Source organism: Cetorhinus maximus, chromosome 16 (assembly GCF_964194155.1).
Source record: "Cetorhinus maximus chromosome 16, sCetMax3.hap1.1, whole genome shotgun sequence".
NCBI lineage: Eukaryota > Metazoa > Chordata > Chondrichthyes > Lamniformes > Cetorhinidae > Cetorhinus > Cetorhinus maximus.
The window spans coordinates 52,854,050-52,998,228 of NC_135894.1; the positions used below are offsets into that span (position 1 = coordinate 52,854,050).

The following is a 144,179-nucleotide window of genomic DNA, read 5'->3' on the forward strand; positions in this document are numbered from 1 at the left end:
TGTTGTACTTTAGACCTCACTGAGGAACAGAAAAACCAGACTTCTGAAATTTTGGAGGACTTGAAGACCCACTTTCAACCCTTTACTAATGTTATTTATGACCAGTATGTGTTTAACACTGGAGCCCAGAAAATGGGGGAGAATATTGATCAGTATGTGACTGCATTGAGACATCTACCTGAATCTTGTGAGTTTGGGCAAGTGAAGGATGATCTCATAACAGATAGGATTGTCTTATGAATAAGAGATCCTGCTGTGAGAGCAAGTTTGCTGAGAGAAGAGAAACTTATTCTCAAGAAAACTATTGACGTGCAGAAGCTCTGAGGTTGCTAATCATCTGCTGAAGAGTATTGATGGGAGAACTGGCAAGGCTCTGCAGTATGCTAAGAGGTAGTCCAAGCCTTCCAAGAACAAGGCAATGGAGAAAAAGAAGGACAATCTGCAAAAGGGCCAGCAGAAAGATGAAGGCCAGAGTATGGAATTTAAATACTGTGGAGGATTCCACACAAAAAAAGGAAGCATGTCCAGTATGGGGAAAACAGTGCACTAACTGCAAGAAGCTGAACCACTTTGCACACAAGTGTTTTGCTGGAAAGAAGAAAAGCAAGCCAATAAAGATGGTTGCTGGAGAGATGTCAGACGATAATTCTGAAGAATCACGCTATACCCTAGAGCAAGTTGGCAGCAGCAAGTCTCAAGGAAAAAATTGTTTTGCGACTGATGCAATGACAACTGCAGAAGGAGGCTGCCAAGTTAATGTAAAGTGTTAGATAGACACTGCTGCTACATGGAACATTGTGAGCTTCACTGAACGGTGTGAAATTGCATGTGGTGACCCGAGAATGAAGCTGTCGAAGGTAAAGTTGAGGTTCTATGATGGCAGAATGCTCACCCCAAGAGGACAAATTAAGCTGAGAGTCCAATACAATGGCAAGAAAGAAGGTCTGCAGTCCAGATAGTGGACACTAAGTAAAATCCTTCATTTCAGTTGAAACAAGTCAAAAGGTTGGGCTGGTAACTCTTCACATACCAGAAGGTATTTGCAGTGTTTCGCATGACACCAAGCCATTGACTGCTGAACAGATCAATAGAGCATCTTGCTTAAATCAAGCAAACTATAAAGGATGCAACTCTTCAAATGTTAAAGGAAATAGTGATGGAAGGATGGCCTGAAACCATCAAAGGCACAACTGTTGCTATAAGAAAGCATTGGGCAGACAGGGATGAAGTGATTGCACCTTGTACAAAGGAACTAGAGTCATTATCCTAATGAGATAAGGAAAGAGATGATGAAGCACAATGATGCAAGCCGTCAAGGAATCGAGTCCAATCAGAGGAAGGTAAGAGAAGTGCTTGCCTGGCCAAACATGAGCAATGAGATTAAGGACCACATCAGCCAGTGCAGTGCTTGTAATGAACATCAACCTAAGCAAACTAAAGATCCACTCATGACTCCTGACATCCCAGACAGACCATGGATGAAGCTTGAAGTAGACCTCTTCACTCTCACAGGCACTGATTATCTCATCACAGTCGACTACTACTCAGGCCACTGGGAGCTAGATCAGCTGACTTCAGTGACTACCAGTGAGATTGTAGAACGCCTGAAAGCACACTTCAGTCATCATGGCGTTCCTAACATTTTGATGAGTGACTTCCCTTCATGAAGAATTCAGACACTTCATGAATGATTGGGAAATTGTGCACTACATATCATCTCCACACTATCCCCAGTCAAATGGAAAAGCCGAGGCAGTGGTGAAAATTGCCAAAGGGAACATCAAAAATTGATTAGATCCAGCACAGATATGTACAAGGCATCTTAGAATGGAGAAACACACCTACTGAAGGCATTGAAGGTAATCCAGTGACGAATGTCACGCTGCATCCAGACTACTCTTCCAACTGATAAAAACTACAGAAGCCAGAAGTAGTAACAGGACTGAGTGACAAAATCAAAGTCCACTTTGACAAAGCTGCCAAATCTTTGTCACAGTTTAGAATTGGAGAACCTACTCATTCACAGCAGATAGCTGATGAGGCAGATTTGATTTCGCCAATCGATTAAGGAACTGAATGACCATCAGTCCCAGCATCAACCATTCCCCAACAAATGTAATGGATCAGCAGTTACAATTACCACAGCAACCACAGAGAAGCAACATCACCCCAAGAAGATACCAGATGAACAGCCAACAACAACTTGCACACATACCACTAGAAGACCTGAACACTAAAAAAAATGCGTGCATTGTGTGTAAAGGGACAGACGTAATTGGAATAGCCCAGAAAGAAGAGTTATTTGTTCATGTGTGATAATTTTGTTTATGGACTATGTATGTCAAGTAATTTGAAAATGATAGGCATGCAATATTTTTTCTTGTTGGGGGATGTTTGGATAAATACCTAGGTACCCTGTGACTTGTCATACTCATGTGATGTCTGATGTCATTTTATGCAAATAAAGATTTTCAGCAGTAGCCATTTTTAATGTCACATGGAACAGTCTTTACTGTAAAAGCTCATACCCTAAACTGCTCCCCCATGATACATGAAGAAATATACCAATTTATTTACCTGGTAAAGTAAAGAAAACCAACTTGTCTTCCTCTGATAGTAATAAAAAAACACTTTACTGCATAAACTTACCTTTTAAAAGAAAAAACCTCCTTCCAAACCTCTTTCCAAATCCTTTCAATTAAGTTTTGTATCCCTCCCTAACTTCCACATGCCAGCACCCTCCGTATTATTATACAACAGACTTTATTCAGAGATTGAGAATCTACATTTTCAATTTTTTCACACAATGTTTCAAGTCATTATTTTACCGATATGTTTGTGGTTTAACTTTCTATATTGTTTTAAGAATGATTCACGAAATTTTTCTAAATATAGTTTTTGAAGAGAAGACAGTATCGGCCTTGGCTCAGTGAGTTTTGAGTCAGAATGTTTGTGTCCTACTCCAGAGGTTTGAGCACATAATCTGGGCTGTCATTTCACTGCAGTACTGAGAGAATGCTACATTGTATTTCACACAAGATGTTAAATCAAGGTTTTGTTGACCCTCTCAGGCCAGTGAAAGAGTCCATGGCACTATTCAAATAATATGGGGGAGTTCTTCCGAATTGTGGCCAGTGTTATGACCACAGCCAATGTTAGTTGCTGAACAAGCTGAATCCCAGATGGAAACCTGTCTCACTGATCATAACCTTTTCATTTGTATTTGCAAAATGAGGGGAAAAACTACTGATCCCAGAAGCATATAATCCCAGTCATACTTTTAGGATTTTAATGTTAAAAGATTTATTAACAAGAAGAAGAAACCTTAATCACACAAGATTAAAGTTACACAGTTAACAGTCTTATAAAACACCACCCCAAAAAACACACTTGGTCAGAACACACAAGTAAACTACTTGGCAACTTATGGATGCTTAACCATAAAAATCCAGTAATATTACCCGTGGCAAAAACTGCTGTCGCTTTAGTAAAGGTATACCACGTGACTTCTCAGTCTCTTCCACTCTGCTGTGGAAATCCAAGAAAGTTCAGAAAACAAACTGCTTTCTGACACAAAGACTTTTCTGGCCTCACTGGGTGGCTGTTTCAGATTTCACACCTTTTCTCAACACAGAGCTGGTCTCAGGACATCTCTCCCACACACAGCCAACACAACTCAACTGAACATCTTTCCTTAAATATATATACATTTTCCTTTCACCTTAGATTCCATTGTTCTCAAACATCTCTTTGAACTCAATTTTTCCAAAATATAAAAATATTTCATGTTTTCCTATTGCCTCCACTTTTGGGTCAAATAAAATTTAATAACCTTCCTTTGTTTACTTATGAAATCTTTGTAAGTTGTAAAAGTCCCTTGTCATGTCTAAACTCCCCTTTGAAATTTAACAACTGAAAAGTCAAGTCCCTACTTATCACCTAATTCAAATTTTAAAACCCAAGCTATTTATTTGTAAATCCACTTCACCAGAGCCTCTCATTACAATTGCATGCATCCAGCACCTTAAGGCTGAGGTGATATCGCCAGCATGCCAATGCACTGAGGTCAACACTGGTAAGATGGTGGCTGCATGGAGACCTTGGTCCAGGACAGGCTGAATTCTATCGCTGACGCCATAGTTAGTCTCAACAGTGTGTACATGGGAGGGGTGCAAGGTAGCTCGATCTCACTCCAGCTTTCTCTTCTCCTCAAGGAGTCAGCCAGGATCCCTCTGGCACCCATTGGGAGGAGGATCAGCAGATGAACACTCCAGAGCCACCCACCCAGGTGACTCCGGGAGTGTCCGGCCCATCCAAATCCCCTCGTCCTGTGACCCCAGCAGCTCCAGCTCCACAGGCCAAGGAGGGTAACACTGCCACAGAGCAGGACCCCAAAAGAAGGCTGGGGCCCTCCAGATCCCAGCCCGCCAAGGTCAGCACAGACAGGGCATAGCAGTCAGCAGGCTGCCTCCACCTCCACTGTGGATGTTGGGGGAGCACCAAGACATAGCAGCAGGGTTAGAAAGGTTAAGAAGATGCAGTTGCATAGCCTGGGCATGGGTGTTAATCATTTGTACATAATGTCCACTATTGTAAATAAACTCCCAAGAATGTCTCCTTGCCTATAGCTCCTTGTTCTGATGAGCAATGTTCATGTCACTCGGATATGAAACCTTGCTTCCTGAACGAGATAAAGGCAGGTGTCTCAGTCCCTGTGCAGTGTGTAACCTTCAGACCTAAGTGATGATCTGGCTTCACACTCACTGGACACATTACGGATGCCTGCACCTCAATGGCACTTGCCATTGCTGCCAGAATGTCGTGGGCAGGCATCAGAGTTCTGTTATTCTCTCTGTGTGCTCTCAGCACCTTTGAGTTGGGGCTGGCCCCCATCTCTTCAGCATCTGTGACCAGTGATGCTGTGCTCCTGAAATGGTCAGGTGCTGAAGACTGACAAATGGTTCGGTGCATTTAAAGTTTGACAGCTGCGTCTCCATGATATGACCCTGATCACCGAGCGCAGGCGAGCTGCCTCCGGCCAGACAGGAGTCAGACATTCTCAGAGGCTATCTGAAGATCTATGGAGTGTCCTCACTGCATGTCGTCATCATCCTCCTACAATCAAGTGACTATTAGGGCCTCCACTGCGTCTCTATGACTTGAACCTTATCACAGAGGGTAAGTGCGCTGCCATCAGCCAGACTGGAGTCAAACGTTCACAGATGCAATGTGTGGATCTATGGGGTCACCTCACTGCATGTCATCGTCATCCCCCACAAATCTAGCAGCTATCAGGACCTCCTGAGCATGTCTGCCTCATCTGGCCAGTGCAAGGACCTCATCACCATCATGCCTATTGACATCCTTCTCATCGGAGGAGACCTCCAGCTCCTCCAACTCCTCCTCAACCATCTCCTCTCCCTGTTGCAGCACCAGGTTGTAAAGGGCGCAGCAGGCGACGACAATGCGTGACGCCCTCTGTGGACTATGTTGCAGGGCTCCACCAGACCAGTCCAGGCACTGGAGCCTCATCTTCAGCATCCCAATGGTCTGCTCCACCAAGTTGCAGCATGAGCCTCGCTATACCTTCACTCTGCTGCAGTCTGAGGCCACCGCACAGGTGTCATCAGCCACGTCCTCTGTGGGTAGCCCTTGTCCCTGAGGAGCCATTCCGGCAGCCTCTGTGGACCTTGGAAGATATCAGGCATCTGAGACTGACTGACAATGTAGGAGAAGTGGACACTCCCAGGGAACCATGCACAGACCTGCAGGATGCATTTGTGGTGCTCGCACACCAGATGCACATTCAGCAAATGGAAGCCCTTGCGGTTGGCATAGTTGACCGCTTGTTTGCGACGGAGATCTGAGCGTCACGTGAGTGCAGCCAATCGCACCCTCCACCTGTGGGAAACCTGAGATCAGGGCAAGTCCCAGCATTCTTGCATCCTGGCTTTCCTGGTCCCGGGCGAAATGCACAAAGTTGTGTACCTTCACGAAGATGGTGTCCATGACCTCCTGGATGTATTTGTGGGTGGAGGCTTGCGATATCACACTGAGGTCACCTGTGGAGCCCTTAAAGGGCCCACTGGCATAGAAATTGAGCACCGCGGTCACTTTCACAGCCACTGGCAGTGGATGCCCTCCATGCCCTCATGGCACCAAATCCTGCAGTAGTTGGCAAATGTGACCAACCAGTTTCCCAGGCATGCGCAGTCTTTGGTGACACTGGTTCTTGGTCATCTTCAGGAATGAAAGGTGTCGTCTATAGACCCTGGGTCTAGCTAAGCGTCAAACAGCAATGGATTGCTGTGGCTCTTCAGCGGCGTGTGCAGGAGACCCAGCCGCCTCTTCCTGAGGGTGCTGATCTGCCCTCTGCTCAGCCAGATGCATCTGTAGCTCTCTTCTCCTTCGACTCCACTCTCTGTAAGCCACAAGGCATACACCTAGGTCACCAGGCTCCATGTCCCTGATGTACTCCTCCTGCAGGATGAAAGAGAGAGACACGTGTATTAGCTTGGATGTTCTAAGAATCTCTCTTGGTTAAGCCTGAAGGCCCCTTAACGCAACCCGGAGAGTGCTGGCTACCACTTGGATGGACAGATTTTAGTGCGCTGTATGGATGCCCAAAATCCCACCCACCCGACCGATTGGCAGCAGCTTTGCCCATTGGACTGCATGCTGTGCTCTCAGCTCAGGCATTTTCCTAACCCACACTGCAAGGCTGCACTGTTAGCTTGAACCATGGGGGAGACTGGTCCAAACTGGAATGATGACATTGCAAGGGGCTATGAAGACCTCCACCAATGACTGCTTCATGGCCAGCTTTAGCAAGGAGATTGTACAACTTGACCAGTCATCCAATTGTTCTGCAGTCCACTAAAAAGCTCATTAGTTTGCAGCCTGTGCCAGAGGAGTGAAAATCTTTGGAGCACTTGGTGGCAATTTCATGCCTCTGCGTTGTTTGAGTGCACAGTAAGCTGGAGTCCCGACTCCAAACATGTCAATGTGGCTGTGCCTGAACTGTTTCAGCTGCAGATGAATAGTCACTTTATACAAGGTTTCCCTAATGCATGGCCGCTTCCCTCCCCCCGGACGTGCTTGTGCATTACCATCAACCGTAGTGCAGCCCTTGCCCCCCCCTACTCAAATCGTGTCAACTGCAGAGCAGCCCTTGCCAAGTCACTTCAACCACAGTGCAGCCGTTGCCTCCTTGAAGTCGCATCAAACACATGGTAGCCCTTACCCCCCTCCAAGTCACCTCAATTGCAGTGCAGCCCATGCCCCTTCCCCAAATTGCATCAACCGCAGTGCAGCCCTTGCCCTGGCACCACACTGTCAGCCAGCCGGGAAAAAACAACTTGTCTGTACCCTCACCTGAATGCGCGGCGCCTCAACCTTAAAGTCCAATAGGCGACCTTTGCGAGCACCACGCAACATTACTGTGCACTCACCTCCAAGTTCCCCTCGAAGTGCAGCCCGCGAAGTGCACGCCTTATATATGCTGTTGTGAAACACGTCGGCGTGCAATCACGCCGAAGTTCTTGGATAATCCACCATTGCAGGATAATTCCGGCGAGCTGGGCTTATAATGATATGCAGATGTATTACAATGAGATTCCTGATGTCCAACATGGCCAGCCAGAGCGGACAATTGCAAACTGGCTGCATCTCGCCATATTGCCCGCTCATACCGCCAAACATGCCTGACGCGAGCGGGACAAAAAATTCCGCCCATAGTGTACAAAAACAAGGAACTTATAATGAACCTGTATAAAATACTTGCTCAGCCTCAGCTGGAGTGTTGCATCCAATTGTGGGCCCTACACTTAAGGAAAAATGTGAAAGCTTTAGAGAAGGTACGAAAAGATTAATGAGAATGATTCTGGGAATGGAGGACTTCAGTTACAATGATAGACTGGAGAAGCTGGAGTTGTTTTCCTTATAGAAGAGTAGGTTGAGAGGAGATTTTATGGAAGTTTTCAAAATCATGAGAAGTTTAGACAGAATAGATAGAAACAGTTCCCATTGCCGGAAGAGTCAAGAACCAAAGGACACTAATTGAAGGTGATTAGCAAAAGAACCATTGGCAAAATGAGGAAAACCATTATTACGCAGTGGCTAGTTAAGATCTGGAATGTATTATTTGAGAGTGTGGCTGATGCAGGTACAACTGTGGCTTTCGAAAGGAAATCGGATAAGCACCTAAAAAACATAAAGTTTGCAGGGCTCCAGGGAAAGGGCAGGGAATGGGACTAACTGAGTTGCCCTTGCAGAGAGCTGGCATGGACATAACAGGCAGAATAGCCTTCTTCTGTGCTTTAAACTTTGCACAATTCTTTGCTTCTAAGTACAGCTATGTTGATGCAATTGAAACATCATTCTTTCCTTGGTTATATGCCATTAATGTTTTATTTGAATCAGATGAAAGTTTGGACAGAAATGATTTATGGCTGCAAGAGTCAAAAAGATATTCCTCATAAATGATTAACATGCTACGCAGCCAGGAGCTACAAGCTAATAGATATAATTTAAGGTGGAAAGGTGTAATTTAGTGGATATACACAGTGGAAACACATTCTCTAATGAAATGTTCAAAACAAGAGCAGCCAATTTTACAACATTAGTTGTGATAAACAATAAACTAGACGCTTGGTTTAACTAAGACTTTAGCTATCAACTGGGCCACTAGTTTAGTGACTGAGTAAGCCAATTTCTGTTTTGATTTCATGAGAATGTAGAATTTTTACCCTTGCTTTAGGGGTCATATTCTAAGATTATGTGTATTCCTCCACGGAAATGGAAAACATTGAAACAGCCTTGGGATAAAACCTTTCATTGTCTTGGAGAGCTATATAATTTTCCTTCAGTCCTTTTCTCTAGTGAAAGTAAATTTGTTTTTATGAGCCTTTCTTCATAAATTAGTCTTGGAGACCTGGATTAATCCCAATAAGGCTATTGTCTGAATTATTTCTAATATATTTATATCATTAAGTTCCCCTTTTCTGCATCATTATCCAATAGTTATCAACATGAAAATCTATCTCATAATTGGTCCAAATCTTTCTGAAGAGAATCTTATTAATCTTCTTATTACCTGCCCAAATGACCTTTGGTTTATTAGAAAATATAATATCAAAGTTACAGACAACCTATCCCAAATCATTCACCATGATTGTTAATAGCAGACAGTGTAGAAATCATCCTTGTGGTGCATCAATGGTTACTTTTTCTCAATATTTTCCATTTTATCACCTGTCACCCAGTTCCAAATGCATCTGGACAATTTGTTAACAACTCCACAAGGCCTGGTATATAGAACTTGAATATTGCTGAGAAGGGAGACATGTTGCTGAAGCTTTTCATCTTGCACTCATCAGGACAAAAGCAAGAATGCCAAATTTCAAACAGTCACAACAATTTATACAACAGGAGGAAAAGGGGTGCTGATTGGTTGGCAAGTTGACTCTGATTGGCTGAGGCATTTTCATGGAGAACGCAATGGTGAACTATAGATTCTCCATGCTTCCACAAGACTTGAGCTACCTCCCCACCCTCAGATGTGGTATTTTAATCCTAAATATTCTTCCTTCAACCCAATGTTAGGGTAACAGGTACCTGATTATCAGGTTCATGCCTTTGTACTATTTTTGGATATTAGAACTACAACAGCCATTCTCCAGACTTGGAGTTAAACCATAGACCAAAAAATACTGGCTGCTTAATTTTCATATCTTTCACAAAATGGCAGGAAGGTTGATGCTCCGTGTAATTTCCTTTCTACAATATGCTTCAGGGAATTGGAGTAAATAAAGATAAAGAAAAGATGGTAATAATGGATGGGATCATTGCAAAACTTTGCCCTATTTGCACTTATTTGCTGAAAATACCTGGTTAGATTAACATCAGAGAATGTCGTTTTCAAGACGAATGCACCATCTGTGGCTAACTAAGGAAGTTAAGGATGGTATCAAATTGAAAGTAAAGGCATACAATGCTGCAAAGATTGGTGGTGACCAGAGAATTGGGAAAAATTTAGAAACCAGCAAAGGATAACTAAAAGAATAATAAAGAGGGAGAAATTAGAATATGAGAGTAAACTAGCAAGATAGAAATAACTTTTGCATACACGATTTTCCTTTAATAAAACCATGTAAAACCTGAAAAGGAAGAATGTGCAGGGCTACAGGGAAATGGCTGGGAGTGGCACTAGGTAAATTGCTCCTTTAGAGAGCTAGCACAGACATGATAAGTCGAATGGCCTCCTTCTGCACTGTCACCATTCTGTGATGCTGGCTCTGCTTGATTGTATTATGATTTTTTAAATGTCGTGCTACTACTTCTTTAATAATGGATTCCAGCATTTTCCCAATGACATATGTTATGCTAATTGTCCTATAGTTTCCTTCTTTGTCCCCTTCCTTTCTTGAATACATTTGCAAAGAGAATAGCTAAAGTAAATATTGGTCCCTTAGAGGATGAGCCTGGATAATTAATAATGGGAAACAAGAAAATGACAGATTTTGAACAAATATTTTGTATCTGTCTTCATGTTAAAATACACAAAAACATCCCAAGAATGATAAAATAATCAAAGGACAAAAAGGAGGGAGGAACTTAAAACAGCTATAATTACTAGAGAAAAGTACTAGCAAAGTGATTGGGACTGAAGGCCGGACCTGATGGCATGCATCCTAGGGTCTTACAGGAGTGACAGCAGAGACAACAGATGCAACGGTGGATATCTTCCAAAATTCCCTAGATTCTGGAAAGTCCCAGTGAATTGGAAAACCAGAAATGGAATGCCCGTATTCAAGAAAGGGGGGGAGACAGAAAGCAGGAAACTTTCGGCTAATTAGCCTAACATTTGCCATTGGGAAAATACTGGAATCCATTATTAAGGAGGTGGTAGCAAGACATTTAGAAAATCACAATACAAAGAGACAGAAAGAGCATGATTTTATGAAAAGAAAATTGTGTTTGATAAATTTATTACAGTTCTTTGAGGGTGTAACAAGTACGATGGATAAAGAGGAGTCAGTAGATGTGGTGTGTTTAGATTTCCAAAAGGCATTCGATAAAATGTTACTGCACAAGATCATGGTGTGAGGGTAATATATTAGTATGGGTAGAGGATTTGCTAAGTGACAGGAAACAGAGAATTGAGATAAATGGATCATTTTCTGGCTGGCAAACTGTGGAGTGCCACAGGGATCAATGCTAGGGCGTCGACTATTTACAATCTGTATCGATGACTTTGAAGGGACCAAATGTATTATAGCTAAATTTGCTGACAATACAAAGCTAGACGGGAAAGCAAGCTGTAAGGAGGACACAAAGAGTCTGCAAAGGGATATAGATAAGTAAGTGAGTGGGTAAAAATTTGGCAGATGGAGTATAATGTAGGAAAATGTGAAGTTGTTCACTTTGGTGGGAAGAATAGAGAAGCAGGATTTTAGTTAAATGTAGAGAGACTGCAGAATGCTGAGGTAAAAAGAGATCTAGGTGTCCTTGTACGTGAATCACAAAAGGTTAACTTGCAGGTACAGCAATTAAATAGGAAGGCAAATGTTGGCTTTTATTGCAAGTGGGGTGTGGAGTATCAAAGTAGGGAAGTATTGCTGCAACTGTGCAGGGCATTGGTGAGACCATACCAAGAGTACAGTTTTGGTCTCTTTATTTAAGGAGGCATATACTTGCATTGGAGGCAGTTCAGAGAAAGTTCATTAGGTTGATTGAAATGAAGAGGTTGGCTTATGAAGGAAGATTGAGTAGGTTGGGCTCCTACCTAGAAGAATGACAGGTGACCTAATTGAAACATATAAGATTCTGAGGGGCTTGACAGGGTAGATACTGAGAGGATGTTTCCCCTGTTGGAGGATTATAGAACTAGGAACACATTCAAAATTACATGTCTCCTATTTAAGATAGAGGTAAGGAGGGATTTCTTCTCTGAGAGGGTCATTAGTCTTTGAAATTCTCTAGCCCAGAGAGCAGTGGAGGCTGGGTCATTGAAAATATTCAAGTCTGAGTTAGGCAGGCTTTTGACTGACAAGGAAGTCGAGTTATGGGGTCAGGCAGAAAAGTGAAGCTAAGGCCACAATTGGATCAGCCATGATCTTATTGAATGGAGGAATAGGCTCCAGGGGCTAACTGGCTTATTCCTGCTCCTGCACCTTATATTATGTTTTCCATGTTAAAAAGCTGTTGTAGGAAAATTAATTGACTAGAAAGACCACCAGGCAGAGCTATAGTGCTAGAATAGTTACAGGTGTTGGGACATAGTGCACTATTGGCCATTGCACTTGGACCACCTGTATTTTTCCTGCGATTTGGTGGTGACTTCTTTAGCTGCTGGGAGAGGCGGGATTGCCAGACTGCTTCAGAGCCTTTGCGTTTGATGTTTAACTTCGGAAGAATGTGAACTTCTGAAAACTGCAGTTTGCCCTCAGTAAGAACTGCTTATCTATGAATATCCTTGAATACAGAGTACGAAAAATAACTAAGGTAAAACAGGATCTTTGAAATAAAATCAGATTGCATTCAAAGACGATTATATGACAGCTGGTCAATGTTACTTTTGAGTTAGCTGTAACAACACTGGGCAGAGCTTTATGAATCAATAGGCAATCTGTTGGCACTAACGTGGTCAGTTATGGGTGTTAAGAGTTACTGGCCATTGCATTTGGATCATCTGGACTTTTCCAGTGATGTTGACGTTTTAGTTTTAAAAGTGTTTCTAATCTCAAGATTGCCGCAGAGCTTTTGTACTTGATGTTTACCCCCGGAAAGTTGTGAATTTCTAAGAGCCAGGAATAAATCAAGGTGCGTGGAGAGCTGCAGTAGATTCACACTGTGCAGCTACAGCCAGGTCGGTTTGGAAAGCGGCGCTTGAGGTTTGAGTCCGTCTCCTGAATCCTAACAGAAAGTTAGTGTGTGTGTTGGAGAGATGACTGACGGAGCAAACCAGAACCTGGATCTTTACTGCGGCTCCAACCCACCCAAAGCCGTGATTATTTTAAAGAGTAAGTAAGCAAATTGGTTCGAATTCAGTCTTTGCCGGCATAATCCATGAAGAATGGGGTTTGTGAATGAGCCTTTGAGAAAGTAAATGAAGATCCTGCTAACTCCTCCAGTTCTCAGTCTGGGTGCCGGCACTTCAACTGCCGGTGGAAAGCGGATTGGGAATTCGCACAGTGAGTACAGCAGCAGAGAGCCGGGTCCCGGGCTGAAGTCTGAGGGATGTGAAGCCGGCGGCCGAGCCGCTGCCTCTCCCCCGCCTCAGTCAACACTGGATACCGCAGGCGGCACGGACTGAGGAGCGGAGCTGATGTGAGGACAGGGTGGGAGTGGACCGTTCTGGGGCTGCAGTTAGAAGAAGCCCCTCAGGCTTTCTGAGCTAACAGACACTGCTAACTTCTCGGTCTCTTCCCTGAAGTAACCTCTTTCCCTTCTATAAGACGGGAATGTAGCTGCTGCTGAACTTTGCTCCACTGGCACAAGTAAATCCACCCAGTCAGCCGGCAGTAACATCGTCTATGGTTCTCTATGGTTTACCATTTTAGCTTTGAAAAGTTCAGGACCAGCTCTTTTCCGTCCTTTTCAGATTTTTGTATGTGGATGAACCCTTAACCTGTCTAATGCAGCATTTGCTAAAGTTTACTCCAGTTTATACAGCAGGTGAAGGGTTAACTAAACTCCTCCATGTTGTCAGTATTGTATCTTACAGTTCTTTAAATGATGCTGTAATGTGGTTAGGATTCGTTTACAATGGCAGTGTCTGTATGAGGTGGTTTTGTTTAGCTACAGTTACTGTAAATGCAGTCTGTATCTGGTGCCTGGGTTGATCAAAACACTGCCGCCTGGAGGAGGCAGCCTTGCTGTTACACTTTGGTGTGATTTCGGCCCTTTACACCTAACTGAGAATGATTTTATTTCACACTGATGATGAAGTTATGGATTGTGAATGTGCCATGAAATCAGAAATGGACAAGGAAAAGGCTATTGAAGTTATTATAGATTGCTTCCGGGTGGTCAGCCGTGGTCTTTACCGTGTACCTCTATCCTTGCCAATCCATTACCATCCTTAGCCCTTTCACCTCCCTGGCTCCTGTCTTCCACCATTTAAGGTTCTCTGGCTCTCATAGTGGGAGGATTTTAGCCCTAACTACAATTTAACTGCTAATTTGAATTGTCACTTTAAACTCCAAACCTTGCTTTTTTTTGGGAGCACCAGATCTTTTTTCAAATTTGGCTTCCAAGTTCCTGACTTCTCTTGACGTCAAGACTATGATTCTACACCTGACTACACTTCTTGTGTCTCTGATCTCTGATCTGCCCAGCTGCTTAAATTTTGTCATAACTTTGATCAGCTTACGGTGGGTAGAGAGCGATACAAGAGAGATATCAGAGTTGGCCTTATCTGTGGTTGCCTCAGTGGGAATATTGAGGCCTTATGAAATGACAAGATCAAGGGGATGGCCGTGAATCTGGGTTGGGGAGTTTACATGTAAGGAGAAGTTAAGAGAGGATAAGAGGGCAGTGAACTCAGAGGAGAGAGACCATGATGAATTGTGAAGTAAATAGAAATCACAGAGGATGAGAGTGACTGTGGATTGTGAATGCACCTTAAAATCAGAAATGGACAAGGAAAAGGCTATTGAAGTTAGTATAGATTGCTCCTGGCTGAAAGATGGGCTGGTATGGAGAGGGTCGGCTCCACATCAGCTTTGCTTCTGGAGGGATAATCCATCTGCTTCCTCATAATATCCTGCCCAGTATCAGTTTCCACAAGTATGCTGACAACACCCAGCTCTACCACACCACAACATCTCTCAATGCTTCCACTGCTTGTCTGGCATCCAGTGCTGGATGAGCAGAGATTTCATACAACTAAATATTGGGAAGATCAAAGCAGCAATTGCTAATGATACAAAGCTATGTGAGAATGTAAGCTGTGAAGAGGATACAAAGAGGTTGCAGAGGAATATAGACAAGTTAAATGTGTGGTCAATAAGGTGACAGATGGCATTTAATGTGAGATTATTCACTTTGGTAGGAAGAATAGAAAAGCAGAATTTTTAAATGGTGAGGAAGGTTTTAATTTGATGTTAAAGAGATTTGGGTGTCCTCGTACAAGGAACACTGAAAGTTAGCATGCAAGTACAGCAAGTGTTGGGAAGTCAAATAGAATGTTGACCATTATTGCAAGGAGTCTGGAGTAAAAGTGTAAGGATGTCTTGTATGAAGACACCCTAATCCCTTGGACATCAAATTCAACCTTTCTCACCATTTAAAAGTTCTGCTTTTCAATCTTAAAGCACTTTGGTGAGACCATACCTGGAATATTGTGCAGGGTTTTGGTCTCCTTATCTAATATCTACTTGCCTTGGGATAGTGCAGTGAAGTCCTGGCTTTGAAGGATTGCCCTATGATGAGAGGTTTGAGTAGATTGGGCCTATAGTCCGTGCAGTTTAGAAGAATGAAAGGTGATATTATGGAAACGTATAACATTCTGAGGAGCTTGACAGGGTAGATGCTGAGAGGTTGCTTTCTTTGCCTGGAGAGTCTAGAACTTTCAGAATAAGCAGTCCATCATTTAAGACTGAGATGAGAAGGAACTTCTTCACTCAGAGGGTTGTGAATCTTTGGAACTCTTTACTCCAAAGGGTTCTGGATGCTCATTCATTGAGTATATTCAAGGCTGGGATAGATAGATTTTGGACTCTGAAGAATCAAAGGGTGTAGGGATTGGACAGGAAAGTGGAATTCAGGTAAAGATCAGCCATGATATCTTGAATGATGGAGCAGGCTCAAGAGGCCATATGGTCTACTCCCGCTTCTATTTCTTTTGTTCTTGTGTTCATCATCTTTAGTCCCTGCCATAAGCTCCCTTCTCTAGCCACTAACTCTATCCCTCTTACTTGGCAACAGTCTGAGGCTGACCCAGACTGTTCTCAACCTTTGTATCATATCTGACCATGAGATGAACTTCTGACCACACAGCCCTAAGACTGCCTATTTCCACAACATCACCCAACTCTGCCTATGCCTCAGCCCATCTGTCGCTGAAAACTTTATTCATGCCTTTGTTATTTTTGGACTTCATTATTCTAATACACACTCCTGACCTGCCTTCTATGATCTACCCTATGTAACTTCAGGTAATCCAAACATCTGCTGCCTGTGTTCTAATTTGCACCAAGCCTCGATTAAGTAATGCCTTGATTTTAAAATATTATTTGATTTTAAAATATTGGTTTTGAATCCTGCCAGAGCCCCACACTCCCTATCTCTGTATTCTCCTCCCAACCTCTGAGATATCTGCATTTCTACAATTCTGGCCTCTTGAGCATCTCCAATTTTATTCACTGCACCATTGGTGCCTATGCCTTCAGCTGCCAAGGCCCCAAGCTTTGAAATTCCCTCCCTTTACTTCTCTGCCTTCTTTCCTCCTTTAAGACACTCCTTAAAACTTATCACTTTGATTAAACCTTTGGTCATCTGCCCTAATGCCTCCTTAACTCCTGTCGAATTTTGTCTGATAATTCTCCTATGAAGTACCTTAGGATGTTTTACCACTTTAAAGGCAATATATAAATGCACGTTGTTGTTGTGGGGATGCTCCTTTGTAACTGTAAAAGAAATAATGCTTCCAACAATGGTGGCCTAAATTTCTAGCAGCTGGCTGAGAAACAAAACTGCCAAAGCCTCTTGAGCAGTTCATGTGCTATAGTGTTATTAAAAGTATTCCAGTCACATCCTAACCTTAGTACTGTGTTTCAGCTTCAAAGGAACAGGAGTAAGCCATTTAACCCTTTAACATAGAAACATAGAAACGAGGAGCAGGAGCAGGCCATTCAGCCCTTCGAGCCTGTTCTACCATTCGATATGGTCATGGCCTCTATCTCAACACCATATTCCCACTTTCTCTCCATACCTCTTGATTCCCTAATATCCAAAAAATTATCAATTTATTTCCTGAATATACTCAGCGACCTGGCCTCCACAGCCTTCTGTGGTAGAGAATTCCACAGGTTGACCACCCCCTGAGTAAAGAAACTTTTCCTCATCTCAGTCCTAAATGGCATGCCCCATATCCTGAGACTGTGGCCCCTGGTTCTAGACTCCCCAGCCAGGGGAAACATCCTCCCTGCATCTAGTCTGTCTAACCCTGTTAGAATTTTATACGTTCCAATCAGATCCCCTCTCATTCTTCTAAACTCTAGTGAATACAGGCCCAGTCAAACCAATCTCTCCTCATATGACAGTCCTGCCATCCCCAGTATCGGCCTAGTGAACCTTCGCTGCATTCCCTCGATGGCAAGTATACCCTTTCTTAGGTAGAGAGACCAAAACTGCACGCAATACTCCAGGTGTGGTCTCACCAAGGCCTTGCACAACTGCAGTAAGACACTACTCTCCTGCGTCTGGCTGAACTTGTTCTCACACTGAACAATTTCTCCTTTAACTCCTCTCACTTCCTCCAAGTAAAAGGTGTGGCTATGGGTACCCGCATGGGCCCCAGCTATGCCTGTCTCTTTATGGGGTATGTGGAACATTCCTTGTTCCAGTCCTACTCCGGCCCCCTCCCACAACTCTTTCTCCGGTACATCGATGATTACTTCGGTGCTGCTTCATGTTCTCGTCAGGACCTGGAAAAATTTATTAATTTTGCTTCCAATCTCCACCCCTCCATCATTTTCACATGGTCCATCTCTGACACTTCTCTTCCCTTCCTTGACCTCTCTGTCTCAATTTCTGATGATAGACTGTCCACCAATATCCATTACAAGCCTACCGACTCCCACAGCTACCTCGACTACAGCTCCTCACACCCCGCTTCCTGTAAGGACTCCATCCCATTCTCTCAGTTCCTTCGCCTCCGTCGCATCTGTTCTGATGACGCTACCTTCAAAAACAGTTCCTCTGACATGTCCTCCTTCTTCTTTCACCGAGGTTTTCCACCCACGGTTGTTGACAGGGCCCTCAACCATGTCCGGCCCATCTCCCGTGCATCCGCCCTCACGTCTTCTCCTCCCTCCCAGAAACATGATAGGGTCCCCCTTGTCCTCACTTATCACCCCACCAGCCTCCGCATTCAAAGGATCGTCCTCCGCCATTTCCGCCAACTCCAGCATGATGCCACCACCAAACACATCTTCCCTTCACCCCCCCTGGCGGCATTCCGTAGGGATCATTCCCTCCGGGACACCCTGGTCCACTCCTCCATCACCCCCTACTCCTCAACCACCACCTATGGCACCTCCCCATGCCCACGCAGAAGATGCAACACCTGCCCCTTCACTTCCTCTCTCCTCACCGTCCAAGGGCCCAAACACTCCTTTCAAGTGAAGCAACATTTCACTTGCATTTCCCCTAACTTAGTCTACTGCATTCATTGCTCCCAATGCGGTCTCCTCTACATTGGAGAGACCAAACGCAAACTGGGCGACCGCTTTGCAGAACACCTGCGGTCTGTCCGCAAGAAAGACCCAAACCTCCCTGTCGCTTGCCATTTTAACACTCCACCCTGCTCTCTTGCCCACATGTCTGTCCTTGGCTTGCTGCATTGTTCCAGTGAAGCCCAACGCAAACTGGAGGAACAGCACCTCATCTTCCGACTAGGCACTTTACAGCCTTCCGGGCTGAATATAGAATTCAACTACTTTAGATCTTAAACTCCCTCCCCCCATCCCCACCCCGTTCCTTCCCCCTCCCTTTTGTTTTTTTCAATAATTTATATAGATTTTTCTTTTCCCACCTATTTCCATTATTTTTAAATTTACAACTAATACCTTGTCATTCTTTCCACCCCACCCCCACTAGAGCTGTACCTTGCGTATCCTGCCGTCCATTCTTAATTAGCACTTTTCTTAGATAATATCACCACCTTCAACACCTCTTTGATCCTTTTGTCTGTGACATCTTTTGATTATCTGCTCCTATCACTGCTTGCTTGTCCCTACAACCACCCCACCCTCAACTTCTCTCCCCCCGCCCCCCACCTTAAACCAGCTTATATTTCACCCCTCTCCTAACTACACTCAGTTCTGTTGAAGGGTCATGTGGACTCAAAATGTCAACTCTTTTCTTCTCCACCTATGCTGCCAGACCTGCTGAGTTTTTCCAGGTAATCCTGTTTTTGTTTTGCAGTAAGACATTACTACTTCTGAATTCAAATCCTATTGCAATGAAGGCCAACATATCATTTTCCTTCCTAATTGCTTGCTGCACCTGCCTGTTTAATTTCATTGACTGGTGTACAAGGACACCCAGATCCCTTTGTACATCCACATTTCCCAGTATATCACCATTTGAACCTGTTCGGAATTTCAGAAGGTCATGACTGATCTGTATCCTAACGCCATCCAGCTGTCTGGCTCTATATCTCTTAATACATTTAGATAACAAACATCTGCCAATCTCAGATTTAAAATTATTAATTGATTTAGAATCTAGTGCATTTTAAGAAGGTTCTACAATTCCACCATCCTCAGCTTGAAGTAGTGTTTCCTAACTTCTCTCCTGAATAGTCTGGCCCAGTTTTGAAGATTATTTCTGCTTGACTAAGACTCCCCAACAATTGAAAAAGATTCTCTCTATCTACCTCATCAATTCCTCTCAAATCCCTAAAAATCTCAATCAAATCACCCTTAAACCTTCTGTATTCCAAGCAATACAAGATTGTTTTATGTGATTTCTCCTTATGATCTAACTCTTGGAACCCTGGTAACATTCTTGTTCCTTTAAGGCACAAAAACCCAGTAGGAAAAGAGACCCAAACATAGCTAACAAGAGGAATTAAGGATTGCTTTAGATCAAAGGAAGAGGTTTATAAAATTGCCAAAAAGTAGGAGGGCTGAGGATTGGGAGCATTTTAGAATTCAGCTAAGGAGAATCAAGAGACTAATAAAGAAAGAGAAAATAGAATATGGAAGTAAACTAGTGGGAAACATAAAATGGTCTATAAATGCTTCTATAGGTAGGTAAAAAGGAAAAGATTAGCAAAGGCAAATGTGGGCCCATTAAAGGAACAGACAGGAGAATTTATAATGGGGAATAAGGAAATGGCAGAGCAGCTAAACAAATACTTTGTGTCTGTCTTCACGGAGGAAGATACAAAAACCTCCTAGGAATAATGGAGAACCAAGGGACTAACAAGATTGAGGACCTGAAAGAAATTAGTATTAGTAAAAAAGTATTGGAGAAATTAATCGGACTAAAAGTTGATAAATCTCCTGGATCTGATGTTCTACATCCTAGAGTGTTGAAAGTGATGGCTGTAGATATGGTGGAAGCATTGGTGGTCATCTTCCAAAATTCTATAAATAAACGGTTCCTGCAGGTTTGAAGGTAGCAAATGTAACCCCACTATGTAACAAAGGAGGGAGAAAGAAAACGGGAACTATACTTGTTAGTCTGACGTCAGTAGTACAGAAAATGCTGGAATTTTTGATAAAGGATATGGTAACTGGACACTTAGAAAATAATGGTAGGATTAGGCTGGGTCAACATGGATTTACGAAAGGGAAATCATGTTTAACAAACGTTAGTGTCTTCAATCCATGCCAGCATATTACCCCCAATCGTATGTGCTCTAATTTTGATTAATAACCTCTTGAGTGGGGCTTTGTCGAAAGCCTTCTGAAAATCTAAATACATCACATCCACTGGCTCTCCCTAATTTAAAGAATAATATCATTTTTTCCAATATTACGGTGGGATGCTATGAAGCAGGCTTGTGGGGGCTGTGTGTATATTTGTGTGTGTGTGTGAGACTAATTTAACTAAACTGAAGACAGTCAGACTGCAAGGTTTAAATCATCAAAGGGTTAGGTGTAAAAGCAGGCATTTTGAAGTGGGGATGAACAAGCTAAGATGGGATACCTATAAATACAGCATGAACAGGAATTTGCATTAGGTGTTGAATCTTTGGAATTCTGTGTCCCAGAGAGCTGTGGAAGCTCAGTCATTGAGTATGTTCAACACAAAGATTGATAGATTTCTAGATATGAAAGATATCAAGGGACATGGGATAGTGTGGGAAAATTGCATTGAACTGGAAGATCAGCTGTGATCTAGTTGAATGATGGAACATGCTCGAGGAGCCGAATGGCTTATTCCTGCTCCTATTCCCTACGTTCCGATGTTACAACACGATGGTGCCAGTTTTGCAAGACATTGTCAAAAACACGTCATTGAAATTAAGTTCACGTTAATAGAGGGTTGGATTTTTTTCATGAGAAAGGAAGAAAAACAGACTTGCATTTCTGTGACATTTATCATATGGTCTAAAATGACTTTATACAATGAATTCCTTACTTACAGTGCAATGACTATTGTTAAGTGGTTGTGATATGAAGTATTAGCTTTTCTTAAACATTTTGTTTTGTTAAATATTTGAGAATAAACAACCATTTCTATTTAAATAGTGCCTTTAACATAGTAAGATATCGCAGTATGCTTCACAGGAGCGTTATCAAGCAAAATTTGTCACAAGCCACATAAGGAGATGTTAGCACAGCGAGAGGTACATTTTAAATAGTGTCTTAAAGGCTGAAAGAGAGACTGAAAGGCAGAGAAGTTTAGGAAAGGAATTACAAAACTTAGGACCTCGTCAATGATGGAGGTCAGAATTAGTAGAGTGCAGTTATTTTGGAGGGTTTTAGGGCTGGAGGAGATTACACAGATAAGGATAGACAAGGCAATAGAGGGATTTGAAAACAAAGTTGAGAATTTGAGGGTTGAGCCATAGCTCAGCCAGGAACCAATGTAGGTCAATGAGCACAGGGATAATGGGTGAACAGGACTTGGTGAAAGTTAGGATTTGGGCAGCAGGGTTTTAGATACGTTTAAGTTTATGAAGGGTGGTAGATGGGAGACAAGCCAGGAGTCTGTTGGGATAGTCAAGCCTAGAGATAACAAAGGCATGGTTGAGGGTTTCTGCAGCAGATGAGCTGAGGATGGGACAGAGTCAGGCCGTGTTACAGAGGTGGAGGTTTTAGAGAATCATACACAAATAACCAAGTATTTAATTTTAAACACCACAAATAGCTAAACATACTCATAAGAACATAAGAAATAGGACCAGGAGCTGATTATACATCCCCTTGAGCCCGCTCCACCATTCAGTATGAACACGGCTGATCTTCTGACTTCACTGCGCATTCCTGCCTGCTTCCCAAATCTGTCTTTCTCGCCTTGAATATACTCAATGACAGAGCAGCCCACTGGAGTTAATAATTCCAAAGATTCACAACCTTTTAAGGTGAAGAAATTCCTCCTCATCTCAGTCCTAGATGAATGACCCCTTCTCTCTATCCTAATAGTTTTTCTCCAGGTAACATCCTTAATTATTGGGGTTGCAAAACCATGACCTATGTCATCATTTTACTACAGGGCAAGGTGAGAAGGCAGGCCCCAAGTCTACTTCAGCCAGAAGGGGATCAAACCCCAAGCTGTTGGTATTATTCTGAACCGCACGCTAGTCATCTAGCCAACTGAGCTAACTGCAACCCCCACAATCTAATAGTTACAACCTCAAAAATCTCTAATAAATTTGTCAGACACAATTTCCCTTTTATAAAATCATGTTGACTCTCTCTCTCATCATATTATGATTTTCTAAGTGCATTGTTAAGACTTCCTTAGTAATTGATTCCAGTAATTGATTTTCATGATGGCTGATATCAGGATAATGGGCCTGTAGTTCCTTGTTTTCTTTCTCCGTCCTTTCTTGAATAGTGGTGTGACATTTGCTAACTTCAAATATGCTCGTATTATCTAGAATCTAGGAAATTTTGGAAAATTATAACCAGTGCACCCACTGTCTCTGCAGCTACTTCTTTTAGATCTCTAAGCTGTAGACTGTTAGGTCCTGGGGATTTGTCAGCTTTTCATTCCTTAACTTTCTCAAAAACTTTTTCTCCACTTATATGAATTACTTTAAGTTCCTCGCTCTTATTTGTCATATTGGTTACCCTCTAGTTCTCATATGTGAAGACAGACACAAGATATTTGCTCAATGTCTCTGCCATTTCCTCATTCCTCGTGATTATTTCTCCTGTCTCTGCCTCTAAGGGACTAATGTTTACTTTAGCTACTCTCCTTTTTATATACTTGTGAAAGCTCTTAGCATCTGTTTTTATGTTCCTGACTAGTTTACTCCTATTCTTTTTCCCCTTTTATATCAATTTTTTGGTTGCCTTTGCTGATTTCTAAAACACTCTAAAACCCTCAGGCTTGTTAATATTTTTTGCAACATTATAATTTTTAAAAAATCTAATATTATCCTCAACTTCCCTGGTAAGCCACAGATGAATCTTTCTCACTAAGTTTTTGTTTATTAATGGAACATATTTTTGTTGAACAATTTGAATTGTTTCTTTAAATGTTTTTACACCAACATACCTTTCAGTCTATTTGCCAGTGAACCATATCCAGCTCCCCCCTCATATTTATGTAATTGGCTATGTTTAAGTTTGACATTCTTGTTATAGACTCAAATATATTGCTCTCAAACTTAATATGGAATTCAATTGTATTGTTTGCCAGAGGATTAATTCTGCCTCATTACACAATACTAGATATAAAAAAAATGTCCATAATTGGTTCTGTAACATGTTGTTCTAAAAAGCTGTCATGCATGAAATTTACAAACTCACCTTCCAAACTACCATTGCGAATTTTGTTTGTCCAGTCTATGTAAAGCTTAAAGCTGCCCATGATTATTACATTGCCATTGTTACAAGCTCCAATTATTTATTGCTGTCTAATGGTATAACTACTTTTAGGGGGCCAGTAAACTACTCCAATCAGCATTTTTTGACACTCGTGATTTCTAATCTCTACCCATACTGATTCCTGATCTTCTGAGTCAGGATCATATGTTATCAGGACTATTCTTCCTCGTTTTAAGTTCAGCCTGTCTTTTTGAAATATTATGTACTCTGGCATATTTATTTCCCAACCTTGGTCACTGTTGAATTCCTACAACATGAGAAGAACTCTAACACTGTATATTCAAAACTTTATCCTTATTGCTCCTTTTAAAAATAGACTTTATGCTGAACCAAAAAAAAAATGACTGCTGCAAGTCACCTGACAACAGGGTTGGCCTTTTGTCTGAGAACCATCACCAGAAGAGACAAGCCTTTCTCAAGCCTGTAGAATCTAACACTTCATTGTACAGGCCCCTTGTAATCAACAGAAGTAGAGGAAGTGCAGACGAACTGGATCCCCATCCTGAACTATCACAAAAGAGAGATCAAAAATTGTTAGACTGGAAGAGAGGCTAATAACCACCTCATCTCTCTCTCTCTCTCTCTCTTAAGGAGTAATTCTGACCAGAAGCACAGAAACTAATTGTTAATCTGCAATTAGCCATTAATAGGCCATGTCACAGACCCAAGCCTCTGGCCTTTTGGACAGCTTTAACATTTCATCTTTGGGCCTCACAGGCAGTCTGCTGTTTAACATCCAACTGGTGAGCCAAGAAGCAGGCCCACCCAGGCTTCTTGAAGCCTGTCTCTGCTGGAAGATTTCGTACCATCGCCTACAGAACTAATTGAGTCTCTGCATAATACAATCCCAGCAGATGTTAATACTAATAAAGTCAAATCCCAGAGTGAAACCTGGCTTGATAGATCCTAACTTTATTTTTTTTTAGAAACCGTGGAGGAAAGTTAGTGAACAAATTCACAGGAGTCTGCTGCTGAACTTTTAACACAAAGAATAAAACATTTATTGAAGAAGAAAAATGAACTATAATACACCAGACAAAAAGGTTGGAAAGATATCAATACAAACACAAGAATAGGATTCAAATCACACTATTCATTTTACCCCAGCAATATCTTTACTGACCCATACAAATTCAGAAACGATTTACAATATCTATCTTATACACTAATATTCAGAGTAAGTATGACGTACATGTGAATTAACAGGCAAACTGTGGTCAGACACACCACACTCCAAAGTAAATGACAGATGCGGCCCAAGCAGATTCCATGGAGTCCTCAACAACCCACCCAGGCGTTCGTCACACTGTAAGATAACCAGTCTCACTGAAACTCTGTCTTTCTCATGATGATTTCCAATCTCCATTTTGAAGATCCCGTCTTGGAATCTTCTCCAAATGTTGCTTCCACTCCGACGGCTTCAACAAGGATCCACCTCCAGGGTTTCAATCTTGCCTTCCAAGATTCCTTCCCCCTGCATCTTCGCATACACTCAAGCTTCACCTTCCAAACACACTTTCAGATCTTCGGCTGTGCCAATCATAACACCACTGCTCTAAAAGGGTACCTTTGTCCCAACGGCCTGCAGAACAGATTCATCAGCCTTCGGCTGCCTTCTTGGATCTTCTGGGCTTCTCTGAAGCTTCATTTCAAGTCTGTTCCCCGTAGCTTTCTCTTTAATTTGGAGCCTATTTCTCTGCTCCTTCTATTCAAATTTATTTAACAGGATCTGTTTCTGATTTCTGTCCTTGTTTTTTACCTGGGACTGTATTCTGGGACCTGTTTCTGATCCCTGTCTTTGCCCCTGCCTGGGACCTTTTCTGGGACCTCTTTCTGTCTCTCCCCCTGGTTTGGACCTTCTCCCTGTCCCCCTTCCCATGTCCTGCTCCTTGAGACACCTTCTCTCTAATGGCGCTCCAGTTCCAGGTCGCCTGACTTGCAGTTTATCGCTGTTTCACTTATTCTCTTCTGTGCAGGTACACAGGGCCGGTTCTCGGCCGAAAGAATGAAAAAAACACTAATTGCACATGTGTGGCTATTTCCCAGATGGCACATGTGCAGAAGGCTTGAGGCCCATTGGGAAATGTAGTTCCTGAACTGCACCTCACAAACTCAACTTAAGGTAAGTATCGGAGTTCGTTACAGTACCTACTTCATCTTGCGGTCAACACCAACTGAAAAGCAAATACTACAACTCCAGCCTTCAGCCAGCTGAATTCAAATTCCTACATGAAAGAATTCCTCATTGGACTCTGACATAGGCCTCTCGAAATCACGTGAACTAATATTAATTCCTGTGGCCCTTGTTCTGTAAAACTCAATTTTTCTATTGCCACTTTACTCTGTGTGAGTGTATGTGTTTGGAAAGGGACATTGTGAATACTCCTTCCCCCGAGTTTTTGAGTGTGAAAATAAACTAATCTTCTGTCTTAATCCTAACTCGAGTTTGTTGTGAATTATTAGCAAATTGGACCACAACAACCAGGGGATTGGGAAAATGCGTCATCGCCAATTTTTAAGAACTAATTCAAAACGCCTTCTGCTTACGGACAGGTGGTAAGAGGAAATAGGTATAGTTTGCCTGCCTCTCCCCTGTCCTTAACAGTCACCTTGTAACCATATCTCCTTGATGGTAATTATATCAAACCCATTTACCTCTATTTGTGTCACTAGTTTGTCTATCTTGTTATGAGTGCTTCATGCATTGAGATAAAAAGTCTTTAATTGTATTTCTTTTATCATTACTCTTTGCATGGACCTTAATCACTGTTGCACAGTTACCATTTAACTTGTTCAGCAGAGTTTTCCTATCCCGCCCACAGCGAGTTTCGTGGCGGGCAGGGGCAGAGAAGCAGCGGCCGGCAAAAAGTTGCAAATCCGCTGTCGTAAAAACAAGTGGCAATTCTCCTGATGGTGGGTTTCTGGCGGGTTGGCTGTCCTGCCGACTAGTGGCGCGAACTCCATTTGCATTCACTAACATGTCATGAATGCTCAATGAAACAGCTGCTCGGCGGAATCTTGCCAGGCCTTCCAATCTTGCCGGCAGGAACTTATGTCAGCCTAAAATCCGTTTGAAAAGGGGTGGTACGCACAGGTCGGAACTCAGTTCGCTGGTAACTTTGAGATGAGTGGAACATACATAGCCTACCAGCCATAGCGCTGCATCAGTCTTGTTGCAATGAATGCTGCTCTGCTGGGCTGTAGGGTTGGACTGCTCCTTCTCTTTGATTTCATTGTCCTGAGGAACACCACTGTGCTGTGGTACTCATGTGGGCCTCCACTTTCAGAAACTAGCATTTCAACTGGGGATGGACTGTGAGTCGAGGGTGGGTTTGATGAACACTAGGGGTGCAAGGGGGAGGGAAGGCTGTGGAATGGCAGTGAGGGGGAAGGGCAAACACGAGGGGGGCCTTTCTGGGGTTGCTCTCTAACCTCTTTTTGCCACAGGAGTGTGCAGGAGTCTGCTTAGAAAGAAAAGAGGAAGATCTTGTGATGAAAGCCACTGAAAGCCAATGGCTTCATTCGCACTGTTAATGGGCTACTCAGAACTCAGTGGCTTCACATCACAGTCGCTGCATCTCAAGAGTAACACATAGGAATGTAGAATTTGTGAATGCAGGCAATATTTAAGGAATAACAGCTGTATTACATATGGCATCGCATCAATGAAGGCCTGTCACATGTTCACCAGAGTTGACACTCCCAACAGGCCAAAGGGCATCCACTCATTGACCATGAGCAACTGATTGGTCATTAATATGCCACATCAGAGATTGGAGCACAGAGATAGGGCGGGTCACTCATCTCACTGAAACTTTAGCATCCCACGCAGGGCTCAAAATGTTACATATCTGTGATGCCATCTTGGCCACCTCAATGTGTGTGTTAGTGTCTCAGGGACAAGGCAGCATCAGCCATCATGCAAGTAGGACAGGAAAAACTATGGACCCTTACAGTCTCCAAACGTGTCATCTTCTGAGCTTCACTTTCTTGCCCCTTGAATCATTAATATCTTCAATGTTTCCTTTCAGAGACAAGGCAAAATAATGTATGGTTCCAGGGCTCACTGCTGCCTTTGTCAGGGTCCTAATGCAATGGAAGAGGTGAAGGAGGGAGAGGCGACTCTGCATGCAGCTCTAGCAGGATGGACATGGTCAAACAGAGCCAGAGCATGAACAGGAGGGTCAGGAGGAGAGACCCAAAGAGCCAGGATGACTCACCAGACCTAGGGTTTATCATAGAAGAGTCTCCTATTTACAAATGAGTGAGAGGCAACACTGTGCACATCTGCGCTTGTCCTGAGTTCTGGTACATCACATATGCCACATTCTTCATTAAGACCTGACTCCACATGGAGTTGGAGGGTATACCCTGCCAATGGCTTTGAAGGTGACCGCAACTCTCAACTTCTTGGCCTCTGGTTCTTTCCAAGGATCAACAGGGGACCTGTGCTGCATCTCTCAGTCTGTAACACATCGATGCATAAAGGAGGTCACAGATTCCCTGTACAGGAAGGCCCAGCATGTCAGGTTTGCTCTGGATGAAGATACTCAGGCTTCAAGATTCACCGGTTTCGCCGCCATCTCACGCTTCCCAAGTCTGCAGGATGCAATAGACTGCACCCATGTGGCTATACAGGCTCCATGGCAGCAGGCCCGAATGTTTACAAACAGCAAGGGCTATCATTTCATCAGTATTCAACTGGAGTGTGATCACTGGAGACACATATTGCACATTTGTGCACGGTACCCTGGGAGTTGCCATGATCCCTACATCCTGAGTCACTCCCAGGTTCCTGAGATTTTCGAGGGGCCATTGTATCTGCAGGGATGGCTGCTTGGGGATAACACTGGCTGATGACACCGGTACGTCACCCTCAGAGTCATTCAGAGGAGAGGTACAACGCTGCTCACAGCTCCACGTGTTCCCTTATATAGCAGACCGTAGGGCTTCTGACAATACACTTCCGATGCTTGGACCACTCAGGTGACTCACTCCAATCCATTCCCAGCAGGGATTCCTGCATCATCAAGTGTGTTGCGCCCTTCACAATCTGCAATGCAAAGAGGTGAACCCCTGCCAGAGGATGAACTGGAGGAGGATGAGAGCTCATCGGAGGATGAAGATCCAGAGGTCCGGGAACCTCACGAGGCTGCTGAGGGTCCATTTGAGCATGATCATATCATGGAGCAAGGAAGACATGGGAGATGTGCTCATGATACATTAATTGCTGACAAGTTCCAGGAGGAGTAAGGCTAAGTGAGGGAATATGGTCACATCTCTCCCAGCCCTCAATGCCATTCTCTTTCAACTCAGGGGATATCCACCCACTTGCAGCGAGAACAAGTCCTGCATTCACACTTGCTTGTTCTGGCCCCATGAATCACCAGGCTGTGATCCTTGCTTTGGTCCATGGGGCCCTGTGAGTGAGCTCATTCTAGGAACTGAGATTCCCCTTAGAAACAAGAGCGATGCGAGAGAAGATCTGAAGCCTTTGCCGCCATCTAATGATGCAAACACTGCTGTGACTGAGATGTGGACATGCCTAGGGATCTCCTCCTCCCGTGCACATCTTTCCTACTGCCACTGAGGAGACAGAAATGCCGCTAGAATATCAATGCTGATGAGCTGCCCTCATCAATGGTGTTCCCTGAGGAAGAAGGATTAGAAACACTTACATCACACATTTCCAATAAAGATTTAAATGCATCTCCCTGACATCACACAAGGGTGCAGAGATGAGTTCAACTGAGGTTGACAACACAGAAATGTTAATCTCGCAGTGAGACACTATCACGGAGTGGGAGCAAGGCTTAACCTCAAAATAAGAGCATTCAAAAGTACAAAATCACAACGCCTTCAGTTGACAGGAACATTCACATAACCATCAAATCTATTAAGAAAAGTGCCATTTATTTACATGTATAGCACACCCATGACCCAAAAGTGACATCAATTTTTCTTAAATTTCCTAACTCTACCGCTATGCCTGGGTGTAGCCCCAACATCCGCAGCAGAGGTGGAGGCAGCCTGCTGACTGCTATGTCCTGATGACTGTGAGGTCTAACCAGCCTTGTTCAACCATTGGATGTCTGCCTAAACAAGCCCTGCAAGGGTAGCATGAGAGAAAGTGAAATAACTGGATGACCAGAGGAGAGAAGACATTCACTAAGGGAAGCAGCAATTGGGCTTTGACATTAACAATCTTGTGTGAATGGGTTGTAGAAGTTGGTATGAAATTGAAATGGAGATTGTTGTCAAATCATTCAAGAAATGTAGGATATCCAATGCACTTGATGGCACAGAAGATGATTGTTTGTGGAATGATATGGCCAATGGTGATGTGATTGCTGATTGTTATGTTATGGGTTCGTTTGATATCTCAATGATGGGACCTTGAGACTTAAATGTTTAAACATGAACCATTTATTGTTAATCTTTAACAATGTACAGACCCCAGTTAATGTCATGCATGGTGCTGGTGCCATGCAGGTAGGCTGCTTCTAGAGTGTTCTCTCTATACTGTTACCATGTGACTCTATACATCATACTGTGGGCAGTGCTATTCTCCAGTCCCAGGTTGACCCTTGCTCTGTTGAACACCTTTATATTACAATGGCATGCAGGCATTCACAACACAATGCAACACTGATAAAGCTGATGTTGATGATCCATATGATGATGCCATTCAAGAAGCAGATTGGGATGCATTATTTGGTTCTGAAGACAAGGAGGAGGGTGATTTTTATGGTTTTTAATACACGCTCAGTGCACGCTCTGCTGTTAAGTAGTATTTCTTTCTGAACGTGAAAGAAACAAGTGAAATTGTATAAATTTGTATATATGGCTTTTGTTTTTGATTTTGATAAATTTGTTGAATTTAGTGTACAGATATTAAAGTCTGTCTCCATGGAGGTTATTATTTATTTATAAAGAAAAATTCAATAATAAAAGCATTTTTGGCTCCTTTTGCACTACTTTTGGGGACAGGGTTGGTGGGAACTGTCTTCAACCTGGCAATTCTGCAACATTGAGGCGGTGGGAGAGGGTGGATTTCAACCTCTCCAAAATGTTGCTCTTATAAAAGTTGGCCCTTTGCTTTTTGACTAAAAATTTAGCCTTAAAAACTTGACTTCTATATGAGCATATACGGTATTCCAAACCCTATGAGCCATAATTTTGTGTAATAATCTCTTGTGTGCCACTTTATTGAATGCTTTTTGGAAAATCCAAATACACTCCACCCACTGGTTCCCCCATTATCCGTCCCACTAATTATTCTCAAACAATGCTAACCGATATGTCAAAAATGATTTCCCTTTTATAAATCCATAATGACTCTGCTTAATCATATTATGGATTTTTAAGTGCACCGTTACCACATTTTTAATAATAGATTTTAGCATTTTGACCACTACTGATGTCAGGGTAACTGGCCTATAATTCCCTGTTTGCTCTCTTTCTCCTTTCTTAAATATCAAGGTTACGTTTGCCACCTTTTAAAACTTTGGAACTATTCTGGAATCTAACAAATTCCAGAATGAACCAATGCATCCATTGCTCTGCAGCTACCTCTTTTCAAACCCTAAGATGCAGGTCATCAGGTCCAGTGGATTTGTCGCCATTTAATCCCATTAATTCCTCCTGTATTATCTCTGATGTTGATTTCTTTAAATTCCTCATTCTCACTAGACTCTTTGTTCCCCATTATTTCCATAATTCTTTTTTGTGTCTTCTGCTGTGAAGACAGGTGCAAAGTATTTGTTTAATTTGTCTCTGTAATTTCCCATTTCCTCATTCCCACTACAATTTCATCTGTCTCTGCCTCTAATAGAGCCACGTTACTTTAATTAATATCTTTCTATTTACATAGCTATAGGCACACAGGAACATAGGAACAGGAGAAAATCATTCAGTCTATCTAGCCTGCTCTGCCATTCATACGATCGTGGCTGATCGAACACTTCAATGCCTTTTACCAATAATATCCCCATAACCCTTTACATTATTCTTAATCAGAAACCTATTAATCTCTACCCTAAACATACTCAATGAGTCAGCTTCCACGGCCCTCTTGGGTAGAGAATTCCAAAGATTCACAACCCTCTAAGTAAAGAAATTTCTCCTCATCTTGGTCCTAAGTGGCTTCCTCCTTATCTTGAAATTGTGTCCCCTGGTTCTAGACTCTCCAACTAGGGGAAACATCTTATCTGCATCTACCCTGTCTATTCCTTTAAGTATTTTGTAGGTTTCAATGAGATCGTCTCTCATTCTTTGAAACTCTAGAGAATACAGGCCCAGTTTCCCTAATCTCTCTTCATAAGACAGTCCCGCCATCCCCTGAACAAGACTGGTGAGCCTTTATTACACTCCCCCTATGGCAATAATGTCCTTTCTGAGGTAAGGGGACCAAAACTTCACACTACTCCAGGTACAGTCTAACCACGCTTCTATACAATTGAAGCAAGACTTCACTACTCCTGCACTCAAATCCTCTTGCGATAAAGGCTAACATTCCATTAACCTTCCTAATTGCCTGCTGCACCTGCATGTTAGCTTTCAGTAACTTACAGACAAGGACACCCAGGTCCCTTTGTACATTTACACTTTCTAATCTCTTGCTATATAGGAAATACTCTGCACATCTGTTCCTTCTACCAAAGTAGATAACCTCACATTTTTCCACATTATGTTCTATCTGCCATGTTCTTGCCCACTGTCCAAATCCTCATGTAGCCGCTTTACACCTGCCTCACAACACATATTCCCGCCTAGCTTTGTATCATCTGCGAACTTGGAAATATTATACTTGGTCCCCACATCCAAATCACTGATATATATTATGAACAGCTGGGGCCCAAGTACTGATCCTTATGGTACCCCACTAGTCACAGCCTGCCAACACGAGAATGACCTAGTTAATCCATGGCAGTATATTGCCTCCTATCCCATGTGCTTTTATTTTGCTAATCAACTTCTTGTGGAGGACTTTATCAAAAGCCTTCTGAAAATCCAAGTATACATCATCCATTAACTCTCCTTTATCAATTTTGTTAGTAACATCTTCAAAAAACTCCAACAAGTTCGTCAAACATGATTTCCAATTTGCAAATGCATGCTGACTATACCCAATCAGATCATGATTATCCAAGTATCCATTATCACATCCTTTATAATAGATTCGAGCATTTTCCCTACTACTGATATAAAGCTAACAGATCAGTAGTTCCCTGTTTTCTCCCTCCCTCCCTTCTTAAATAGCGGGGTGACATTTGTTACCTTCTAATCTTCAGGAACCATTCCAGAATCTATAGAATTTTGGAAAATCATCACCAATGAATCCACCATCTCTATAGCAACCTCTTTCAACACTCTGGTATGCAGAATATCAGGTGCCAGGAATTTATCAACTTTCAGTCCTGCTAATTTCTCTTACGTTTACTAATTTCCTTCAGCTCCTCATTCTCGCTAGTCCCTTGGATCTCTAAATCTGGGAGATTTCCTGTATCTTCCTCAGTGAAAACAGACTCAAAGTAATCATTTAGCTTCTCTGCCATTTCTCTATTCCCCATTATGAATTCTCCTGACTCTGCCTGTAATGGACCCACATTTGTCTTAGCCAAACACTTCCTTTTTACATACCTATAGAAGCTTTTACCGTCCGTTTTTATGTTTTCTGCTAGATTGAGCGAAAGAGTGCAGGCCCCGACTCAGCCTACTCCCCCCACCCGCACAGGGAGCGCTCAGTGCTTCCGGGTGCGCTTCACGCTGGGTGGGCCTTAATTAGCCCGTCCACGTAAAATGGCAGTGTGCAGCCAATCGCGGGCAGCGATCAGCTATGCGCCTGTGCCCGCTCCCGTCCAACCACCCCGATGGGGAGAAAATTCTCCCCATAGATTTAAGCAGATCCCTGGCAAAGCACAATCTGAACTGTTGCATTAAAAATGAGTTTCTTTCAGCCCTGGGTCCTTGCAGACAGTGGCTTAAGGCTTACAGGCTGAAGGCTTTAGATTTTAGAGTCCCTCTGCTTTTTACCAACAGCCTTCTCTTCCTTTATACACATTTTCCTCTTTGAATACAAATTCTCATTGTATCACTAGGCTTTTTGAACTCTTCTAACAATAAAACCCTTTCATACTGCCAATTTCATTAGTAAGCTTTGGAAAAAGTAAACACATTGTTTGCCCTCTGCTGGCTAGGTGTAATATTTCACAAATTCTTTTGAATGGTTGATTTAAAAATGCAAATTTCCTCCTTGACACTTATAGTTCTAAACTTCTCCATGTTTATCTAATTAACATTTCGAACCAACTTCTCTTCTATACAGCAAAGCCTCTAGACCAGCTGGCTTTAATCCAATCAAGACACACACACACATACACACACATAGACACAGACACCTCTAAACTCTATTTTAAAATAATTTCCAATAACATTATAGACATTATTATATCTTTTTGACATTTATAAGCCTTTTCTTTTAATCTTATACAATCCTTAACTTCCTTTGTCAGCCACAGTTGACTGAATATTTTTGGGTTTTTGCGCCTTGAAGGAATGCGTAGGTGCTGTAATCTATGTAATGGTTCTTTGAAGACTAGCCATTGCCTATGTACAGTCATACCTTTTGAGGGGGGGCTGTTACACTCTCCGATTCCGCAATGACCACGGGACTTGGGCTTCTTTTTAACTGGTTTATTCGAGCATATGCAAGGGAGCTGCTACCATTCCGTAAAATGGTGACCCAGCTCCCCGATCAATTACATTCCATTATTTTTGTACTATTTTCTTATCATAATACATTTGAGTACATTTGAATACATCCAATTGGTAACCAACGCACCGGTTCCATACTATCTCTATCCTATTGAGTATATAAACATATGATTTTGCTATCCAATTATTCTAAAGCATATATACATAATTATGCTATCCAATCAGAATTAAGGCATGTATACATGGACCTTGATTCTTGCAACTCAAGACTACTTGTGCTCAATCAAAGCCCCCTCTTTGTCCATTGTTCATCTTCCCATATCTAAGCTAAAACAATATGCCCCTTCCCTATCTGTCGAAGAGCACACTTAATCTATTTTTGATGTCATGCTTTTTGTCTCCAGACTGACTCTCAAGGCTGTGCAAGTTTCATCTGGCAATCTCCAAATGTTAATTTGCTTAGTAGCCATGTCTGCCTGGAGATTTCAGGTATTTCCAATGAGTTCTTACTATATTCTTCTTTCAATAAATTTAATTCCTCCTAATACCTTTTAATGTATTTTCCCCAATCCACCTCAGCCAATTTGTCCCTCATGCCTTAATAATTTCCTTTATTCAACTTTAACACCCTTGCTTCAGAGTGAACTACCTCGCTTTCAAACATAATGTAAAATTCTACCATATTGTGGTCACTCATTCCTAATGGTTCTTTTACAACAAGATTATTAATTAGCCCTTTTTAGTTACATAATACTAGATCTAAAATAGCCTATCCTCTAGTCAGCTCCTCAACAAACTGCTCTAGAAGACCATCGCCAACACACTCCAGAAACTCGTCTTACACAGCATTAGTGCTCAATTGGTTTACCCAGTCTACATGCAGATTTAAGTCACCCATGATTACTGTATTGCCCATGCTACATGCTTCTCTCATTTCCTGATTAATACCATGCCCCACATTACCATTACTATTTGGTGGCCTAAAAACAACTCTAAATAATGTCTGCTGCCCTTTGCTGTTTCTCAGCTGCACTGAAACAGATTCCACACATTGTTCTTCCGACCTGAGGTCCTCCCTTACTAATGCACTGAACCCATCCCTTATTATCAGCGCAACCCCAGCTCCTTTCCCTTCTTGTCTATCCTTCCTAAACGTCGAATATCCTTGATTATTCAGTTTCCAAACTTGGTCACCATGCAGCCATGTTTCCGTAATAGCAATTATATCATACCCATTTACCTCTATTTGTACCTTTAGATCATCTATCTTATTGTGAATGCTGCGCACATTCAGGTAGAGTGCCCTTAACTTTGTCTTATTGACATCATTCCGCATTTGAAGCATACTCAATGCACTGCTTTGTTCCTCCTGCCTTCTGGTCTCATTGCTACTTCCTGTTACCAACTTTCCTTTCTTCCAATTTGGGCCACCCCTCAGGTTCCCACCCCCCTGACGAGCTACTTTAAACCCACCCCAACATCTCCCTGCGAGTATATCGGTCCCAGTCCTGTTAAGATGTAACCCGTCCAGATTGTACAGGTCCCACCTGCCCCAGAACCGGTCCCAATGCCTCAGAAATCTGAGGCCACCCCCCACACTGTTCTCCAGTCACATATTTAATCGATCTATCCTCTTATTCCTATGCTTACTAGCACGTGGCACTGGGACTAACCCTGAGTTTACTGCTCTTGATGTCCTACTTTTTAATTTCCTTCCAGCTCCCTGAAATTTGCTTTCAGGACCTCATCCCTCTTCCCACCTATGTCAGTGGTAACAACGTGGACCACGACTTCTGGCTGATGCCCCTCCCCATGAAGGATGTCCTGCAGCTGCTCCTTGATCCTGGCACCAGGGAGGTAACACACCATCCTGGAGTCACGTCTACTGCTGCAGAAACTCCTGTCTGATCCCCTGACTATGGAATCCCCTAGCGCTATTGCCCTTCCATTCTTCTTCCTCCCCCACTGTACAGCTAAGCCGCCCGTGATGCCACAGGCTTGCCTCTGGCTGCACTCCCGCAAGGAACCATCAACATCCAAAATGGAAAACCGATTAGCAAGCAGGATAGATTCAGGGGACTCCTACACTACCTCCCTGGTTCTCTTAGATTGCCTGGCGGTCACCTATTCCATCTCTGGCTGTACGCTTCTGACCTGCGGTGTGACCACCTCCCTACACATGACATCCACGTAGTCTTCTGCCTCGCGGATGCACAACAGTGACTCCAGCCGCCGTTTGCAATCTTTTTATGATCTTGCTGGTCTACTCTCATATTCTTTTTTATCTTTTCTTATCAATTTCTTGGTCCTCCTTTGCTGGATTCTAAAATCTTCCCATTCCTCAGGGACACTAACCTTTTTGGCAACGTTATAAGGCTCTTCCTTTTTTGCTGATAATATCAATTCTTTTGTTAACAATGGTTGGACCACATTTTCTGTGGGGCATTTGCACCTTAAAAAAATGTATATTTGTTGCAAATTATGTATTAGTTCTTTAAATGCTAGCCTTTGCTTGTCTACCCTCATATATTTTCATCTACCAATCTAATTTAACTAATTCGTCTCTTGTACCTATGAGTTTGCTATGTTTGTATTCAAGGTCCAAGGTTTGGACTTAACTAAATCACTTTCAAACTCAATATAAAATTTTAGAATACAATGGACAGAATGGTCCCAGATTTGCACTAAGTGCTGTAGAGGGCATGAAAAAAGATGTTTCACTATCAGCCGCAGTGGCAGGTTTTTGCACTGTTTCGTCCCCTTCCTGCCTCATTAATTATGCAGCCACAAGAAACATGCCGTCTTGCTGGTGTGCAGCCTCTGATTGTCCCACCACACTGTTACCTCGCTGCTTCCTCATGCCGGGCGCCATATTTAAACTGCAGCCGTGCACTCTCTTCTCAATGCGTGCAGCCCAGAACTGCTCAGGTGAAGACATGGCCCCCAAAACCAAGAAAAGTGACACATCCTGGTTACCTTCTGGACACCATGGAGGCCTGTCACGATGTCCTCTTACCCCCGATCTGCAGGAGGCCCATCAGTCTCAGCACTCCGGCTTGGGAGGCGGTGGCAGAGGTGGGCAGTGCCAACTCTGCACACAAGAGGTCGGCCATCCAGTGCAGAAAAAGGATGAGTGATCTTAGCCATGCTGCCAGGGTAAGTCAACCATCCCATCACTCTAAACTCACACACTCACAAGGCCATCACACGTCCACTGGCATCTCACTCACTGCCAGCTCAAGGGACATCATCACTCACTCTCTCACACACAACCTCACATCACCATCTGGCCTCATCTCCCCTGGAGACTGCCTCCTCAGCCCTCACCACCTTCAGGCCACTTGCACAAATTAACATGTGCCCCCACACACACTCTGGGATACCCCATTTCCCCTAACAACGCCTAGCCCTTCAGCCATAGAAAAGCCACCCCCATCTTATAGCTGCCCGTGAGCCCCCCTATAAGTGATATGGTGCTGCCTGCGTAGCCTGGCGCTGATGACTGCGAATGCCACTCGAAGCAAGGTGGGCAAACAAACCTCGAAGTCCCGAGCGAAGTGCAACTTGCCGGATGCATGTCGCTTCTGTACCGTTGTGAAATACACGCCGATGTGCCTGGATGATCCAGTGTGGGGGGATGATTCCGGCGAGCAAGGCCTATAGTGGGATGCTAAAGTATTGAAATTAGTTTCCCAATGCGCAGCGGTGGGAAACACAGCCCGTCATTGACGGGTGTGGCAGACGATTGCAAACTGGTTTCACTACGGCGTGAAACCAATTTTTGGCCTTATCGCCATATTGTTCACCCCTGGCTGCCAGGATGCTGATGCCAACGGGGCTGGAAAATTCTGACCTATGGTCTCTCTTCCCTCGAGATCCCTTTACTACAAGGTTATTAATTAACGTTTTCTCAGTGTACAATACTAGATTCACAATAGCCTGTTCCTTGGTTGGTTTCTTTACATATTGATCTGGAAAACTGTCTTGTATACATTTTATGTACTTGCCCTCCAGACTGTTACTGAAAATATGGTTTCACCAGTCTATGGGCAGAATTTTCCATGCCCACTTGCATCGGTCATGATCAGTGGCGTGAGCGGACAATATGGCATGATCGGTTTCTCGATGGCGGGAAACCAGTTCGTGATCGTCCGCTTAGATCGCCGATGGCGGACCGCATTTCCTGCGACCCAGGGTCTGTAGACGCTGCCTTTCATTCCTGCAGATGACCGAGAACCAGTGTCGCCGAAGACTTGCATGCCTAAGGAACTGGTTGGTCATATCTGCCAGCTACTGCAGGATTTGGCGCCTAGGGGACATGGAGGGCATCCACTGCCAGTGACTGTGAAAGTGACCGCGAGGCTCAATTTCTATGCCAGTGACTCCTTTCACAGCTCCACAGGTGACCTCTGTGGGATGTAACAAACCACCACCCACAGATGCATCCATGAGGTCACGGGTGCCACCTTTGCAAGGGCTCACAACTTGTGCATTTCGTCTGGGACCAGGACAGCCAGGATGCAAGAGCGATTGGATTTGCCCTAATCACAGGTTTCACACAGGTTCAGGGTGCAATTGACTGCACTCACGTGGTGCTCAGATCTCTGTCGCAACACAGGGTGGACTACATCGCCCACAAGGAGTTCCATTTGCTGAATGTGCAGCTAGCATGTGATCACCAGAAACACATCCTGCAGGTGTGCGCACGGTTTCCAGGGAGTGTGCGCGACTCGTACATCCTCAGTCGGTCACAGATCCCTAACATCTTCCAGGGTTCACAGAAGCTGTAGGAATGGCTTCTCAGGGACAAGGGCTACCCCCAGAGACCATGGCTGATGACACCCGTGTTGCGGCCTCAGACTGCAGCAGAGCGATGCTATAATGAGGCGCATGCTGCAGCAAACCATCGGGATACTGAAGATGCCGTTCCGGTGCCTGGACTGGTCTGGTGGAGCCCTGCAATACAGTCCGCAGAGGGTGTCACGCATCTTCGTCGTCTGCTGCGCTCTTTACAACCTGGCGCTCCAATGGGGAGACAAGCTGACTGAGGAGGAGATGCACGTCTCCTCCGATGAGGAGAATGCTGATGAGGATAAGGATGAGGAGGTCCTCGAAGCCGACGATGCTGGGGATGAGGTTCTCGCACTGGCTAGATGAGGCAGGAGCACTCGGGAGGCCCTCATAATTGCTAGACTTGTGGAGGATGATGGCGACATGCAGTGAGGTGTCCCCATAGATCCCCACTTCGCATCTGTGAATGTTTGACTCCAGTCTGGCTGATGGCAGTACAAATACCCTCCGTGAGAATGCTCCTGTCATGGAGATGTAGGAGGATGATGACGACATGCAGTGAGGACGCTCCATAAATCTTCACATAGCCTCTGAGAATGTCTGACTTCTGTCTGGCCAAGGGTAGCTCGCTTGCGCTCCGTGATCAGGGTCATATCATAGAGATGCAGCCATGAAACTTTAGAAGCAACTGATGCTTTTTCCGCTTTCAGCACCTGAGCTGTTCAGGAGCACAGCGTCACTGGTCACAGATGCTGAAGAGATGGAGGCCAGCCCCACCTCAAAGATGCTGAGAACACACAGAGACAATGACAGATCTCTGTGCTGCCTGCCCACTAATTCTGGCAGCAATGACAAACACCAAAGAGGTGCAGGCATCAGTAACATTTCCAGGGAGTATGAAGCCAAACCATCACTTTGGTCCAGAGGCTGCATAGAGCACAGGGAAGAGACCCTGGACTGAGACACCTGCCTTTATCTTGTGCAGAAAGGTTTCACACCTGAGTGACATGAACACTGCTCATCAGAACAAGGAGTTATAGGCAGGGAGACGTTCTTGGGAGTTTATTGACAATAGTGAACAGTGTGTACAAGTGATTAACACCCGTGCCCATCAGCACAGGACCGGTCCAGATCTTTGCTGCTGGCGGTGCAGCATGCCCCATCACAACAACACTAGCTCTTTGTAGCACCAATGGAAACTGGAAGCATCACTATGGAGATGAAATTCAGCCCATCAGCACTTTTAGCATCGTAACTGTTAATATAAAGTGTTGGGCCATGTGCCCTTGCAAGAACTAGTATGCAGCAGAGAAGGCTGTAGTCAAAAGTGCTAAAATATTTGACAATAGAACAACTAGGAGAGAGCTTCAGGGGAATGAAGCTAAATATGTCTTTGGCTGGATTTCATATTAAGGCTGGGCAGTGCTGTGTAACAAAATTACTGCCCATGTGCAATTGGTCACTTCATCAACTTTCTCTCTGACTGCAGGAAGTGTCTTTTTCAAAATCTTTCCCAATTGCTGTTTTTCCCTTGGTGATTTTTCTCCACTCACCAGAAATATTCTCAGCAACGCTGTTCTGATTGTTTTCAATAGGCAAACACCTCCCCGTTACTCCACCCCCTGCCCCACACACTACATTTACTCTTTTCTACAAGTTTATCAAAACTTATCAGTTTCGAAGAAGAATCATATTGGACTTGACACATTAACTCTTGTTTCTCTCTCCACAGATGCTGCCAGACCTGCTGAGTTTTTCCAGAATTTCCTGTTTTTATATCAAAACTATCACTTCTACTTTTAAGAACAAATAAAGTTGGATGAGTTGTATCCTCTCTCGAGCTTGTTTTTAACATGTGCCAGTTTTTAATTAACCATTTTCTTGGAAGGTAAATGCACACTTTCCTCTCGTTCATTCTTTAATTCAGTTCGGATCATTTCCACACATTTAATCTGTGTTCAGTTATCCTGGACCACAAGTTTCATTATTTTATTGCCACTGACCTTTTGTATTAAGGATCTGAATGTTGTTTTAATTTACCTTTGTGGCAAAATGCAACTCAGGGACTAAACTGAACAAAATCACCTCTTTATCTGTCAATTGGTTTTAGTTCTTATTTTCCCATAGCCTGGCTCCTTTCTTTTCAATCCAATCATTTGTTCTTTTTTCCAGATTAATCTATTGCCCTTTTCAGTTTCTTTCCATCATTGGGTTTACATTTTCACTGCCACATGAATAATTAATATGAGCAGCTTTTTCTGAGTTTGTGTTTGCATTCAGGTGTGTCCATTAAATACGGTTGACTTTTTAAAAATTCTTTCATGGGATGTCATTGGAAAAGCCAGCATTTGTTGTTCATCTCTAATTGCCCTCAAACTGAATGGCTTGCTAGGCCATTTCAGTGGGCATATAAGAGCCAACCATATTTCCGTGGGTCTGAAGTTACATATTTTTTTTTTTTTTTTTTTTTTTTGTAAAAATATACTTTATTCATAAAAATCTTCAATCACATTCAAAACCATTTCAAAAACAACATTACAAGGGTACAATCCAGGTTAAACTTTTACAAAATGTATCACCAGGTGCATCAGTACAAACAATATTACAGTCATTTACAGCCTTTCATTTTGATCTGTACAGCCCGAGGGGCTCTAAACAGTTCCCAGTCTCTCGGTGCGCTGTGGTAGAAAGGTCTTAGACAGCGACCCTTCCCCATTGCGCCTTTGCGGCAGCTGCCCCAAGCTTTAGTGCGTCCCTCAGCACGTAGTCCTGGACTTTGGATTGTGCCAGTCCGCAACAATCGGTCGGGGACAAATCTTTGTGCTGGAAGACCAACAAGTTTCGGGCAGACCAAAGCGCGTCTTTCACCGAGTTGATGATCCTCCAGCTGCAGTTGATGTTTGTCTCGGTGTGTGTCCCTGGGAACAGCCCGTAGAGCACAGAGTCCTGTGTCACAGAACTGCTCGGGATGAACCTCGACAGCAACCACTGCATCTCTCTCCAGACTTTCTTTGCAAAGGCACAATCCACAAGGAGGTGAACAACGGTCTCTTCCCCACCACAGCCACCTCGAGGGCATCGTGCAGAGGGGGTGAGACTCCTGGCGTGTAGGAAGGATCTGACGGGGAGGGCCTTTCTCACCACCAGCCAAGCTACGTCTTGGTGCTTGTTGGAAAGTTCTGGCGATGAGGCATTCTGCCAAATGACTTTGACAGTCTGCTCGGGGAACCATCCCACAGGGTCCACCCTCTCCTTATCCCTCAGGGCCTCTAGGACGTTACGTGCTGACCACTGCCTGATGGACTTGTGGTCAAAGGTGTTTTTCTGCATCAATTTTTCCACCAGGGACAGGTGGTACGGCACGGTCCAACTACTTGGAGCGTTCCGCGGCAGCGTGGCCAGACCCATCCTTCGCAACACCGGGGACAGGTAGAACCTCAGCACGTAGTGACACTTGGTGTTTGCGTACTGAGGGTCTACGCACCGCTTGATGCAGCCGCACACAAAGGTGGCCATCAGTATGAGGGCGATGTTGGGCACGTTTTTTCCCCCTTTATCTAGAGGCTTGTACATCGCGTCCCTGCAGACACGATCCATTTTCGACCTCCAGATAAAGCGGAAGATGGCTCGAGTGATCGCCATCGCGCAGGAGTGTGGAATGGGCCAGACCTGCGCCACGTACAGCAACAGCGAGAGTACCTCACACCTGATGACCAGGTTCTTACCCGCAATGGAGAGGGAGCGTCGCTCCCACATGCCCAGTTTCCTTTTCACCATAGCCACTCGCTCCTTCCAGTTTCTAACGCATGCCCCGGTCCCTCCGAACCATATCCCCAGCACCTTCAGGCCGTCAGCCCTGACAGTGAAGGGGACAAAGGATCGGTCAGCCCACTTCCCAAAGAACATGGCCTCGCTCTTCCCACGATTTACCTTGGCTCCCGAGGCCAGTTCGAACTGGTCGCAGACGTGCATCAGTCTGCGCACCGACAGCGGATCCGAGCAGAAGACGGCGACGTCGTCCATGTACAGGGAGGCTTTTACCTGAGTGCCTCCACTGCCTGGGATCGTCACTCCTCTTATGCCCGGATCCTTCCTGATGGACTCGGCAAAGGGTTCTATGCAGCACACGAAAAGGACAGGCGAGAGAGGGCAGCCCTGCCTGACTCCAGATTTAATCGAAAAGCTATCTGTTTCCCACCCATTGATTGAGACTGCGCTACTGATGTTAGTGTAGAGCAGTTGGATCCAATTTCGAATTCCCTCCCCAAACCCCATTTTGGAGAGCACATCCCCCATGTAGGTGTGCGATATTCTGTCAAAGGCCTTCTCCTGATCCAAGCTGATGAGGCAGGTATCCACACCCCTGTCCTGTACATAGGCAATCGTATCCCTGAGCAGCGCCAGGCTGTCAGAGATCTTCCTGCCTGGCACAGAGCAGGTCTGGTCAGGGTGAATCACCAATTCCAGAGCGGATTTGACCCGGTTGGCGATGACCTTGGACAGAATCTTATAGTCCATATTCAACAGTGAAATGGGTCGCCAATTTCTAATTTCCTCCCTTTCCCCCTTGTGCTTGTAGATGAGGGTGATGATGCCTTTCCTCATGGATTCTGACATGCTGCCGGCCAGGAGCATACTCTCGTACACTTCTAGCAGGTCTGGGCCGATCAAGTCCCACAGAGCCGAATACAACTCCGCCGGCAGGCCGTCGCTTCCGGGGGTTTTACTCTTCTCGAAGGACTCGAGGGCCTTAGTCAGTTCGTCAGGGGTTAGCGGTTTGTCTAGGCTCTCCCGAGTACTGTGGTCTAGGACCTCCGTGATAGAGGACAGGAAGGACTGGGAGGCCGTGCTGTCCGTGGGCTTCACGTCATACAGTCCGGCATAAAAGGATTTGCTGATCCTCAGAATGTCGGACCGTGATGACTTTACTGAGCCGTCTTCTTCCTTCAGGCTGCTGATCACAGAGCGCTCTCTGTGTACCTTTTGGAAGAAGAAACGTGAGCACGTCTCATCCTGCTCCACGGAGCGGACTCTGGAACGGAAGATGATCTTGGAGGCCTCCGAGGCAAAGTGCGAGGCTTGCTGGCCCTTCACCTCTTGGAGCTCCTCCTTGACATCGACCCCCATCGACCGCAGCCGGAGCAGATTCTGCATCTTTTCCTGGAGTCGGGACATTTCCCTCTGTTCCTTTCTAGCTTTCTGGGTGCCTTTGAGGATGAAAAACCTCTTGATGCTTCCCTTGATCACTTCCCACCAGTGTGTCAGGGACTCAAAGAGGGGTTTCACGGTTCTCCAACCTTTGTAATCCCTCTTGAGCTCCTCAATGTTCTCTGGGGTCAGCAGTTGCACATTTAGCTTCCATGCCCCCCTGCCCACCCTCAGGTCTTCCTCCAAGTGGCAGTCCGCCAGTAGGAGGCAGTGGTCAGAGAAGAACACCGGCTTGACCTCGGTGGATCTGACTGTGAATGCACGGGACACAAACAGGAAGTCTATCCTGGAACGAATGGACCCGTCTGGCCGCGACCAGGTGTATCTACGCTGCGCTCCGTCTGCAGGGTTGCTGAAGACGTCGTGCAGCTTGGCATCCTTAACTGTTTCCATCAGGGATCTGGACGTAGCGTCCAATCTGCTTCCGGCCCTGCCGGATCGTCCAGCCGCATCGATGATGCAGTTGAAGTCCCCGCCCAGAATGACCGGCCTGGAGGTCGCCAGCAGCAGTGGGAGCTGCTGAAAAACCTCCAGCCGCTCAGCCCCTTGTGCCGGGCCGTACACGTTAATTAACCGGAGTGGAGCGTTCTTGTACATTACGTCTGCTACCAGGAGTCGCCCGCCCACCACCTCCTTGACCTCGGAGACGGTGAAGTTGCCTCCCCGCAGCAGAATACCCAGGCCGGAGGAACGAGAGTCGTTTCCGCCCGACCAGATCGATGGCCCGTGGGACCACCATCGTGACCATTGCCTGTAGGAGCTGAGGTGCGGTATCGCACACTCCTGCAGAAACAACAGGTCAGCTTTGACCTTGGCAAGGTAGTCCAAGGTCGCAACACATCGCGTAGTAGATTTAATGCTACGCACATTTATGGATACAATCTTTAAACCCATATTAAAGCATTTATTCTCCTACCAAACCCACTGTCTCTGAGAGTCCCAGACCTTTAGTCTGCTCCTTCATACCCGTAGTGAGCTCAAATTCCTTCACTTTGGATGGGCTGAGGTAGATCTCCTTGGCCGTGTTCTGCTCCAGTGGCATCTGGAGGTTCACGTAGTGAGCGGATTTTGAGATGACCTTTGCTGGAGAAGCTTCTCCAAAACTCACCCCCTCTGGGGGGTTGCTGTTCCCGGCTTCCTGGAGCTGGGGTGCGATGATTGCCTCACTGCTCCCAGATTCCAGGGGCTGTGGTGCACTGGCCTCCTCAGGTTGCAGGCAAAGTTGGGGTGCGTTGGTCTCCTTGTTGTCTCCAATTTTCTGGAGCTCGGGTGTCTCGTCCTCCAACGCCCTGGAGCTTTGCCGCCTCTTCTGTCGGTGCCGCTCTGGCACTTCCTCATCCGAAGAGCTGCTGCCCTTGTCATCCGTGTCGGATGGGAGACGCCTCTTGCCGCTTCTCTGGGAAACGCCTTTGCTTCTTCTTCGCTCCCTCTTACTTTTCTTGTTCTTCACCGTCCGCCACTCCCCCTGCTGCTTTTCCACTGCTGCCTCCTCCTCCATTGATTCGCTGTCCTGAGGACTGGAAGGTTCAGGGGGTGGTGCTGTTGATTGGCTCTCTGTTGCCTCAATCTCTTTCTCCACCTTGTCTCTCTCTGTGTCCTCCTTTGTCCCGTTGAGCTCCCTGGGGGCCTTGGTGGTTGGAGTGACACGGAACATTTCTTCTGCTTCCCCGTGGTCGTTACATATAGGCCAGACCCAGTAAGCATGGCAGATTTCCTGGGCCTCTGGGTTACTAGTCGAATGACATTACCACAATGCCACTCACTCACTACACTCCCCCTTTAAATGTAAAATTTATATGCAAAATAGATGCAGGCAGATAAAGGCAGGGTCTAACCACAAACAATGCCAGATGTTGTATAGGAGCTCCTGGCTTGAGAGGTCCTAAATTGAACAGCAATATTAGAGACACTGGTCTCTAAAACTGGTTGGAAGAGTAAAAACATCAGGCAAGATTCATATTTCTGATGCCATCTAGTGACCCCTTTTAGACAATGCATGTGTGCAGACATTACATGAGGTAGGATCATGTTGACTATGATGCAACACTGAATACTGCATTACTTCTTGTATTATGTATTGTATACAGTTTTGGTCTCTTTATCTAAAGAAGGATATACTTGCCATAGAGAGAGTGCAATGGAGGTTCACCAGACTAATCCCTGGGATGGCGGCATTGTTTTATGAGGAGAGATTGAGGAAACTGGGCCTGTATTCTCTAGAGTGTCAAAGAATGAGAGGTGATCTCATTGAAACTTACAAAATTCTTACAGGGCGTGACAGGATAGATGTGGATAGGATGTTTACCCTGGCTGGTGAGTGTAGAACCAGGGGACATAATCTCAGAATAAGGGGTAGACCATTTAAGAATGAGATGAGAAGAATTTCTTCACTCAGAGGCTGGTGAATCTTTGGAATTCTCTACCCCAGAGGGCTGTGGAAGATCAGTCATTGAGCATGTTCAAGGCAGAAATCTATAGATTAATGGAGACTAATGATATCAAGGGATGTGGAGATAGTGTGGGAAAGTGGCGTTGATGTAAATGATCAGCCATGTTAATTGAATGGCTCTCAGTCCCAGGACATCACTGCAGGAGTTCCTCAGGGTAGTGTCCTAGGCCCAACCATCTTCAGCTGCTTCATCAATGACCTTCCTTCCATCATAAGGTCAGAAGTGGGAATGCTCGTTGAAGATTGCACAATGTTCAGCACCATTTGTGACTCCTCAGATACTGAAGCAGTCCATGTCCAAATGCAGCAAGACCTGGACAATATCCAGGCTTGGGCTGCCAAGTGGTAAGTAACATTCATGCCACACAAGTGCCAGGCAATGACCATATCCAACAAGAGAGAACCTAACCATCACTCCTTGACATTCAATGGCATTACCATCACCGAATCCTCCACTATCAACAGCTTGGGGGTTATCATTGACCAGAAAATGAACTGGACTAGCCATATATATCATGTAGCTACAAGAGCAGGTCAGAGGCTAGGAATCCTGTGGCGAGTAACTTACCTTCTGACTCCCCAATGCCTATCCACCATCTACAAGGCACAAGTCAGGAGTGTGATGGAATACTCTCCACTTGCCTGGGTGAGTGCAGTTCCAACAACACTCAAGAAGCTTGACTTCGCCCAGGACAAAGCAGCCCACTTGATTGGCACCCCCTCCACAAACATTCACTCTCTCCACCATAGATGCACAGTGGCAACAGTATGTACCATCTACAAGATGCACGGCAGGAATTTACCAAGGCTCCTTAGACAGCTTCTAGGACTCCTTCCAAATCCATGATCACTACCACCTAGAAGGATAAGGGCAGCAGATGTATGGGAACACCACCACCTGGAAGATCCCCTCCAAGCCACTCACAGTCATGACTTGGAAATATATCACCATTCCTTCACTGTCACTGGGTCAGAATCCTGGAACTCCCTTCCTAACAGCACTGTGAGTGTACCTACACCACATGGGCTGCAGCGGTTCAAGAAGGCAGCTCACTACCACCTTCTGAAGCACAACTAGGGATGGGTAATAAATGCTGGCCTAGCCAGCGACGCCCACACCCCATCAATGAATTTTTAAAAAGCAGGCTCGATGGGCTGAATGGCCTACTCCTATTCCTATGTTCCTATGCTCTGCATGCCTGGAGTGTGGCCTCCTTTAGTACAATCTACTTATGCAAACCTGGATTTTCAGCAACAACACCAGTGAAAACTAAGTACTGAGCTAGGATGAACATCGACCAGGACATGCACATGTGCTTGTCGAAAGTACCTCAATGTCTTGACAGAATTGTTGCTCAGGCCAGCAAAATGTTCACGTTAAGTAAAACAAATATATATATTTTATATATATATATTATATATATTTTATATATATATAATATATATATATGTTTAATTATATAACTAACTTTTAAACATAAAAAAATTGTTACAGAGGGTCCATGGAAGTTTTATAACACTGAAGGGGGTCTTACAAGTAAAAGTGTTAAGAACCCCTGCCATAGGGCATCTGGAGGTTTTAGCACATGCAGACCTTTCGTACACTACTGAACCTGTTTGATCATCGGATTTTCAATTGGCTATAAAATTAGTGTAAGTTGAAGATGCATGGAACCTCAGCATCAAGGAGGAAATGTGGAGGTTTACCATTGCATCCCACTGCTTAAAAAATTCTCAAATCCATAGTTCAAGGATCTCCAGTGTGCGTAGACAGCCTGTGCTTATGGTTACAAAATAATCATGCTTTCTATTCAAGAGATCTATACAGCGGCAACCCTGGAGATGAAATGTCTCCTGCTAATTATCAGAAAAATATTAGTGTGAGAGATTTTGTTCCCATGGTTCTTTCATAACAGACTTCTTGCCTACCACTATTGCAGTATTTATAGCAGGGTTTTGCTCAATGCAAATAATCATTTTGGTAGGGAGATATCTCTTATACCTGGGTACCTAATTAACAATCAACAACTACAAAAATAATGACATGGCTAGGTATGATCAAACCAATTATATTTGCATTATATGGCATCTGCTCAACATACATCTGTAATAAGTCTAATTTCTGTGGAAAATTCCAAATATATTTATACAATTGTGCCACTTCTTATAGAAGATTAAAAACACTACAGCCTGTTTATAAAACACATATTAATTGGTCATTTCCTAACCAATACCTAGTAGTTGTTCAAATACAAATAAATATTATCAATACATTTAAGAAATTGTTTATTGAAATAATGTTTCTTTCCACAGATTTAACTGTGTCCACTATCATCTTGTACACTGTTCTCACTCTAATGGCTGTTATTGCAAATCTTGTGTACTTTGAGGAAGTTATCTACCTGATAAGAAAAGTCCCTGCTACAAACAGGAGAGCGACTATTATGTGGGTCAGTGGAATTTCATCTGTAAGTACACTCGACAATATCTAGCTGAGAAATTCATCCTCTACCTGTTTTCAGGAATTATCTTCAATTTTCCATTAGGTTTCGAAAATCTCCCTTTTTCTACTTTGCTCTACTTCTCCCAAGGGTTTTCATATTGAAAAGTCACCTGGTCACATAAATTGTATTGGCAAAAGTTGGAATTCTGTTTTAAAAACTGTGACCCTAAAATAGTTGAGGAATACTAACATTTTGTGTGTTTGCTTGAAAATCCTCTCTCTCACCTCATCCAATTTATCAGAATATGAACACGTTTATTTTAAACAGATTAACATTCGCACTAAAGTAAAGGACAAAGAAATTTCAAACATATCTGTTAAATGTTAATATGTTGTCTTCCCTTGATGTCCTGTTAAAACTTCCTTATGATTGCTCAATATAGTATTTTAAATAACAATGCAAGCGGAAGCCACTGACAAAGAAAATAAACAGTAGATTCTGAATAACAACATAATCGCTAATTTTTAAAGTATGAGCTACCTATCTAAAATGTGACTAATCATCCAAAATCATTGTGCTTTACACATAATTAGACATCTTCCTATCCACAAATACCTATTCAGGAAATAACTGTATCTTCATACACACAATTTGGAAACTGAAAATGTTGCAAATACTTAGTAGATCTGGCAGCATCTGTGCAGAGATAACAGTTAATGTTCTGATGAAAGGTCACTGACCTGAAACGTTAACTCTGTTTCTCTCCCCACAGATGCAACCTCATCTGCTGAATATTTCCACATTTACTGTTTTTATTTCAGATTTCCAGCATCTACAGTATACTGTTTTTGTATTTGGAAACTCTGTTTTACAACATTTAAGAATGTTAATTTTTAAATAATCAGAAAGTAACAGTGTCTTTATATTTTTGTTTCAGGTGATAGCATCTACATCTTGTGTTGGGATGTGGATCCCTCTAGCATCAATGATCACAGATTTGACAACAGCAGTGTATGTATTTCTTTTGAGTTTTCTATTGCTCCTAGTATACATTAAATTTTAATTGTCTACCATTAAATTTTGGGAAGTGGAATTGGCTTGAAATTACATACTGTCTACAGCAAGGAATCAAGAGCCTTTCAATCAAACCCTTCAGTTTAGTACAAAGAAAAATATGTTCATGGTCACTGCAGGTGGAATTGGATGATCTGTTTCTATAATGCCTCTGATGTGATGTTTTCAAGTACAAAACGAAACAAACAACAGATGAGAACTACCAATAAATGTGCAACTGTGTCCCTTTACAACGTCTAAAATGAGATGAGAATGCAGGTGAATACAATTGCTTAATGTCTTCATTATGAGCTATACAATAATAATTGATTCGTTTAGGAACAAGATTGGTAATGTACAGCTTTAAAGTTTATATACCTGAAATGGGTGATTTCACTATTTTAAACTGGTTAAAATCTGTGCTAAAATAAAGAAAAATTCAAACAAATGCGCTAAACATTTCTATGTTACTATTCCTTGGTGTAATTTCCAGAACTTCCTGCACCAAGTAAGGGGCTGTACTTGCAGGGAAGTTGAATTGGAGATGGGGTAACCACTCAGCAGACCTAATTCTCTGAGCCATGCTCTCAACAAGTGCGGATCCCCTCTTAGAGTACAGAATCACAGAATTATCCCCCAAGTGACAAAATTGGCATAATTTTCTAGTATTCTTAGCAAAATACTTATTTCATTCATCTTATCCTCTCTTCCTGGTTCTCTGCCAGGCAAGCATACAACCTGCTTCCAGACATATATTGCTGCTAAGAAGTGCATAAGAGTAAGTTAGTGATAAATGTCTTTCCAATTTCCCCTTTAAACTAAGGACAGCTTTAGGTTTCAGCTTGACATATCCCGACAATAAAACAGATGAGATTGACAATTCAATGGTGTTCAGAAATCACGGGTGCAAGTTTACATCCCATCGCTTTGTGGACATCCACCATTATACCAACTTAATTATTTTGTTTTCAACAAGTTAGCTCTGATATCTCTTGACAATGGAGTTTTGCGCTCTTGGTGGGGCATGATTCATTTCTCCTCTCAATTAATATTAGAGCTAGCAACATGCACGGCAATGATAGGGGAGAAACCTTCCAAAGGGCTCACAATCCATTGTGATAATTAAAGAGTGGGATGGAACTTCACAGGGGAAGCTCTTTTACTGACTAACAGTTATCAGTTACTGACTAGAAATATTTTCAGCATGAATCATAAGGCCCTCTTCAGCAGCAGACGAGCAGGAACCCCCAGAGAAATTCATGGGCATGGTAACTGAGTCATTTTAAAATATTCAGGATAAAGCTACAACTAGGAAGAATACAAAATCATTTAAGTGAACAATATTTTGCAGGATAAATTTCTTGGATATTTTTATTATTTCTATAGGTACTTTGCAATTGTTATCCACAAGTTCCAGGAGATGATGATAGAAGAATTTGGAGGTGATGAGGCTTTCCTGAAACGTTGTGAAAATACTCTTGTCACAATTAGTACAGGGCCCTGTTGTTGCTGCTGCCCATGTTTACCTGCTGTAAAGACTTCAAGGTGAGCTGTAGATTTGATTGAGAAAAACGTTCTTGGAACTATGGCCTGTTATTTCTGTAACTGACACATACTGTATATTCTGAGTTATTGAACTTGAGTTGATAAGTGACTGAGTGACAAATGTTTCATCAGTTTAATTCAGGATCTGTGTCATAATCCAACCTACAATGATGGGATGAGCCGGGCTCTCTTTGTTAACTGGGGGAGGTGATGGCATAGTGGTATTGTCACTGGACTCGTGATCCAGAAATCCATGGTAATGCTTTGGGGACCTGTGTTCAAAACCTGCCATGGCAGATGGTGGAGTTTGAATTCAATAAAAACCTGGAATTAAAAGTCTAATGAAAACCATACTTGATTGCTGTAAAAACCCATCTGGTTCACTAATGTCCCTTTAGGGAAGGAAATCTGCCATCCTTGCCTGGCCTACAGGTTGACTCTTAAGTTCCCTCTGAATGCCCTAGTCACTCAGCAGTATCAAACTGCTACAAGGTCTCAAAAAAGATATGAAACCAGACAGACCACCCAGCATTGACCTAGGCACCAGAAACAGCAATGGCAACTCAACCCTGCAAGTCCACATTAGCAACATCTGGGGATTTGTGCCAAAATTGGGAGAGCTTGTCTCACAGACTATTCAAGCAACAGCCTGAGCGTCATAGTCATCCTCATGGAATCATATCTTACAGATAATGTCCCAAACACCACCACCACCATCAGAGGTGGTATACAGTTGGAGGGAGTTGCCCTGGGAGTCCTCAACATTGACTCTGGACCCCATAAAGTCAAACATGGGCAAGGAAACCTCCTGCTGATTACTGCCCTCCCTCAGCTGAACACCACTTGGAGGAAGCACTGAGGTGGCAAAGGTGCAGAATGTACTCTGGGTGGGGGACTTCAACGTCCATCACCAGGTGTGGATTGGTGGCACCACTCCTGACTGAGCTATCCAAGTTCTAAAGGACATAGCTGCTAGACTGGGTCTGCGACAGGTGGTGAGGGAACCAACAAGAGGGACAAACATATTTGACCTCATCCTCACCAACCTGCCTGCCACAGATGCATCTGTCCATGACAGTATCGGTAGGAGTGACCACTGTACAGTCATTGTGGAGACGAAGTTCCGCCTTCACATTGAGGATACTCTCCATTGTGTTGTGTGGCACCACCACCGTGCTAAATGGGATAGATTTTGAGCAGATCTAGCAACTCAAGACTGGGCATCTATGAGGTGCTGTGGGCCATCACAGCAGCAGAATTGTACTCAAACACAATCTGTAACCTCATGACCTGGCATATCTCCCACGCTACCATTACCATCAAGCGAGGGAATCAACCCTGGTTCAATGAAGAGTGCAGGAGGGCATGCCAGGAGCAGCACCAGGCATACGTAAACATGATATGTCAACCTGGTGATGCTATAACACAGGATTATTTGTGTGCCAAGCAGGGTAAACAGCAAGTGATAGACAGAGCTAAGCGATCCCACAACCAACGGATCAGATCCAAGCTCTCCCATCCTGCCACATCCAGTTGTGAATGGTGGTGGATAATTACACAGCAGGCTCCACAAATATCCCCATCCTCAATGATCAGGGAGCCCAGCACATCATTGCAAAAGAAAAGGCTGAAGCATTTGCTACAATCTTCAGCCAGAAGTGCTGAGTGGTTGATCCATCTCAGCTCCCTCCGGAGGTCCTCAGCATCACAGACGCCAGTCTTTAGCCAATTCAATTCACTCCACGTGATATCAAGGAATGGCTGAAGGGACTGGATAGTGCAAAGGCTATGGACCTTAACGATATTCTGGCAATAGTACTGAAGACTTGTGCTCCTGAGCTTGCCGCACCCCTAGCCAAGCTGTTCCAGTACAGCTGCAACACTGGCATCTACCCGGCTATGTGGAAAATTGTTCAGGTATGTTATATACACAAAAAGCAGGACAAATCCAACCCAGCCAATTACCGCCCATCAGTCTACTCTCCATCATCAGCAAAGTAATGGAAGGGGTCATCAACAATGCTATCAAGTGGCACTTGCTTAGCAATAACCTGCTCATTAACACTCAGTTTGGGTTCCGCCAGGGCCACTCAGCTTCTGATCTAATTACAGTCTTGGTTCAAACATGGACAAAAGATTACCCCCTGACGTTCAATGGTATTACCGTCACTGAATCCCCTTCTTTCAACATCCTGGGGTTACCATTGGCTAGAAACTGAACTGAACTAGCCATATAAATACTGTGGCTACAAGAGCAGGTCAGAGACTGCGACAAGTAACTCACCTCCTGACTCCCCAAAGCCTGCCCACCATCTACAAAGCACAAGTCAGGAGTGTGATGGAATACCCCCCCACTTGCCTGGATGGGTGCAACTCCCACAACACTCAAGAAGATTGACACTGTCCAGGACAAATCAGCCCGGTTGATTGGCACCCCATCCACAAACATTCACTCCCTCCACCACCAATGCACAGTAGCAGCAGTGTGTACCATCTACAAGATGCACTGCAGGAATTCACCAAAGCTCCTTAGGCAGCAACTTCCAAACCCACAACCACGACAATCTAGAAGGACAAGGGCAGCAGATGCATGGAAACATTGCCACCTAGAAGTTCTCCTCCAAGCCACTCACCACACTGACTTGGAAACATATCACTGTTCCTTCGCTGTCGCTGGGTCAAAATCCTGGAACTCCCTTCCTAACAGCACTGTGGGTGTACCTACAGCACAGGGACTGCAATGGTTCAAGAAGGCAGCTCACCACCACCTTCTCAAAGGCAACTTGGGATGGGCAATAAATGCTGGCCCACCCAGTGAAGCCCACATCCTGTGAATGAATGAAAAAAAAACTGTTCTAGTTCTGTTTGAAATGAGGCTACTTGATACCAACCTAGTCCATTGATGGTCCAGAAAAATAAAATTCTGATAAATTTTCATGTCTGAAATGGAACGCAGGAAAAGGAGTAAGCCCCCTCATGCTGTTCAGTTAGATCATGGCTGAAATGTAGCACAATTCTATTTAACCCCCTCCTTTGCTATCATATCTCTTAATACCCATACCTAACAAAAAAAATCTATCAATCTCAGTTTTGAAATTTTCAATTAACCCACCCAACCTCACCATCATTTTGGGAGCGAGTTCCAGACTTCCAATGCTCTTTGTAAATGGGAATGTTGCACTGATGCAGTGAGATGTTCTTGTATGTTTGGGGATGAAGACATATTAGGGCTTTGTAAATGAAAACTTAACTCTTCTTCTCATCTCTAATATACTTGACCATGAAATATTTTATGCTGACAGTGAAAATATCGGAAAAGTCTTCCAGTCCCCAACTTCTATTTTATCTCTATTTTAGCTCTATTCTCAGTTCCTATTTTGAGAGCAAATTTACATTGAAGTGCAGTTCTGAGAAGATGGGCAATCTTTGACATCTTACCAGAATGATCATTTTTCACCTGTAAATGTAGATGGTGAGTATTAATAGGATATTCATCCAAGGAGGGCATCACATAAACCTTGATCCTGTTCTCACCTAATGTTCACACACAGTGTGCTTTCCAGAAGAGATGACTGAACAACAATAGAGTCAAAATATTACCTGCATTTTGCTTTCCTCGGTCCATATACACTAAAGTGATTGCAACCTCATTATCATTCACTTGATAATGAGTAAATTTGATTCCTGATTTTGACAGGTTCTGACCACATCAGAAGTAATAGCCAGAATTTTACAGGGCAGTGGTGGCCTGGTCCACTAGCTGGAAAGTAGGGGGCAGCTGATCATGGAAGCCTCAACTGCATTTTACATTCATCAAGTGGTTAATTGCCTAGATTCGGGGCTTCTGCCCTTTTCCTGCACCTGAGAACTGCCAGTTAATCAAATGACTGGCAACTCTTCAGTCCCAGCGGTGCCACTGGCAGCAGGCCAGGAACAGCCACCAAGAAGGAGGCCTTAAGAATCAAGATAAATCTGGTGAGGCTTGCTTGAGCCTACCATTTAGGCAGGCCCCGGTGAGGGGGGTAGGGTCACTGATGAGGGTGGGAGGGATGTCTTTCAGTATAGGTGGTCTGTGCTCCCCCCACCCCAGGGGGCCTTCATGGGCCACGTGGTGTCCAACCAGAAGGGTCCCCCCAAACCCCAAGCCTGTAGGAAGGCAGCCAGATAATAATCAACAGAGTCAGGAAGAGGCCTTTAAGTGATCCTTTATTGGCCTCCCAGCATGCTCCCTGAGGCCCTATAAAATCCCAGCCAAAATTTGATTATATCTGTAAGCTATAAGGTGGAGCCTCCTGATGCACTGATATGTAATGTTACATAGTTATAAAGATGGGCTCTTCTGACATAGTATTTCATATGGTGAGCTGTTAATCATCATCAAACGATGTGTACTGTTGGTTCCTAAGCGAAAATCAACTGATTCTAATCTTGTCACAGTTCACAGTGGCTACTTTACATTGGCTTTGTGAGATGGTTAGAAATATATAGGTTGGCGCTCTGTCATTTCAAAGAATATATTTAATGGTATGTTAATAGAACGTTCCACACAGAAGGAGGCCATTTTATATTGTTAAGATACACAGTTGAAGGACATTGTTCAATTGTCTACATACTGCATTTATAAAGAGAGACTGCATGACTGGTGGGTTTCCATTGGAGCTGGAGTGCATCATTGACACCCAAAGCAACATTTTGATTTAGTTAGATGAATTTCCTTTGGAGTTTTGCTCCTGTTACAGTGTCCCTTTAAGGGGCTATCAATTTAATTTACTTTATTAATTTGTCCATTTGTTTATTTGTAATGCTCATAAGAGTATGAAGAGTGAATGCTGGGACACGGGGGTAGTAGATAGAAGCAGAGATATGTAATGCTGCATTTAGTTAAAAAATCTGGTACCAAGAAAAGCATAAGTGTTTAGTTTCATACTTAACCATGTGGCTTGGGTCAATTTAACAAATATGGCATGGAGATAAATAGAAGGCTGGATGGTGAGTAAGGAGTCTTAATTTTTAAAAAATCTTTTTGCAAAAATCTAATTTTGTTTGTAGTTAGCATTTACCTGAAATCTACAGTTTAAATTCTAAAGTTCCCAGCCTTAAGCAGGGTTTCACTGGGTGAGCAGTTGGGCTCAGTTAATTAAATAAGCAGCTGAAACTGGTTCCCCAGTAACTGGGACAGCCAGCTTTTGTCTTAGGAGCATATAAAGCCAGCCAATGTAACTCTTTCAAGTTATCAACAGTCACAGATTGTAACTCTTTCGAGTACATTCACAGTTCTTGGTTTCCGGGAGTGCGACATGAACCCACAACCTTCTGATTCAAAGGCGAGGGTGCTATGAACTGAGCCACAGCTGACACCTCTAAAGCCAGCTAATGTAGTGTGACTTAGAATAGAATGCTGGGAATTGGGTGATTGTAGAAGTAGAGGTGTCCTTTGCTTTTGGCATTTGATAACATGAGAGGAGCAGTAGCCTTGAAGAGCAAGGGGAACCAGGCCCCAGAACAGAGTGGGACTGGGAGCCAGCACAAGATTGCTACTGTCTAACCTTTAAAATAAAAATAAGTCTTTAGTTTTGATTAAGTAATCTTTAAAGTATAAGCAGTAAGGTCCCTAGTATATATTTAATATTCCTTAAACTAGATGAAGTAAAAGGGGCAATTTAAGGGTAAGTCATGACAGGGCAGCTTGGTCACATAGAATGCTCCTCCTGTGTGATGTGGGAAGTCAGGGACACTTTCAGTGTCCAGGGTGATCATGTATGCAGGAAGCATCTCCAGCTGCAGCTACTTGATCTATGTTTTGGAGCTGGAGCTGCTGTTGGAGTCACTGTGGAGCATCCCTCATGCTGAGATCTTCCTTGATAGCATGCACAGCGAGGTGATCACACCACAGGTGAAGAATGCACAGGTAGAAAGGAAATGGGTGACTACCAGACAGCGTATAAGCACTGGGCTGGTAGTGTAGGAGTCCCCTGGGTCCATCTTCCTCTCTAATAGATTTTCTGTTTTGGATACTGCTGGGGGAGATGGTTTCTCAGGGGAATGCAGCAAGAGCCAAGTCTGTGGCACCATGAGCTCAGCTGCACAATTTTTTGGGGGGGAGGGGGGGTTGTTGGAGAGCAATAGTGATAGGGATTCTATCGTAAGAGGTACAGATAGACTTTCCTGCAGATGCAGACGTGACTTCAGGATGTTATGTTGCGTCCCTGGTGCCAGGGTCAAGGATGTTGCTGAGTGGTTGCAGGACGTTCTGAGAGGGGAGGGTGAACAGCCAGAGGTTGTGGCCCATATCAGTACCAATGACATAGGTAAAAAGAGAGATGAGGTCCTGAAAGCAGAATATAGGGAGCTAGGAAATAAATTAAAAAGCAGGACCTCAAAGATAGGAACCTCAGGATTACTCCCAGAGCCGTGTACTAGTGAGATCAGGATTAAAAGAGTAGACCAGATAAATGTGTGGCTGAAGAGATGGTGTAGGAGGGAGGGATTTAGATTCCTGAGGTGATGGAACCTGTACAAGCTGGACAGGTTGCACCTCAGCAGGATTGGAACCAACGTCCTCGCAGGGTTATTTGCTAGTACTGTGGGGGAGGGTTTAAACTAAAGTGTCAGGGAGATGGGAACCTGAGCTGGGAGAAAGAAGAGAGGGAAACAAAGACAGAAAAGTGGAAGGCAGAGGAAATGAGGGCTGGCAGCAAATAGGGCTATAGTACAAAAAAATCCAAAGATGAGTCATATAAAGTTGCTAGAAAAATTAGCAAGCCTGAGAATTGGGAGCAGTTTAGAATTCAGCAAAGGAGGACCAAGAGGTTGATTAAGAGGGGAAAAAGTAGAGTATCAGAGTAAACTTGCAAGGAACATAGAAGTGGACTACAAATGTTTCTACAAGCATGTAAAAAGAAAAAGATTAGTAAAGGCACATGTAGGTCCCTTACAGTCTGAAACAGGAGGATTTATAATAGAGAACAAAGAAATGACAGAGCAACTATTTTAGTTCTTCTTCACGGAGGAAGACAAATAACTTTCCAGAAATACTAGGGAACCAAGGGTCTAGTGAGAAGGAGTAATTGAAGGGAATTAGTTTTACTAAAACAATAGTGCTGGAGAAATTAATGGGACTGAAAGCCAATAAATCCCCAGAGCCTGATGATCTACATCCCAAGGTACTAAAGGAGGTGGCCATGCAAATAGTGGAAGCATTGGTTGTCATCTTCCAAAATTCTCTAGATTCTGGAGTAGTCCAGGCAGATTGGAGGGTGGCAAATGTGACCCCACTATTTAAAAAAAGGAGGGAGGGAGAAAACAGGAAATTGCAGACAAGTTAGCCTAACATCAGTGGTAGGGAAAATGCTAAAGCCTATTATAAAGGATGTGGTAACAGGATACTTAGAAAATATCAATGGGATTAGACAAAATCAACATGGATTTATGAAAGGGAAATCGTGTTTGACAAACCTACCGGAGTTTTGAGGACGTTACTAGCAGAATAGATAAGGGAGAACCAGTGGATGTGATGTATTTGGATTTTCAGAAAGCTTTTGATGAAGTCCCATGTAAGAGGTTAGTGTGCAAAATTAAAGTGCATGGGATTAGGGGTAATATACTGGCATGGGTTGAGAACTGGTTAGCAGACAGGAAACAGAATAGGAACAAATGGGTCTTTTTCAGAGTGGCAGGTGACTAGTAGGGTCAGTGGTCAGTGCTTGGGCCCCAGCTATTCACAATATATATCGATGATTTAGATGAGAGAACAAAATGTAGTATTTCCAAGTTGGCTGACGGCACAAAACTAGGTGGGAATGTGAGTGGTGAGGGGAATGTTAAGAGGCTTCAAGGCGATTCAGGCAGGTTGAGCAAGTGGGCAAATATGTAGCAGATGCGGATAAGTTTGAAGTTTTCCACTTCGGTAGGAAAAGCAGAATGGCAGAGCATTATTTAAATGGTGATTGGGAAATGTTGATGCACAAAGGAACCTGGGTGTCCTTGTACACCAATCACTGAAAGCAAGTATGCAGGTGCAGCAAGCAGTTAGGAAGGTAAATTGTATATTGCCTTGATTGCAAGAGGATTTGAGCACAGGAGCAAGGATGTCTTACTGCAGCTGTACAGGCCCTTGGTGAGACCACACCTGGAGTAGTGTGCAGTTTTGGCCTCCTTACCCAAGAAAGGATATACTTGCCATAGAGGGAGTGCAGCAAAGGTTCACCAGATTGATTGCTGGGACGGCAGGATTGCCATATGAGGAGAGATTGGGTCGACTAGGCTTGTATTCACTGGAGTTTAGAAGAATGAGAGGGCATCTCATTGAAACGTATAAAATTCTGACAGGGCTGGACATACTGGATGCAGGGATGATGTTTCCTCTGGCTGAAGGGGTCTAGAACAGGGGGTTACAGTCTCAGGATACAGGGTAGGCCATTTAGGACTGATAAGGAAAAATTTCTTTGCTCAGAAGTGTGGTGCACCTGTGGAATTCTCTACCACAGAAGGCTGTGAAGGCCAGGTAACTGAATATATTTAAGAAGGAAATTGATTTCTAGACTCTAAAGGCAACAAGGGGTATGGGGAGAGAGTGGGAGTATGGCATTGAGATAGAGGATCTGCCATGATCATACGGAATGGTGAAGCAGGCTCGAATGACCATTTCCATGTTTCTATGTTCCTAAGAAATAATCCACAAAATTGGAATTGTTGGCATTAGTACTTCTTTGGTAAATACTGGCTTAAGTGATTGAAACTAAATGTATTATACCAAATTTGTATGTTGGTGATTGGTACCTTGGCAGGAGGTAAATATAAAAAATAATACTGTCTTTCGACTGAGACATAGGCCTGAATTTTGTGCTCGTCAGGCGCGTGCAATTGGAGGGTCTGGGAGCAGACGGAAAACAGGCTCTCGACAGCGATTGCCCCATGACTGCGATTTCATGCTGGCTGGCCAATTAATGGCCAGCCATTGTGAAATACACCCTGCGAAAGGCTCAGCACTGCCAGTGGGGGTGAGAAGAGGGTGGGTGCTGATGTCACTGCGGGTGCTGTTGAGCGCTTGCACTGAGCTCCCTGAAGGCAGACAGATGGCTCAGGGAGTTGCAGACCTCCAAATAATAGAAGAAAGCACAAAAAATGTCCATGCAGCACAATCAAGCACCTGAAAGCATACCTCATAAAAATGCTGTTCCCAGATATTTATTTTCTTATTTTATATCCTAACGGAGATTTCATCCTGCCCTTAGATGAAGAACTTATTGAAACGTGAATTCCGCCCACCTTTTCAGCCCATGCGATGAGCTAAAAATCTCACGGGCAATGTAAAGTTGCTGTCTGCAGGCTTTTTAATGACCTTAATTGGCCCATTGATTGTCAGCAGGCACTGCTCCTACTCCCGCACATACCTGACGATCTCAATATCGCACCCATGTGAGATGATGTCGGGATGCATGCCTGATGTCTTTTCGCGCACTTTTACGTGGGTTCGGGTCAGGCACGTGTCTGACCTCAGAACGCAAGATTCAAGCCATTAAATCAAGGCCCCATCTGCTCTCGAGTGGGCACAAGCCCCCAATGCTATTTTGAAGAAGAACAGGGGAGTCATCCCCAGTGTCCTTCTCAATGTGTATCCCTGAATCAACATCACTACAAAAAATATAACACTGCTGTTTGTGGGAGCTTGTTGCGTACAAATTGGATGCAGTGTTTCCTACATTACAACAGTGCTACACTTTGAAAATGCTTAATTGGCCGTAAAGTGCTTTGAAATGTCCTGAGGTCATGAAATGCAATATAAATGCAAGTCTTTTTTTTTTACAAAAAGCATCACAAGGCACTTCAGAGTGTTCCGAGTTAAGTCATTTGTTAGGTTAATGTGTTAAAAGTAAATGAAGACCTAAACTAACAACTTATATTTGCCATTTTAAACTAATGCCTAAATATGTTAATGTCTTTCTTTTTAGGCGCCTGATGTTTATGCTGAAATTGGGAACATTTCAGCTCGCTTTCTTACGGCCAGTCCTAATGATCTTAACATTAGTCCTTTGGGTGAATGGGACATTCAGCCCGGATGATGTATGTTGTTTTTTTCCCTGTTGAGCTAGATGCTAATACATGGATAGAATAAATAAAAATGTTGGTGATAAGTTGACATTTTAATTTACAGGATGGAAATTGACACATTTTGCCCTTTTTCTGAGCTGCTGTCTAAGCAGTTCATTTTTTAAAAGTTCACATTTAAGTTAATGCTGTCATTCTCTCTTGAAAAATACACACTACTATTTCTTGGTGCCTCTATTGTGTAATGTTCAGTGACGATGATTAAAGAGTGACTGTAGAGAGTGTTCTGAAGAGAGGATTGTGCTGACAGGGGAGAGGGTGTCATAGTGGTAATGTCGCTAGACTAGTAATCCAGAGACCCAGGCTAATGTTCTGGAGACATCGGTTCGAATCCTACCATGGCAGCATGGAATTTGAATTCAGTTAATAAAAAAAACACCTAGAACATAGCCCATCTCCTGGGCATCTGCCCTCACCCCTTCCCCTGCCTCCCAGAACCACAATAGGGTCCCCCTTGTCCTCACTTATCACCCCACCAGCCTCTGCATTCAAAGGATCATCCTCTGCCATTTCTGCCAACTCCAGCATGATGCCACCACCAAACACTTCCCTACTGTCAGCATTCTGTAGGGACCATTCCCTTTGGAACACCCTGGTCCACTCCTTCATCACCCCAAACACATCATCCCCTTCCCATGGCACCTTCCCATGCAATCGTAGAAGGTGTAACACCTGCCCCTTTACCTCCTCCCCTCTCATTGTCCAAGCCCCCAAACACTCCTTTCAGGTGAAGCAGTGCTTCACTTGCACTTCCCCCAATTTAGTCTACTGCATTCGCTGCTCCCACTGTGGTTTCCCCTACACTGGGGAGACCAAACGCAGCCTGGATGACCGCTTTGCAGAACACCTTCGGTCTGTCCGCAAGCATGACCCAGACCTTCCTGTCACTTGCCATTTCAACACACCACCCTGCTCTCATGCCCACATGTCTGTCATTGGCCTGCTGCAATTTTCCAGTGAAGCTCAACGCAAACTGGAGGAACAGCACCTCATCTTCCAACTAGGCACTTTACAGCCTTCTGGACTTAACTTTGAGTTCAACAACTTCAGACCATGAACTCTGTCCTTTATCTTCACCCATTTTTAAATCCCTTTTTTAAAAAGTAATTTTAATTTTTATTCATTTATTCATTGTTTTATATCCTTTTTAATCCCCCTTTTTAAATCCCTTTAATCGCTTCTTCTATCCTTTCTTCCCCAACCACTGCCCCCTCCCTCCACCACCACCCACCCTCCCAAAGACCATCTGTCACTTGTTCTACGTCATACTTTCACAGAGTGCTGACCTTTGCTCTGCTTTCTTACCTTTATGCCACTATCAGCATCTTTTTAAATCTTTACCACTACCATTAACACTCCCTTTGTCTTGTGTCCATGACATCTTCGTCAATCTCTCCTAGCCACCTATCACTGGCCTTCTATCTAGCTTTACCTGCTCCACCCACCACACCCCTCCCCACCCACCTTAAACAGTATAAATTCCATCACAGAGATAAAAACAAAAAGCTAAAAGCTACTGTGGACGCTGGAAGTCCAAAACAAAAACAGAATTACCTGGAAAAACTCAGCAGGTCTGGCAGCATCGGTGGAGAAGAAATCAGTTGACGTTTCGAGTCCTCATGACCCTCCACCGATGCTGCCAGACCTGCTGAGTTTTTCCAGGTAATTCTGTTTTTGTTTTAAATTCCATCACATTTCTACTTCTCTTCTCTTCTTCTGAAGAGTCATTCGGACTCGAAATGTTAACTCTGTTTCTTTCTCCATAGATGCTGTCAGACCTGTTGAGGTTTTCCAGCTATTTCAGTTTTTGGTTTCAGATTTCCAGCATCCGCAGTATTTTGCTTTTATCTGGAATATGAATCTAGTCTCAGTAATGGTAACCCTGAAACTATCATCAATTGTCATAAAAACCCATCTGTTTCACTAATGTCCTTTAGGGAAGGAAATCTGCCATCTTTACCTGGTCTGACCTACATGTGGCTCTGAAATGGCCTAGCAAGCCACTCAGCTCAAGGGCCTTTAGGGCCAGCGACACCAGCACCCCGTGAAAGAATAAAGAAAAAAAATGACAGTTTCCTGGCTTAGAACTCTAAATAACTCTCAACGTCACCATGCCACACCTTGGAATATTGCCCAATGCTTAGCAGTATGTGTTCAAAACTGTTGTCCATTTACCTGTATGATGGGTTACCATCTCCGCTGTGGCAGTAATGTCTATATACCAATTGGAGCTTAGCCATTACTCCATAGTAGGCTGGTCTAACCTGCCCATTTCATGCTTGATTAAAAGCAATAAATAAAAACAAATTTATGGTATAGAACTGACAATAGTTAGGTGTATTTTCACTGAATGTAACAGTATATGATTTCTTATTTTACAGTTTTCTCCTAGTGGACCTGCAATGTGGATTAACATTCTCCTTGGTATCTCCACAGTAGTTGCACTGTGGCCAGTTTCGATTGTTTTTAACAAAGTCAAAGGTGAACTTAGAAATCAGAAGATAATCCCCAAATTTATCCTTTTTAAGGTAGAATGAACTCTGCACCTTGCAGATACCTAAGAAACATTTTTTATTTCTTATTTAAAAAGACCAAATGTTAGTTACCAGGCTGGTTAGAACCTCACTGGATATGATGTATATGGTATAATTGGAGAAAATAAACAAGGTTATACAATATTAACTTTTTAAAACATGTGTATAAAACAATAAGATTGATACAATTTTTGTTTTTTTTAACTCATGTTTATTGTAAAAATACATTATCCGTTTGTGGAGATCTGTTTCCTATAAACTGAAATGAATAATCTTCCGTAACAGGAACTGGTTAGCATATCTAAAGGGGAACCATTAATGGAAACCTCACTATTTTGCACTGGAGATTATCCAGGCTGCCACCATGCTCTACTGTTCACTTCTAAAAGTGGAAAATCGCACACTGTTGTAACAAATAGTTGAATTTATTTACATGGCCATCAATATGATTTATTTATTTCATTGAATTACTTAAATTGTTCAAAGGAATGAATCCAAAATCCTAATTTCCTTCAACTGACTCAGTTTTATCTGGTAAAAGTCCACAGAGCCAATTTGCTACCTTGACATGGAAATACCTACTCCTACCCAGGAATTGGAGACAGAAGAGAAAAGCAAAACCTCCTGGGTTTTCAAAGGCAGACTCTAGACATAAGGCCCTATACATCTTTATAAGTAGATGTTTATGTGGTCAAATGTCACATCACTAAACCTCCAGGACTGCCTCCAACCAGAATTGGCAAGTCTATCCTCTCCCTGGCTGGGACCACAGAAGAAAAGAACAAATGATCCTGCAAAGGATCACAGACGGGCAGGTTATTAAAAACAAGCAAATGCCTCGTGTAAGCCTAGGACCCAGAGCTGAATGCTGAAATGCAGGAGGCCAGTTGTTGCAACTCAAAGTATTCTAAAAAGAAAAGGAACATGAAAGGACAGGGTTATTATTTTTTTCTCCAATTTTTTTTTTCAAGGAAACAATTAAGATTGAGTTAAGTGGAATTTTCTTAGACTGTCATTCTGTATGTTCACATGCCATCTGTGAATAAATCAGCTTAACAATTCATATCTGGTTTTGACTCACCAAAGGTTTGAGTCCCCCATTTCAAAGATTGGCGAAGCATATATGAGGACAAGTGTTAAGTACACAACGTCCAATTTGGATTGCAAAGCAACCTGATTGTATAATTAGATATTGGGCTGTACAGGCACTCCTCAATGTAAGACTCCCTGTCTGTATGTGGGATTGACCATCAGGATGCATCCCAGAGGATATTTAAGGTACACTTAACTTATAACAATCACCCTGCATTTGTCTGAGCTGTTTAGTGATCAGTTAAAAATAATTGGTTGGCTTGAGAAATTACAATTTGTTAAAGCGTATCATACAAGTTTAATTATCATGGTTGATATTATACTCAGTGATTTTAATTTTCTATTGTTTTTTTCTGCAGATTTCATTCATTCTTAATCAACTCCAAGCTTTAATTATCAACATAACAGCAGTGGCAGGCGGTATAGCCTGTGCACCCCCATTTTCACCCACAGCCAGAGGAGCATGTATGTGATTTAAAGATGCTATTATATTTTTAATATATAATACACTAAATTTTTGCTTGAGAGATCATTTAGATTTGTTATTATTTGTGAGTATTAATTTGTGATATCAGACAGATGTGCAACAATGCTCTTTATTGGTCCAGTGCACTCCTACATTCCTAAGTGGTTCAATGTGGTTAGAATAAAAACACATACCTTACAAATAGTTAGGGTAATTTGATGTGTTGAGGCCCTGCTTGAAAATGGATAGATTAAATTTTTTTGACATATTCAATGTGCAAACAGGGTGTTTTTTTAACTAGCCAAGGCCCCTCTAGCTTTAATGTCAAGTCAGAAATAGGGCTATAACACTAGCCTATTCTCCAACCTGTGCTCACCACTAGCAATCCTCCACAATGCCAGCAGAGCCTCACAAAATTGCTCTAAGAATTATTTAACTTGTGCACAAATTGCCTAGGTAACCTCTATTCTAATAGAGATCTTTTGCTTAAATGCCAAGCCACTCAACTAACTAATTACAGTTCAATCTTTTCCAGATATGAACCAGCAGCTTCTCATAATGGAGATGTTTATTATCACTTTGATATCACAAATTTACTACAGGAGGAAATACAATTTACAAGAAATAAACGAAATGCAACCCACAGTAAAAAGACAAGATGGTCAAAACCACGTGAATGGTACCATAAAGGAAGGTGAAAGCTCACATGTGTAAGGCAATAATAAAACACCTTTTTCACGGCAAGAATTCATGTTATATCATAGTTTCTCAGTGATCGTTTGGGCCTCTTCCAATTGCCAGCCAGTCAACCCAATAGCTCAAATATATTTGCTTTGATTCTCAGCAATATTAACACTTATACAGGAGGCCTCTACTAAGCTCTTTGTCTCCATTAGCAACTTCTTGGGGCCGTTCTTGTTGCTACCCAGTGATATCAGGGAGCATTGAGAAAAGAGGTAGAGGGGAGGGAAATAGGCCAGGAATCTGAACCATGGTCAGGCCATTGATATTTGCAAGAGTGTTTTGATTAGCAGGGATCAGGGAAGGTATATTTAGTAGGTCGTGAGGTGATGGTAGGCCTTCCTTAGTAATTGTGCCCATTTACTGCAGCTATATTGAATTGTTTTCACAGGATGGAAACAGCTGTCTGCAATACTTGAGTCAGATGATTCCTACAATGGATTCGACAGGTCTCTTAAAGCAATGAAAACAAGCTTGGTAATTCCTCCAAGTCCACTCAGAACATTTGCAGATGCAATAAGGTTGATACCCTGATCGGGTGCTCCTAGCAAGATTCTGTGCTCGTGAGATTCATTGGACAGGAAATTAGGGGCCTGCAGCTTGGATTTTCTATTTGTTAATTTTAAGTGGATGGAAAATCTGAGCTGAGGGTCTGTTTTCCTGATCAACATTTCTTGCGAATGCCACTTCTTAACTAGACCAGGGAATCAACCCTACACAACGGTAAATACAGGGCTAAACATCTCCCAGTTAAGGGCTGATTCCACATCCAAAACTGAAGAAGCTACTTGAATCTCATATACTCTGGTAGCTTTACAGCTGTAAGATGGATTGTGAAATTATTGTTTATCTTTACTGAGTATCATACTAAGGTAAAACATAGGTTAACATTAAAGTACCATTAACGTTCATTTACCCAATTCAGTGTTTGTAATATTCCTCAAATTTTGGTAGTTAACTGAAGAGAGTCCAAATTATTTTTTGACAAATCTTTAGCAGTTAGGAAATATTTGTCAAAGTTTAATTTCTTCCTGAAATAGCATTTTGTTTTGTTCTAGGATCACATTTGAGTATTTTTTGAGATACTATTTGTGGAATTTGATTCAGTAGTCCGTAGGGCTGGATTATATGTGCCCCTGCTGGTGGGTTTGAAGGCAGCTGGTGGTGGGGCGGGGGGAGTGGCAGTGGCAAGTAAAATCCACAGCAGGTGCTGTGCCTGCCATCAACACCGCCCCTGCCCCCACTGCAATTAAAATGGGAACAGAGGGAACCATCGGGCAGCCTACCAACCTTTAGGATAATTGAGGCCCTTAAGTGGCCAACTTATGGCCGCTTAAGGGCCTCATACCACAGGGAGAGACTGATTCCAGTCAGGAAGTCCAGCAGCTTTAGCTGCTCGGATTATTCTGAGGCAATGGGGAGAAGGATCTCATTTACAGGCCCCCTTGGCCCATTTGAGGCATCCACCACAAGGTCACTCACCCACTTCCCTGCCCACTCTCTCTCCCTCTCCCCACCCCCCCACCCCCAAACCTTCACCTGGCTCTCAAACCCCATCACTCACACCCTCATCCACCCACCACACTCTCTCTCCCCTCGCCAAAGCCTGGCAATACCCAGGACTTAACTGTCAGCCAGGGCTCCTCGACATGGTAAACTGCCTGCAGTGGCCACCGCTCCCGGTGCAGGCTCCCCACCCCCAGCTTTATAGCTGGAGGTGGTGGGGACTAAGTCACCCTGTTAAATTCAAGCCTTGGAAAAGTTCTAACTGAGAGATTTTAATTTTATGGGGTGACACTAAAAGCAACATTTATAAATTAATTACACCAATGTCAAAAACCTGCAAAATACCACGTAAGAGGCAAAATCTAAAATGTTATACTCAGCCACCTGAAAATGCCATAATTGTCATTGAGTAGCACTTTGAAAGCATATTTTTCATTCAGTGTGAAAATTGCAGCATACTGAGGCTGATTATTTGTATATTAAGGCTAGTTAAAAATTAGATCTTTTAATACAAAAATTGAATATTAATTTAATCCATTTCGTAGTACTGTACCTAATCATGGGAACTGACATTATCAGAAATTATTACATCTATTTGCTTTCATCAAAATCAACAGCAGTTTTACAGAACAAATTGTTGAAATCTAATGCAAAATAAATATGTACTGCAGAACAGAACTGTCTTCTGCAAAGAAGCGATGTCAAATTAAAGTGGGTAACACTGTCTATGGCTGTAAATAAAAGACAAGGGCATACAATGTGTGAACAAAGTGTCAACAGATTCACTGTATAATATTTTGATTATTATTTACGTACATTCCTTACCTATATACTTTTTAACTTGTGCTTTGTACATTAGTTTTGTGCCTGTTAATAAATTAATTTATTTTAAATTGTGGTAATCTAATGATTGAAAGAGACTATATAGTATGTTTACAAGCTCAGTACATCCCAAAGCACTTTATAGCCAATGAATTATAGTCATTTTTGTAATGCAGGAAAGTTGCCAGCCAAATTGTGCACAGCAAGATTGCTGCTGTTGTTGGCTCAAACAGCAATGTGATAATGAGTAGATAAATTGCTTTCATGAAGTTGATTGAGGAATAATATTGATCATGCAAAATTCCCTTGCTCTTCTTAAAATAGTGCTTTAGAACCTTGTATGCACATCAGGCAGTGAAGTAGGTGCCTCAGTTTAACATTTCATTCCAAAATAAAGTACCTCCAACAGTGCATCATTCCTTCAGTACTTCATTGGAGTGGTACTCAAAAAAGGGAGCAGAGCCATCAGGGCACAAGAATGCCTGCATCTCTTGAGCCACATGGAGCAGATGAACCTCAACATCATGGGGCAAGCTTGACGGAGCCCGTGTCACCAACATTGCTGAGAACATTGAGGATGATATTATGTTCCTGTCTTATGCCCTGTTATGACCACAACCAATGTTATTTGCTGAGCAAGCCAAATCCCAGAGGGAAACTTGTCTTACTGATCATAACCTTTCTATTTGTATTTGTAAAATGAGGGAGGAAAAACTCCTGCTCCCAGAAACATAGGATCCCAGGACCACTTTTTTAGGATCTTAAAATTAAAAGATTTACTAACAAGAAGAAAAAAACTTAAGCACACAAGATTAAAATGACAGTTAAAACAGTCTTACAAAACATTCCCCCCAAAAAACCTCACTTGGGCAGAACACAATCATAAAAGTCCAGTAATATTACCCAAGGCAAAAACTGCTGCTACTTTAATAAAGTATACCACATGACTTTTCACTCTCTTCCACACTGCTGTGGAAATCCAAGAAAGTTCAGAAGCAGGCTGCTTTCTGAAAACAAAGACTTTTCTGGTTTGAAATTGGATGACTGCTTCAAATTCACAACTTTTCTCAGCAGACAGCTAGTCCCAGGGCATTAGCCACCACAGCTCAACTAAACCTATTTCCTTAAACATCTTTTTTTCCTTTCATCTTAGACTCCATTACCCTCAGCACCTCTTTGAGCTCAACTTTTCCAGAATATAAAAATCTTTCAAGTCTTCCTATAGCCTGCACTTTGAGATTAAATACAATTTAATAACCTTCCCTTGTTTACTTATGAAGCCTTTGTAAGTTGTAAAAGTCCATTGTCACTTCTTAACTACCTTTTGGAGCTTATCAGCTAAAAAGTCAAGCCCCTACCTATCACCTAATGCAAATTTTAAAACCCAACTTATATACTCAGTCATTTAACTTCACCATAGCCTTTCATTACAAATGGGTGCATCTAGAACCTTTACCCCTTCATCTCCCAATTTCCACAGACAAGCTGTCTTTACTAAACTTCCCCCCCAGTTTAATCAATCATGGGCACACACAGCCTTCTTTGCGGAATACCACCATAATTCCCAAAATATTGAAAAAACCTATCCATCTTCACAGTCCCTTCTCAACTCTCAACACATTCTCATCCTGCTAGCTAACCTGCTGAGCAAACTGCTGATGATGTGACCATAGATCACTTGCTTCCCACCCCTCTCCCCACCACCTTCCCTTACACCAAAATTTCCTTTGTGATTTCCTGCCTTCAGACACCCAAGAACTGCTGCCTGCCCAGCCAAAGGGGCCCAAGGAGGGACAAAAAATAACAGCACAACACAATGAAGAGGCCAGTCATTTGATCTGATTCCTGAAAGCATCTGCTCAGATATTGCAACCAGGCACTTCAGAGGCTAAGTTAAAGGAGGTGCCTACATGTGTTGTTTTACCAGGCACAAGAACCCATGAACAAGGGCAGGGGGAGAGCACTCCACACTTGCTGAAGGGTGAGGTTGCATACTAGCTTTGCTAGTACTGAGTTTCAGGGCCCAGGATACTGAGGAAAGCTGATGGGCATCTATTATAAAAAGTTAACAGCTCTGAGTGACCTGTCACAGAGGTTGCACATAATGTTGTGGAGCATGGAGGAATCTAGCTCCAATTGTCTCAAGGCTTTGCACAGAGTATGGAGAACAGACTGTCCAAACTGGACTGAGTGGTCAGCTCCATTAACAACACAGTGCTGACAACCATGATGGAGCCTTTGCTGATAGCTTCCATGGCAGCACAGATGGCTCAATGATGTTTCTCATTGTAGCATAGCTTGTGCTCCAGGCCTGATCTGCAGCTGTGTGTGGGTTTCTGACTGGAGTCATAAGCAAAGTCCAGAGAGGATAGTCCTTGATCCCTATTGGCCAACCTGTAACTTAACAGGCTGGTGACTGGTCCTGCTTGCCTATGAAAAAGAAAAGAAACAGAATGGCGTGAAGAGGCAGGTCAGTTGACTTGGAAGGGAATGCCATGGTAATAGTGTGTCCCAGGGAGTGGGACACAGGAAAGCGACAGGGACAAGGTCCCAAAACAGGGTGCCAGACAGGGAAAGGTCCCAAAAAGAAGTCCCAGGTAAGGTTCAAGCCCAGGGGACAAGAATAGGTCCCCTTAAGTGAAGTTAAAGAAAGGAGTAGAATAATAGGTTCTGAATTCAAGAAACAACTACAGAGAGCAGACTTTGAGCAAGGTGGGCATGAGTGGACCCCTGAAGATCTGAGAAGGGCAGCTGAAGGTTAGTGACTCCATGCTGCGGCCTATTGGGGCAAAGTGGTGTTCTGCTTGGCACGGCCGAGGATCTGAGATTGTGCGTGGAAAGTGAAACTTGGGTGTGCTTGGGGATCCAAGGGAAAAGAATCTCAGAAGGTGAAAATTGAAACCCTGTGAGATGGGTTATTGTTGAAGCCATCCAAGTGAGAGCAACTTTTCAAGAAAATCCCAAGGCAAGATCTTCAAATGTGGAGATTGGAAACCCTCATGAGAAAGATGAAGTTTCAATAAGATTGGTTGGCTCACAATGTGACAAAGGTCCGGGTGGGTTGTTGAGAAACCATGAAATCTACTTTGGTCAGCTATTGTGTAGTGTGGTGTGTCTGACCACAGTTTGCCTGTTAATTCACATGTACCTCTTACTTACCCTGAATGTTAGAGTATAAGATACATATTGTACATTGTTTTATCTTTCTGAACTTGTATAGTAAAGTTGATTTATGTTTGTTCCAAACCCGTGGAAACTTGTGGCTTTATTTGCCTAGTAAGAATCTTGACTCTCAAACTTTATCTGCTTTAAACAAAACATTATTTGTCCCCAACCGGATCTCCCCCACATCCTGGGGTTTGGCCAATGATCATAACAATATCAGTGCTTTATTTCTGCTCAACTTGGGAGGCACTTCCACAGTGGGTGACATGGTCCTTGACACAGATTGGGTGCTTGCTTTGGGTAACACTTCCATTCAGTGTGCAAGGGTGACCCCGACCTTCCAGTCACTAGTTTTTTTAATTTTACACCTCACTCCCATTCTGAAATCTCTGTTCTTGGCCTCCCACACTGTCCTACTGAAGCTCAAGAAACAGCACCTTATCTTTCAATTAGGCACTTTATAGCCTTCTAGACTCAACAATTCAGCAATCGTGTTCAACTTTTTCAGGTCATACGCTTCCTTTTCTAGGACAGCAGTTGATTCTGCTATTTCCATTTACTTCTCCTCTAGACCCATTTTTTCTTTACTTGTCCCTTTACCATCTTGTTTTGTCTTATACCATCATTACTTTTCCCACTTAATTTCCTCTGTCTTCTACCCTATCACAGGTCTTCTCTTTTGTTCTTTCCTCCCCTTCCTTCTTTCCCTGCCTCCGTACATCGTAAAACCTGATGATGAGAATCCTCAGCCTGAAATGTTGGCCAGATATTAACCAGGGTGGTTTCCATAGATGGGTCAGGATGGAATTTCAGATGGGAAGCCCAGGAATATATGTTTTCCTGCAGGCTGGAATGTTTTGACTCCATTTTTTTTGTTCATGGGATGTGGGCATCGCTAGCTAGGCCAGCATTTATTGCCCATTGCCCTTGTTCAGAGGCATTTAAGAGTCAACCACATTACTGTGGGTCTGGAGTCACTTGTAAGCCAGACCAGATAAGATTTCCTTCCCTAAAAGGGCATTAGTGAACCAGATGGGTTTTTACAACAATCAGCAATGGTTTCATGGACACCATCAGAACTTAGTTCCAGATTATTATTGAATTCAAATTTCACCATATGCCAATGTGAGACTTGAACCCAGGTCCCCAGAGCATTATCCTGGATCTCTGGAATATTAGTCCAGTGACAATATCACTATGCCACCGCCTCTTCCTATGTTAGAATTCAGATAGCCAGGTGGTGAAGGATAGACCACTGGAAACAAGCTTCTGTACACTTACAAGCTTTTATTTATAGAGGCAAACAATACATATTGTGCACCTCCCACCCAAAGAGCCAAGTTTCAGTGAGGTCCTATATATAATCTTTAGAATGATCGACCTAAACGGAGTTGGTGTATTTGGTGACCGCTTTGGTGCCTTCGGAGACGGCGTGTTTGGCCAATTCCCTTGGCAGCATGAGGCAGATGGCGCTCTGGATCTCCCTGGCTGAGATGGTGTGACACTTGTTGTAGTGAATGAGGTGGGAAGCCTCGGAGGCGATGTGCTCGAAAATGTCGACAATGAAGGAATTCACAATACTCATGGCCTTGCACGAGATTCTGGTGGAAGGGTGGGTCAGGGTCAGCATCCTGTACATGTATGTGGAATAGCTCTGCTTGCGAGATTTTCTCCAGTTCTTAGACGGCTTCTTGGTGACTTTAGTCAGTGACTGTTTCGATGCCTTGCGGGATGCACCACCCTTCGCCACAGCCGCCACCTCAGGCATTCCACTCGACTTGGACCAACTCAAGTAGCTGAGTCCCCAGTTAATGCCCATCACTTGAACACAACTAAATGCCCAAAGAATTTACAATTAACATGGCATATATCTTTAGCCTTTTACAAGCTCCATGCATGAAAGTCAGCCTGATTTACAGGTTGAGCTTCTGGTAAGGTGGGGAGAGCTCCAGAGAAGCAGCAGGAATAGGTACAGCCAATCCATGACTTTGGGGGTCTGATCCCAGGAGGGTGGGGTGGAAGGGAGGTTCCGATCCCCATCTCCATGGTTCCTTATATGTGGGAAGAGAGTCTGATGTGGGTGAACTGTGAGGGGATGGGCACCAGGCTGAAGCATTCCTGGCCCTCAAGCAGTGCTCTAAATGCACTCAACTTTTCCCAAAGTCTGTCATCTTTCTTCAAGGTCACTCTTCAAGTGCTGGGTTTCTCAAGATCTGGGGAATCCAGCCAGCCACTGTTAAACCTGCAAAGTAGATTAAACCAGAGATAAAAACAAAAAACTGCGGATGCTGGAAATCCAAAACAAAAACAGAATTACCTGGAAAAACTCAGTAGGTCTGGCAGCATCGGCGGAGAAGAAAAGAGTTGACGTTTCGAGTCCTCATGACCCTTCAACAGAACTGTACATCAAATTGCAAGCATAAATCAGTAAAGAGTCAAGAGGCCTGAGCTCTATCCCACTAAGAGGTTTTCTCCGTTAGTTGAGTCTCCATTGAAAGCAGAATAACTGCAGCCTCCGTGTTAAATAGATTAAACTAGAGGCTGCCAGACCCACTAAATTTTTTAATTGCCAGCCCTCTTCCTGTGAGGCATTGTAGGCGTTTTGGGATCGGGTTTCAGGTTTTAAAAAATTTAACTTTGGACCCAACTCCAGCCCGCCTGTTTTCGGGGACTAAAGTTCAGTCTGTAAACTCTGTTTTTCTCTCGCCACAGATGCTGTTTAACCTGGTTGAATTTCTACAGCTAATAGTGACTAAGAAATAATACGATTTGTAACAAAGTTTAACACAGAGGCTGCAGTTATTCTGCTTTCAATGGAGACTCAACTAACTGAGAAAACCTCTTAGTGGGTTAGAGCTCAGGCCTCTTGACTCTTTACTGATTTATGCTTGCAATTTGATGTACAGCTTAAACTAATTTACGTTTGTTTTTAGTCCGCAGGGGGTCTGACACATGTCAAGTTAGCTTTTAGTAAGGAGTGTTGCTGTGGAGTTCTGCAATTCATTAGCAGACTCGCTTCCTAGCACAATTAAAGAAGTTGCATCGTCAATTCAGTCAAAGCACAGCTATATTGCCAGCCTGGAAGATTAGCACTGCAGCAGAGTCACTGCCAATTCACTGCTGCTATTCAGACTGTTTAATTTTTTTCAGCATAGATCTTTTGACTGTTGTAATAACAATCATACGGACTCGAAACGTTAACTGTTCCTCTCCGCAGATGCTGCCAGACCTGCTGAGTTTTTCCAGGTAATTTTATTTTTATTTTTGTTTTGGATTTCCAGCATCGCAGTTTTTTGCTTTTATCTTTGTAATAATTTAATTACCAGGCCACTAATGGTGACACACACAGTTGTGTAATATTAAAACTCACTTGCTGACTACCTCTCTAACCCAACCACTCCACTTTCATTTTTCTACATCCTCTTCATAAAAGCAATAACCTCATTATCACAGAATCACAGAATCACAGTGCAGACGAGGCCCAGAAGAGGTAGCAGGACAGGTATCAAGGTATGGCCCTTCGGCCCATTGAGTCTGCACTGATACGTGAGAATATATTAGTTTAATTCAGCCAAGGAGTTGTTTGTTTTCAGTCCCAATACTCATTTTTCATATCATTAAATAAATTGTTGGGAGTCAGGAGGTAGAGATAGATGTACCCTATAAGAAAGCTGCATTGAAGAATGAAGTGGAGCTACAGCTGAATGCATAGGCTGCCGAAACAGGTCACTTTTTTTGCTCAATAACATTTTACTGGTCACCCACTCTTTCTCCTGAAAAATGTTGGGCATCTGACTCCTGTATGTAAATGACCCCAGGACTGGAAATACAGATGGGGTTAGGAAGGCATCTTGCAGCCAAACAGGAGTCTCCCACACCCCCACAAGAGATGCGACAAATTGGGAAGTTAGGCAGACGGACCTAAGCCAAATGATTGTATCTACTGATGACATAAATAATCACATTTTAAACAAAAATATTTTGAAACAACTGAAAGGAACAAGAAAGGTATTAAAGTTATCACTTTTAATTTTTAACCTGGTAATAAAATCTAAAAATCATTTGAATACATAATTTGAATTCATGTAGCAGGCAATGAATACTAACAGTGATGCTCCTTAAACCTTTGTGCAATTGGCGCACATTATAAACTACAATGTTATCTCTGTTATGCTTCGATATGGAATCATAGCAATTTATGACACAGAGGAAGCCTTTCAGCCTATCGCATCTGTGCTGGTTGAAAAATATCTATCCAGCTTAATCCCACTTTCCAGCCCTTGATAAGTAGCCCTGTGGGTTACGGCACTTCAAGAGCATATATAAGTACTTTTTAAATGTAATGAGGTTTTCTGCCTCAACCATCCTTTCAGTTAGTTCCAAACCCCTACCAGCCTCTAAGTGAAAACATTTCTCTTGAACTCCCCCCAATCCTTCTACCAATTACTTTAAATCCATGACCCCTGGTTATTAACTTCTCTGTTAATAGAAATACAGTCTGCCTTTTCACTCCATCTAGGCCCTCATAATTTTATATACCTAAATTAAATATCCCCTCAACTTCTCCTGATACAAGGAAAACAACCCCAGCTTTTCCCAGCCTTTCCTCACAGCTAAAGGACCTGGAAGCAGCCTCATAAATCTCTTATGTACCTTCTCTAGTGTGATCACATCTGTCCTGTAATGTAGTAACCAGAACTATGGGCAGCATTCCAGCTGTGACCTAAGTAGCGTTCTATAAAGTTCTAGCATAACTTCCCTGCTCTTATATTCTATGCTTCGGCTAATAAAGGAAAGTATCCGATATACCTTGATACCTGTCCTGCTACCTCCTGGGATGGCTGGGATTTTCTGGCCCCGTTGCGGGCGGGACCCACCGTGGGCGAGGTGGCACCCAGCCAGAAGTCCATTGACTTGTGGCAGGACCGGACGATCCTGGCGACTGGTGGGCGCGGAAAATCCCGCCCGATATGTGACATGCATTCCAATGTGTCTTTGCTCCTCTACACAACTCAGGATCCTACCATTTATTGTGTAATCCCCAGCCTTGTTTGCCCTCCCCAAATACATCACCTGACACCGCTTTGGGTTGAATTTCATTTGCCATTTTTCTGCCTTCTTCCTGCAGTCTGCAGCTTTCTCCCTCACTATCTGCCACATGATCAATCATCTGTAAACTTCTTAATCAGGCCCTCTCTATTTAAGTCCAAATCATTGAAATATAGCACAAAAAGCTGAGCCATGCAAAACACCAACATATTTTTCTTTTGTGGGCAGATAAAATAGGTCTATTCATAACACAGAATCCTTATATATGCAAGGAAATATGTTAACTATAATGAATTAAGAAAACCAAATAAACAGGGACAAAATATTTAGCTCAGTGGGCAGGCGCATGCGTAAAATGGCATGCGTTGACGTCGGGTGAGCGTTTCTACGTCAACATGCAGTTACGCGATATTTCAGTCGGCAGGCACGTGCCGGAGTTGGTAGCACACTGCTGACAATTAAAAAGCCTGGTTATTAAAAGAAATCTTCGCTGCCGGTCCAACCTTACGGTTGGCGGGCAGGTGAAAAGGCCAAGCGGCCTTTGAACTTTTTAGGAAACCTCATCCACGGGTGGGATGAGGTTTGCTAAAGCAAATAAAAATAAAATAACAAATTTAAAATTTAATTAATAACATATCCCTGCTCATGTGCCATAGTCACGTGTGACATAGTCACATGAGGGGACATGTTTTATTACATTTTTTGTACCTTTATTTTTTTTTTGAAAATTCTTCATCTCCCTGAGGCAGCTCTGTGCCTCAGGGAGACCCACTCACCCTCCTCCCCCTGCCCACACAGGCAGTGCTGAGCGCTGCTGCTCACGTTTCACGCTGGGCGGGCCTTAATTGGCTCGTCAGTGTGAAATTGCCTTCCGGCCTCGAACGTGGGCTGTGGTTGGCTTCCTGGCTGCCCCTGCCCACCCCCGCCGAGCCCGCCCAACAAGGACAAAATTCTGCCCCAGGTGGCTGCTTAAAGCATTGTAATGATCCAAACATCAAATTCCAATGTAACTAAAACATTTCCCATCCACTCCAGCTACACAGAATTTCTGGTCCAAGCATAACATTTATGTTTTTTAAAATTCCATATAAAATATTCATCTAAAAATTAAAACAGAAAATGTTGAAAGCAACAAGTGGCATAGCACTATTAACATTGCAAAAACAAGGGGCAGAATTGTCCCAGATTTGCACAAACTGTGGTAGCAGGCGGGGAAAACCTTGTTTTACTCGCCAGTCGCAATGGCGGCTTTTCACACCATATCGTCCCATACCCACCTCATTCATTATACAGCCACAGGAAACACACGGTCTCTCTGGCAGGCGTCCTCCAATTTGCCCACCACTTTGTTACCTTGCCACATCCTCACGCAGGTCACTGCATTTAAATTGCTGCCACGTGCACACTTCTCAATGCTTGCAGCCCAGGACTGATCCAGTGAAGACATGTCCCCAAAAGCCAAGGAGATAGCAGCCCACCGATTCAGTGACACATTTAGAATATTGTGAGCAATTTTGGGCCCCGTACCTCAGGAAGGATGTGCTGGCCCTGGAGAGGGTCCAGAGGAGGTTCACGAGAAAGATCCCACGAATGAAAGGCTTAACATATGAGGAACGTTTGAGGACTCTGGGTCTATACTCGATGGAGTTTAGAAGGATGAGGGGGGATCTGATTGAAATTTACAGAACACTGAAAGGACTGGATAGAGTGGAAGTGGGGAAGATGTTTCCATTAGTAGGAGAGACTAGGACCCGAAGGCACAGCCTCAGAGTAAAGGGAAGACCTTTTAGAACAGAGATGAGGAGAAACTTCTTTAGCCAGAGAGTGGTGAATCTATGGAATTCATTGCCACAGAAGGCTGTGGAGGCCAGGTCATTGAGTGTATTTAAGACCGAGATAGATAGGTTCTTGACTGGTAAGGGGATCAAAGGTTACGGGGAGAAGGCGGGAGAATGGGGTTGAGAAACTTATCAGCAATGATTGAATGGCGGAGCAGACTCGATGGGCCGAATGGCCTAATTTCTGCTCCTATGTCTTATGGTCTTATGTGGAGGAGACCGCATTGGGAGCAGCGAATGCAGTAAACTAAATTGAGGGTTCAATTCCGCGTTCAAAGGATCATCCTCCGCCATTTCCGCCAACTCCAGCATGATGCCACCACCAAACACATCTTCCCTTCAACCCCCCCTTGGCAGCATTCTGCAGGGACTGTTCCCTCCGGGACACCCTGATCCACTCCTCCATCACCCCCTATACCTCAACCCCCTCCCACGGCGCCTTCCCATGCAACCACAGAAGGTGCAAAACCTGCCCCTTTACTTCCCCTCTCCTCACTGTCCAAGGGCCCAAACACTCCTTTCAAGTGAAGCAGCACTTAATTTGCACTTCCCTCAATTTAGTCTACTGCATTTGCTGCTCCCAATGCGGTCTCCTCTACATTGGAGAGACCAAATGCAGACTGCTTTGTGGAACACCTTCAGTCTGTCCGCAAGCATGACCCAGACCTCCCTGTCGCTTGCCATTTCAACACACCACCCTGCTCTCATGCTCACATGTCCGCCCTTGGCCTACTGCAATGTTCCAGTGAAGCTTAACGCAAACTGGAGGAACAGCACCTCATCTTCCGACTAGGCACTTTACAGCCTTCTGGACTGAATATTGAGTTCAACAACTTCAGATCATGAACTCTCTCCTCCATCCCCATCCACTTTCCGATCCCCCTTTTTCCAATAATTTATCTCCACCTTTTAGCCTATTTCAATCCCTTCCCCCCACTCCACCCCCACTGGGGCTATCTGTCACTTGCTCATCCTGCTTTCTACCCTTAATGTCACCATTAGCAGACTCCTTAGCTAATATCACCATCGTCAACACCCCTTTGTCCTTCTGTCTATGACATCTTTGGCAATCTCTTCTTTGCCTCCACCTATCACTAGCCCTCTATCCAGCTCTACCTGTCTCACCGCCCCCCTCAATCAGCTTATATTTCACTTCATTTCTATATTTCCTTAGTTCTGATGGAGAGTCATACGGACTCGAAACGTTAACTGTATTCCTCTCCGCAGATGCTGTCAGACCTGCTGAGTTTTTCCGTTTTTGTTTTTGTTTTTGTTTCAGATTTCCAGCATCTGCAGTATTTTGCTTTTAACTCAAAATAGCTTTTTCACCACATCATAGTTGACCGATATTTCTTCAGAAAGTGAAGCATATACCTCAAGCCCCCTACCTAATAACTTAGATTGTAATAATAATATTCAGTTTTCCTGTGGCCATTTCATCTGTTTAGCCAGCTTCTCAAATGAAATAAAGAATGCTTCAATATCTGTTTCCTCAAACTTTGGAAGAGCTTGTACAAATTTAAACATATCCTCACTGGGTTCTACTCTCAAGATAAATCCTTCCTCTCCTACTGACGTCTCGTTTCTAACTGCCAATATTTTCCGTTGGAATTCTCTTTCTCTCTCTTTCTCTTTCCTCCTTCTCCATCTTCGCAATTCCTAATTCCCTTTTAAAAGCCATTTCTCTGTCCTTTGCTTTTAACTCAAGCTTTTTCATTTGCAACTGAAGTCTCACCACCTCCAGCTGTGACTCACTAATGTCAGGTTTCACTTCCAACTGTAGATGCTGTGCTATACTTTTATCAGATTTCCTAGCTCCTGCAGGTAACCCTAATTGTAAGTTATCTGCCAACTCTGTTACCTTGCTGTTGGTTATTTTCTCCAACCCAATGAGAGTTACCTCTTCTACTCCCAGGCAAGTTTTAGCATTTTCTAAAGCCATCTTGCAGTCTCACCATTTCTAAAATACCTCACATACTCATGAATTCAAAGAGCCTCTCATACTCATTATCTTTAAGATTCACCAATTCCTAACCAATCAAGGAATTAGAAATATAATTTATCCCAGCAATTGTTATGACCGATGCAGTTGGTAAAGTGGAGTTATTTTTTAAAATCCCAGAGGGAAACTTTAAACAACTGTCATAACCAATAATTTTAAGTGTTATGTTTGAGATGCAACTCTAAACTCAGAGATCAGACCATTAGTTCTCGAGGTTTTACATTAAACTAAATGAAACATTTTATTAATTTACACTGTTAAAATATATGTACACATGGCTACAAATTACTGCTTTCATAACTTTTAACAAATTCCCAAACTAATCTCCATTAAGGCAGCAGCAACCCATAGACTTAATCAAACACCAGGTAAAGCATTTTCACCTTATAAATTCAAAATGAGGTTCTTTTCACTGTGGAGCCAGTTGGAGGCTTGCAGCTGCCTTTTGATCTTACATTGCCTCTGCCCTGTAACCTGAAAACTACTGAAGTTATACCTACCACCACTGCTTGAATTCAAATTCTCATTGTCTCACCAGCCTCTTTGAACTCCACCTTTTAACAATAAAACCCCTTTCATAATACCAATTTTATTTGTAATATAAACATATTGCTTGTTAACTGCTAGAAAAGCGTCAAGTTTTCATCCCACTTCTTGAATGCTCTATTCAAAAAATGCAAATGCACGCTATCTCTTTTACATTTCAAAACTAGTACAGGTCAAAGCACCCAGACTAGCTGGTTTTAATCCAATTTAAAAATACCCGCAGATTGAACCTCTGTTTTAAAAGAAAAATATTTTCCAGATTATTATATACATTAATAGCTTCATGACACTTGATTAGTCTGTGAGACAGCTGCCCAATTTTGGCACTAGCCCCCAGAGGAGGAATTTGCAGGGTCAACAGGGCTGTTGTCAAGAGCCAACCACATTGCTGTGGGTCTGTAGTCACGTGTAGGCCAGGCCAGGTAAGGATGACAGATTCCCTTCCCTAAAAGACATTAGTGAACCAAATGGGTTTTTACAACAATCAACAATGGTTTCACAGTCATCATCAGACTTTTAATTCCACATTTTTATTGAATTTAAATTCCACCATCTGCCGCGGTGGGATTTGCAACTGGGTCATTACCAGAACATTAACCTGGGTCTCTGTATTACTGGTCCAGCGACAATACCACTACGCCATCGCCTCCCCCAAGCGGTGATCAAGTGGTGCCCACATGTGCGCGTATGTGGACCATGGAGACCCTGGTCCAACAGAACACAGAAGTGCATGCAGACCTGCACTCAATCGTGGTAGCTATGGGTGAGTTCCTGCAGTGGCAATGCAAGAGGAAAACAGGGCACTTCAATATTTCAATATCCCTCCAGGTGCTCCTTTCCCTCAAGGAGTCAGGCAGGGGCCCTCGGGCACCTGAAGGGAGGCGGAGCGGCAGCTGGACACCCCTGGGTCATACACTCAGGAATTTCAGAGGTTGTCCTCTTGCTCCAAGTCCACCTTGCCTGTGACCCCCTCAACCTCATCCTCTGTCACCGCAGAGGGAGCAGCTGGCCACAGGAGGACAGCCAAAGCAAGCCGGGGCCCTCAAGGGCTCAGCTCTCCAGAGGACTCATGCCGAAATCATCAGAGTCAACAGGGCCAACCATTGCACAGGCTCTCTCCACCCCTGCTGCGGATGTCAGGGCAGCACCTAGAAGAAGTGGTAGGCCTATAAAATTTAAGAATTTCTGATCACGTGGTTGCACAGTTTAACATATTTTGTCACTTTGTAATCTGAAAATATATCTCACTTTCACTGAGTAATGTGTAATGGTGTCTTTAAGCTTCACTCACAGGCGTTGCAAGTCCTCCCCCTGCATTTCCACCACCCAACCCCTCCCCCCACCCACCAGCAGTTGAGCTGCATGCAGCCAGACCAGGAGTGATTCTGGAAGGAAAATGGTCTGTGTGGTGAGGCCTTTGGAGCCTCATGCAACCACTCTCCCAAGCACTCGGAGCCTTCCTCCATCACACTCATCTCAATGTCCCAAGCATTTTCAATGCTGCCTGCTGGGGTTCTCTTTCAGTTTTCCAGCTGAACTGACCTGTAGCTCCGCCCACCCACTGACGGAACTCCCATGCAGCACCTGTGCCCACCCAACACGAGGTTCCTTTCACTTTCAATTTTAGAAGCATGGTGATTGGTAAATATGTCTTCACTCCCCTGTCCTTTCCCCTGCCCAGTCACCCATCACTGTTGACACCCCCAGCATCACCTTCCACCTCCCCACTATCACCTACCAACCCAAACCCTTTTCTTTCCAGGATGTCCAGGTGAACATGCACGTTCCCTACCTCCCTGAGAATCTCATCTCCACCCACAATGACCTCCATGACCTCCTCCTCCCCACCCCCAGGGTCCATGTCTGCCTCCGAGTCCCCATCAACCACACTCGCTGTCACTTCTACCACTATCGTCGCACCCTCAACCCCACCTTCCCCCCCACCCCCCAACCCCCGCAACCCTACTGGCTCACTCTGCCATCTCTTATTCTCACCATTCCATCCTACCACATCCACATGCACTTCGCTCCCCAGGAGGCAGTCATCGACTCCACAGACCCCACCCTTGCACGTTCTCATGGACATCTTTCCCTTACTCCTTCCTCCGCCCTTACTTCTTCATCCACCCTTACTCCTTCTTCCCCTTGGACTCCTTCCGCCCTCCAAACTCCTTCCTCCCCCCAGAGTCCTTCCTCTCTCCGAACTCCTTCCCCCGCTCTGAACCCCTTCCCTTACACCTTCCTCCCCCTTACACCTGCCTCCTCAGTTGCCACATTCTCCCCCCTTAAATCCTCCTCCCCGATAGTCCCTTACCCACACACCAACCCCTCCACCACCCCAGTATACTATCCTCTCCCAGTCAAACCTAGACCTTCCTCTCCGCCCCTCGATGATCATCCATAGCAGACCATAGCCAAGATACTGCGGTCCCAAAGTAGACCCCAGACATCAACGGTGACCTTACACCTTCTGTGAGCTGCTTCGCGGTAGATCCATGTGTTATGACCCAGCAGTTGGTAAAGCTGAGTTATTTAAAAATCCCAGAGGGAAACTTTAAACAACAGTCATAACCTATAATTTTAAGTGGCATGTTCGAGATGCAACTCTAAATTCAGGAATCAGACCACCAGTTCTCGAGAGGTTTTTATATTAAAGTAAATTAAACATTTTATTAAATTACAACACATTAAACACATACACATGGCTACAAATTGTTATTATCATAACTTATAACAAATTCCCAGACTAATCTCCATTAAGGCAACAGCAACCCAGAGACAAAGCATTTTCACCTTACAAATTCAAAATTAAATTTCTTTCACTTCAGTTCCTGTGGAGACAGTAGAAGGCTTACAGCAGCTTTGATCTTACATTGCCTCTGCTCTACACACACAAAACTGCTGAAGTTATACCTAGCACAGCTCATTGAATGTAAATTCTCATTGTATCACCAGCCTCTTTGAAATCCAGCTCTTCTAACAATAAAACCCCTTTCGTAGTACCAATTTTATTAATAATATAAACATATTGCTTGATCTCTGTTAGCTAGGGGCAAGAATTCACCCCCCTTCTTGAATGCTCTATTCAAAAAAATGCAAATGCACTCTACCTCTCTTACATCTCAAAACTAGTACACATCAAAGCACCCAGACCAGCTGGCTTTAATCCAATTAGGACGCACCCACAGACTAAACCTCTGTTTTTAAAAGAAAAAAACTTCCGATAATATGTACATTAATAGCTTCATGACACCATGTCCACCAGGATCCATCCAGCATGCGATGCACGTTTTCCTGCAAGATCCCATAGCTGTAGGGCTCCAGCATCTTCTGCTCCTTGGATATCCAAGATGTGGGCAAGGCCCTAACAGCAAGTCCCGACTTCTGCATATTACACCGTCAAGATGTGTTCTGGGCCATGTGTTGTCCTGCTGATGTGGGCAATAAATTTGATGTGGCGGGATGATTCAGGTGAGCAGGGCTTATAATTAGATGCAGATGTATTAAAATGATGTTCCTGATGTCCATCAGCAAGAAAGGCGGCCCAGATCACAAACTGGTTTAACAATGGCGTGAAACCAATATTTGGCCTTCCTATCGTTTGTCTGCTCATGCGCACCAGGACGCCCAATGCCAATGGAGACTCACTTGTATTTTGAAAAAAAGATTGAAGTAATTTTATTTTAACGTTAAAATATGTTGTTGGTTGTTATTCTGCTACTAATAAGTATTTTTCTTAAATATTCCTGAAAAGAGAATCATGTTGCCAAATCTTTTCATCTTGGGGTTCTTCGGAATAAATGCAAGAATGCCAAAGTTCAAACGATCACAACAATTTATACTGCAGGAGGAAAGGGTGCTGTCTGGTTGAAAAGTCAACTTTGATTGGTCAAGGTGTTGCCATGGAGAAAACAACAGGGAACCAAAGACACTCCAAGCTCGCAGTAATTCAAAAAAGGTGCAAGGTTAGAACATATTCCTTTTGTTTGCAGAGAACAAGTCCATGTGTATGAATGTATGTTGCTTCTAGCAAGTGTAAGTGAGCCATGTTACAAGCTCAACTGATTATTTTAACTTGTTAGTGTAGCATTTAGCACACTGAATTGTTCTTGCTGAGACAAATTCATTCTCAATACCTAACATCTCAAATTTATGGGCAGGATTTTCCGCTCAGCGTGTGGGTGCATGCCCAACTCGCCCAAGCGTGAAATAACACGCAATGACGTTGGGTGAGCGTCCCAATGTGATCGCACGCTTGTGTGATATTTCGGTTGGCGGGCATGCATGAGAGTCGGCCACGCTCCCGTTGACAATTAAGAGGCCTGTAAAGGCCATTAATCAATTAATTAAGCGCTATTTTTTGCTGCCCGTCCAATGTTATGGTTGGAGGGCAGGCGAACCAGCCAGGCGGCCTTTGGATTTTTGAGGAAACCTCATCCAAGGGCAGGATGAGGTTTCCAATTTAATTTAAAAAAATGTTTGGGCAGAATTTTTATCATCGACATGTTTAGGTGAGTGATTCTTATGGGTGGACATTTTTTCCAGGATTTTAAAATCCTTATTTAAGGGTTCAAAATTCTTCAACTCCCTGAGGCAGCTGTCTGCCTTCAGGGAGCCTTCATTGTGCACCCCGCCACCCCCCCACCAAACCGCCCCACCGCACCTGCACTGACTTCAGCACTCACCCTCCTCCCACCCCCACCCCAGCAGCACTGAGCCTTTCAGTGCACGTTTCACGCTGGTTGGCCGTTAATTGACCAGCCAGTGTGAAATAGGGGTCGGAGGCTGATCGCAGGCAGCGGGCCATTTCCCGGCCACTACCAGGCCTGCCCTCCACACTTGCCTGATGACCTCAAAATCCTGCCCTATGATTCTCATCATTGTGCTTTAATCATTTCAAACGCTGGAAACCACCACCATCCAGCCCCACCCCGAACCCACCTCTCCTCTCCATCTCTGAAACCTTTTCCAGCCCTACAAACCTTTATCCCTTTGACCTGCCCATTACTTTGATTCAGGCCTCTTATGCACCACCACATGACCCCTCTCTGGCCCACTCTTGGTGGCTGTGCCTTCAGCTAAAAAGGTCCCACATTCTGGACTCCCTCTCCTCCACCCAGTAATCTCAACCTCCATCTTCTCTTAAAGTCATCATTAATATTCATCTCTTCGACTACAGGTTTCCGATCACACCTACCAATACCTGATATATTGTTTTCACATACATCTTTTGATGTGAAACATTTTGGGGGAATTACCTATATTAAAGGCACTGTATAAGTACAAGGTATTGTTGTCAAATTAGGCATTTAGCCGGGTAGCATTCCTGAACAGTTTTGCCCAGTGTTTCTGCAACATTTGAAACATGTTACAACATGCTGCAGCCAACTACTTAATCAATGACTGGATTATTGCAGATTAAAATTCTTTATAAAAAGTAATATGTACAAAACATAGTAATATTGAATTCATTTATCCTATCAAGATATGCTAAAATCTACCTTAAATGAACATGTGTATTATATGGTTCCTCTGATTCCCACTAATAAATTTGAACCTGAAACCTGGGGGCACAATCACATCACAATAGGGTTAGTTAAGGAATTTCATTCTGAAACAGGAACTTTATACTGACTGTAGTAGGAGAACTCCTTTTCATTATATTAATGGAAAAATAAAATCTAAACCGTTCACAGTGACATGGAGCAAAATTCTGCATAAACAGATCTCTGAAATGGCAGAAACCTGACAATCTTCTGGGCTGATGTAGAAAAGTGACAATTAGCTGACAATATTTGCTGGCCAAGGGAAGTGGTTTTCTACTCAAACGGGATATTACTGAACATATTTCCTTCATGGTGCTGATACCAAGGGATTGGGGATATGTAGAAAGTAAAACTGTAATGTTCAGTGTTCTGCAGTAGAGGGGTTTTTTCCACCAATCTCAAGTAGGTAAATAGTAGATAAATGCTCAAGCATTCACATCTGAAATTATTTTCCAATTTAGAGCTGATTTAAAATCTTCTGGACTATCTTGGTGGAGTCTCTAGCACAAAAGACTGAGAAATTGCAGCGAATAAAGACTCAGTGATGTCATTACATTGCTGTGTGCAGGTATGTGTGGGTGATGTCACCATACATGATTGAAATTATGCATTTTCTTGAAATATTGCATAATTGCACATGTTCAAGCTAGTCCTGACATCAAAGAAATGATACATTCCATTTTGAAAGTATATGAAAACCATAGAGAGCATAAAATGTAAGTTCATGGGGATGATGTCAAGAACAGGAAAGTATGATTATGGTGAAAGACATGAAATATTAGAAGTATTTCCACTGGAGGAGAAAAATCCAAGAGGAAGAATTTTGAAATTGTGAGGGGTCCTGCTAAGGAATTTATGTAGGAACTTTCAGGACCAATGTTCTCTCTTCCTTCACCTGCCATCTTGGTGAAATTCTAAAATGAAATATAAAGCTGAGGAAATGAAACCAAATCAGTGCAATAACTGAAAACAAGAACAAGTTAGATTGGAAAATTGTGCATGTCACTCTCTGTCTTAGGCAGTCCCTAGGGATCAAGGACAATTTGCTTCCTCTTCAATCCATTGGGTTCTGAGATAGCTGATAAGCCCAATGTGTGATCTGTAGACTCTCCCACATGTTGGGTAGGGTAGATAAGTTGAAGGGTTGGGTAGATAAGCTGTTTGGAGGTTTCTGCACTCCCTTCGATGCCTCAACCTCCCTCTGCACATTCCCAGCCAAGTCTCTGGGTGTGTTCGGTGCTTTCCCAAATGAGCTTTGTGCATTTTGGTTGGTCACAAACCAGGGTCTCCCATGAGTCAATGGGGATGTTGGACCTCTTCAGGGATGCTTGTGGCCATCCTTAAAGCATTTCTGTTGTCCTCCTGGGAGTCTCCTGCCATGACCACGTTTTGAGCAGCAATTACTTTGGGAGTCTGGAGTCAGGCACACACACGATTTATCCTGCCCAGCAGAGATCGTTTTGAGTGAGTAGCTCCTCAATGTTGGACAAGTTGGCTTGGGAGAGAACGTTGCTGTTGAACCACCTTTCTTGCCTCCAAATTTGGAGGATCTTGCGAAGACACCGCAAATGGTACTTCTCCAATATTTCGAGGTGCCTGCTGTAGGTTGCCCAAGTCTCCAAAGTATCACAGGGATTACTGCTGCCCAGTAAACCATGACCTTAATCTCGGATTTGAGATCCTGGCCTCAAATACTCTTTTCCTCAGTTGGCCTAATGCTGAGATATCACATTGGAGATGTGGATGAATTTTATTGTCTACGTCTGCCTTCATTTAAAGGAGGCTCCCAAGATATGGGAAAAGGTCTACGTTTTCCAGGATCTCAACAGTGATCTTAATCGACAGATGAAGCTTGTGTGTGCACTCACTCAGGAACTGAGCTCCAGGTCATTGTCGACTCCTTTTCCAAAGCATATGAGAAAATGTGCCTTTCACTTAACACCCAGAAAAACTAAAGTCCTCTGCCAACCAGCTCCCACAGCGTGTTACAGCGCTATTTAAGAAAGGTGACAGTGGGTAAAAGGGAAATATTGACATGTGACAGTGAAATCTTGAGCTCTTGCTGATGGCGAGCTGGGGTTGGAAAGGGCATGTAATTAGGTGGGATGGTGGCCTACCACAACCCTGCTGCCTTTCCGCCTCTGCCAGAATTAAATCCTGGGCAGCAAGGCCAAACTCCCCTCTCACCCCACCTCCCACCGCCTACTGAGGCCCTTAAGTCAAATAATGACCACTTAAGGGCCTTCTCCCACTTCTATGTGTAAGAATCTCATAATTGAAGCACATAATTGGTAGGCAAGAATTTTGTGTTTTATTTCTTCAATTAGCAAAGGGAATATCAAGTTTAAATATAACGTCTATATTTTATGTATGAAAATGTTCATATAAACTTACTGCAAGGATAACAATATTGATAACAGCTACAACGTGTTATTATGAACAGTCAGCCTAACATCTATAGTTGGGAAAATGCTAGAGTCCATTATTAAGGAAGAAATAGCAGGGACATTTAGAAAAGATTAATGCAATCAAACAGAGCCAACATGGTTTTCTGAAAGAAAAATCATGTTTGACAAATTTGCTAGAATTCTTTGAGGATATAACAAGCAGAATTGATAAAGGGGAACTGGTAGATGTAGTGTATTTGGATTTCCAAAAGGCATTTGATAAGGTGCCACATAAAAGGTTATTGCACAAGATAAGAGCTCAGGGTATTGGGCGTAATATATTAGCATGGATTAAGGATCGATTAACACATGGAAGACAGAGAGTCAGGATTAATGGGTCCTTTTCAGGTTGGAAAGACGTTACTAGTGGAGTGCCACAAGGATCAGTCCTAGGGCATCAATTATTTACTATCAATATTAATGACTAGGAGGAGGGGGCAGAATGTAATGTATCCAAATTTGCTGATGATACAAAAATAGGTGGGAGGGCATGTTGTGATAAAGACATAAGGAATCTGAAGGAGATATAAATAGGTTGAGTGAGTGGGCAAAAATTTGGCAGATGGAGTTTAATGTAGGAAAGTGTGAGGTCATGCACTTTGGTAGAAAAAGTCAAAAGGCAGGCTATTATTTAAATACAGAGAGACTCCAAAAAGTGCAGCACAGAGGGATCTTGTGTTCTTGTTCTTGTGTTCTTGTGCATGAAACACAAAAAGTTAACATGCAGGTGCAGCTAGTAATTAAGAAGGCAAATAGAATTTTGGCCTGTATTGCTAGGGGTTTGGAGTTTAAAAATAGGGAAGTATTGTTAAAACTGTACAGGGTGTTGGTGAGGCTGCACCTGGAGCACTGTGTACAGTTTTGGTCCCCATATTTAAGAAAGGATATACTGGCATTGGAGGCAGTTCAAAAGAGATTCACTAAGCTGATTCCTGGGATGAAGGGGTTGACTTATCAAGAACGGATAAACGGGTTAAGCCTTTATTCATTAGAGTTTAGAAGAATGAAGGGTGATCTTATTGAAACATACAAGATCCTGAGTGGGCTTGACAGGGTAGATGTTGAGAAGATGCTTCCACTGGTGGGGGAATCTCAAACTAGGGGTCATAGTTATAGGATAAGTGGACACTCATTTAAAACTGAGGTGCAAAGGAATTTCTTCTCTCTGAGGGTAATGAATGTCTGGAATTCTCTACTCCAGAGAGTTGTGGAGGCTAGATCACTGAAAGTATTTAAAGAGGAGGTAGATAGATTTTTGAAGTGTCAGGGAGTTGAGGGTTATGAGGAGCTGGCACGAAAGAGGAGTTGAGGCCTGGGGCAGATCAGCCATGATCTTATTGAATGGCAGGGCAGGCTTGAGGGGCCGAATGGCCTACTCCTGTTCCTATTTCTTATGTTCTTATGTTCTTATGACTCTGTGTAGGTTCTGCTGTAATACTTCTATCACTTTCATTAATTAAATGCAATTAAACTTTTATTTGAAATCAGATAAGAGTTTGCTCAGAAAGAATTTATGGCTATGAGTCAGAAAGGAATTCCTCATGAATAATTAACATGTTATATAGCTTAGGGGTTACAGATTTATTTGGACTTAAGCTAACAAGGTGTAGTTTAGAATCACAGAATTGTTACAGCACAGAAGGAGGCAATTCTGTTTTTCGTCTCTGCTGGCCTCCATAGGAGCAATTTATCTAGAGCCACTCCCCTGCCTTCTCCCTGTAGCCCTGCATATTCTTCCTTTGCAGATATCAATCCAATTCCCTGCTGAGTGCCTCGATTGAACCTGCCTCCACCACACATTAGACAGTGCATTCCAGATCCTAACCACTTGATGTGTGAAGAAGGTTTTCCTCATGTCACCATTGCTTCTTTTGCCAATTGCCTAAAATCTGTATCCTCTTGTTCTAGATCCTTCCACCAATGGGAACATTTATTACCTAGCGACTCTGTCAAGGCACCTCATGATTTTGAGTAGCTCTATCAAATCTCCTCTCAACCTTCTCCTCTTCAAGAAAAATAGTCCCAACTTCTTCAACCTATCTACTTAACTGAAGTCCCTCATCACTAGGACCATTCTCAGGAATCTTTTCTGCACTCTCTCTAATGATTTCACGTCTTTTCTAAAGTGTGGCGCCCAGAGCTGGATGCCATATTCCAGCTGAGGACGAACCTGTATTCTACACAAGCTTAACATAACTTACTTGGTCTTATATTCTATGCCACTATTAATAAAGCCTAGGATACTGTATACTTTATTAACCACTCTCTCAACCTGTCCTGCTATTTTCAATGACGTTTGCACATATATACCCAGGTCCCTCTGCTCCTGCAACCCCTTTAGAATTGTACCATTTGTTTTATTTAGTCTCTCCATGTTCTTCCTACCAACACGAATCATTTCACATTTCTCAGCACTGAACTTCATCTGCCACTTATCCACCTATTTCACCAATCTGTCTATATCTTTTTGAAGTTCCACACCACACTCCTCACAGTTCATGATGCTTCCAAGTTTCATATAATTCACAAATTTGTCCTGTACACCAAGGTCTAGGTCATTAATATATATCAAGGGTCGGAACACTGGTCCCTGGGAAACACCACCACAAACCTTCCTCCAATCTGAAAAACAACTATTCACTACCACTCTCTGGGTGGAATTGTCCCAGATTTGCATGAAGTGCGATAGTGGGCGAGAAAAAAGATGTTTTACTTGCTAGCCGCAATGAAAGCTTCTCACACCATATCACCCCAATCCTGCTGCATTAATTATGCATTCCAGGGAAACACGCTGTTTCATTCGCCCGCCACACCATCATCACGTCCCTTCCTCACACCAGGCGCCATATTTGAAGTGCAGCCACACGCACACTTCTCAGTGTTTCCAGCCCAGGACTGCTGCACAGAAGATATGGCCCTGAAAGGCAAGAAGACTGGAGCCCCAGGTTTAATGATGCATCCTTCAAGCACCTTTTGGATGCCATAGAGGGCAGGTGATGTCCTCTACCCCCACTCTGGCTGCAGGATGGACAGCAACATCACCAACCTGGCTTGGGAGGCGGTGGCAGCGGTGGTCAGTGCCAATGCCCTGCAAAAGAGGACAGCCACCCAGTGTCAAAAAAGGATGAATGATCTATTCCATTCTGCCAGGGTAAGTCACTCTTCTCCTCACTCTCAACTCACACACTCACAAGCCCATCACACATCCACAGGGACCTCTCTCACTTGCAGTTCATGGGACATCACCGTTCACTCTCTTACATATGCCTTCATTGTCCTCATCCCGTCCATGGGACCACTCACCATCCACATATGCCAGGCATACTTATCATCTGGCCTGGCAGGTGTCTTGCTTACACTCTCGCCATCTCTATTCATGCAGGACAGCTGGCACACAGGGGAATGTTGCAGACTGGTGGAGGAATGCCTGGAATCAAGGTCCTCACGGACTTTGAAAACAGAGTCATCCAGCTGGCCGGCGAGGATCTGGACCATTCCTGTGCTGACTGTGAGGCCGATGGTGCTCTATCAAGTGAGGGTGCAGCAGTGCAACATCCATCAGACAACCATGCTGCAAATGATATGTCTTGTTTCACAGGCCACTGCCATACACTAATTATCTCTCCTTGCTTTCACAGGCACATCTGGGACGAGCCTCTGGACTTGGCCATACATCAGTTGCTGGAGCTGCAAAGGCAAGCTCGGGAAGGGATGTCCTGAAATCCTCAGATTGCAAGGTACAATAGAGGAGTCTGTCCGCCTTCAGGCTGAGGAGATAGCGCCGGCACGCCTACGCACTGAGATCAACACTTGGTAGGATGGCAGCCGCCATGGAGACCTTGGTCCAGGAATTCACTGCTGTGTGGGCTGAACTCTATCGCTGATGCCATAGTTGGCCTCCAGCAGTGTCAACGCGAGGAATGTAGGCCAGCTCGGTCTCACTCAAGCTTTCCCTTCTCCTCATGGAATCAGCCATGGGCCTTTGGGCACCCATAGGGATGAAGATCAGCAGATGTACAGCCCAGGGCCATCCACCCAGGTGACTTCAGGAGATTTCGGCCCATCAAAATCTCCTCTTCCAGTAACCCCAGCAGCTCCAGCTCCGAGAAGTATAACACTGCCACGTAGCACACCCTGAAAGCAGTCAGGGGCCCTCCAGGTCTTGGCCCTCCAAAGGACATCCATCAAGGTTATCACAGGCAGGGTGTAGCAGTTAGGAGGCTGCCTCCACCTCTGCTGTGGAAGTCAGGGGAGCACCAAGACATAGTGGCAGGTTTAGGAAGGTTAAGAAGATGTAGTTGCACGGCCTGAGTATGAGTGTTAATCACTTGTACATAATGTTCACTATTGTCAATAAACTCCCAAGGATGTTTCCCTGCCTATGGCTCCTTGTTATGATGAGCAGTGTTCGTGTCACTCAGATGTGGAACCTCAGTTCCTGCACAAGATAAAAGGCAGGTGTCTCAGTCCAGGGCCTCTTCCCTGTGCTTTATGTAGCCTTCAGATCAAAGTGAGTGTCCGGCCTCACACTCACTGGACACATTACTGATTTCTGCACCTCAATGGTGCTTGTCATTGCTGCCAGAATGTTGTGGGCAGGTGTCACAGTGTTCCATCATTCTCTGTGTGCTCTCAGCACCTTTAAGGTGGGGCTGGCTCCAATCTCACCAGCTTCTGTGACCGGTGATGCTGTGCTCCTGAAGGGGTTAGGTGCTGAAGGCGGACAAAGGATCAGGTGCACTTAAAGTTTCACTGCTATGTCTCTATGATATGACCCTGATCATAGAGCGCCAGCGAGCTGCCATCAGCCAGACAGGAGGTAGACATTCACAGAGGCAATGTGAAGATCTGTTGCAGTGCCCTCACTGATTATTGCCATCATCCTCCTGCAATCGAGGGACTATTAGGGCCTCCACTGCGTCTCTATGACAGGAACCTTAACACAGAGGGTAAGTGCGCTGCCACAAGCCAGACTGAAATCAAACATTCGCATATGCAATGTGTGGATCTATGCTGTCACCTCACTGCATGTCATCATCATCCTCCACAAATCTAGCAGCTAATCCCAAGGGTGCCTGCCTTGTCTGGCCAGTGCAAGGGCCTCATCGCTGTCATCATTGCCTTTGAGGATCTCATCACCATCATGCCCATTTTCGTCCTCCTCATCGGAGGAGACCTCCAGCTCCTCCAACTCCTCCTGAGCCAGGTCCTTTCCCTGTTGCAGCACCAGGGTGCAGCAGGTGACAACAATGCGTGACACCCTCCGTGGACTATGTTGCGGGGCTCCACCTGACCAGCCCAGGCACCGGAGCCTCATTTTTTGCTCCACCAAGTTGCGAGTTGAAGCATGGATCTCATTATACCGTCGCTCTGCTGCAGTCTGAGGCCACCGCATGGGTGTCATCAGCTACGTCCTCTGTGGGTAGCCCTTGTCCCTGAGGAGCCATCTCTGCAGCCTCTGTGGATCTTGGAAGATGTCAGGGATCTGAGACTGAATGAGAATGTAGGAGTCTTGGACACTCCCTGGAAATGGTGCACAGACCTGCAAGATGCGTTTGCAGTCGTCACACACCAGTTGCACATTCAGCAAGCGGAAGCTCTTGCGGTTGACATAGTTGACTGCATCTTGCGATGGAGATCTGAGCGGAACATGATTGCAGTTGAAGGCACCCTATACCTTTGGAAAACCTGAGATCTGGGCAAATGCCAGCACTCTTGCGTCCTGGCTTTCCTGGTCTCAGGCGAAATGCACAAAGTTGTGTGCCTTTGCGAAGATGGCGTCCGTGACCTCATGGATGCATTTGTGGGTGGAGGCTTATGAGATCCCACTGAGGTCACCTGTGGAGCTCTGAAAGGAGCCACTGGCGTAAAAATTGAGTGCCGTGGTCACTTTCACGGTCACAGGCAGTGGATGCCCTCCATGTCCCCGTGGCACCAAATCCTGCAGCAGCTGGTAGATGTGACCGACCAGTTCCCTAGACATGCATAGTCCTCGGTGACACTGATTCTTAATCATCTGCAGGAAGGAAAGGTGGCATCTATAGACCCTGGGTCTAGCTAGGTGCCAAACGGTGATGATCGCTGTAGCTCTTCAGTGGTGTGTGCGAGAGCCCCAGCCGCCCCTTCTTCCTGAGGGTGCTGCTCCTCCCTCTGCACAGCCAGGCGCCTTCGTCACTCTCTTCTCCATCGTCTTCGCTCTCTATACGCCATGAGGCATACAGCTAGGTCACCAGGCTCCATGCACCTGATGTACTCCTCCTGCAGGACGAAAGAGAGAGATGCATGAGTTAGCTTGGGTGTTCTAAGAACCTCTCTTAGTTCTGTCTGAAAGCCCCTTAATGCATGCCAGAGACTGATGGCCATCACTTGGATGGCCAAGGTTGAATACAGAGCATGGCTGCCTGAAACCCCACCCATATCTGCCCCACTCCACCTGACTGATTGGTGGCAGCTTTGCCCACTGGGCTGCATGCTGTGCTCTCAGCTCTGGCGCAGGCATTCTCCTAACCCACACTGCAAGGCTCTTTGTGGGGTATATTTGTAATTCCTTGATTTTTTTGTAAGTGGTGAATCTTAAGAGTACGAGTACAAGAAGCATTTTGAATTCAGGAGTGGGTGTGAGGTATTTTTGAAGTGGTGAGACTGCAAAAATGGCTGTATCCATGGCTAAGTCTTTTTTGGAAGTAGGAGATATAACTTGCATTGGGTTACAAAAAGTATCCAAGAATAAATTAACAGGGTTGCTGGATAAATTACAATTGGGTTTACCTGCGGGGACTAGGAAATCAGGCACAATTGAAGTGATAGCACAACATTTGGAATTGGAAGTAATACCTGAGAGACAGAGTTCTCCAAGGGGTGGCTCATTGGAATGGGCTCAAATTCAGTTGCAAATGAGAACGACTGAATTGGAAGAAAAGGAAAAGGCAGGGCATTCCAAAGGGAACAGGCAGAAAGGGAGGAGACAGAAAGAAAACAGGAAAGAGAGTTAGAAATTGTCAAGGTAGAAAAGGAGGAAAGAGAAAGAGAGAGAGAGAGAGAGAGAATACCAACTGAAAATGTTGGCAGTTAAAAAAGAGATGCCAGGAAGTGAGGAAGGACTTATCTCCAGAGTAGAACCTAGTCGGGATATGTTTAAATTTTGAGTTTGAGGAAAAAGATATTGAAGCATTCTTTATTTCATTTGAGAAGATAACTAAACAGATGAAATGGCCACAGGAGAACTGGACAGTATTGTTACAATTCAGGTTGGTGGGTAGGGCGCATGAGGTATATGCTTTGCTATCAGAAGAAATGTCGGTGAATTATGATGTGGTAAAAAAAGGCTATTTTGCGTGCATGTGTGTTGGTTCCTGAAGCATACAGGCAGAAATTTAGGAATATAAGAAAACAGCCTGGGAAAACTTATATTGAGTTTGAAAGAATAAAACAAAATAATTTTGACAAGTGAATATGGGCATTGAAAATAGAGACCACATATGCAACTGTTAGAGAAGTAATTCTTTTGGAAGAATTTAAAGATTCAATTCCTTCGGTATGAGAACTCATGTGGAGGAACAGAGGGTTGATTCTGTAAGACAAGCAGCAGAAATAGTTGATGATTATGAGTTAGTTCATAAAGCTAAACCCTTTTCTCATCACCCTTTCAAATTGGAAAAGGATAGAAAGTGGGAAGGTGAAAGGAACATAGGTAGTCAGGGAAGAGAAGGAGTAGCTGGAAATTCCCAGGAAATATTTTCTCAGAATAAAAAGGGAGGTGTTGAGGGTAGAAGTGAAATTCGAAAGTTGAGGTGTTTTCATTGTAATAAAGTGGGACACACAAAGTCAGAGTGTTGGAAATTGCAAGGAAAATCTGTTGGAATTATTGGGGTGCAGAAAAGTTCTGGAAGTAAAGTACTGTGGATTCTGAGGTTCAGGCACAGGAGAAACCAATGGTTTGTGTACAGGTGAAACAGGGAGAATCAGTGATAGGTAAAGAAGTGGGAATATGTTCACAGTTTACTCAAGAGAATTCTGAGGAGCTGGTTGCAGAAATATTTAAAGACTTTGTGTGTGAAGCGAAAGTCTTTCCATGTGTACAGGATTGAGTAGGTAAAGTTGTTAAAATTTTAATAGATACAGGGGCTAGTCAATCCTTAATGTTGTGGGATTATGATATTTGTTGTTCAGAGAGAGTATTGCAGGAATAGATGATAATAAGTGGGGTTCATGGAGATGCTAAACCTATTCCATTATGTAAGGTAAATTTAAAAAGTAAGTGGAAAACTGGTGAAGTAACTGTTGGGGTTCAATTTATTCTGGGTAATGATATAGCTGGATCACAAATAATGATATGGCTGGGTATGGTAGTTGGTATGCCTATGGTAGTTGAGCAACCTGTAGAAGTGTTTTCAACAGAGATGTTACAAGAGGAACATCCTGGATTGTTTCCAGATTTTGTGACAACGAGATCACAGGCACATAGGTTGAAACAAGAAAAACAAGAAGGACAGGCAGTTCAAGGGTAGGGAGAAAGTGTTGAAATCCAATTAGCTAGCACTTTGTTTGATAACATTGTTCAGAAAGAGACAGGAGAGGATAATTCAGCTGAATTATTTAACTCAAGGCAGTTAATTAAGTTGCAGCAGGAGGGTTTGCAATTAAAACAGTTATTCAGGCAGCTTCCTTGGAAACAGAAGTAAAATGTATTCGTGAATGTTTTTACCTGAAGGGTGATATGTTAATGAGAAAATGGAGGCCGGATCATGTCTCAGCAAATGAAAGCTGGAGGGAGGTGCATCAGATTATTATCCCATTCCGGTATAGAAATGAGATTCTGAGGATTGCCCATGAAATTCCAATGGGGGACATTTAGGAATTAGAAAGACACAGGCGAAAGTACAGAAACATTTTTATTGGCCAGGATTGCGTAGGGATGTAATCAAATTCTGTAGAACATGTTACGCATGTCAGGTGATAGGGAAACCACAAGCAGTGATTAAACTGGCGCCTTTAATCCCAATACCAGGAAGAACCTTTCACTAGGGTCATGATTGATTGTGTAGGACCCCTCCTTAAGACTAAAAGTGGAAATCAGTACTTACTGCCAATAATGGATGTGTCTACCAGGTTCTCTGAAGCAGGATGAGGGCGATGAGGTCCTCGAAGGCGGAGATGACGGCGATGAGGCCATCGTGTTGTCCAAACGAGGCAGGCGTGCTTGGGAGGCCCACATAGCTGCTAGATTTGTGGAGGATGATGACAACATGCAATGAGGAGACACCATATATCCTCATCAGGGAACGTTGACTCCTGTGTGGCTGTTGGCAGTGCACATACCCTCAGTGCTCGGGCTCATGTCATGGAGACATAGTGGAGGCCCTAATAGTCGCTAGATTTCTGGAGGATGATAACGACATACAGTGAGGACACTCCGCAGATCTTCACAATGCCTCTGTGAATGTGACTCCTGTCTGGCTGAGGGCAGCTCACTGGCACTCTATGATCAGGGTCATATCATGGAGACACAGCAATGAAACTTTGAGTGCACCTGATCCTTTGGCATCCTTCAGCACCTGACCTCTTCAGGACCACACTGTCACTGGACACATATACTGAAGTGATGGGGTGTGCCAGCTCCACTTTAGAGATATTGAGAGCACACACACAGAATGACGAAACTCTGTGATGCCTGCCCACAACACCCTGGCAGCAATGATAAGCACTAACGAGGTGCAGGCATCAGTAATGTGTCCAGTGAGTGTGAGGCCGGACCCTCACTTTGGTCTGAAGGTTACACACTGCCGAGATAAGAGGCCCTGGACTGAGACAGCCTTTACCTTGTGCAGAAGCCAAGGTTTCACATCTAAATGAAACGAACACTGCTCATCATAACAAGGAGCCATAGACAAGGAAACGTTCTTGGGGGAAGAATTTTCCCCCGGTCGGTGGGGGGGAAGTTCAGGGGCGGACGCGTGTGGGCGCACCTCCGATTGGCGCCCCCAGTTAATTAAGGCCTGCCAAGCGTGATGTCCACCAGGAAGCCCTGTGATTACCTTGACGGGCGTCAACTGGAGGGCCAAGACATGGAGGGTCCCGACCTGCTTTGGATATCTTGCTGTGGGCCAGGTGCACCCTCCTCAGCCTGTGGAGCTGGAGATTATGGGGCCACACGAAGAGGGGATTTGGATCAGTTGGATATTCCTGAAGTCACCTGGGTGGATAGCCCTGGGGTGTCGAGCTGCTGGTCCTCCTCCCAATGGGTGCCCTCCAGCCCCTGGCTGACTCCTTGAGGAGAAGGGGAAGCTGGAGTGATATCAAGCTGCCCTGCACCCCTCACGCATTGACACTGTTGGAGGCCAACTATGGCATTAGCAATGCAGTTCAGCCTGCACAGCAGTGCAGAACCATTGTCCTGGACCAAGGTCTCCATGGCAGCTACCACCCTGCCAGTGTTGACCTTGGTGCATCAGACTGAAGGTGGATGGACTCTTCCATCATCCTTTGCAATCTGAGCCGTGCACCAGACATCCCTTCCTGATGTTCCCGTGATTGCCTTTGCAGCTCCACCAACTGATTGTGAACCAAATCCAGAGGCACATTATCTGATTTGGACTCAGCAGATTCCTTGCCTCCAGCAGTCCTCCGAGTGCCGGCAACCAAGGATGTCCCTGCCTCCGCCTGCTGTGGAACAGATTGTGTGCTGTGCTCCTGAGGCTGCTGTACATCTAGGTCCCACTGAGGTGTGCATCGTTGCGCTGGTGGAGTGTGGGTGAGCACCATGACAGGTCTTCAACGGTGCTGCCCTCAGGGTCCTCATCCAAAGTGCTCTCAGCACTGGGGTCAGCATTAAGGTTGCCTGAGGGCGACGTGGCAGATGTACCTTGGACAGAAAGTGGAAATTATTAGCGGTTGGCAGCCACGTTACACACAGAACAGTGGACTCAGATTAGCATTGACAGAGGGATGATCTGGTGCAGGATCCTCATGTGGATGCTTGCTGCCAGCCTCACAATCGCCACAGGGATGGTCCACATCCTCTCTGGCCAGCTCCCACGTGCGACTCTCAAATGGACTGAGAATCTTGATGTCCGGCACTCCACCCCTGGTCTGGGACCTCTCCTGTTGATTGTGCGCGGTCTTGTCCTGCATAAAGACAGGTGGAGTGTTAGAAAGGCGCATGCAAGGCCAATTGAAAAAAATGCCAGGTGTGCGTTTGTGCTGAGTGGAGCCATGGACAGGATGAGGAAACAGTTTCCAGAGGAGATGAGGCCAAACGTAGAATTGAGGGTGTGTATGAGAGAATGAGTGGTAATGTCCCTTGAGCTGTCAGTGAATGAGATGCCAGTGAACGTGTGATGGGCTTGTGAGTGGGTGAGTTGAGAATGATGAGATGGTTGACTTACCCTGGTGACACAGTTGAGATCATTCATCCTTTTTCTGCACTGGATGGTTGACCTCTTGTGTGCAGCATTGGCACTGATCATTACTGCCACTGCCTCCCAAGCCAGAGTGGCGAGACTGATGGGTCTCCTGCAGCCAGTGTGGGGGTAGAGGAAATTTCTGCGGGCCTCCATGGCGTCCAAAAGGCATCCCAGGGATGCGTCACTGAATCCGGGGGCTGCATTCCTCTTGGCTTTTGGGGCCATGTCTTCACCAGAGCAGTCCAGGGCTGCAAGCATTGAGATGTGTGCGCGCAGCTGCAGTTTAAATATGGTGCCCAGAGTGAATAAGCAGTGAGGTAATGGCATGGCAGGCAAATCAGAGGCCGCCAGCCAGTGATCCAGTGTGTGAATGCGTTATTAATGAGTCAGGACGTGCTGGGAAGGGGATGATGCGGCACAAAACTCCTCCATTGCAACCAGCGGGTAAAAAGCCATTTTTCACATCTGCTACCGCACTTAGTGCAAATCTGGGATGATTCTGCCCAGGGTCCTTGAAATGACCACCAAGGCCATCTGAAATGTTCTCAATTGTAGCTCAGCACCCTTTCCCCTCCTAAGCTATAGTGACTATGAAACACTTTATAGGAACATTCAAATAGGTAAATAAGCACTAAGTACATTTATAATAGTTGTTCATAATTACTTCTGTTAGCTATTAGAGCTACAATTGAAACATTTAATAATTATTTGCATTGGTATTTATCTTTGTAGTGATGTGAGGGCACGATCCTGAAGGCTGTATTTAATGAAGGCGATCCAGTCGGCAATAGTCAGAACAATGGTGTTGAAGATTTTGCTATATTAAGAATGGAAAGGATGACTTAGGTGAAGCACTCTTCAATGAGCTAGTTTCTGTGAGCTCTGGCAGCTAGGGGAATTGGCGGTCGATGCCTCCTCTCCTTCTTATCAGACTGCTGCTGCTCTTACTGCACATCTCAATGCTCATGTGATGGCTGGTCCTCCATGTGAAATTTGAAGCAGGTGACCACACACCTGGATACCAACACGAGTACTGCATCATTCTCCAATCCTAAAGGAAGTTTTTTGAATTCTCCCATGACTGCAAGCAAATTATTTGAAGCAGCAAACAATGGTACAATGCTTGCAAATTCTTGTTTGGTGAAGACAAAATGCACTGTGGCAAGGATGTGGCAAGGAACACCCAGATGTTAACTAGCAGCCTGAAATGACAAACCAGCAACTAATCTGTAAGTCCTGCATTATCACTTTAAGTAGCACTGGTAAGAGGTCCTACCTGTTAGTTAGCACCACATGTTGCTGGGCCAAAAGAGTCCAAGAAGTTCAGGGCCCTAATTTAAATCAGTTATTCGTTATTTGAAATAATTACGATGTGTGCATTCTCCTTTTGCCAATGGAAAAGCCCAATCCAAATTGATGGGCAGCACACATCTGGCTGGAAACACGCATCCGCTTTCTGCCCGGCAGGTTGGAGGCTTAGTAGATCATCTAGCGCTGAAAAAATTGGCGTGGCTTGATCAAATTCCTAACCCATAAACTTACCATTGAACTTACAGTTCATTGCCCTGGAGAACATACAAAATACCATCTATGAGATCATTTTATTGCTCTTTTTATCTTTGTTGAAACACTAGTCATTATTCAACTCATACACAATGCTGATGGAAAGTATGTAAGGTTAAAATTGTCATCTTGACTTTGTGATGCAAGTTTGTGATGGAACTTGATTTATATTGTCTTAAGTTTTGCAAAACCTTAATCTGACATTCCTTATATTAGAAGTACTCAAATTAAATATATTCACTCGTTATTCATGGAGCATTTAAACTGTCGAAGAAAACCACTATTTATTCACACAATAACAGAAATTTCCTTCCTTATTTTTTAGGGAAATACAATTACAATACAAAAATTCAGCATACTGCTTTTATCTATCTCATACTTTCATTTTTCTGCTTTGATTATTTCTGGCCACCACCTCCCCTCAGAAATCTTAGACCTAATGTTTATCTTGCCTTCTCCTATTAGATTTTAAATCTATATTTGTTTTTCTTTTTAATTTACATAGCTGCACCTTTATTCCACCATTATCTATAACCTCAGTGTACACATTTCTTCAACTGCTATTAATCACAACCTTTCTAATGAGCTGTTCTCTTCCACATACTCTCTTTTCTCATATGATAGGTCTGACTATCCCTTGTTACTTAGTCAATTCTTTGACTGCTTGTTTATAACCTTCCTTGTAGTCCTTTGCTGTTTTCTTGAAACATAGAAATGAACCAGACAAAAGTAGAAAACACTTTTGAGAAAGACGATTAATGGTAGAATAGAAAACTAAAAGAAGAGAAAAAGCAGAAATAAACAAGTTTGGGCAAGCTATTCAATTTGGAAGTAAGGTTGGCCCCCTGAATATATATATATATAAATATATATATATATATATATATATAAATCAGTGTCTCATTATCTCAGGGCTCTTTCCGGTCCAGTGCACTAATTTCATTTCCAAACAAAAGAAATGGCAAGGATGCACAAAGTGAGATTTACAAGCGGCCAGACGAGCACAAAAACCCTCACTGCCAACCAAGTTTTTCAGTGTTTTCTTAAAGTTGCTGAAGCACACCATTAAAACAGTATGTGTGCACATTGGGCTTGTAGAACTCAGAGGTTCACGGCTCATCTTGGCTCAAGTCAAGATCCACACAAAAAAAACTCTCTCCTGCATCCTTTGTTTACTGTAGGTATATACATATTTATAAAAATTATTCATTGATATATTCTCAGAAATCTTAGACCTAATGTTTATCTTGCCTTCTCCTATTAGGTTTTAAATCTATATTTGTTTTTCTTTTTAATTTACATAATCCTCTTTCTCATGAGGTGTTAAACCAAGAGATGTATGCCCTCTGGTCATTATCTCATTACTTTATACTTTACATTTTTCTATTGTGGTTGTCTGAACCATTACTGTATTTTAATTAATCTTCCTTAAGAAAAAATTGAATCCGGCCAGAGAATACTCGGTTTCAAGTTTATAATTTTTGACACTGCCTTTTAACATAATATGGCAAACAAAATGATTATTATAGTATAAAAATCATTAAATCCAAGACGCTCCCCAAACCTACTTACCAGACATGGATCATTACTAAAAACCAGATCCAAGAAAGCAACTGACCCTGTCAGCATTTGGGCAAATGAGTAAGGAACCAACCTGCTGGAAACATTCACAGTTTCTCCATTTTCCGTCCTCATTTTTGCATTCAACATTATGGCCAGTTGTAATTCCCTATGATATCCTGCCTTTTTTACAGGCCTTTAAGGCCCAGAAAACATTTCCTTGGCTGTATTTTTTTCTGGATAAGAAAGTCTGTAACAACAATCATGAATCACCCTCTTTCCTTTGCTGCCCTTGTCTGCACTCTCCCAGATAAGGTAATTGAATTACATAAGTTTATGAAATGCTCTTTGTATCCTTTCTCTTGCCCACATTACTGTTCCTGCATTTTATTATTTCCGCAGAATAATACAGACCTGTCACATGGTTTCCCATGTTCAAAAATTGATGTGGATGTATTCAAAATACCTTGCTAAACTGATAGCATGTATCAGCTCTGTTGCTATAACAATCGTTCGTTAAGACTATATATAGCATGCCAAATTACAAACTTCACATGTTGCAGCTGAGCCAAGTTGTCACATAGAGAGATGTTGAAGGAAGCTACTGTTTCAACCTTCTGATGATAAAGTTCAGAGCTCCCCAGTACTTGACATAGCTGTGCAGGACAAGCAGGAACAGGTGTTGGCTCTGGCTCAGTTGGTAGCAATCGTGATTCGGAGTCAGGACATTGTGGGTTAAAATCCACCTCCAGAGACTTTAGCACAAAAATCTAGGCTGATACACTCTAGTGCAGTACTGAGTGCTGTTCTATTGGAAGTCTTTCATTTGAGACATTAAACTCAGGCCCTATCAGCTCTCTCAGGTGGCCATAAAAGATCCCCTTATGAAGAAGAGCAAGGCAGTCCTTCCCTGTGTCCTGACCAATAAATGTTCCTAAATCAATGTCACTAAAAAAAAACAGATTTTCTGGTCATTATAACATTGCTGATTGTGGGAACTTGCAATGTGTAAATCAGTTGGTGTGTTTCCTATATTACAATGAAGCCTACACTTCAAGAGTACTTCATTGGCTGCAATATACTTTGTCATGCCCTGAGGTTGTGAAATTCACTATATAAATACAAGTCTTTTTTTCTTGCAAAGATAAAAGCAAAAAACTGCAGATGCTGGAAATCCAAAACAAAGACAAAAATACCTGGAAAAACTCAGCAGGTCTGGCAGCATCTGCAGATAGGAGCACAGTTGACGTTTCGAGTCCGAATGAAGGGTCATTCGGGCTCGAAACGTTAACTGTGCTCCTATCGCAGATGCTGCCAGGCCTGCTGAGTTTTTCCAGGTATTTTTGTTTTTGTTTTCTTTCTTTCTTGCACTGTCCATACCTCCCATTATGGCACCTATTGGAGCTACAAGTTCAGGTAAAGCTATTTGGCATTAACTGAATAGCACTGCCTTTAAAGGTTGACAGTTAGCAGGGAAACAATTACACAGTTGAACAATCTGCTTCAGGATAATCTGCAGTTGAACCTGCCCACAGTAATGACACAGTAACTGCCATGACAACAGCTCTCAAGTTTTATGGCTCCAGTTCTTCTAGGCTATCACAGCAAAGAGACACAGATGCTTTGTTCAAGAGGGTGAGCACCTTTATCTCTTTCCCACTAGCCAGAAATATCAGCTTGTCAAGGCTGCCTAATTATCCTAGACTGTTGATTTTGCTTAAGTACAGGATGTCTGATGGTTCCCATTTGGCCACCTGACCACTAATCCATACTGCAGAGCTCACCAGGAACAGAATGGGATTTTACTCTATCAATAATATCAATACTATCAATCAGTGCCAACTTCACAAGAAGCAACCGCAATACGTTTATGTTGTATCAATCATTTATGCCAGGCTGATTGAAACATGACAGAAGACTGGAAAGATGGCTCCTGGAAGATTAAGACTACTATTTTCAGGCCTTGCTAATAGCACTCTTATCACAACCATGGACCAATCTGCAGTGTTAATAGAAAAAGGGACACAGGACCATTATTGAATGCATCAGTGTCACCCTGAAGCAGCACTTTGAATGTCTGCCCACAGAGGACTAGGTTTAGTTGGGTCAGTAGTGGCACTGATTACAGGCCAGAGAGTTGGGCATAATGCCGCCTCAGCAGTTGCAGAGACCTGGTCGAATTCTATGGCAACTCAGCTGCTACTAAACTGCCTTTGGGGCTCCTGTCCCTTTAAGGGATGAGATCCCACCTCCAAGAGCTGCCAGCCACTCGGAGGACTGGCAGCTCTTAAATCTGAGCAGCACCACTGGGAGCAGTGGACACCACTGGGATTGTACCCTGCTGAGAGAAGCAGCACAAGCATCCCTCTCAGAAAAAAGTAAACGGGGTCATATTGCCAAGCCCAGTAAGGCAGGCCCTGATGAGAGATGATGTGATGGTTAGGGGGTTGGGGGGGTGGTGAGATTTGTGAAGGTAGGGGCATGTTGCTGCAGAGACAGCCATTGCCGCTGGGGGCTCTTTCGTGGGCCACAGAATGCCTTATTAGGAGCCCCCCCCGCCTATCTGAGCCTACAGGAAAACACCAACGTTCACCAGGCGGTCTTGCCATGTGGCAGAGGGCCCACTCATTGCTCGTACTATGCCAACAGTGGTGGGAAGAGGCCCTCAATAGACTACTTCAGTGGCACAATTGGCCTCTGGGCAGGAGAGCCATTGTCCACCTTCTCTGCTGCAAGCAAAATGCCATGGCAATAGGATGATGACTGGCATGCCACTGTCACCCTTTCGCCACCCCCCCCTCCTATCTTGCTCCTGCATGCCCCATTAACTTCTGCCCAAGGGATGCACCATTAATCAGTTCACACAAGTTCTACAGGATCGACATTGTCTGCTGAAGAATCCATAACTTTGTCATGCAAAGGTGATTAACCACGGAGGAGGAGAAGCAGGCAGCAATAGCGAGGATATAGCTCTTGAAACATCAGGATATCCAAGAAGACTGGTGTCCTAAGTACTGTAGAAGATATATTTAGCTTATGCCTTAGCTTCCCATTTAAGGAAGCAAAATAAAGTGGCCCAGAAACATTCAGCAACACTGGGGCTATTCTTGGCCATAATTACCCCAATTGCAAAACCAAGGGCTGGTCAAAGTAAGAGTTCCCTTTCCCATAAAATTTTAGTAATTAACAGCTAATCCCTAAAATGCACATAGCAATAGTTTCCAGAATTGTATCTTACTATTTTAATATCCAAGGCAACTCCCAGTTTGCACTAATTTGGTCTCCATTATCTTGAATATAGTATACTGTATTTTTTATTCAACATAACTTGTTTCATATGTTACAATCATTCATATGAAAAAAATTATTATCCTCTTTCTCTTTGCTCCCCAATATTTACTTTTAAACATTTTCCTTTCTGCTCTGTACTATTCCCTTAATATCACTGTGCCCCCATGGCTCGGTATAAAATCTTGGCTTGGTAACTTACTTATGTTGGTTGTCAGTATACCTGCTCCTGCCTGGTCAAAATGATCCATCACTCCTAAACCGTCTTGATTTACCTCAAAACCATTTCAACATTTCCATTTCTTATCATAAAGTGGCCCGTAACTTTCAAGCTCCAGGGTGTCATTAATACGGGGTACCCCAAAGATGGGCTGGGGAACCACCTCCCCCCCCCACCGCCCCACCATAGTCCCCAGGTAAGGATTGCACAGGATATCTGTTGGGCAAATGCCCCGCAATCGGAACCATCCGAAAGTAGGATAGTTTCCCAGAAAAAGTTAGAAGAATTAAAACCACTTCTAGCTCTTGAGTAACTATCGTACTGCCACCCCCCTGATCCACCCCACCTCAACTCCACCAAATCCTCATGGGACCCCCTGACCAGGTGACCCTACCCCCCCTGCACTGACCAACCCCCAGGAACCATCCCCCCAACCAACTGATCCCGACCTTTGACCAACCCCATCCCCCTGACCAACCAACACCCCCCCCTCCCCCCACCAATCAACTAAGGCAACCCCCCACCCGACTGAACCCCTCCCATCCCCCAATCTTACCCACTTACCTTACAAACGTACCTTCTCCCTGGCTCTGAAAGTGGCTGGACCTTTAAACTTACCTGCTTTCCGGCATCTAGTGCCATAAAAAAAGGGCGTGGTTTCTTTACCTCTGACTCTCCAGCCCTTGACAAAAGGCGTCAGGAATGTGCTGCACTAGACAGTTCTTGCCTGACCTGAGCTGGAAGGTCGGGTGAGAAGAGAGTGGCTGGATTTTCAGGTAAGAAACTAGGAGCGGAGTGGCAATCTCACTCTGATTGCCACTCCAAGGAAGTTGAGGTCCAATCATCTGAACAAATAACTTCAGTGCAACTGATAATTTTAATGAGCACCTATTCTTTCCAGGGGTCTGTTGGTTTAAACCTAGCCTCCTACTTTTTTTAACTGGCAGGAGTGTGTGGGGTGGTTAGCTGCTGTGTTTACTGGGGAGCTTTGGGGTGCTGAGAGTATCTTTGTCCTGATTGGGATCTGCCTCAGACTCTATCTCTTGAGCTGCTGCAAGGGCTACTCAGTCTTACTTCATTTCTGGCACATGAAGTAGCACCTGAGGGAACTAACAGGACAGCACAAATCTTTTGTTAACCTGAGACAAAGCATTACCTGGGGGTGCATACCTGACTGACCACTACTACTGGATTCTGACTCTGCTTGCTCATTCATCAGAGAGAACATTACTGAAGTCTTGCTCCCCTCAAGTTGAACTTGTAACGTGGCTCATTTACGCTTGCAAGAAGCAATACACATTCATATGCAAGGCCCCGTTCTCTGTAAACAAAAGAAATATGTTCAAGCCTTGTGCATTTTTTGAATTACCTGGGAGCCAATAGTTCTCCACTGCTTTCTCCAAAGCAACACCTTGGCCAATCAGAGTCAACTTGTCAACATCCTTTTCTCCTGCAGCATAAATTGTTTTGATCTTTTGAAATGTGGCATTCTTGAATGTGTCCTGATGAGTGCAAGGCAAAATGTTTTGGTAACTTGCCTTTCTTTTTACAATATTCAAGTTCTGTAGTACTAAGAAATTGAGTACCTAGAGAAATTTGAGCTGATTAGATAGCCAACATGGTTGGTAAATGGTAGGTCATTTTTATTGAACCTAGTTGAATTTTTGAAGAAGTGACTGAAGGAGAGGAAATGGGATGGTTAAGATGTTGTTTTTGTGGACTTCCAGAAAGCATTTGACAAGGCTTCACATAAGAGACTGTTCGCTAAAATTAAAGCTTATTGAATTGAAGACAATTTATTGAGCTTTTTAGGAGATTGATTAGGTGCTATAAGGCAGAAAGTAGGAATAATGAGCATGTACTTGAATTGAAGGGAAGTGACTAGTAGCCCATAAGGATTTGTGCTTGGGCTTCAACTATTCACTATATGCATTAATGACTTAGAGAATGCAATAAGGAGCCATATATTCAAGTTTGCTGATGACTCAACTATTGATGGCACAGTAGGAAGTGTTGACGGGGGTATGAAATTACAAAGAGATATCAACAGATTAAGTGAGTGGGCTATCTTGCAGATGGATTTCAATGCAGATAAGTGTGAGGTCACCCATTTTGGGCCAAGAATGGACAGATCTGAGTATTTTTTAAATGGTGAAAAGCTAGGAACAATGGAAATCCAAAGAAATTTAGGGGTCCATATACAGAAATCACTAAAATATAGTCATGTACAAAAAAATTCAAAAAGGCAAATAGAATGTTAGCTTTTATAATTAGAGGACTAGAATATAAAGGGGACAAAGTTTTGCTGTAACTGTACAAAGCCCCAACTAGATCACATCTGGAGCACTTATACAGTTCTGGGCACCACACCGTTGAAATGATTTACTGGTCCTGGAGGGGGTGTGGTGTAGTTTCACCAGAATGTTTCCAGGGCTGCAAAGGTTAAGTTATGAGGAGAGATTACAAAAACTAGCCCTTTGCCTGTAATATAGAAAGTTCAGCACTGATTTGATTTAATTGAAGTTTTTTTTAGGATTTTGAAAGGAATTGATAGCAACTTTTTTTCCAATGGTGGGGGTCTCTAGGACAATAGGACATAACCTTACAATCAGAGCCAGGTGTACAGACAGGGCGAGGGAGACCTGATGAAATACCCGTTTCCTTCCCAACTGTCCCTAATCAGTGAATTTTTGAGTGGAAGATGCGTGGGGTTTTTTTAACCCCTGAGAGTGCGGATGATTTGACAACCAGCAGCAAGCTTTTGTAGGATTAAACAAAGAAAGATGTTTGTTTATTTAAGCATTCATCCTGAAATCTAATTCCATGGCACCCATTCACACAGTCACACACACAAACACAATCAAGGAAACTACATTTGGAGAGAATAGTGCCCTTTTACAAGTTGCTTAAAAAAAAGGAATAGTCTGAAATTCACATGGTTGTCTTGTTTTGGAGAAGGTACGTTACAGGCCTGAATGGAAAGTTTTCTTCACTCTTAAAGTGCAGTGTAGATTAATTTAACAGCGAAAGTCATATGCCAAAGTTATTTGCAGGACTTTCTCAAAGTGCTGGACTTTCTGCAGGTCACAAAGTCAGTTTCTTGTGGTCTCGTCACCAGGTCAGTTTACTGTTTTGGTGGGCCCAAAAATGGAACAGGTTGGACAGCTGACAATGTAATAGCTTTCAGATCTTTCTCAGGCTTAGATGCTACTGCCTTTTTCCTGTGTCTCCCCTTCTGCAGACAGCATTTAAAGATTAAAAGGGACAAACATGGCTACTGCACCATGTAACTTCTCAAAATTGTGATTTCTTTACCAAATATGGTGTGTTCTTAGATTGATGACCCACAACCTGCTTTATTGGGTGGAACCTTCCATCTAGAGTCTAAGTCCAGTGGTGGGTGGAAAAGTCGGTGTGATTCCCACTGAACGTCAGGACAGCTGAACACGCATGATCTTCTGCTGTTCAGCTCATTAACTATGCATCAGTGAGCAGCTTGACAAACCTTGCTGTTACCACAGCTCGTACTGGAGAAGCTGGTAGATGTGAGCAACCACATCCCAGGACACACGAAGGTGCCTCCGGCATTGCCTTTCTCTCATCTCTAGATAAGAACATGGCCTGCGATACACTCATATTTGGGCCAATGCTCGCCGTTGCAGTGGACCCATTTCACCAGCATCTTGACCTGCTTGAGGCCCCGGTCCTCTTGCTGCTCAGGCCCTTGCTCCTCCTGGCCTTGTGCCAACCTGTGATGGGCGCTCCTTCTCATCTGGATGAGAGCCATTACCAAGGCAGGGTTACCTGCAGCCTGCGTCGTCAATGTCACATTGAATGTGTGAATAAATTGAAGTGATTCGTTAAGTGAGCATGTCCTTTACAGGTTTCCCTCCATTTCAAAACCAACAGGCAAGTGCTAAGCCTTTCAAACGGCCTCCATCTAGACATGGTATCCCCACTCCACCCCTTCCAGGTTAAGGACATCCTGGAGTGCCAGAGATGGGTGTTCCTCCCTTTCATACTTGACTGCATATGGAGACATTGCTCTTTGACCAGGGTGATGAAAGCCATGTGCAAAAAGCTTCAAGCAGACATGTGTCCACTTAGCTCATTAAGATGGATGTCTCAAATCAATCGAACAATAATCCAGAAACAATGGGTGGAATTTTCCCCTGCTACCAGCAGCGGGAATCATGGCAGGAGGGGGCACTTAATTTGGCGAGAGGCCAAACATATGAACACACATAAGATAAAAGCAAAATACTGCGGATGCTGGAAATCTGAAACAAAAACAAAAATAGCTGGAAAAACTCAGCAGGTCTGACAGCATCTGTGGAGAGGAAGACAGTTAATGTTTCGAATCCATATGACTCTTCATCAGAACTAAGAAATATAGAAATGAGGTGAAGTTTAAGCTGGTAGAGGGGGGTGGGACAGGTAGAGCTGGATAGAGGGCCAATGATAGGTGGAGGCAAAGAAGAGATTGCCAAAGATGTCATAGACAAAGGACAATGGGGTGTTGATGGTGGTGATATTATCTAAGGAATGTGCTAATGGTGACATTAAGGGTAGAAAGCAGGATGAGCAAGTAACAGATAGCCCAAGTGGGGGTGGGGTGGGGGGAAGGGATTGAAATAGGCTAAAAGGTAGAGATAAAACAATGGATGGAAATACATTTAAAAATAATGGAAATAGGTGGGAAAAGAAAAAAAAAATTTTTTTTTAATTATAAATTATTGGAAAAAAGAGGATCGGAAAGGGAGTGGGAATGGAGGAGAGAGTTCATGATCTGAAGTTGTTGAACTCAATGTTAAGTCTGGAAGGCTGTAAAGTGCCTAATCGGAAGATGAGGTGCTGTTCCTCCAGTTTGCGTTGAGCTTCACTGGAACATTGCAGCAGGCCAAGGATGGACATGTGGGCCTGAGAGCAGGGTGGAGTGTTGAAAAGGCAAGCGACTGGGAGGTCTGGGTCATGCTTGTGGACAGACCGAAGGTGTTCCGCAAAGCGGTCACCCAGTCTGCGTTTGGTCTCTCCAATGTAGAGGAGACCACATTGGGAGCAGTGAATGCAGTAGACTAAATTGAGGGAAGCGCAAGTGAAGTGCTGCTTCACTTGAAAGGAGTGTTTGGGTCCTTGGACGGTGAGGAGGGGGGAAGTAAAGGGGCAGGTGTTTCACCTTCTGCGGTTGCATGGGAAGGTGCCGTGGGAGGGGGTTGAGGTGTAGGGGTTGATGGAGGAGTGGACCAGGGTGTCCCGGAGGGACCGATCCCTGCGGAATGCCGCCGGGGGGGTGAAGGGAAGATGTGTTTGGTGGTGGCATCATGCTGGAGTTGGCGGAAATGGCGGAGGATGATCCTTTAAACGCGGAGGCTGGTGGGGTGATAAGTGAGGACAAGGGGGACCCTATCATGGTTCTGGGAGGGAGAGGAAGGTGTGAGGACGGATGCGCGGGAGATGGGCCGGACACGGTTGAGGGCCCTGTCAACCACTGTGGGTGGGAAAACCTCAGTTAAAGAAGAAGGAAAACATGTCAGAGGAACTGTTTTTGAAAGTGGCATCATCAGAACAGATGCGACGAAGGCGAAGGAACTGAGAGAATGGGATGGAGTCCTTACAGGAAGCGGGGTGTGAGGAGCTGTAGTCGAGGTAGCTGTGGGAGTCGATAGGCTTTTAATGATTATTGGTGGACAGTCTATCACCAGAAATTGAGACAGAGAGGTCAAGGAAGGGAAGGGAATGAACGCACATTCTGCACACACTCATTCAGATATCCACACATCCAATCTTCTGACTGCTACGGCTGGTATTGTCCGAACCAGCCATTTTTCTATTTGAAATTTAAGCTTCTCATCACCCTTTTTGGATGAGGCACACTTATAATCGAATTTCTTTTGGGCATTGAAGTTTGGCCCAAGGAAGACTTTTGTTCAGAAAACCTGGTGCCTCCTATGCTTCCCCACTTTTAAATCTCCATTATGTGTTGTTGGAAGATGTTTGGCAAAATTTTCTGCCTGCCGGGTGGGCCGGCCCGACCCAATCTCCTGCGGGCGGGGAGCCGATCCCCGCCGGAGAAGCGGGCCCCGCCGCCATTTTACATGGGCGGGCCAATTAAGGCCCGCCCAGCGTGACGACCGCCGGGAAGCGCTATGCGCTCCCTGTGCGGGCGGGGGAGGATTCCCCAAAAGCGAGAGTGTGCTCTTTCGCACATGTGTACAAAAGAGCGCACATCTCCCTGAGGCTAAGTGCTGCCTCTGGGAGATCGCTGGCAGTTCTAAAAACATTAAAAATAGAAAAAAAAATCCTTAACATGTTCCCCTCATGTGACAATGTCACATGAGATGGGACATGTTCATAATTTACACTAAAACTTTATTAAACTTTTTAAATCCCTACATGAAACCTCATCCCGCCGGTGAATGAGGTTTCATGTTTTTCCTATTCTCCGCCGGGGCTCCAGGCCTGCCCACCAACCTTAAGGTTGGACAGGCAAGTCCTTTAATTGTTTTAATGATCCTGTCAATGGCCTCAATTGGCCATTGACAGGTCGGCGGGCTCGCAGCTGATTTTGCTGTGGGCCCGCTTTCCTGAAGATTTAAATGGGGAGGGATGACGTCGGGGGTTTCCCCCGACCTCATCTCACGTCGGCGAGCGAGCCCCGCCCCCTGCTCGCCGATGGCAAAATTCAGCCAGTTGTGTTTTTACTAGCACCTGTTTGGAGAAGTTGGGACATTTTAATACCAACAGACATATGGCCTTTGGTGATTTTGGGGCTAAGTAGAAAATCAAGTCCAACCTTTGAGTCCCTGAGAGTACTGGATTTCACAGGCTGCTGTAAAGACATCTTCTCTGTCCCAATATGAAAATTTATGATTTTAATTTGAAAATTTATGAGACTGCATTGCTCCTGGGTGTTGGCCAGTTGCCCTGCCTGTAAAGGCCTTAACCTCTTAACTTCTGGTACATAACACATTGGTTTAGTATTTAGTATTTCGAACATTAAGAATTCTTGTCTCTCGGGTAATAGTGGATGATAAACTGTCCTTTAACTTCTGCATGGCGGCTGGGCTCTCCTCCTGCGCTTTGTCTCTAATGGGTTCTGAATCTAAATTGCTGGGTTCAGTTACAGTCTGTCTGATTCTTCAGTGGGCAAATTTACACTGACTTCACTTTTATTTTCCTTGTGATTTTAATGAATGCTGTTTACCTTATTACCTTCCCTTTTCTCTTTACTTCGGGAATGAGTTTTCCCCCAATCGCCCCATTTCCTCTAGGATACTACTGATGGCGGGTCCAACTTCTGCTATACTTCAGCTAGATGAAGCATTTCTCTCACTTTCTGCTTGCTGATTGTGAACCTTCCTTCCCCCTATTTAAATCTTTAAAGAAGATTTCTGTTAACCATACCTCTGGTGCATTCCCTTTAACTGCTTTTACCTCAGCTCTTTTACTTTCCAATGGCTCTATTGCAGCCTCTTTGAATTCTACTGGCTTTCCTTTAGTCTCTTTAATCTTTACTGGCCCTAATGCCTCATGTGAGATTTTTTGGACTTCCTTAGCCCTCTGCATCTATGCAGAAATTTGCTTGTTCCCCTCAGTTTCCCCAGTCTCTATTGACTGATCTGGACCTTCTGGCTTCCTGCCAAGCAATTACTGACTAATAGGTCAACAGCCTACATTTGTTAGTTCAGAATGATGCCAACTGTCACTACATCGGTGACTGACTTACTCTGTAGATAAATTTTAAATAAGGGAACCTTCAAGGATTTGTCAGTAAGCCCTTTTACCAATACTGTGGTATTTGTTCTGTTTTTGGGTGGCATCTCTGCAACCTTTGCTACAAGTAGTGTTTGAAGACAACTGGTATCCCTGAGAATGGTTATCTCTTTTCCTGGTCTTTTTTTGCAAAAGGTTATTGTAGCTAACTTCATCCTCCCCTGCTACAATGGAGCATAGGTTTACCACGTTCATGGCTATATTCATGTTTTGACTGCAGAGTCCCTGTTGATTTTCCTTTGGAATGCCAACAGCTGCTCTTATATGCCCAGACTTTCAACACTGAAAACACACTGGGTGTGCCCCTGCTGGTTTACCATCCAGATTCCTTCTTTTAAAAGTTGGGGCTTGATCTGTTTTTCCTTTCCTACACTCCTTTTCTCTCAAGCCCATTTCTGCTTCATCTGCTTCTATCCTATCTCACCCTAACTTGTAAGAGTTACTAGGTCCAAGTTTATTTTGAGTTAGCGATTGAGGAAACTGGGCCTGTATTCTCTAAGATTTCGAAGAATGAGAGGTGATCTCATTGAAACTTACAAAATTCTTACAGGGCATGACAGAGTAGATGTAGATAAGATTTTTACCCTGGCTGATGAGTGTAGAACCAGTCTCAGAATAAGGGGCAGACCATTTAAGACAGAGATGAGGAGGAATTTCTTCACTCAGAGGAGGTGAATCTTTGGAATTCTCCACCTCAGGGGCCTATGGAGGCTCAGTCATTGAGTATATTTAAGAAAGAAATCGATTGATTTCTGGATACTAATGACATCAAGGGATATAGGGATAGTGCAGGAAAGTGGCATTGAGATAGAGGATCAGCCATGGTCCAATTGAATGGCGAGCAGGCTTGACGGCCAAATGGCCTACTCCTGCTCCTATGTTCATATTCGTTTGCTATGATGGTTGCTTCCCTGCCTTTTGAAACTGTCCTCTATCATGTAAAACAATTGTTACAAACAGCACCATTGGACTTCAAAGAGTTATTTATTTGCTAGAGGAAATCCTTTTGCAAGAAATATTGATTTTCTTTGTTGTCATTCCTGCAATGTACTAAATAGAAAGCATGTCAAAAATAAGCAAAAATGATGGATATAAAGGCATCTGGTATTGGACAGTGGACAGACCAGCTGGAAACCATACTGCCCACTAATAACCCAAGTGAATTCCTTGGAGAGGGAGTATATTCACGGGTACACTTGATACCTTATGTGGCCACTGGGCACAATAGCATACAGAGTGTCTTTTAGATAATCAATAATAGTGTCCTGATTATTGGAAAACATTTATTTTGTCTTCGGTGACACTTGATGCTTCTTTTGGCATTTAAAAAAAATATGATTGGCTCATCCTAGGTTAGTAATGCTAGAAAAGGAGCACTTGTGCTAATATACCTTTATTGACCCTGAGTCAACCCAGTGTCACCTATTCTGCTCCATCAAAGAAAAATCAGGTCCTGCTCAGTCACTCAATTCGCGTTCTTCATTTCCTGGCTGTATCTTTGCCCAGTCCCTATTTACTGGAGGCATCCAGTGAGAAAAAAATATTAATTTTGCTGCATTTTTCAATCTATATGCAACTCCTAAAAAGGTAATAGGTTGAAGGGTGGTGGTCAATGTTACTTTTGAGTTAGCTGTAACATCACTGGGCAGAGCTTTATGAATCAATAGGCAATCTGTTGGCACTAACGTGGTCAGTTGTGGGTATTGAGAGTTACTGGCCATTGCATATGGATCATCTGGGCTTTTCCGGTGATGTGGTGACTTACCCACATTTTTCCTTTAGCTACGGGAAAGGCGGGGTTGACATTTCAGTTTGTAATCTCTAGATTGCTTTACAGCTTTGATACTTGAGGTTTATCTCCTGAGGGAATTTCTAAGAGCCAGGAATAAATCAAGGTGCGTGGAGAGCTGCAGTAGATTCACACTGTGCAGCTACAGCCGGGTCGGTTTGGAAAGCGGCGCTTGAGGTTTGAGTCCGTCTCCTGAATCCTAACAGAAAGTTAGCGTGTGTGTTGGAGAGATGACTGACGGAGCAAACCAGAGCCTGGACCTTTACTGCGACTCCAACCCACCCAAAGCCGTGATTATTTTAAAGAGTAAGTAAGCAAATTGGTTCGAATTCAGTCTTTGCCGGCATAATCCATGAAGAATGGGGTTTGTGAATGAGCCTTTGAGAAAGTAAATGAAGATCCTGCTAACTCCTCCAGTTCTCAGTCTGGGTGCCGGCACTTCAACTGCCGGTGGAAAGCGGATTGGGAATTCGCACAGTGAGTACAGCAGCAGAGAGCCGGGTCCCGGGCTGAAGTCTGAGGGATGTGAAGCCGGCGGCCGAGCCGCTGCCTCTCCCCCGCCTCAGTCAACACTGGATACCGCAGGCGGCACGGACTGAGGAGCGGAGCTGATGTGAGGACAGGGTGGGAGTGGACCGTTCTGGGGCTGCAGTTAGAAGAAGCCCCTCAGGCTTTCTGAGCTAACAGACACTGCTAACTTCTCGGTCTCTTCCCTGAAGTAACCTCTTTCCCTTCTATAAGACGGGAATGTAGCTGCTGCTGAACTTTGCTCCACTGGCACAAGTAAATCCACCCAGTCAGCCGGCAGTAACATCGTCTATGGTTCTCTATGGTTTACCATTTTAGCTTTGAAAAGTTCAGGACCAGCTCTTTTCCGTCCTTTTCTGATTTTTGTATGTGGATGAACCCTTAACCTGTCTATCACAGCATTTGCTAAAGTTTACTCCAGTTTATACAGCAGGTGAAGGGTTAACTAAACTCCTCCATGTTGTCAGTATTGTATCTTACAGTTCTTTAAATGATGCTGTAATTATATGGTTAGGATTCGTTTACAATGGTAATGTCAGTATGAGGTGGTTTTGTTTGGCACCCTGGTGGAATGAGACTCCTGGAGGATGCAGTCTTGCTTTGCTTCCCTTTGGGTCTAAGGTTTTGTGGTTCAGTAAGTAGTGCCCTATCTCTGAGCCAGAAGCTCTGGGTTCAAGTCCTACTCTAGGATTTGTTGGCTGTGGAAGGAGTGCTAATGACATGGCTTAAACAGGTTAATAATTGGCCTGTTAATCCTTCCCCACTATTCCCCAAAGGGGAAAATAGTGTATGAAGAATATAAACTTTGGGGCTAATTTGGATCTTATACTAACATATGAAATGGGAGCAGAAGTAGACCATTCGGCCCATCGAGCCTCCTCAGCCGTTCGGTAAGATCATGGCTGATCTGATTGTATTACTAATTCCACATTCCCATCTACCCCGATAAACTTTGATTCCCTTGCCTAGCAAGAATCTATCCACCTCCGTCTTCAAGATATTCAATGACCCCATCTCCACTACCTTCTGAGGCAGAGAGATCCAAAGTCGCAAACCTTCTGGGAGAAAAGAATCCTCCTTATCTCTGTTCTAAAAGGGCGACCCCTAATTTTACAACAATGCCCCCTAGTTCTGGCCTCACCCACAAGAGGAAACATCATTTCTGCGTTGACCTTGTCAAGACCTTTTGAGATCTTATATATTTCAATCAAGTCACCCTTCACTCTTCCAAATTCCAGTGGAAACAAGCCCAGTCTGTCCAACCTTTCCTCATAACACAACCCACTCATTCCAGATATCAATCTAGTAAACCTGCTCTGAACCGCCTCTAATGCGTTAACATCCTTCATTAAATAAGGAGACCAAAACTGCATACAGTATTCGAGATGTGGTCTCACCAATGCCCTTGTAAGACTGAAGCATAACATCCTAACATTTAGTTCAATACCTGTCGTAATGAAGGATAGCATTCCATTAACCTTCTTAATTACTTGTTGTGCTGCATACTAATGTTCTGTGACTCATGCACGTGACTCATGTGACTCCTAGATCCCTCTGCACCTTGGAATTCTGCAGTTGTTCTCCATTTAAGTAATACCCTGCTTTTTTATTCTTCCTGCCAAAGTGAACAACTTCACATTTTCCCATATTGTACTCCATCAGCCAGATTTTTGCCCACTCACTCAACTTTTCTATATCTGTCTGCAACCTCCTCATGTCCTCTTCACAACATACTTTCTTAACTATCTTTGCATCACCTGCAAATTTAGCTACCATGCCTTCACTGCCCTCATCTAAATCATTGATATAAATTGTAAAAAGTTGAGCCCCCAGCACAGATCCCTGCAGGACATCCTGCTAATCAGAAAATTATCCATTTATGCATACGCTCTGTTTTCTCCCAGCCAACCAAGCTTCTATCCATGTTAATTTGATACCTGCTACATCATGAGCTTTTATTTTCCGCAAAAACCTTTGATGTGGCACTTTATCGAATGCCTTCTGGAAATCCAAGCACATCTACAGACTCCCCTTCATCCATGGCACAAGATACTCCTTCAAAGAACATCAATAAATTGGTTAAACATAATTTCCCTTTCATGAAACCATGCTGACTCTTCCCAATTACCTTGTGTTTCTCTAACTGCCCAGCTATAACCTCCTTAATGATCAACTCTAGCGCCTTCCCCATGACAGACGTCAGGCTAACTGGCCAAGAGTTTCCTGTTTTCTGCCTCCCTCCCTTCTTGAATAGAATAGAACTTTCCAGTCTGATGGAACCCTTCCAGAATCTAGTGATTTTTGGAAAATTATCATCAACACAACTACGACCTCATTAGCCACATCTCTTAAGACCCTCGGATGAAGTCCAACAGGATCTGGAGACTTGTCCAACTGCAGCTCCATCAGTTTGCTCAGTGCTGCTTCCCTAGTGATTGTAATTTCACCAAGTTCCCCTCTTCCTTCCACCTTTTGATTTAGGCTATTACTGGAGTGTTTTTTGTATTCTCTGTCGTGAAGACAAAAGCAAAATATTTGTTTGTTTCCTTATTATCTACTTCTAACTCCCCACTGTCACTCTCTAGAGGACCAACACTCACTTCTTACTGTTTTCCTTTGTAAATACCTGTAGAAACTCTTGCTATCCATTTTTACGTTTTTAGCTCATACTCTAATTTCTTTCTCCTGATTAAACTTTAAGTCATTCTCTGCTGTTCTTTATATTATGAGCAATCATCTGACCTGCCACTCATCTTTGCGCAGTTACATGATTTTTCCTTAAGTTTGATGCTTTCCTTAACTTCTTTAATTAATCAAGGATGGTGGCTCCTCACCTTAGACTATTTCTTTCTAGAAAGAATATACTTGTTCTGAATATTCTGAAATATCCCCTTAAATGTCTGCCACTGCTTCTCTATTGATCTATCCTGTAGCCTAGTATCCCAGTTCACTTCAGCTAGCTCAGCTCTCATGCCCACATATTTTCCCTTATTTAAGTTTAAAATGCTAGCCTTGGACCCACACTTTTCTCTTTCAAACTAGATGTAAAATTCAATCATATTGTGGTTGCTGCTATGTAGCGGTGCCTTTACTGTCAGGTCATTTATTAATCCTGGTCTGACAGCATCTGGGGAGAGAGAAACAGAGTTAATGTTTCGAATCCGTATTACCCTTTTTCAGAGCTAAAAAGAAGTAGAAATGTGATTAAATTTATACTGCTAAGGTGGGGGCGGTGGAGCAGGTGAAGCTGGATAGGAGGCCAGTAATAGGTGGGAACTAAGGAGAGATTGACAAAGATGTCTTGGACAAAAAGACAAAGGGAGTGTTAATGGTAGTGGTAAGGGCTAACGAAGGTGCTGATAGTGGCATAAAGGTAAGAAAGCAGAATGTGTTAACAGTAGAACAAGGGTCAGCACTCTGTGAAAGAACAACATGGAACGAGTAACAGATGGCCCTTTTGGGGGTGGGATCAGGGGATGGTGGTTGGGGAAAAGATGATAGAAAAAGGGATGTAAAAAGGGGGATAAAAAGGGGGATAAAACAATGAATAAATGAATAAAAATAAAAATAAATAAAAATAAGTAGATTAAAAAATAAATTTTAAAAAGGGATTAAAAAAAGGGTGAAGATAGGGGAGACAGTTCATGGTCTGAAGTTGTTGAACTCAATGTTAAGTCCAGAAAGCTGTAAAGTGCCTAATCGGATGATGAGGTGCTGTTCCTCCAATTTGCATTGAGCTTCACTGGAACATTGCAGCAGGCCAAGAACAGACATGTGGGCATGAGAGCAGGATGACGTGTTGAAATGGCAAGCGACAGGAAGGTCTGGATCATGCTTGCGAACAGTCCAAAGGTGTTCCACAAAGTGGTCACCCAATCTGCGTTTGGTCTCCCCAGTGTAGAGGAGACCGCATTGGGAGCAGCGAATGCAGTAGACCAAACTGAAGGAGGTGGAAGTGAAGCGCTACTTCACCTGAAGGGAGTGTTGGGCCCTTGGACGGTGAGGAGGGAGGAGATAAAGGGGCAGGTGTTGCACCTTCTGCGATTATATAGGAAGGTGCTGTGGGATGAGGTTTTGGGGGTGATGGAGGAGTGGACCAGGGTGTCCCGAGGGAACGGTCCCTACGGAATGCTGACAGTGGGGTTGGGAGGGGGAGATGTGTTTGATGGTGGCATCATGCTGGAGTTGGCGGAAATGGTGGAGGATGATCCTTTGAATGTGGAGGCTGGTGGGGTAAAAAGTGAGGACAAGGGGGGACCCTATCATGGTTCCGGGGGAGAAGGGAAGGTGTGACAGCAGAGGCATGGAAATGGGTCAGACATGGTCGAGAGCCCTCTGAACCACAGTGGGTGGGAAACCTCGGTTAAGGAAGAAGGAAGACATGTCAGAAGCACTGTTTTGGAAAGTGGCATCAATCGCAACAGATGCGATTGAGGCGAACGAACTGAGAGAATGGATGAGTCCTTACAGGAAGCAGGGTGTGAGGAGCTGTAGTCGAGGTAGCTGTGCGAGTCGGCAGGCTTGTAATGAATATTCATGGACAGTCTATCACCAGAAATTGAGACAGAGAGGTCAAGGAAGGGAAGGGAAGTGTCGGAGATGGACCATATGAAGGTGATAGGGGGTGGAAATTGGAAGCAAAATTGATAAATTTTTCCAAGTCCAGACGAGAGCATGAAGCAGCACCGAAACAGTGATCGATGTACCGAAAAAAAGGTTGTGGAAGGGGCCTAAGTAGGACTGGAACAAGGAATGTTCCACATACCCCATAAAGAGACAGGTATAACTGGGGCCCATGCGAGTACCCACAGCCACACCTTTTATTTGGAGGAAGTGAGACAAGTTTAAGGAGAAATTGCTCAGTGAGAGAAGAAGTTCAGCTAGACAGAGGAGTGTGGTGGTGGATGGGGATTGTGGATGGCAGATTCCGTCTGGAAAACTCATTGAGATGGGGGCATAAGGGGATAAAACTGAGTCCTTTGTTAAGCACAGATCGTTCAGCATCAGAGTGGGGAAGGTCAGAGGGTTTTGTGAATACACGTCAAATTAGTTTAAATTAGTTTTTAAAATTAATTGCATGTTTTTTGTAACTTTTTGTAAAATAAATATTGCTTCCAGCAATGATTCCCCCAAATTTGCATCACCTGGTTGAAAAAAACTGCTAAAGCCTTTGGGGCACCTTTTTTGACTAACAAATGACTAGGAAAAACTTAAGAACTGCAGCAAGAAAATATTGCTTTCAAAATAAACAAAACAAATTGCACTGAGAGTGAAAGCCTCTATTTAAAGGGTTAGTAGGCAATAAGTGTTTCAACGTATATCCAATCTGCTCCTTTACACAATTCCATAATTCTAAGTTCTACATACAGTCACTGATCAGCTCACTGCTTCAGTTGTTCTGCAAAATAATATCAAGTGGGCTTCTTGGCAGGCTATATTATTATCAGAAATATTTCAACCACATCCCGAATAGAGCATTGCTGTGCTAACACAATTGCTGCCAGTGGTTACACATCACCAGGAAATGTGGTTTCTATTAACTTTAAATTAAATAGAAGGAGTCTGTCTTTTTCATTAGAAGGGGTGAAAATCAAACATGCGCTTATGTAACAGTTATCTGATCTGAAAGTAATTCATACAATGAATTACCTTTTTTGAGTGCAGTGATGATTGCTATCTGGTTGTGATATGGAGTGTTCATTTTGATACAGTCAGGTTTTCCTAAATATATTGTTCACTTAAATATTTGAGAATAAAATCTTAGCATCACAAAAATAATAAATAGACAATGACAAAGAAGATAACTTATATTTGTATTGTGCCTTCAAGGTAATAAAACATGACATCGGGTCACATAAGGAGATACTTGGTGAGATGACCGAAAGCTTGGTCAAAGAGGTAGGCTTTAAGAAGGAAAGAGAAGCAGAGAGGTGGAGGGAGGGAATTGCAGAACTAAGGACCCAGGCAGCTGAAGGTAATTAGATGAGCACAGTAGGGTTGTGGAGTTGGAGGAGATTACAGAGGTAGGGTTAGGCAAGGCCATGGACGGATTTTTAAGACAAGGGTGAGAATGTTAAAGTCAACACATTGTTTGACCGGAAGCCAATGTAAGTCAGTGAGCATATGGCTAGAACGGGACTTGGTGTGAACTAAGATATGGGCAGCAGAGTTTTGGATGACCTCAAATTTACAGAGGGTAGAATGTGTGAGAGTCCAGCCAGGAGTGCATTGGAATAGTCAAGACTGGAGGTAACAAAGGCATGAATGGAAGTATGAGGGTCAGATAAGCTGAGAAAGAACACCAAAAGTAACTAGATATACTCAACAACATAAATATTAACAAATATATTGAACATTTACCAAAGGAGCTAATGGATATTGCGTTCTTCTTCAATGAATCACATAGCTTACTGGACAAAACAAACTCCCTGAAACAGTGCAGGATTCTCTTTGGAAAATGAGATGCCAGTAATACAGCATTACTGAGCCATTCACGGGACACTCAGGAAATCTCTTGATTTCCCACTTGGCCAGTCCACTCAGTTTGCTTTCTTTCCACTGCCTCACCCCAAGTCTTCCCTTTGATGCTAGCATCTTCTTGAGCACAAATGCAAATAAATATTCTCAATACATTTAGGAAACTGTTTGTTAAAGTGACAATGGAGATAGCTCATTTAAGTAACCAACATTGTTTCTTTCCACAGATTTAAATGTGCCAGCTATCATCTTATACAGTGTTCTCACTCTAATGACTGTTATTGCAAATCTTGTGCATTTTGAGGAAGTTATCTATCTGATAAGAAAGATCCCTGCTACAAACAAGAGAGCGACTATTATGTGGGTCAGTGCGGCTGCACCTGTAAGTACACTTTAAGATATTTAGCTGAGAAATTCATACTCTTCCTGTTTTTCAGAAATTGTCTTCAATTTTCCATAAAATTTCAAAAATCTCTCCTTTTCTATCTTGTTAGACTCCTTGATTTCACCCAAGAGTTTTGAAATTGAAAAGGTAAATGGCAGCATAATTGTATTGACGTAAATGGAATTAAGAACATAAGAACATAAGAACTAGGAGCAGGAGTAGGCAATTCAGCCCCTCGAGCCTGCCCCACCATTCAATACGATCATGGCTGATCTCATTTCGGCTTCAACTCCAATTTCCCACCCTCTCCCCATCACCTTTCAAGCCGTTACTAATTAAAAATCTGTCTATCTCCTCCTTAAATTTATTCAGCGTCCTGGCATCCACTGCACTCTGAGGTAGTGAATTCCACAGATTCACGACCCCTTGAGAAAAGTAATTCTTCCTCATCTCTGATTTCAATCTACCACCCCTTAGCCTAAAACTATGGCCTCTCATTCCACAAGGGGAAACATCCACTCCACGTCTACTTTGTCTATCCCCTTTAGCATCTTATATACCTCAATTAGATCTCCTCTCATCCTAGCGAGTATAGGCCTAAACTGCTCAATCTCTCCTCATAAGACAAGCCCCGCATCTCTGGAATCAATCTAGTGAACCTCCTCTGAACCGCCTCCAATGCAACTACATCCTTCCTCAAGCAAGGGGACCAAAACTGTGCACAGTACTCCAGGTGCGGTCTCACCAATGCCTTGCACAGTTGCAACAACACTTCCCTATTTTTATACTCTATTCCTTTAGCAATAAATGCCAAAATTCCATTTGTCTTCCTTACTATCTGCTGTACCTGCATATTAGCTTTCAGCAATTCATGCACGAGGACACCCAGATCCCTCTGCACTGAAACATTCTGAAATTTTTCTCCATTTAAATAATAAATCGCCTTTTTAATCTTCCGACCAAAATGGATAACCTCACACTTACCCACGTTAAACTCCAGCTGCCAAATGTTGGCTCATTCACCTAACCTGTCCATATCCATTTGTAAATTTCTTATTTCTTCATTGCAACTTACTTTCCCACCTATTTTGGTGTCATCTGCAAATTTGGCTATAGTACCTTCTATCTCTGAATCCAAGTCATTAATATAGATTGTAAATAGTTGGGGCCCAAGGACAAACCCTGTGGCACCCCTCTAGTTACAGCTTGCCATCCATAAAAAGACCCATTTATCCTGACTCTCTGCTTTCTGGTTAGCCAATCCTCTATCCAAGCTAATATATTACCTCTAACTCCATGTGATCTTATCCTGTGTATTAATCTTTTGTGCGGCACCTTATCAAAAGTCTTCTGGAAGTCCAGATATACTAACATCTACAGGATCCTCATTATCCACTTTGCTTGTCACATCCTCAAAGAAATCTATCAAATTAGTCAAACACGATTTACTCTTCATAAAACCATGCTGACTCTGATGGATTGCATTTTGACTTTCCAAATGCCCCATTACTACTTCCTTAATAATGGATTCCAACAATTTCCCAACGACAGATGTTAAACTAACTGGTCTATAGTTTCCTACTTTCTGCCTACCCCACTTTTTGAATAAGGGTGTTATATTAACATTTTTCCAATCCACTGGAACCTTTCCAGAATCCAGGGAATTTTGGAATATTATAGCCAATGCATCCATTATCTCCGCTGCCACTTCCTTTAAGACCCTGGGATGTAGGCTATCAGGTCCTGGGGACTTGTTACCCTTTAATCCCAATATTTTGCTCAGTATTTTTTCTCTGGTGATGGTGATTGTTCTAAGTTCCTCCTTCTCTATACCCTCTGCACTACCTGTTACTATTGGGGTGGTACTAGTGTCCTCCACCGTGAAAACTGAGGCAAAATATTGATTAAGCGTCTCTGCCATTTCTGCGATCCCCACTGTTAACTCCCCAGTCTCATCCTCCAAGGGACCAACATTCACTTTAGCTACTCTCTTTCCTTTTATATACTTGTAGAAGCTTTTGCTATCAGTTTTTACATTTTGCGTTAGTTTTCTTTCATAATTTACCTTTGCTCTTTTTATTATTTTTTTTAGTAACCCTTTGTTGATCTTTAAAAGTTTCCCAATCTTCCAGCCTGCCACTGACCTTTGCAATTTGGTATGCCTTAGTTTTTGCCTTTATGTTATCTTTAACTTCCTTGCTTAGCCTTGAATGCCTTTTCCCCCTCTTACCATCTTTCCTCCTCTTTGGAATATATTTTACTTGGGAGGAATTGAATATCTCCTTCAATATCTGCCGCTTGAATTCTGATTCAAACCTGTGATGCCGAAATTTCTGAGGAATAACAGCATTTTGTGTTCATTCCTCTCCCTTCACCCGTTTTAGCAAAGTATTAACACATCTATTTTAAGCAGGTAACACCTGCACTAAATAAAAGGATAGCGAAATTTTAAACAAGTGTGTTATTTGTATACATGTTCTGTCGCTTGCCATTTTAACACTCCACCCTGTTCTCTTGCCCACATGTCTGTCCTTGGCTTGCTGCATTGTTCCAGTGAAGCCCAACGCAAACTGGAGGAACAGCACCTCATCTTCCGACTAGGCACTTTACAGCCTTCCGGGCTGAATATTGAATTCAACAATTTTAGATCTTAAACTCCCCCTCCCCCCATCCCCACCCCGTTTCTCCCCCCTCCCTTTTTTTCAATAATTTATATAGATTCTTCTTTTCCTACCTATTTCCATTATTTTTAAATCTAAAACTAAAACTTTGTTAGTCTTTCCACCCCACCCCCACTAGAGTGTCCTGTCTTCCATTCTTAATTAGCACTTTTCTTAGACAATATCACCCCCTTCAACACCTCTTTGATCCTTTTGTCTGTGACATCTTTTGATTATCTGCTCCTATCACTGCTTGCTTATCTCCACAATCACCACACCCTCAACTTCTCTCTCCCCCCCGCCCCCCCACCTTAAACCAGCTTATATTTCACCTTTCTCCTAACTATGCTTCAGTTCTGCCGAAGGGTCATGAAGACTCGAAACGTTAACTGATTTCTTCTCCACCGATGCTGCCAGACCTGCTGAGTTTTTCCAGGTAATTCTGTTTTTGTTTTGGATTTCCAGCATCCGCAGTAGCTTTTAGCTTTTTGTTTTTATAATTCTTTGGTGTCATTTCAGGAGCTCCCTCTTGTCATGCCCTTCACAGAAGTGCTCCATGTAGTACTTTAAGTATCTGAAAATAATAAGCAAGTGTAAGTCTGAATAACAACATAATTCCTGTATTTTAAAGTAAATAGATGAGCTCAAGATTTAAAATTTGACAAAACAGCCAAAATCAATGTGCCTTAGACACCATTAGATATTTTCATACCTACAAATGCCAATTCATGAAATTGCTGTATTTTTATACAGACCTTTAGGAAACCCTGTTTTACAACATTTAAGAACGTTAAGTTTTAAAATGTTAAAAAGTAACAGTGGCTTTATATTTTTGTTTCAGGTGATAGCGTCTACATCTTGCGTTGGGATGTGGATTCCTCTAGCATCAATGATCACAGATTTGACAACAGCAGTGTATGTATTTCTTTTGGGTGCTTTGATTCTCCTAGTATACATTAATTTTTAATTTTCTACATTAAAGTGGAAATGCCTTGAAATTACATACTGTCTACAGAAAAAAAATCAAGAGCCCCTCAATCAAACATATCATTTTAGTACAAAAATAAATTATTTTCATGATCATTGGAGATGGAATTGTATAACACCTGTTTCCATCCTGCCTCTGATAAAGTACAAAGCAAAAAAAAAAGACAGAGCTACCAATAAATATGCAACTGTCTCACTTTACAATGTCTAAGATGAAATGAGAATGCAGATGAATACAGTTGCCATTCACGCAGTTTCTTCATTATGAGCTACACCATAATGGATAATAGATTCAGGAATAAGTTGGTGAAACATATCTTTGTGAAGTTATTTTTAATCTGAAGTTGTTAATTTCGCAATCTTGTTCTATGAGTGAGGGCCATGTTCAAAGGTATATGTTTGGAGATGGGGTCACAAGTTTATAGACCTGATTCTCCAAACCATGCTTCTTACAATTATATATCCCTATTTGAAGTGCAGAATCATAAAATTATCCCTCAAATGACAACATTGGCATAATATTGATAGCAAAACACTTATTTCAACTCATTTTCTTTTCCTGGATTCTGCCAATCAAACAGACAACCTGTTCCCAGACATATGCTACAGCTGCTCTGGACCAGCTGCTAATAAGAGTATAATAGTAAGTTATTGATGAATATCATTCCAATTTCCCCTCTAACCTGAGGATAACAATTGGTTTCTGCTTGGCATAGCCTGACAATAAAATGAATGAAATCAACAACTCAATTGAGTTCAGAAATCACAGGTGACATCTACATCCCATCACATTGTGGACATCCACCGTTATGCCTACTTTACCTATTTTGTTTTCAATAACGTAGCTCTGACTTGCCTTGACAAGGGAGCTTTGCAGTTTTGATCAGGTGTAATTAATTTCTTGTCTTAATTAATATTAGAGGTAGTAACAGCTGCAGCAATAATAGGGAAGACACCTCCCAAAGAGCTCACAATCCACTGCACCAATCTGAGTGGAACAGAACTTCAGAGAGTTTTTTTTAAATTCACTGTTACCAAGTTTCCTTCAACTAGACATTTTGTAGCATGCGACGTATACCCTGCCTTCAGTGTTAATTTCAGCGGGAGAACAGCAGGAACCCCCAGATAAACAGTGTAAACGTCCAAAGAAATTCATGGTGATGGTAACTGAAAGACATTTTAAAACATTCAGGATTATAAATCTAGGAAGAATACCAAGTCATATAAGTGAACTATATTTTGTAGGATAAATTTCTTGAATTATTTTGATATTATTTCTCTAGGTATTTTGCAATTGTTATCCATAAATTCCAGCGAATGATGATAGAAGAATTTGGAGGCGATGAGGCTTTCCTGAAACATTTTCACAATACTCCTGCCAAGATTAGTACGGGGCCCTGTTGTTGCTGCTGTCTATGTTTGCCTTTTACAAAGATTTCAAGGTGAGCATAAGCTTGTTTGAGAAAACATGTTTGTTGAACTATCATCTGTTATTCCTGAAATTGACACATAGAGAATGGAGACGACAGGGGTCTTGCCCACAGGTTGGAGAGCCAGCGAGATCCCAAGTCGTCCCTCTTATGGAAGGCCTACCGTATTAAGTGCCACTCAGACACTTAACTGGGCAGCAGTGGGCCTTTCCCACGATCAAGGACCCTCGGGGCAGAAGTCCCATCCGACAAAAGCTGATGGCCAATCAGATGCCAACAGCTCTATTGAATGACAGGGCCACTAGGAAAGCAGTGGCTGCTTTCAGTACAACACCCACCTAATACCTACCATCGTTGCTGGATTGCAGGTCACAAGTGAGTGATGGCAGGAGGGGAATCACTGGGTAGGAGTCACAAGGGGGACAAGGCTTGGCAGGAAGGGTGGAGGGCAGCCCCTTCTTGATGTTGGGTTCCTCGGTACTAAGTGCATTAGTACAAGGGGACCTCACCCCACCACACCCCTGCTGCACTACTGGAGGCCATTGAATTCCACACATACTGTATATTTTGAGCTATTGAAGTTAGAGTTGGTAAGGGATATAAGTGGCTGACTGACAAATGTTTAATCAGTTTAGTTAGGGATCATAATCCAACCTGCAATGATGGGATGCAGCTGTGCTCTCTTTGCTAACTCTTCAGGATCTGATGTGAGGCTACTTGATATCAACCCAGTCCCTTGATGGTCCAGAAACAAAAACTTCTGATAATCAGTACCTAATTTTAATTTCAGGAGTTGAAAATAGGAATAGGAATAGGTCATTCAGCCCTTCAAGCCTATTCTGCCATTTGGTTAGATCATGGCTAATATGTATCAGAACTCCATTTATGTAACTTGATTTTATATCGCTTAATACCCTTACCTAACAAAAATCTATCAATCTCAGTTTTGAAATTTTCATTTGACCCAGCCTCACCACTATTTTGGGCGAGAGTTCCAAATTTTGGCTGCTCTTTGTAAATGGAAATGTCACACTGACACATAATATTTGGAGGTGAAGACATTTTAGGGCTTTGTTAATGGAATCTTTACTCTGCTTCTAGTCTATAGTTTATTTGACCATGGAATACCTTATCCTGAGTGCAAAGAGTAGACAAGAGTTTGTCATGTTACATGTGCTCTGCCTGAATACTGATGCTTCATCCTGAACTGTTTTCTTGGCAGTTTTTTGTTAGTGGTGGTTTGCTATTGCCTTCCACTCTCAGGGGTAGGGTGTGGAGGCAGGTTTCAATTGTACTTCAGCTGGAATGGGAATTGAACCTGTGCTGTTAGCACAATTCTAAACCACATGCTAGCCATTGAGCTAACTGAGCTAACCAGGCCCTGTCCCCACCTCCCCCCTCCATTGGAAATATATGTATTCAATAAAATTGATAATAAACATAGATGGAGGCAGACCAATGTAAAGTTCTTTGGTAATTCTATAAATATATTGAGATACCGTAATATTCCTCTTGTTTAAAAAATCCTCAACTTTATTTCCATTCCCAGTTCCTTTTTTAAACAAAGTCACTTTTACTGAAATGCGGCTCTGAGAGTGTTGGCAGCCTTTGACTTCTTACTGAAGTAGTAATTTCTCACATATGGGTGTAGATATTGAGTATTAGTGCAATATGCATGCAAGAAGGAAATCACAGCAACGCTTGATCCTGTCCTCACCTAATATTCACATACCATTTCTTTCCAGGAGGAATCACTGAATATCAGTCAAGAATCAAAATCTTACCTTCATTTTGCTTTTTCTAGCTCAGACATTAATACTACGGTATAAACATTTCACCAGCTTGCTAGTGAGGCAAGTTAATGCCTGGTTTGAACATTTAGTTCCCAGACATACTATTTTATTATATCTATAAGCCATGTAATGGAGCTCCTCGATGCTCTAATATACAATGCTATGAACTTGTCAATGAAGGTTCTTCTGACACAGTACTCTGCCTTGGTGGGCTCCTGATAATAGTCAAGATGTGTGTACTGTTGGTTCCCAACTGATTCCAATCATGTAGGCATCACAGTAGCTGCTTTAGTTTGTTTTATTTCCAGATGGTTTCACATAGACCTGGTTGACACTCTCTCATTTCAAAGAATATGATGTAGGGGATTTAAGAAAATAAAATAACCAATAACAACAGAAGGGAGTAAGCATGTAAAATCTTGTTGGCATTAATACTTAATTGGTAAATGAGCACAAGTGATTGTAACAATATGTAATGAATATAGATAATATATATAAATATATATGTTATATATTATATGTAAATATATATGTTATATATAATATATATACTTATGTATATGTATATATTGTTACCCTTTATCCTGGCAGTAGGTTTGCAAAAATACAATAATTAGATTGGTACTTTGAATTTGAGTATCTGAACTTAATACACAACAAAAACATCTCATGGCCCTTCATAGAGTGTAAGTTTGTTAACTTGTTAGGTTAAATATATTAAAAGTGAATGGAAGACCTATATTTGACATTTTAAACTGTTGCCTAAATATGTTAATGTCTGCTTCTTTCCTTTTAGGCGCCTGATGTTTATGCTGAAATTGGGAACATTTCAGCTTGCTTTCTTACGGCCAGTCCTAATGATCTTAACATTAGTCCTTTGGGTGAATGGGACATTCAGTCTGGGTGATGTATGTTCTTTTTTCCCTGTTGATCTAGATGCTAATAGTTGAATAGGATAGATAAAAACATTGGTGATAAGTTGACAAATTTTAATATGAGGATGGAAATTGACACATTTTGCCCTTTTTCTGAGCTGCTGTTTAAGCAGTTCATTTTTTAATAGTTCACGTTTCTAAGTTAATGTAATGCTGTAATTCTTTCTTTAAAATACACACCATTATTTCTCAGTGCCTCTGCAGTGTAATGTTCAGTGAAGATGATTAAAGAGAGTGACTGTAGACAGTGTTCTGAAGAGGGGATTGTGCTGACAGAATACTGGCTTAGAACTCTAAACTCTCAACTTCATTGTGCCACGTTATGGAATGTTGACCAATGCTTAGCAGTTTGTGTTCAAAGATGTTGTCCATATAACTGTATGATGGGCTACCAATCTCCACTAGCATCAATGGTTATGTGCTAATGGAGCCCAGTCACTACTCGACTGGTGGCACTAAGTGCGGTAGTGGGCGGGAAAAGGAACATTTACCAACCGGCCACAATGGTGGCTTTTCATGCCGTTTGGTCCCAATCCTGCCTCATTAATCATGCACTTCCAGGAAACACACCGTTTCAATGGCAGGTGGGCAGGCAGGCTCTGACTCATCCACCACGCCGTCACCTCGCCACTTCATCATGCTGGGCGCTATATTTAAAGTGCAGCCACGCGCACACCTCTCAGTGGTTCCAGCCCAAGAGTGCTGCAAAGAAGACAGACAAAAATACTACAGTCCTCTGGTTTAATGATGCATCCCTCAAGTGCCTTTTGGATGCAGTGGAGACCCGCTGTGATGTCCTTTACCCCAGCTCTGACTGCAGGAAGGGCAGCAACATTACCAATCCAGCATGGGAGGTGGTGGCAAAGGTGGTCAGTGCCATTGCCTTGCAAAAGAGGACAGCCATGCACTGCCGCAAGAGGATGAATGATCTTTTCTGCTCCATCAGCGAAAGTCACTCATCTCATCACTCTCAATTCACACACTCACAAACCCATCACACATCCATGAGGATCTCACTCACTGCCAGTTCAAGGAACATCACCATTCACTCTCTCACACACACCTTAATTGTCCTCCTCCCATCCAATGGACCACTCACCACCCACACATGCCAGGCATACTTATCATCTGGCCTGGCAGGCATCCCACTTACACTCTCTCCATCTGTATTCATGCAGGACAAGTTGGCACACAAGAGGGAGAGGTCGCAGACTGGTGGAGGAATGCCCAACATCAAGGTCCTCACGGACTTTGAAAATTGAATCATCCAACTGGCCAACAAAGCTCTGGACATTTCCTGTGCTGACGGTGAGGTCAGTGGTGCTCTACCAACTGAGGATCCAGCAGTGCAACATCCATCAGAAAACTATGCTACAAGTGATGTTCCCTGTTTCGCAGATCGCTGCCATGTGCTAATTATCTCTCCTTGTTTTCGCAGACACATCTGTGAAACAGCCAAGGGGTCCCATGACCCATGGCCTCCAATCAAGCCCCAAAGACATCTCAGAAGAAGAATCTGAAGGCACCCTCATTGAAGACCCATCACAGAGCTGATCCACACCCTCCACCAGCACAGAGACACACACCTCACTGGGACTTTGTACTAGAGTAGACTCGGGTTGCAATCTGGTGAGCACATCATACTGTCTGATCCACAGCAGGTGGCGGCAGGAACTTCCCAGATTTCTGGCACTCGGAGGACTGCTGGAGACCAGAAATTTGCTGAGTCTGAGTCAGATGATGAGCCTCTGGACTTGGTCATGTCACAGATGCTGCAGCAGCAAAGGCAAGCTCGGGAACATCAGGAAGGGATGTCCACTGCACTCCTCAGATTGCAAGGCACAATGGAGGACTCTGTCCACCTTCAATCTGAGGTGATAGCGCCAGCATGCCACTGCATCGAGGTCAACACAGGTAGGAAGGCGGCCACCATGGCGACCTTTGTCCAGGACATCAGTCCTGCACTGCTGCACGGGCTGAACTCCATCGCTGACAGCATAGCTGGCTTCCAACAGTGCAAAGTGAGAGGGGTGCGGGCCAGCTCGATCTCACTCCAGCTTACACTTCTCCTCAAGGAGTCGGCCAGGGGCCCTCAGGCACCGATAGGGAGGAAGATCATCAGGTATACACCCTGGGGCCATCCACCCAGGTGACTCCGGAAGCGTATAGCCCATCCAAATCCCCTCTTCCTGTGACCGCAGCAGTTCCAGCTCCACAGGCCAAGGAGGGTACCACTGCCACACAGCAGGACCCCAAAAGCAAGCCGGCTGGGGTCCTCCAGGTCTCAGCCCTCCAGAGGACACCCATCAAGGTCATCACAGACAGGGCGTAGCAGTCAGCAGGCTGCCTTCCCCTCTACTATGGATGTCAGGGGAGCACCAAAATATAACAGCAGAGTTAGGAAGGTTAAGAAGATGTAGTTGCACAGCCTGGGCATGGGTGTTAATCACTTGTACGTACTGTTCACTATTTTAAATAAACTCTCGAGAATGTCTCCCTGCCTATGGGTCCTTGTTCTGATGAGCCGTGTTCATGTCACTTAGATGTGAAACCTTGGTTCCTGCACAAGATAAAGGCAGGTGTCCCAGTCCAGGGCCTCTTCCCTGTGCTTTGTGCAGCCTTCAGACCAAAGTGATGGTCTGGTTTCACACTCACTGGATGCATTGGTAATGCCTGCACCTCGATGGTGCTTGTTAATGCTGCCAGAGTGTAGTGGGGAGGTGTCACAGAGTTCCGTCATTCTCCCTGTGTGCTCTCAGCATCTTTAAGGTGGGGCTGGCTCCCATCTCATCAGCATCTGTAACCGGTGACACTATGCTCCTGAAGGGATCAGGTGCTGAAGGCTGACAACGGATTAGGTACATTTAAAGTTTCACGGCTGCGTCTCCATGATATGACTCTCATCACAGAGCGCAAGCAAGCTGCCCTCAGATTTATGGAGTGTCCTCACTGCATGTCATCATCATCCTCCACGAATCTGTCAGATATGAGGGCCTCCCGAGCACACTTGCTTCATCTGGCCAGTGTAATGGCCTCATCACTTGTCATCCTCGCCTTTGAGGAATCTCACCAAGGTCCTTGAGACCTCTAGCTCCTCTATCTCCTGGTCAGCCAGCTCCTCTCCCCATTGCAGCGCGGGGTTGCAAAGGGCACAGCAGACGACGACGTGACACCTGCTGTGGACTATATTGCAGGGCTCCACCAGACCGGTCCAGGCACCGGAACCTCATTTTCAGCATCCTGATGGTTTGCTCTGCCAAGGTGCGAGCTGCAGCATGAGCCTTGTTATACCTTCACTTTGCTGCAGTCTGCAGCCGCCACACAGGTGTCATCAGCCGCATCCCCTGCAGGAGCCTTTGTCCCCGAGGAACCATCCTTGCAACCTCTGTGGACCCAGGAAGACATCAGGGATCTAAGACCAACTGAGAATGTAGGAGTCGTGGACACTCCCTGGGAACTGTGCACAGACCTGCTGGATGCGTTTGTGGTGGTCGCACACCAGCTGAACATTCAGTGAATGGAAGACCTTGTGGTTGACATACTTGGCTGGTTGTTGCCACAGAGATCTGAGTGCCACGTGAGTGCAGTCCATGGCACCCTGCACCTATGGAAAACCTGAGATCTGGGCAAATCCCAGCATTCTTACATCCTGGCTTTCCGGTCCCAGGCGAAATGCACAAAGTTGTGCACCTTCGTGAATATGGTGTCCATGACCTCCTGGATGTATTTGTGGGTGGAGGCTTGCAATATAACATAGAGGTAACCCATGGAGCCCTTAAAGGAGCCACTGGCATAAAAATTGAGCACCGTGGTCACTTTTATGGCCACTGGCCGTGGATGCCCTCCATGTCCCCATGGCACCAAATCCTGCAGTAGCTGGTAGATGTGACTGACTAGTTCCCTAGACATGTGTAGACTTCGGTGACACTAGTTCTTGGTCAACTGCAGGAATGAAAGGCGGTGTCTATAAACCCTGGTTCTAGCTAGGCACTGACCAGTGACGGCTCGCTGTGGCTCTTCAGCGGTGTGTGCGGGAGTCCCAGCCGTCCCTTCTTCCTGAGGGTTTTGCTTCTCCCTCTGTCCAGCCAGGTGTCTCCTTCACCCCCTTCCCCTTCTGCCATGAGGCATATAGCTAGGTCACCAGGGTCCATGCCCTGTGTACTCCTCCTGCAGGATGAAAGAGAGAGACCTTGGGTATTCTAAGAACCTCTCTTGGTTAAGTCTGAAGGCCCCCTTAATGCATCCCAGGGAATGCTGGCTAACACTTGGATGGCCAGAATTTAATGTGCTGCATAGCTGCCCGAGAGCCCACCCAAATCCACCCCACTCCACTTGACCGATTGGTGGAAGCTTTGTCCACAGGACTGCATGCTGTGCTCTCAGCTCAGGTGCAGACATTCTCCTAACCCGCACTGCAAGGCTGCACTGTTAGTTTGAATCATGGGGGAGACTGGTCCAAACCAGGATGATGACCAAGCAAGGGGCTGTGAGCACCTCCACCAGTGACTGCTCCATGGCCAGCTTTGGCAAGGAGATTGTACAACTTGCTCAGTCATCCAGTTTTTCTCCAATCTATTAAAACGTTCATCAGTCTGCAGTCTGTGCCCGAGGGGTGGAAAGCTCTGGAACACTTGGTGGCAATTTCATGTCTCCATATTGTTTGAGTGGGCAGATAAGCTAGAGGCCGGACTCCAAACATGTCAATGTGGCTGCATCTGAACTGTCTCAGCTGTGGAGGAATGGTCACTTTATACATTATTGCGTGGCTGCTTCCGTCCCCCCACCCTGCATGTGCTTGTGCACTACCATCAACCGCAGTACTGCCCTTGCCACCCCTACCCAACTAGTCACCTCAACTGCAGGGCATCCCATGCCCCTCCCCCAAGTTGCCTCAGCCGCAGTGTAGCCTTTGCCCGCGCCCTCCAAGTCACCTCAACCGCAGTGCAGCTCTTGCCCAACCCCCCCCCCCCGCCCCCTCCCGCCAATTCACCTCAACCACAGGGAAGCCCTGGCCTGACACCGCACTGTCAGCCAGCCGGAATAAAGCAACTTGCCTGTGCCCTCACCTGAGTGTGCAGCGCTTCAATCTTGAAGTCTAAAAGGCAACCCTCGCGAGTGCTGCGCAATGTTACTGTGCACTCACCTCTGAGTTCTCCTCAAAATGCAGCCCGCCAAGTGCACGCCTTATATATGCTGTTGTGAAAAACGGCGATGTACTCAGATGGTCCAGCGTGGGGGCTGATTCTGGCGAGCTGGGCTTACAATGATATGCAGATATATTGCAATGAGGTTCCCAACATCCGATGGTGGGAAATGCGGCCCGCCATCGATGGACACAGCGGACAATTGCAAACTGGTTTCACCACGTTGTAAAACCAATTTTTGGCCTTCCCACCATATTGTCCTCATACACCGCCAAACACACCTGACGGCAGTGGGCACGGAAAATTCCACCCAATAAAGGGACCCCACTTACCCAGCTATATTACGCTTGATTAATTACAAATAAAAACAATTTATTGTATCGAGTTAGATGTATTTTCAAAGAACATAATCATTTATGATTTCTTATTTTACAGCTTTCTCCAAGTGGACCTGCAATATGGATTAACACTTCCCTTGGTGTGTCCACAATAGTTGCACTATGGCCAATTGGGATTGTTTTTCAAAAAGTCAAAGTTGAACTTAAAAATCAGAAGATAATCCCCAAATTCACCCTTTATCAGGTAAGATTGGATTCTGCACCTTGCAGCTATTAAAAAACACTGTATATTCTCTTTAAAAAAGAACAAATGTTAGGTACCAGGTTGGTTTGAACGTTATTAGACATAATGTATGTCCTATTGACGAGGAAAATAAATTAAGCTACACAATATTAACTTTTAAAAAACTTGTATAATACAATAAAAGTGCTACTGTTACTGCTTCCTTTCTACTCTTATTCATTTTGAAAATACGTTATTCATATGCAGGCACATGTTTCCTATGGGCAGAAATCTTATGTTTGACATGAATGGGATTGCGACCAAATCAGATAATAATTACTGCTAACTTTACAGAGGTTATATAGGCTGCCCGCCATGTTCTACTGTGCACTGCTGAAGGAAAATAGCACACTGGCAGACCATGACAGTAGTGTTGAAAGTAGTGTTAGTAGTGTTGAAGTATTTACATAACCATCAGTATGATTCTTGATTAAGCATTTATTTGTATTGTTCAAAAATAATAGTCAAAATCTTAAACTTTCTTTAACTGAGGCTTTTATGAAATTTTATGTTGTAAAAATCCATACAGCCTCTTTTACTACCTTGATGTGGAAATACCCAGTCCTACCCAGGGAACTGAAGACACAAGGGGCAGGATTTTTGGGTTGTCAGGTAGGCGTGGTGGGCAGGCCTGGGAACAGCTGGTAAAATTGGATCACACCAAAACTGAGGGGTTGGGAAATACACCACCACTTATAAAGGGGGAACTCAAAATCAAAATCTGTTTACAGACAGGTGGGGAGAGGAGAAATCAGGGCTGTTTGAATTAACCCACCCTCCTGCCATAACAGCCAGCATAGACTCAGTGGGCTGAATGGTCTCCTGTATAATGATTCGATGACTCTAAGTTAAAAGGAATTTTCTTTGTAAGTTTTTTATGTTCATTTGCCATCTGTGAATTAAAGCAGCCTAACGATTCATATCTGGTCTTCTCACCAAATGCCTCAGTTTATCTTTTAAAAGGCTGGTGAAGTATGCATGAGGGCAAGTGCTAAGAAGACAGTGTGCAGTGTAAATCACATGGCGATCCTATTGCTGAAGTAGATATTGTGCACTCGCTTCAACTTAAGTCACTCCATCTGTTTACATGATTGACCAACATTGTTGAACCCAAGAGATTATTTAAGGCAGGCCTGAAACCTGTAACAATCACTCTGTTTGCCTGAATTAGTTTTATTAACCAGATAATTAATTGATTGGTCAGCATGAAAAGTCATATAATCAACTTCAAGAAATTACCATTTGTCAAAGCCTACCTTGAATGCTCTATTCCCATGGTTTATGTTATACTTGGTGATTTTGATTTTCTTTTTTTTATACAGATTTCATTCATTCTTACTCAACTGCAAGCTGCTATTATCAACATTACAGCATTGGCAGGTGGTTTAGCCTGTGCACCTCCATTTTCACCCACAGCCAGAGCAACATGTATGTTGTTTAGATAAGATTTTATTTTAAATCTATTATACACCATATATTGTCAAAAAAAATACCTTTTGGATTTAAATTTGAGGAATGTGCCACAAAACCATAAAAGAAAGGTTTCCAATCCTCCATGTTGGGGTTACCACTAGCCCTGTTACGCAGAAATCCATCACTTTCCACCAAGTCAAGAAAGAATTCTGCATGACAGAATTTCCTTACTACCTGGTCAAGGAAAGAACATGTAGATTTCTTATTACTTGTCAAGATTGTTTAAGTGATATCAGACAGATGTACAGCATGATCTTTACTGGACCTGTGCATTCCAATAACCCTAAGCGGTTCAGTGTGGTTGGAATAAAAGTACATAATTATAAATGGACAGGGTAATTTGACTTTGTTCATGGTACGTCTTGCTTAAAAGTGGGTATGTAAAACTTTTTTTACATATTCACTGTGCAAACAATTTTTTTCACTGGTGCAGTGCCTCTCTACTAGCCTTAACATGAGGTTAGAAATAGGGAATAGGGCTGTAACTCTGTAGCCTATTCTCCAACTTGTGCTCACCACTGACAATCCTCCACCCTGCCAGGAGGAGCAGCGCAAAATTGCCCTAAGAATTATATATACTTTTTCTCAAATGGCCTATTGTAATTAATAGAGATCTTTTGCCCAATTAGTCATTCAACTTACTAATTACAGTTCAATCTTTTCCAGATATGAACCAGCAGCTTCTCATAATGGAGATGTTTATCATCACTTTGTTATCACGAGTTTACTACAGGAGGAAATACAACTTACAAGAAATTGATGAAATGCAACCCACGGTCAAAACACAAAATGACCAAAACGTCTTGAATGGTACCTCTCGAATACCATAACAGAAGGTGAAATCATGAGAGTGCAAAACACCTTTTTCATGACAAGGATTTATATTATATCATTGACAATTTCTCAGCGCTATTTTTGGCCTTCAACAAATACCAGCCTGTCCATTCCATACAGCTCAAACAGGTTTGTTTAGATTCTTATCAGTTTTAACAATTGACTTTAATTGGGGAAATTTTCCTGTTCCTATGTGTATTGGATCTTTGGGCGCAGTGAATATAGAAAATTCATGTGGAGATGCCTTGACAGAATCCATATGATATTTTATCGATCAAAATGAATAGATGGAAAATAGCAGACAATTGGGAAGATCCTCTCTTCCACGTCTGTTTTCACTATTCACTACACCCAGTCTGACTATTTCAGATGCATATCTGAAGCCTACCTTAGTTTCTTCACCAATTTCACAAAATTTTAGAGAAGTGTCAAATAGTCTTTGGCTTTGCTTATGAATCAGCTCTTCTTGAAAAACACATATGAGGCATTTTACATAGTCAAATGAAGATATCACTCAATCAGGCAAAAGATAAATGTAATCTCAACTATACCTTGTAATGACATTTCATGAACTATTCATCCAATTATGGAGACATTTAAGTATTGGGATTGTGCTGTCATTCTCTGAAAGTCACATCTGTTTTCCACTGAACATTTTTAGAGAAAGCATGGAGATCAAGCACATTGTATGGATCCAGTTTCCTGGGTCAAGGGTTATACATATATTCAAGCCAGACTCCTACTGGAACAACAGCAAGCGAGAGCCAACTCATAATTCCCAGTTAGAACCAGGCAGTGCTGAATGGGATCAATTTTGAGGAAGAATGAGGAAAGGTTAGGGAGACTACTGGGGACCAAAGACATCATCATCTGAAAACCATGGCTGAAGGGACAAATGATTGGAACAGGAGCCTCTTCTCAGCTCTCATTAGAGACATTCAGGCCATTCTTGCAGTTGTCTGGTGATACCAATGAGCAGGAAGAAACGGGATGGAGGGGAGGGAAATGGGATCGCGAACCTGAACCATGGCCTCACCATTGGTATCTGCAGTAGTGGCCTGTACTAACAGGGCTGAGGAAAGGATGTTTAGGTTGGATTAGTGGTAAGCCTTGTCAAATAATAGTGCCCTTTCGCTGCTGCTATCATGACTGATTTGGACAGCATAGAAACACCTGTCTGCCATAATATTTCAATTACAATAGATTGGACATCTTCATCATTGGGATGAAAATGAGCTAGTTATTTTGTCTACAGGCCAATTCAGAGAGCATTTTCAGGCATAATAGGATTTATGCCCCAATTGAGCACTCCTTATAAGGTCCTGTCCTCAGAGGGAGCACTGGAGAACAGCCCAGATTTTTCATTCACTTTAATGGATGGAAAATGCAGCTTCTGTCAACCCACCCAGCATTTCTTGTGATATACCACTTACTCAAAGAGGCAACCCTACTCAAAGGTAAATGCAGGATTAAACAACTCCTCAGATAAGGGCAGAATTCATATCTAAAACTGAGGAAGCTACCTGAATCTCATATACTCTGGCAGCTTTACAGCTGAAAAGTGGGTTGTGAAATTATTGTTCGTCTTTACTGAGTATCATACTCAAGTTAAAACATATGTTGATCTTAAAGTTACCAACAATTCCTCCATCTAATTCAGTATGTTTGTAACATATCTCAACTTTTGTTAATTAACTAGACTCCAAATTAATTTGACCAGTTTCTATGCTTTAATTCTTTGATATGTCCTGATCCTAAAAGGAAACATTTGCCAAATCCTAATTTCTTCCTTAAATAGCATGATATTGGGCGGAATTTTCCCTTCTGGGGCTAAGACCAGGATTTCCCGGCACTGATGAAACAGGTGCTACCGCAGTTCTAGTTTAAGAAGGGCCTCACATTCTGGTGGTCACTGTACAGGCCTCAGCTGGAGGAGGCAGGGTCAGCCAAACTCACTGGCACTTGGAGGAGTGCTGGGGAGAAAGTACCTGCGAGGTTCACGTCCGAGTAAGGGCCTCCAGAATCAGCCTTCCAAGAGATGCTGGAGAGGCAGCAAGTGACGGAGGAAAATCAGGCAGAGATGTCAGAGGCCCTCGACAGGGTGGCACACGAGGTGAAGGAGCCCACCTGCCTGCTGGCTGATGAAGTGGTGCTGACCAGTGCATGCATGGAGGTCTCCGTGGGGAGGGTGGCAAACTCCATGGCGAACCTGGTTCAGTAGATTCTGCTGGAGATGCGCACAGACCTGCACTCCATCGCTGTAGCCATGGGTGAGCTTCCGCAGTGGCTACATGAGAGGGGGATGGGTCACCTCGATCTCCCTCCAGGTGCCCCTTCCCCTCAAGGAGTCAAGCAGGGGCCCTCAGAAACACAAAGGGAGGAGGAGTGGCAGTTGGATACCCCTGGGACCTCTGCTCAGAGCTTTCTGAGGGCGTCCAGTCGTTCTGAATCCCCTTTGCCTTCAGCCTCATCCTCTGTGACTGCAGAGGGAGCAGCTGCCACACAGCAGGACAGCCAAAATAAGCCAGGGCCCTCCAGGCCTCCAGTCTCCAGAGGACGGTCACCAAGGTCAGCCAGGGCAACAGGGCCAACTGGTCAGCAGGCTGCCTCCACCCCTGCTGTGGATGTCAGGGGAGCACTTAGAAGAAGTGGTAGGGAAAAAAAACTTAGAAGTCCTGAATTCACAAGTGGTTGCACGGTTGCACCATGATTGTTACACATATCAAACTTTTGTAAATTTAGTTCACTTGCACTTTAATCACATCTGATGTAGTTTGTTTGTGCTTTAAGCCTTTGTGCGCCTCCCCCACCATCATCTTCCGAGGGACTTGTCATCCCCCGGAATCAGGCATGTGCAGGGAGGCAAAGGTCTTTGCACACACTGAGCCTTTGCCCTTCACACTCTCATCTACCCCAAGGCCTTAGCTTTGTAGATACTACCTGCTGGAGTTCCCCTTCATTTTCCCAGTTAAGCTGACCTGCATCTCCGTCCACCCCTGATGACCCAACTCGCATGATGCATCTCGAGATCTCCACCACGAGGCTCTGCACAGTTGCAAGCAGCCATGGTGCTGGTAAGGTTTGAGGTAGAGCCTAACACCTTTTCTCCTCCCCCCGTCACCAACACCCTCAATTGACCTCCCCCTCCACCCAGAAATCATTTTTGACCTCCCCAGAGTTACCCTTCAACCCTCCCCCATCACCACCCTTCCCAAAAATCCCACCCCTGTTACAATAGACATGCCCACCCTCATCCTTCTGACCCCCTGAATCCACAGCAACTTCTGCATCCCCACCAACAACCTTCAGCGCCCCTTCACTCGACATCACTGCACTCTCACCCTCCCACCCCACTGACTCCCCCTGCCCCCTTTAACCATCACCATCTCGTCCTACAACAGGTACCCTCAGAATATCCTCCAGCAATCCTCCATTGACTCCACTGGCCCCCTCCCTCTGAACCTCTTTCCCCTCTGCAGCCCACTATGCCCATCCACACCTCTGCACCG

General features: G+C 43.7%; 2 protein-coding genes across 2 annotated transcripts; both read left to right on the forward strand.

Moving 5' to 3' along the window:
* The first annotated feature begins 12,905 nt into the window (after positions 1-12,905).
* Positions 12,906-67,244, forward strand: LOC144691952 (organic solute transporter subunit alpha-like). The gene is made up of 8 exons (XM_078560518.1): positions 12,906-13,022; positions 49,219-49,373; positions 50,287-50,360; positions 51,789-51,947; positions 61,898-62,009; positions 64,436-64,582; positions 66,040-66,145; positions 66,682-67,244. The coding sequence occupies exons 1-8, from the start codon at positions 12,947-12,949 to the stop codon at positions 66,858-66,860; spliced, it is 1,008 nt and encodes a 335-aa protein (XP_078416644.1). The 5' UTR covers positions 12,906-12,946; the 3' UTR covers positions 66,861-67,244.
* A 50,389-nt stretch (positions 67,245-117,633) lies between these two features.
* LOC144691871 (organic solute transporter subunit alpha-like) lies at positions 117,634-140,666 on the forward strand. The gene is made up of 8 exons (XM_078560448.1): positions 117,634-117,709; positions 124,636-124,790; positions 128,295-128,368; positions 129,724-129,882; positions 132,460-132,571; positions 138,178-138,324; positions 139,686-139,791; positions 140,503-140,666. The coding sequence occupies exons 1-8, from the start codon at positions 117,634-117,636 to the stop codon at positions 140,664-140,666; spliced, it is 993 nt and encodes a 330-aa protein (XP_078416574.1).
* Positions 140,667-144,179: the final 3,513 nt, after the last annotated feature.

Excerpts from the sequence above, each read along its gene's own strand:
- LOC144691952 (XM_078560518.1), top strand. The coding sequence starts at position 12,947 with ATGACTGACGGAGCAAACCAGAACCTGGATCTTTACTGCGGCTCCAAC. Across the intron at positions 13,023-49,218 it reads AGCCGTGATTATTTTAAAGA|ATTTAACTGTGTCCACTATC; the intron begins GTAAGTAAGCAA and ends TTCTTTCCACAG. Across the intron at positions 66,146-66,681 it reads ACCCACAGCCAGAGGAGCAT|ATATGAACCAGCAGCTTCTC; the intron begins GTATGTGATTTA and ends AATCTTTTCCAG.
- LOC144691871 (XM_078560448.1), top strand. The coding sequence starts at position 117,634 with ATGACTGACGGAGCAAACCAGAGCCTGGACCTTTACTGCGACTCCAAC. Across the intron at positions 124,791-128,294 it reads GGGTCAGTGCGGCTGCACCT|GTGATAGCGTCTACATCTTG; the intron begins GTAAGTACACTT and ends TTTTTGTTTCAG. Across the intron at positions 139,792-140,502 it reads ACCCACAGCCAGAGCAACAT|ATATGAACCAGCAGCTTCTC; the intron begins GTATGTTGTTTA and ends AATCTTTTCCAG.